The sequence below is a fragment of the Aethalodelphis obliquidens genome, unplaced genomic scaffold (assembly GCF_003676395.1).
Source record: "Aethalodelphis obliquidens isolate GAN/ISIS:26980383/991018 unplaced genomic scaffold, ASM367639v1 scaffold1, whole genome shotgun sequence".
In the NCBI taxonomy this organism is placed as follows: Eukaryota; Metazoa; Chordata; class Mammalia; order Artiodactyla; family Delphinidae; genus Aethalodelphis; species Aethalodelphis obliquidens.
In genome coordinates, this window is record NW_020837945.1 from 82,619,504 (window position 1) to 82,757,042 (window position 137,539).

The following is a 137,539-nucleotide window of genomic DNA, read 5'->3' on the forward strand; positions in this document are numbered from 1 at the left end:
TAAAAGTATGATAATAATAGGGACTTCCCTGGTGGTCCAGTGGTTAAAACTTCACCTTCCAATGCAGGGGTTGCGGGTTCGGTCCCAGCTTAGTTGGGGAGCTAAGATCCCACATGCCTCGTGGCCAAAAAAAAAAAAAAAAAAAAGACCAAAACATAAAAGAGAAGCAATACTGTAACAAACTCAGAAAAGACTTTTTAAAAAAATCTTAAAATAAAAGTATGGTAATAATAAACACAAAATTCAAGACGATGAACCCCACAGGGGTGGTGGAGTGAAGGGGGCAACAGAATAAAATATGGTGGGAACACAGAGGTAGATGTAGGTTACTGAAAATGTTTTAGTTCTTAAAACTAGTAGCAGGTTCATGGGCATATCAACAAGTAAATAAAATGAAAGACCAGTCATGGACCAACAATGGGTTTGTCATGATCCAAGGTCATAATTAATCCAGCCTGCACACCCAAGATCCGTTTAAAGCTGTGGATGGGAGTAGGAACAGAGTTGAGTCTCTTGCGGGAGGTGGGGGGGAAGGCTGTGTGCATTTGTGCCTGAGGCTGGAGAGTTGAATGTAAGAGAAAGAGAGAAAGAAAGAGTCCATCATAGTGGCTCTCCTCCACATTTGTATATTGTGAGGATTTCAGATGCCTTCATTTTTCGGTTCTTTTTGTTTCTGTTTTCTATGTTAATTATAGGAGGATGGAGAACTTGTTTAAAAACAAAAGTGACTCTATTCGCTTCTGCCCTGAGGGGAAAGGGGGCAGGGCTGGCATAACTGGCAGCAGATTCTGGAGAGGGGAAGGGGGACCAAGGCATTTAGTGGAGGCCTGAGCTTAGAGAGAAAGGGATCTGTGAGGAGTTCCAGCAGTAAGGCCGCTAAAGAAAAGTGGAAGATGGTGGGAACACAGAGGGAGAGGTAGGTTACTGAGACTGTTTCAGTTCTTAAAACTGGTGGTGGGCAGGGAAGAAGAACAAGAAGAAGGGGGCTTCCCTGGTAGTGCAGTGGTTAAGAATCCGCCTACCAATGCAGGGGACACGGGTTCGAGCCCTGATCTGGGAAGATCCCACATGCCGCGGAGCAACTACGGCCAAAAGGCCGTGCGCCACAACTACTGAGCCTGCACTCCTGGAGCCCATGCTTCGCAACAAGGGAAGCCACTGCAATGAGAAGCCCACGCACCCCAACGAAGAATAGCCCCTGCTCGCCACAACTAGAGAAAGCGTGCGCACAGCAACGAAGACCCAAGGCAGCCAAAAATAAGTAAACAGATTTAAAAAGAAGAAGAAACCATGTTCCTGAGCATAGAAAACAGGTTCTGGGAGCTGCGTGGCAAATGGTTAAGTTAGAGAGAGAAGGGGAGCAAGGGAAGGAACGGGGAGAAGAAAGGGGCTGGCAGACCCATCCTGGAGGGGCAGCCTCCAGATGTTGGAGGACAAAAGATGCCTCATTCTTCCCCAGAAGCTTCAAGAGCTGGAACCAGACGAGCCCCATCTTATCTTCCCAGGGGAGCAGGGACCCCACTGAGGAGAGGGCAAGTGCCTAATTCAGGAGATCTAATTCAGGTGGACTAGATCTAATTTCAGGAACCCTGTTGGCAAATGTGTCTCTGCACCTACTGACCAAAGATCCAAAGGTGAGCAGATGGGGAAAGAGGGAAAGACACACAGAGCACAGGCTTCCAGCTAGCCTTGTGGGGAGCAAATTCGCACAGTTAGCCCTGTGTACCTTTGGTGGCCCTGCAGACAAGGAGCAGCTCTCTCTACACATCTGTGCTCTCATCCAGCTCAGCAGGGATCTGGCCAGGCAGACATATGACTCACACCAGCGGATTTCTCATGTGTTTTTGAGGCTTAAAAGAATGCCAGCTTCATTATAAAAGAAGCTCACTCCCAAATATCATAATTGAGATGTCACTCCATTGTGCTATTTCCATGGAGGAAAAAATAATATTGATTCATTTTTCTTCTGCTCACAAAAGTAATAAAAGTTCATTGGAAAACAGCTGAAATCTCAGAAATGTATGAAGAAGAAAATTAAAATCGCTCACAGGCTGACCATTTGTTCAGTCAACAAACACGTACTGGGCTCAGACCTTTTTAATGCCAGGTCTGCTCTGGGCTGCGGAGATGAACAGAACTGACAGAGTCCTTGTTCTTGTGTCGCTTCCATGCTAGCGGGGAAGGCAGAAAAGAGACAATTCAATAGGCATAAGATATATCAGGTCGTAATAAACAGCATGAAGAAGAATAAACAGGGCAAGGGGAACAGGGAGACTGGGGGCAGGGGCGGGTGCAGACTTCATATTTGGAGAGTCAGGTGACATTCTACCCACAATGAAGCAAAGTGAACTTGGAGGGGTTTTTTCCTTCCCATCTTTTAAATATATGTTAACATTTTTATTATTGTTTGCAAGTTTTCAGATGAACATTTTCTAAAATCAACATTTTTTTCCTTAAAAAAGTAATATTTGTTCACCGTAGAAAACCTGGAACGTATGGAAAAGTAGAGAGAAGGCAAATCTCCCACAATAGTACTACCCAGGATAATCCTTCTGGGCGTGTCGGTGCATTTCTCTCCTTCTGTGTCATTGCTAAACTCACAATAGTATCCACATTATTGAATCCTGCTTTTCTTCTCTTAATTCTCTCTCTCGTAAACATTACCCCATGGTGGTCAGGGTTTTGAGAGAGAAAGCACCTCTGTGCAGGAAAAGACCTTGATAGAAACCCAGGTTCCCGGCTCCCCTAGCTGGCTGCCAGGTGCCGCCCTGTCTCGGTCACCCTGGGCCCTCCATCCAACATGTCACTGAGAGAGCTGGACCCAAGTAATACGTCCCAGACGCCCAGAAGTCAAGTCTCAGGAAGATGGGCCACCTTGTGTCAGACTCAAAGGGAGCTGAGTTGCCAGCAGGGCTGAGGAAGTATTTGTTTCAGAGCTAGAGGTGAGGGAGGGTACAAATCCCCAGGGAGGTCAGGCAGGAGCCAGAGAGAGACAGCAATGTCTGTCCCCAGAGCCAGAGTTGATAGTCCCTCTACACCAGAGACTGGGCAGCCCCAAACTTCTCTCTAAGGCTCCTACGGGAGAGACGCCTTTGTCTTAGGAAGAAATGGGGATGTTATGGGCTGTTGTGGTTCCCTCTCTCTCCGGCCGTCTCCACCCCTACCGCTTCCCTCTGGGTCTGAGCTTCCTCCTTCCTGCTTCTTTGTCTTAGGAGACCATCATTCTGGACTTATGACCCCTCACACTCACCCCTCACCCTACCCAGTCGGGTCATTAGAGGGTTTTATAAGCAACGTTGCTCTTCAAAAACCTTCGAGCATGTCTACTAAACCCTAAGAAGGGTTTGCTTACCTGTGAAGGGTGGAAGTGGCTGGTCAAAGGTGCTGGGACGGGCTTCCCTGGTGGCACAGTGGTTGGGAGTCCGCCTGCCGATGTGGGGGACACGGGTTCGTGCCTCGGTCCGGGAGGATCCCACATGCCGTGGAGCGGCTGGGCCCATGGGCCATGGCCGCTGGGCCTGCGCGTCCGGAGCCTGTTCTCCGCAGCGGGAGAGGCCACAGCAATGAGAGGCACGCGTACTGCAAAAAAAAAACCAAAAAAACAAAGGTGCTGGGACCTTCTCAGGATCTATGCTCATGTCCTGCCTATTTCACCACAGTCCAAATGGTCCAGTACTTTGAGCAGTCTTTGCTCATTCTCCTACAAAGCTACTTTCTAGCTGTGTGTCAATAAAAACATCACTTGCCCTTTCTGAGCCACTGGGGACTGGTAGGAATTGGTCCTAGCATTCCACAATTTCACAGTTGCTTAAGGTCAGAGCCCAGGGTCATCAACAAAGAGCTTGGGAGCCCCAAAGAGGTGACACGGAAATCCTGCTTTGTGGAGAAGAGGCTGGGTGCAGGCGACAGGGATGGTTCCGTGTAGAAGGTGTTATGGGAGCTGGGCCTCAGAGTCCCTCTAGCATAGTTTTTAAGAGCATGAAGTTGAATCTTGGCCCTGCCACTTACTGTCTGGGTGCAACCTAATCACTTCTCGGCTTCAGTTTCATCTTACAGCTTCAGTAATGATGCCTGTCTCACAGGCTTGTCGTGAGCATTTACAGGTTAAGGACAGAGAGGTCAGCATCACATCTAGATTCAAGGTAAGGGCTCAAAAAAGTGGTTCTAAGGGACTTCCCTGGTGGTCCAGTGGTAAAGAATCCGCCTTCCAATGCAGGGGATGCGGGTTCGATCCCTGGTCGGGGAACTCAGGTCCCACATGCCGCCGGGCAACTAAGCCCGCGTGCCACAACTACTGAGCTCGCGAGCCTAGAGCCCGCCTGCTGCAAACTACAGAGCCCACGCACTCTGGAGCCTGTGTGACACAACTAGAGAGAGAAAAGCCTCACACTGCAACTAGAGAGAAGACTGTGCGCCACAATGACCCGATGCAGCTCCCCCCCCAAAAAAAGTGGTTCTAATTATTTTTATATTATGAACCATGATTATTATTGACCAGGTGAAGAAGGGCGAGCAGTGAGGGCATGTCAGGCAGAAAGAACACCATTAGCAAAGGCTTGACAAGACAAGGTGTGTTTAGAGACAGAAGACCCGTCTGCAGGGCTGGGAAGGTGCGTTGGGTGGGATCGGGGACCTGGGAGTAGGACGGAGGATGAAGCTCCAGCACGCTGCCCCACTCTGCTCCCTAGCTCCCATTTCTGACCCCATCGCCTGACCAGGAATTCTGTACAGAAACGCCAGCCACACCCCTGTCCCCCACCAGCCTTCACCTGCCAGAGTGGGAAACGTCTCTCTAGCTCCCCCACTGCTGACAGAGCCTATGCCCTTGTCACCATCTGTGTGGACAGCACAAGTCTCCTAAATGGTCCCCCCGGGCCGCCACAGTGTTCCCTCCCGCACACGTCCCACACAGGCCCCGGAGCCAGCTCTGCAGAATGTCGGTGTGGTCAGCTTACAGCCATTCCACCTGCCCGCTGCCTGAGCAGAGAGTGTCTGTACAAAGCACTTCACGGGCTGCCTTTCCCCTCCATGTCACCCCCTCCTTCTCCAGAGTCTAGATGACAAAACCACCTGCCTTTACCCAAACATACCACAAACTTGTTTCTGGGCCTTCGCACGTGCTAGTCCCCCTGTCCAGGATGCCCTCCCCCAATTCTTCTCCTGAAGACATTTTTTGGATCATTTTGTACCCAGTCCACTCTCCCTTCTCAGGGCCGTGTGGCTCCAGAACAACCCTTGATGCTGGAACTATTGTACCATGTGCTTCAAGGATGCCCCAGTGCCCCACTGCCAGGCTGCGAGCTACCTGCTCATCTTTACACCTTCAACACAGTGCCTAGCTCTTAACAGAGGCTCCAAAGAAATGTGTGATTTCTTTGGAGGAGTGATTGAGATTGGAAAAATAGGGCCAGAGCATGGACAGAGGGTTAGGTTATGGGGAAACACCAAAGATTTGGAGGCCAAGAAATGGCATCCTGATGTGTTTTAGGGAGATGATCATGGGCAAGGAGAGGGCAGACTGCATGTGCCCAGGGCACTGGGACTTCCCCACCTCCAGAGAGAAGCAGGAGGAGAGCAGTGGACATCAGCTAGGAGAGTCAAACGGCCATGACTAGAGAGCAGGGTTGGTCCTCCACCCCCCCTTTAGCAACGACCCACTTAGAGGGTTCGCTCCTGTACTGCAAAATGAGAGCCACACTTGCAGAGTCATCCTGTCAAACCGGAAAAGAAGCCGGAGTATCTCCATGCGCTGGGACATGGCTGCCTGGGAGGAGCAGCCGTGAGCCCTCTCCAGCGGCTCTCATTCCTCGGAAGGTCCTGCGGCTGCCTGTTCCAACAGAGAGCCTGCATCCTCAGGACGGAGGGGCTTCACTGCGGGGTGAGGGGGTAGGACAGGGCTCTCTGGGGGAGGGGCAGGAGGGTGGCGTCCAACCTTCTCCTGACCTCCAGGCCCCACACCCACAGTGGCCTTCACTCCCGCAGGCACTGCTGGGACCTGAGGCCCTTCCCCATCAATGCCCTCCTTGCCTTCCAAAAATCTCCCCAGCCCTTCCCGTGGCTCTGTCAGAGGAAGGAAGCCCACTCTGCTCTGTGACACCCCTCGTACCCTTTAGGGTGATTTCAGCTGCTGGTTACAAAGCTCAAATCACACTGCTTCAAACGACAGGATTTGCTGGCTCCCGTAACAAAAAGTGTAGGGCAGGGAGCACTTCCAAAGGGCTTTGATCCGCAGGCCTCTACTCTGTTTTCTAGCATCTCCAGACAGCATGTGGCAGCCCCTGCCACTCATATTTTGAATAGAACAACTGAAAGGGAAAAAATCCCTCTCTGGATTCCTGCATTGCACACCTCTGTCCCGTAGCATTCGCCAGAGTTGGACCTGTGCATCCCTCTTTTGTATGTACACCTATCCTTCCCCACTCCTGATATCTTTGTCTGATTCTCAGAAGAATCCATGACCCAAAAGAGATTACAAACCATTACCTAGCAGAAAAAAAATTAGTCCATGATAATTAATTCTAAATGTTGAGCAAACGTTCAAGTTCTGTTTGTAATTTTAAGCACCTGTTTGTGGCATAGGGTTCATTCTGACTCCCAAGGAGGCTGGAGAAATTCTCAGAGCATGGAAGAGGCAAGACAGAGGGCACTATAGCAGGAAAAAGACAGAAAAGCTAGAGCTGAACACATGACCAGGTAGATTTATTTCTCTTTGGCCTCATATAGCTTCAAATGTGACTAAAAGAGGAAAGATTGAAAGTAAATATCAAAGTTCATTTATTATTTGTGCTATATAATATACATAAGTCCATATATAAAACAGTATACCTAGTTATCTTTACCTGCTTGTTCTCAGGGCAGCTGTATGGACAGAACCAGTCTCAATTCATCTTTCTTGTTATTTTTACGAAACCCTAAATTAGAAGAATTCCACCCTGGACTTCCCTGGTGGTGCAGTGGTTGAGAATCCACCTGCCAATGCAGGAGACACAGGTTCCATCCCTGGTCTGGGAAGATCCCACATGCTGCAGAGCAACTAAGCCCGTGCACCACAACTACTGAGTCTGTGCTCTAGAGTCCGCAAGCTACAACTACTGAGCCCACGTGCCACAACTACTGAAGCCCACGCTCCTAAAGCCCGTGCTCCACAACAAGAAAAGCCACCTCAATAAGAAGCCCATGCACCACAACGAAGAGTAGCCCCAGCTCGATGCAATTAAAAAAAGCCTACGTGCAGCAACGAAGACCCAACGCAGCCAAAAATAAATTAATTAAATTAAATTAAAAAAAGAACTCCACCTGAGAAAAAGGAACCCTCCTACACCCTTGGTGGGAATGTAAATTGGTGCAGCCACTATGGAGAATGGTATGGAGGTTCCTCAAAAAACTAAAAATAGAGTTGTGATATGATCCAGCAATCCCACTCCTGGGCATATATTCAGACAAAACTATAATTTGAAAAGATACATACACCCCTATGTTCATAGCAGCACTATTTACAATAGTTAAGACATGGAAACACCTAAACGTCCACCAACAGATGAATGGTTAAAGATGTGGTACACATATACAATAGAATACTACTCAGCCATAGAAAAGAATGAAATAATGCCATTTGCAGCTATCTGGATGGACCTAGAGATTATCATGCTAAGCAAAGTAAGTCAGAAAGAGACACGAATACCATATGATATCGTTTATATGTGGAATCTACAATATGACACAAATGAACTTATCTACAAAACAGAAACAGATTCACAGACATAGAGAACAGACTTCTGATTGCCAAGGGGGAAGGTTGGATTGGGAGTTTGGGACTAGCAGATGCAAACTATTACATAGAGAATGGATAAACAACAAGGTCCTATTGTATAGCATAGGAACTATATTCAATATGCTATAATAAACCATAACAGAAAAGAAAATGAAAAAGAATAAAAATAAATAAGTAAAGAAAACAACTCCACCTAAAATTAAAATCAGGAGGACCTAGGCATAAAATAAATAAGATACAAAGATATGTTGTACAGAGAGAGAATATAGCCAATATTTTAAAATAATTATAAATAATTATAAATTGTAAATAATTATTATAAATGGAGTATAATCTAAAACTTGTGAATCACTATGTTATATACCTGAAAATTATATAATATTGTAAATCAACTATACCTCAGTAAAAAAAAAAGCACAAGGAGACACCCCTATACACCTATTAGAATATCTAAAAGTAAAGAGATCGACTATACCAAGTGTTATTGAGGATGTGGAGCAACTGGAATGCTCTACAATGCTGGTGGGGAAGCAAAATGAAACAACCACTTTGGAAAACAGCTTAGTAGTTCTTCTAAGAGTTAAACATATACCTACTATATGATCCAGCCATTCCATTCTGAGGTAGCTAACCAACAGAAATGAAAGCACATGCCATACGAAGACTTATACACAAATATTCATAGCAGCTGTGATAGCTAAAAGCTGGAAATAAGTCAAATGCCTATCAACAGATGAAAGGATAAACAAATTGTGGTATGTCAATACGATAGAATACTATTCTACAATGAAAAGAAAAGAACTATTGGTATGCCTACAACACCATGAATGAATCTCAAACCAATAATGTTGAGTGAAATGTCAATATATATGTATGATTTCATGTATATAAAATTTTAGAAAATTCAAGCTTCTCTATAGTGACAGAAAGCACATCCATTATTGTCTAGACAGGGGAGAGAAGGCAGAATTACAAGGAGACACAAGGACACTTTGGGGGGTAATGGATACATTCATTATCTTGATAGTAGTAACAGTATCGCAAGTGTATACATATGTCAAAGTTTATTGAATATCAACTACACATCAATAAAGCCACTTAGAAAAAAGAACCCCAAATGTTCACTACACCTTTCTCCTTTTCTTCCTGGAACCTTGTGCTTAGGGCCTTATTTTAAATTCCCCCCTTTCTTCCCCATCTCTCCTTCAATTTCATAATCTGCCTAAATTACGCAGGATTCTCCACTCTGGGCTGGGGAGTAATGTCATTCTTTCATGACAGTGAGATCGATACTGGGAAAGCTTTATCCAAAGTCCAGGCTCTTATTCAACTCATCCAAAAGAATTTGGGCACGGAACACAAAACACAAAGGAATTAAAAAAAAAAAACACACACACACAAAGGAAGAAACACACACACACACACACACACACACACACACACAGAGGCTGAGGAACAAAGAACAAAGAAGCAGTTTATTGAGGCAAAAGCAAAGGACACAGTCAGAGAAGAGTGCGGTGTCCTCGAGAGTGAGGGGTGCACCACAGGGTTTTTTCCTCCCCCATCTTATTTTCAGCCCTTTGAATGGGGGGTGGTCTTTTTGATTAGGGATGGAATGCTCTTTGAGTGTGGCCTGGATGGCACCAGGTTGCATCAGCTTCTTGTCCTGTGTATTTGTCTCCTGAAGCCACTGTTCGTGGGCTCTAAGAGCTATTTTCCCTTAAATTTTCCCTTTCTAGTGGAGCACCACACGTGGGAGGTCATACTGGGTCATCAGCAACCTGTGCATTTTTATTTGCGCATGCTCCACTGTTTTCATGGTGAGAGTTTCTTGCTCAGATGCTACAAAGTTTCTGTTTTAGATGCCATTCCTCCATGTGTCATGGCCTCATTAAGTGCAAAACAAGGAGGTTGTTTGCCTTCTGCCTAATGCCTATACATGAGGAGGCTGTCCTTGGACCTGGCCCTGTCTTTCCTGCCTCAAGATGAAAGTGTCAGGGCTCAACTAATCAGAGTCCATTCACAGCATTGACCTACCCCATATTTCCTCTCACGGTGCCAATCAATTCCCAGAAGTTAACCCCACTGATCTGGCCCTATGCCAGAGGTCCGAGTTCTTTGCTAGTCTAGGCAGCTGTGGATCTCAGAGCTGGGATGGCTCTCCTGGAAGCAGAGTAAACAGAGAGGAGTCTTTTCTGAATGGCATGGCCAAGCTCAGAGCAATAGCCCCTTACCTGTTCCAAGGGCAGAAACTGTTACTACACCTTTTATTACTTTCCCCAGGGTAAAAAGTGTGACACCTAATGCTACGTATCTTGCATCAATGACAAAATGGAAAAATGTTCATGAAAAGAAAGCTGGAAAGCAAACAAAGATGGCTTCTAAACAGAGATGGATTTATAACAGGATATTACAAGTCTTTCTAAAATACCTCTTGCTGTGTACATTACACACAGAAATAATAATCAAAGCTGTTAATTCCATCTGCTTTCTATACCAAGGAAAACTTCCTTATGTGTGGGAGTCAGGAGGCCTCAGATCAATGGAGGGGGTTTCCCGAGGGTCTCTCAGAACCCCCTCCTGGCTGGCTTTTTGCCTTCAAGGTCCCCTCCACTTTCCCACTGCTGTCACAGAAGGACACCCTCTGCCTCAGCTTTCTTCTCATCACCTGGCCCTTAACTCATTGCTGTTTGGCTTTGGCCCCAGCCCTCCAGTGAGGCAGCTCTCGAAGGCCCCCAGCATCCTCAGTGTTGCTCTCACGACCTTTTCTCGGGGCTGATGCTGTCATCTCTCTGTAGTGCATACCCCTCCTCTCTCTCCTGCCCTTCCACAAGTCTCCTGCTACCTCTCCCACCACTCCTGCCCACTGTTCCTCGTTTTATCCCAACCTCTTAAGCATGGGTAATTTCCTAAATTCTATCCTAGGTTGGCTTTTTTCCTCTCTCTCTGCACAGGCTCTCTCTGAGTATCTTTTACCCTTCCATGCTTCAAGTTTTATTTTATTCAAATAACTCCCAAACCTACATGGTTAGCCCTAAGCTCTCTCTCCAAGCTTGAGATTAACAGATGGTGGTCTATAAATAAGCCATATTCCTAACAAATGAAAGAAAAGATATTTTTTAAATCTGCAACTCAAAATTATGAAAGGGTCCCTTGGTGGATTAGAAACTGTGGAGATTTTCTAAAGATAAAATGCTGATGAAATGATGATGGGATTGGATTGAAGAAAGAAAAAACAGTCCAAAATGTGGATGGGAGAGCACCATGCCCAGAGGAAGGAGTGCCTGGGAGCTGACAGGACCAGGGCAGCTCAAACAGAGAACCACCAAGAGGAACAGCGTTTGGTCTCTATAAACCAAGCCCTGCCCACATTCACGCAAACACCAGACAGAGGTGACTGGGACATCTCCCTCCTGGCAGCACAGTGGATGTGGGCTGGAGTCAGAGAGAGAAGGCAGGGTCCCATGCACACCAGAGACTGGAGCACCCATGCCACAAAACCAACCTAGGCCATCCCCTGTTCCCAGCTGCCCAACCCTCCCCTTCCCCACTCACTCACATCCCACTCCTTCCCCAAGGAAGTAGCACTAACAGATACTAGAGAGCCCAACTCGGCTCCAACGAAGACAAGCCCAGTCAACAGTCAGCAAACTCTTGGGTAAGGCCAACACCATGAAAGAAGTGGAGCAGGCAACAAAAAGGAACTTACAGAGGCAAACTGTACTCACAGCAAGACCTAAACATAATCCAAATCCTCGGAGGAATAAGCGAGGGTCTGGCATCCAAGAAACAAGAACAGGCAGGCTGCGCTGAAAGAGAACCCATGCGAACGCTTGAAAATAAAAAATACCATAAAAGAAATTAAAAAATAAACAGATGAGCTGATAACAAAATAATGACAGTTTATAAGAATTACTGAGCTGGAAAACTGACCTGAGGGCTTCTTCTGGAATGCAGCCCAAGAGGAGGAAAATATGAATTGATTTATTTAAGAGATGTGGAAAATAAATTCTGAAGTTCCAGTATCCCTCTAATAGGTGTTCCAGAAAAAGAAAGTAGAATAGAGAGGGATTTTTTTAAAGAAATATTAAAACTAAAAAATAGAATAGAAAATAATATAATGTTGTGTTCCCACCAATCAGAACTGACAATTTATAATGTTTTACCGGGTGCGCATCGAGTAATATTTTTAGAGAACAAAACTACAGATAAAGCTGATGGTCCTTCTGACCCCCAATCCCCCTTCCCCACCTTTTTCCTTCAGGCAGCAACCACCACCATGAATTGGTGGATATCTTTCCAGTCCATTATTTTTATATATATACATGCGTATATATATATATATATATATATATATATATATACACACACACACATATATATATATGATGTGTATTATATAATATATATAATGTTGCATGAGGCTTTCAAGTTTACTTAAATAATAATATACTGTACATAGGGTGCTACAACCCAGGATTTTCACTCAGTAGTGTAAGTGTTAGCTTTCTCCACATTTATGAAGAGAAGACCAGTTAATTTCTCTGGACTGCTGTAGAATGTTTCACTGTATTCCTGACTATACCACATTTTTTTATATAGTACTTTATTTAATAGATGGATTTATGCAATAGTTCCAAATTTTTACCACCATGAAACAATGTAATAATATGTGCCTTATGCACTTGGATGAAGGTTTTTCCAAGTGTATATCTAGAAGGAGAATTGCAGGGTGATAGGGTAGATAGATTCTGGCAAACTGCTCTTCAGTTTGTACTCCAACAAGTAGTGTATGGCTGTCCCCATTTTTCCTCAACCTCACCAATACTTAATATTTTTACTTTTTAATTTTACCAGTCTGATGGATGAGAAGTGATACCTCATTATAACTTTTATTTGCATGACCTTGATTTCTAGTCAGCTTGACCATCCTTTCATAGTCTACTGGCCATTTGGGATTCCTTTTCTATGAATTGTCTTTGCCTTTTTTTTTAATTGAGATATAGTTGACATATAACATTATACTAGCTTCAGGTATATAATATAATGATTCAATATACTGAAAATGATCACCACAATAAGTCTAGTTAATATTCATCACCACACATAGTTATATATATTTTTCTTTTGTTGGGTACTTTCAAGATCTACTCTCTCAGCAACCTTCAAATATACAATACAGTATTACTAACCATAGTTACCATGCTGTACATTACATCCCCAGGAATTATTTATCTTACAACTGGAAGTTTATACTTTTTCACCCTTCACCCATTTCACCCACCCACCCCCTCCCTAAGTCCTTTTTCAGTTGCATTTATAGTGTTTTTTCATACAAAAGTTTTAAATTTTTACATAGTCAAATGTATTCATCTGATGGGAGATACTTCTTTTTAAAGAACGGGTGTTTCTTGAACCTAAGAAAACCGAGTCCTCAGAATTGAGAGAACACACAGAGTACTAAGCAGACTAAATCTAATAAATGCCCATTTGGATCCATAGTACTGAAAGTTCAGCTGTTTGGGGTCGGGGGGAATTGTTGTCTGTGCTACTGTTTGCAACGGGAGAAGAGAGAGGGGGAGCTCTGGGTACTGGGAGAAACCGGCAAAGAACTGAGGTCTCGCACATTCACCGGTTTCAGGCTGTCCTTCGTAGCCACTTCACAAGTCTCCAGTTCCTTGAGACATTAAACAGAATTCTGGAGACTCATTAGGGAGCATGGATGGAAGGATTTTGTTGTTACTGTTATTTTGTTTTGTTTTGTTTTGTTTAAACACAAAAACTAACAATTCAGAGTTCACAAAGCATTGTTTACACATTAGGCTGAAGCATCTGAAATTGCCATTTCTGTAGAGTGAAAGAGCATTGAATGCTGGCAGTGTCCTAGAGTTCAACCTAACACATGATTTCATTTCATACTGAACGCTGTGAGATTTGCACTATTATTATCAACATTTTTTTTTAGAGATGAGCAGCCGGTGGGACAGGGAGCTTAAGTCGGCCGACGGGGGCTTTATGGCAGAGGTGAGCTCTTTGGGCAGGGCTTCCTCTGTCTGAGAGATGGGAAACACACTTCATGTTCCTCTCTCCCGCAGGAAGATTGTGCCTGTCACGGATGTCACCTGTCTTCTGGGGAGATTAAGCTCAAGATAATCAGTGGCAAGAAATGGCCTTTGCCCGCAGCACTTGACCTCGACCTTCAGACAGACAACATGCTTCAGGCACGACATATGAGCTGGAGGAAAGTGTGTCAGGGCGAGAGTGGACTGCAAACCAGAGACCATCCGGTGAGCAGGGGAGAAAGAATGATTGTTGTGCACGTCCCAGCTGCTAAATGCTACGTTCAGAACCCTAAGTGACTGGTGGGCAGTTTCCTTGCACCAACAGTATTCCAGGAGAAAAGCCTCCAGGACCTGGGTGACATCTTCAGCAGGCCCGAGATTTTCTGCTCATTTTTAGAACAGGGTCTGCAGTCACTTTGGGTCGCAAACACAGTCTCAATTCAGTAATTGGAATGCTAATGCAAGGTATTCATCAAAACTCTCAACTTATTTTTACCTTAAATCCTCTCTCTTCCCCCAGCCTGGGCCTGCCCAGCTGGACCCCGCAGTGGGGACGGTAGAGAGGAGTTGGCTTCTTCCATCGTTTTCCACTGGGCCTCCCCAGCCAGTTGCCATGGCTACAACTCTGCTGCTCCATGGGCGCAGGCGGGGAAGGGGCAGAAACAGCTGGCGGTTGACTTCAGGCTTCCTCGCCAGGCAGATGTTAAATTCTGCCTCTCTCTCACGGAGTGCTTTAATGCCCTCTCCACGAGGCTACCCACTCAGCCTCTTTCTCCCGAAGTTCCCTCCAACCTGTGAATGTATCTCAAGTCCAATCTCATTTCTGGTGGTCACCTGGGGCCCCTTCCTCGGCACCAACCTTTAGCTAGTGGGGTCCCTCCACACAGGACCCAAGACATGGAGCCCTCACAGGCTCGCTGCTGTGAGGCCCACCTCTGTCTAGCAGCAATTCCCATTCTTCCTGTACCCCCAAAAAAACTCTGGGAGTGCAGGGGGTCCTAGGGTGGTGGAAGCAGCCCAACCCATGCAGCTAGTGAGCCCTCCTCTCACTTTCCAGATTCCCCAGGTGGGACCAGAGCCCAGGCCACCACGCCCCAGCTCTAGGGGTCACATGTTAAGCTCTTGGAATAGCGTCCCCACAGGCAATCATCCTCAGTAGGTTTGAGGTGAGGAAGCAGGCACTCACCCTGCCCCCAAGATGGGACTCACAGCCCAGCTTTCTTCAAGGAAATCCTCCTCACAAAATCCTTCTGCCTCCTCTGTTTCTACTTTTTCAGAGTCTCAGTGGAGCCAAGGGGTTTCAAAAGTCTTGGAACAGATGTTGGCATTTCCTGAGAAAATCTCATAAGGTGACTTGGCATCACGCTTTGGATTTTCACATCTATGATACGTATTAGTACCTCGTGGAAAATTTAGTCTTAAGGCCCTGTTGCATTTATATGCATTGACTCTTTACGTTCATAGGTACAAATAACATTTTTTTTCATTTTAAAGATGAGGAAAACTTGCAACTTGCCTGGCGGTCCAATGGTTGAGACTCCATGCTTCCACGGCAGGGGGCGCAGGTTCTATCCTTAGTAAGGGAAATAAGATCCCACATGCTGCGTGGCACAACTGGAAAAAAAAACAAAAGGTAGGAAAAAAAGGTGAGGAAAACTCATCTCCGCGGACTTAAAGAGGTAAGGCCAAGGTCACCCAACCAGTCAGTGATGGAGCTGGGATTCCAATCAGGTCTGTCTGGGGTCATCTGGGAGGTACATGCCCACTGGCCTTGAGCCCAAGGAAAGAATCTGAAGACCCAGAGGGAAGTGCTTCCTTCATTTAACACCCAGGCTCCAAGAGGCTCTGGGCTACTATATAGCTGATATAGGTCAGCTCCTGCGGCTTAGTCCAGCCTACACCCTCACAGGACACATTCTGGGACCTAGTTGCAGAGAGAGGGGTGGGAGGACCGGGGTGTGGGAAGGACCGATAATTCTACTGACCTGGCAACAACCCCATCTAAATGTGACTCTCGACTCAGAGGAGGGTGACAGGAGGGCGCCAGGAGGGCTGACTCACCTAGTCCATCATCCAAGCCAAACACTGTGAGGAAAGGGCTCAGCTCAGCCAAGACTGTAACTGCAGGAGGATGGGGATTCTGTGCTGGGATCCCAGCCATGCCTTTGCCTCAGCGTTTTCTTGGTGTGTTTGGGCCTCCTTTTCTCCATGACTTCCGTGAGCTTGGGAACAAGGCATGCTGGGACTTCAACAGGTGGTCCAGAACCATCACAGGAAGGTGCTGAGAGGTGAGAGATGGAGGAACTGACTAAGCTGGTCCTTATAGGAGGGGGAAGATACGGCACTGGCCAGATCCCAAGATGGGCTTAGTTTGGTCTCCAGTGAGGTCCAGTCTGGTGGGCGTTTCCAACACAGCAGCTAAGAAACCATGTTCTATCCACGATGGAATGACTATTGAACACCATGGCACAGAACGCTTAATTGTACGGAGAGATATTTACAATATGTTATTAAGTGAAGACTATGTAGAGCAGGATCCTATCTTTATAAAAGCAGTGTTGTTGCTTGAACAAGTGTTTCTAGAGGACAAGCCTAAAAGGTGCAGTCCGAGTTCTTGGCTCTGTTGATCACTGTGGGTCCCGAGATTACACCCCTTCAAATAAGTTTCTTATTTATCCTCAGGCTGACCCGAAGGTTTGAGGTCAGTACAGGGTCCAGCCCCTTCTACTTCCTACGGTCAGAGCCACTCACCTCCCTCTCTCCTACAGCCCCTTTCAAGGATCTGCTGGCCAGTCTTCTGTACCCTCCAAATACGAAGGGAGCTGTCATACCCCCATGTCATTTCCGCAGACAACTGGGCCACTCATTGGGCACCCATCTGTTGAATGATCCCTTCAGGGATTCCAGGAAGCCCCTCCCAATCCTACCCCCAATTTCTGATGGGGGCTGCTTCCCTGAGGCCAGAATGTGTTTTGGGCACTTTCTCAATGAAGAATACATATGTGCGCGTGCGCGCGCGCGCACACACACACACACACACACACACACACACACACGTTTAATCTAGGACAATCTACCTTGAAACAAAAACACAAACACACATATAAATGTTTTGTTTTCTATATGCAACAGGCTCATAATAGGTATATTGTCCTGCCTCTAGGATTGAGCTAAATTCATACATAGGTCTGAAACATTTCTCCAAGGAAACAGTCTGCAGAGATGCAAATCTGCTGCCCCACTACAAAGATGATCTTTCAATACGTTGTGCAAGACAGCCTGGCTTCTCCAGGTCACAGTGTCTCAAACCTCTGCATGACAGAAGAGGGTCTTTGAATGACTTGCACAACTAAAGACCCATAGGGAGATTGCTCAGGACAAGGGGGTGAGGTCACACAGCTATCTCCTTACACTGAGAACTGTTTTTCTTGCAGCTCCAAAATTGCAAGGTGTAGATTCTGTTGGGTTGGTTTGTTCTTATTCTTTCAATCAGAAGGAAGAACTGGCTTCCTCTGTTATGTATTTATGCCTATATATGTATGCTTAGAGAAAACTCTAGAAGGAAATACAACAAAATATTAAAAGTGGTTATGGCAAGGGCTTGGAATTGTTCTCATTTTCTTTTATTGTTACCTGTGTTTTCCATAATAAATGTTCCTTCTCTACTTTGCCAAAGAAGTCAAAGCCATTTTCTTGAACTGCCTCAAAGTTCTGTTGCCTTCTCTCTACCCCTCCCTTATGTCTATACCCATCTCTGTGTTCACATTCGTCCTTCTCTCCTTCCCTCGAAAACCAGAGACCAAGGCAGACTTTCCTTCTGTGTCTTACTGCCTCTCATTATGTTCTTACTATGCCTAATATGTAAGACTGATCTATTAATACATTACAGACGTGTTGTCAGTAGTCATACCCCTAATAAATAAGAGCTCAATAAAAAATAATGATGATCATTGTTTTGACTCTTGGTATCTCAGTTTACCTCATCTGTAAAATGGGGTACAGTACCTACCTCATAGGTTTGTTGTAAGGATTAAATGAATTAAATATATGTTAAGCACTTAGAAGAGCACCTGTACATAGTAGGTGCTCTGTAAGTGTTTGCTAGTCTTAGTGTTACTAGTACTAATTAGCATTGTTAGTATTAGTGCATTCATCCATTTCTGCCAAAACCTTGACTCATTAGTTATCTCCCTCTCTCTCCCATATTTAAGCCTCTTTCTGTCTTAAAATTCCTTCCCTTAGTTTATTCAGAGTCAACTATGTCCCACCCCCCAAATTCATCCCGTGATATTACTGACCTATCTCTGTCCGCCCTTCAAGTCCAGGCATCTGGGAAAAGAGGGTTTGGAGATTCGCTCTTCCACTTGTGCTCACATTCAGCTCACCATCGCTCACGGCACAATGCAATCTGCTTCCCCCTCACCTCTCCAGTGAAACTCCTCCAGCGAAGACCACAAGTACCCTTCCTTTGCCAAACTCAAAGGACACTATTCAGTTTTTACCTTTCTGGACCTTTCTTCCTTGTCTGACCTCACCGAACTACACTCTTTCCTGAAACTGTTTTTCTTGGCGCCCCTGGTCTCCTCCTTCTCTGGACTCGGCCTCCTTGCCTGGGTTCTTTCTCTTCCCTCAGTCCTTAAATGCTCATGCTCGCCAGGGTCCATCTGCAGCCACCCGCCTCCCCAGGGAAGCTTATCACTGCCTCACTACTCATCTCCTTCTCCTGGAATAACCAACTCTGCACTTCTAGCTCTGGTGTTTCCCCTAAGCTGTAGACCCATATATCCTAGTACACGCTGGATACTTACACCTGGAGGTCTCACATCACTGTCTGAAATTATACTCATCATCTCCTTAAACCTATGTGCCCTTCAGGGTTCCTATCTAAACAGATAAAATGTCAGGTGGTGACTCCACCACCACTATCCCCCAGTGAGAGGCTCAGGAAACCTTCTAGGCTTCCCTCTAATCATGATCCACCAGCACAGCTCATTTCTCTAGCTTTTCTCAAGCCTGTCTACATCTCTCCACAGTCCACGTCAGAGAGCGGCAGTGAAAGCCTCAGTCTCTCTCCATCCTCCTCCTAACCTTCCTCTTTCCGCATTCCCCTCTTTCTCTATTTACTCATTCAGTCAGTCGTCAGTCAGTCAGTCAGTCAACAAGCACGGGTTGAACGTCTACACTATGCCAGGCTCTAAGAATATGGAAAGGAAAAAGACCACACCCCTGAGGGAGCTCAGGATTTAGTGGGAGAGGCCACCATCAACCCCAGTGTCATGAAATATGGACACACAGGGAGCTTAGGAGTCCTTCTGTCTGAACTGACAGTTATACAGATCTGGATTATGATGATTTTTACTACAATCTTTCAAAGGAGTAAAGACACTTACATCTAAGTATCCAACACCCAGCTCTATGGGATTCTGATATTTATCTTTCCTCTGTGTGTTTATACTGCATACTATATATATGTAACTATATATAATATCCATGTTTTCAAATTTCATGCAAAATGTATCACACTCTATATGTCATTTCACAGTGATTTTTTTCTCAACATTATGGTTTTGAGATTTATCCATATTTATAGATGTATATTTTCACTGCTTTGTAGTATTCCACTTATTTATTCATTCTCTCGGTGGATACGTAGATGATTTCCAGTATTTCCCCATTATGAGCAATGTTATAGTGGATTCTTATACACGTACTGTTTCCTAGTGCATATGTGAGGATTTCTCTAGAAGTCAACTGCAGAGTTGAAGGACATGCACATCTGAAGTTTGTCAGACGTTGCCAAATCGCTCTTCAAAGTGGTTGTACCAATTTATTTTCCCACTAGCTGCCTATGAGAGTTTCTGTTTATCTACTCTACATCTTTGTAAATACTTGGTAGTATCCCTTTTTAATTACTTTACCAGTCTGATGGGTGTGAAATGTTATCTCATGTAGTTTAAATTTTTATTTCCTTGATTATTAATGAAGTAGCCCATTCAGATTTCTTTTTCTCTTAATTGCCCTTTCATACTTTATGCATATTTTTCTATTCTATTTTTTATCTCTTTCCTATTTCATTTGTAGAATTTTTTTACAAATTGTAGATACTAATCTTTTGTCAGTTCGCTGAGTAGCAAATACCCTCCCCTAGTCTGAGTCTTATCCTCAAGTTTCTTTAAGAAGTCTTTTTTGAACAGAAGTAGTTCATTTAAAACAGATAAGGCATCATTCATTCCTTTTGTGATCTATTTTTGTGTCCTGTTTAAGAAATCATTACCTGCCCAAAAGTCATCTCTCCATATTTATTCTAAAAGCTTTAAAGATTAGTTTTTTAGTTCTTTATTTTGGAGTATGGAACTAGGAGCCTAATTTGATATTCTTCCATGTGGATAACCAATTTTCCAAGCATCATTTATTTTAAAAGTAATTTCTTTCCCCTACTGATTTGAAATATCAGCTGTTGTGTATCTTTTCCATATGTGTGTGGGTCTCTTCCTGGGCTCTCTGTTCTGCCTCACCACCCCACTCTCTAATTACTATTCCTTTACAATACCACTAAGTCTTCTTATCTTGTAGGTTAAGTCTTGCTTCCATCCCACCTCCTTGTGTTCTTTTCCAAAATTATCTAGCTCTTGCTCTTCCATGTGAATTTTAAGATCACTTAGACAAATTCCATCAAAAAAACACTTCATTGAAATTTTGATTGAAATTTAATTAAATTTATAGATTGTTTGAGAGAAATTGGCATGAACATTGAGTCTTCTGATCCATGAACATATGTCTCTTCATTTATTTTCAGATCATTTTTGGCTTCTTCCCACAATATTTTGTCATTCTTTTCCATAAAAACTTTCCTATCTTCTGTTAGATTAATCACTGAGCACTTCACAACTTCATCTTGTCATTATGAATGAGATCTTTTTTTTTTCTATTACATTTTCTAACTGGTCATGATTGATGAGTAGGAAGACTAGTAATTTGGGGGGAATTCCCTGGCAGTCCAGTGGTTAGGACTTGGCGCTTTCAATTCCTGGTCGGGGAACTAAGATTCCACAAGCCATGCGGCATGGCTGAGGGGGGGGAAAAGAAAGTCAAGACTAGTAATTTTTCTATGTTGACCTTGTGTCAAGCAATATAGCTGAATTAATTTAATACTTTAATAGTTTATCTGTAAATTCTTTTGAATTATCTATGTAGACAATTGTATTCTGCAAAAGAGAATACTTGCATTTCTTCCTTTCCAATTCTTCTACGTCTTCTTTTTTCCCTTGGGTTGTTGCATGGGCAAGGTTCTCCAATGTGAAAAAGAAGTGACGATAGTAGGCATCCTTGTCTTACTCCCGAGTTTAAAAGAAATGCTTCTGAAATTGTGCTATGTGAGTATGCTTGCTGTTGATTATTGATGGATAACTTTGCCATGTTCAAAAAGCTTCCTTCTAAGCCCAGTCTGGTAAGTTTTATCCTAAATGGATTTAAAATTTCATCAAACGCTTTCTCTGCATCTGTTAAGATGAACATATATTCTCTCCTTTAATTTTTTGATATAGTGAATCACATTAATAAATTTTCCTAAGTTAAACATTCTTGAATTCTGGGATAAACTCTAATTATACACCACTTAATTCATTTTGCTAGTATTTAATTTCTAACTTTTGCATCTAGGTGCTCAAGTGAGTGTATCAGTTCTCCATTGCAATAATAATAATTGTCCCAAACTCACTGATTAAAAAACAATAAACATTTATTACATCTCGGTTCCGTGTGTCAGGAATACGGGAGCAATGTAGCTGGGTGGTTCTGTCTGGTGGTCTCTCATGAGTTGCGGTTAAGACATTGGCCAATGCTACAGCCATCTGTAGCCTTGACTATGGCTGAAAGAAACACTTCTAAGATGACCCACTCACATGACTGGCAAACTGGTGTTGGCTACTAGCAGAAGGCTCAGTTCCTCATCACGTGGCTCTCCTCAGGGATGCTTGAGTGTGTCTATGATATGGCAGCTGGCTTCCTCTAGAACAACCCATCCAAAGAGTAAGGCAGAGAAGCTCTGGTGACTTTTATGGATTAGCCTCCAAAGTCACATGCTGTCACTCCTGCAGCACTCTAGTGGACACACAGACAAGCCACTGTTCAATGTGGAAATCTACACAAGGATTCAGTGTGGGAATCTACACAAGGATGTGAATATCAGGAGATGAGGGTCCTTGGGGGCCATCTTAGAGGATGGCTACCAGTGAGATTGGTTTATAATTTTCTTTTCTTGAACTGACCTTGTTTAGTTTGTATCAAGAATATACCACCCTCAAAAATTAATTTCCCTGGTTCAATTCTCTGAAGCAGTTCTTTGAAGGTTCAATAAAACTCATGTCTTTTGAAGAGAGAGATGTTTGATAAGTTGTACGATTAGTATTGGTTAATTCAAACTTTCTATATATTCTTGGGTCAAGTCTGATTTTTCATATTCTTTAGAAAAGTAGCCATTTTCTCTGTTTTCAATTTCATTGACTTGAGTTGTTCTATCATCCTCTTACTATTTTTTAAAATTTCTGGGACTTCCCTGGTGACACAGTGGTTAAGAATCCGCCTGCCAATGCAGGGGACACAGGTTCGAGCCCTGGTCCAGGAAGATCCCACATGCCGTAGAGCAACTAAGCCTGTGAACCACAACTACAGAGCCTGCATGCCACAACTACTGAAGCCCATGCACCTAGAGCCCGTGCTCCGCAACAAAAGAAGCCACCACAATGAAGCGTAGTCCTGCTTGCCGCAACTAAAGAAAGCTCGTGTGCAACAGTGAAGACACAACTCAGCCTAAATAAATAAATAAATAATTAAAAATAAATAATAAATAAAATGTCTACTTCATTTCTAGCTATGCCTATTTTTTGTTTCTAATATTGTTCATTTATGACTTTTTCCTTTTTTTTCCTTGATGAGTCTTGCTAAAAGTTTGTGTTTTGTTTTTTCATGGAACTGCTTTTGTGTTTTGTTTCTTTGTGTTCTACTTTGTTAACTTCCATTATTTTTACTATTCTCCTCCCCTACTTTCCTTGGGCACTCTGTTATACTTTTTCTAGCTCCTTGTACTGAGTGCTTAATTTTAAATCTGTCTTGTTTGTAATAAATGCCTGAAAAATTAGAATTGTTTTGGCTTCATCCTACAAGTTTTAATCTGTAGTATTTTTGTTATCATTCAGTTCTAAATACTTGGTAATTTCCATTGTGATTTCTTCTTTAACTTGCTTTAGAAGTGACTCCTTACAGTTCTAAACAAGTGGGAGATTTAATGTTATTTTTATTGTTAATTTACAATTTACTTGTTTTGTAGTTGGAGAACACAATTTTCATGATGTTGACTGACATCCTTTTTCACCTGGTATGCAGTTAATATTTCACAATTTTTCCATGTGTTTACATTCTTTTGTCCATTCTAAGTCTCAGAAATCCAATTCGTGGGCCCATGAGAAAATGGTCCAGCCAGACAGTCCTACAGTGAAACCCACCTTGGACAGACCCCACCCGTGTACACAGAGCTCACAGTCAGCTTTTTATGCTCTATCCTAAATATTAACAAGCAAATATCATCAAACATTTGAACTTCCTGTGTGAAGAAACAAAAATAAACAAGTAAATAAAAAGGAATTTTGAGGAAATAAAGACAATTTGAGAACAGGAACAAAGCTGCTTTAAAAATCTATAATTAATATCCTCAGAGAGATAAGCAGAAACATGTGGATAATAAAAATATGAGAAAAGAAATGAAAATTTTAGAAGGAGGTTTAGAAATAAAGCTAAGGAATCTGAAGGTGAGAAAGTGAGAGAGCAAGAGAGATTAAAAATAGAAGAGAAAAAGTAAAGCCTTTAAATGATCAATCCAGAAGGTCCAACACCCAAATAATAAAAAATCTACAAAGAGAAAATAGAGAAGAGATCAAAAAAATAATTTAAGAGGATCATTTGTAGAGATGTGGATGGACCTGAAGACTGTCACTCAGAGTGAAGTAAGTCAGAAAGAGAAAAGCAAATATTGTATATTAACGCATATATGTGGAATCTAGAAAAATGGTATAGATGATCTTATTTGCAAAGCAGAAATAGAGACACAGACGTAGAGAACAAAGGTATGGATACCAAGGGGGAAAGGGGGGTGGGAACTCGGAGATTGGGATTGACATAAATACACTATTGATACTATGTATAAAATAGACAACTAATGAGAACCTACTGTATAGCACAGGGAACTCCACTCAGTGCTCTGTGGTGACCTAAATGGGAAGGAAATCCAAAAAAGCTATATGTACACATATAGCTGATTCACTTTGCTGTACAGCAGAAACTAACACAACATTGTAAAGCAACTATACTCCAATGAAAATTAATTTTTAAAAAATAATAATTTAAGAAAAACTTCTAAGAAGAAAGGACATGAGTTTCTAGAGTAAGAGAGTCTCCACATTCTCAGGACAATTAATTTTGAAAAGATCCCACCAAACATATAATCATTAAATAGCAGAACAATAAGGATAAAAGAAAGGGCCCAAAATTTTTCCAGGAGAAGAAAGAGTCCTTATATAAGATCTGGAATCAAAATATCAATGGACTTCTAAACAGTAACACCAGAAGCTAAAAGGTAATAGAGCAGTGTCTTCAAATTCTGAGAGAAAATTATTTCTGACCCAGAATTACAAGTTCAGCCTAACCATCACTCAAATGTGATGGTGGAAGAGACATTTTCAGAGATGAAAGTGCTCAAAAAAATGTGCCTAGGTCTTACACACTCTTGTGTAGGAAGCCACTGAAGAATATACTCCATAAAAATGAGGGAATACATCAAGAAAGAGGAAGACACAAGGCGTAGGCAAAGGGAATCCCCATGGTGACAGAGAAGGGATGTCCCAGGAAGACAGCTGGACAACAGGCCTAGGCACAGCCACCTGCAACAGAAACAGGAGGACAGACGGTTCTATGAGGAAATGTCCCCAAGGAAAACATGAAATTAATAGACTACATAAAATGTTAAAAAAAATAAAATAGATTACCTAACATGTTCAGACATATTGAGAGATGAGTCACTCATAGGAATAGAAATCTAATCAAACAAAACAGATCATTATTATCACCAGGGAAAAGAAAAGTGATAAAAGAAAGGAAATGTAATCATATCACAATACAAAGTTTAGCTGTGAATAGTACTGATATAGTAATACTAATATGAGCATTGAATAACTAGAAAATATGATGTAATTACTTTGAAAGGGAAGGGGTGGAGAATTGGGGAAGGAGAAAAATAATATCTTTCATAATAGAAAATCAATATATAATACCTAATGAAAACTAAGAAAAATATAAACAAGGTATATAGAAACATAGATGCAAAAAACAACAAAATACTAGCTAAAGGGAGTTGAAAGTGTTTGCCTTTAGGGGTTGGGAGCTGGGGTGGGGTAAGAGGGACAAGGGACTGCAATTTTTTGTTAGAAGTTATCCACATGTACCTTGGAGATATTGTGGGTTTGACTCCAGGCTACCATAGTAATCCGAATGTTGCAATAAAGCAATAAATATTGCTTTAAATTTTGCAATAAAATATTGTAATAAATTTTGCAATAAATAAGTAAACATTGCAATATTGCAATGAACTTTTTGGTTTCCCAGTACATATAAAAGTTATGCACGGGGGCTTCCCTGGTGGCGCAGTGGTTGAGAGTCTGCCTGCTGATGCAGGCGACGCGGGTTCGTGCCCCGGCCTGGGAAGATCCCACATGCCGCGGAGCGGCTAGGCCCATGAGCCGTGGCCACTGAGCCTGCGCGTCCGGAGCCTGTGATCCGCAACGGGAGAGGCCACAACAGTGAAAGGCCCGTGTACCGCAAAAAAAAAAAAAAAAAAGTTCTGCTTACAGGGACTCGCCTGGCAGTCCAGTGGTAGAGACTTCGCCTTCCAATGCAGGACGTGCGGGTTCGATCCATGGTCAGGGAGCTAAGATCCCACATGCCTCGTGGCCAAAAAACCAGAACATAAAACAAGCAATATTGTAACAAATTCAGTAACGACTTTAAAAATGGTCCACATCAAAAAATCTTTTAAAAAAATTCTTCTTACACTATACTGTAGTCTATTAAATACATAGTAGCATTATGTCTAAAAAACAATGTACATAACATAATTAAAAAATACTTTATTGCTAAAAAATGCTAATTATCATCTGAGCCTTCAATGAGTTGTAAATTTTTGAAACAGTAACATCAAAGATCACTGATCACAGATCACCATAATAAACATAATAATAATGAAAAAACTTAAAATACTGCTAGAATAAACAAAATGTGACACAGAGACATGAAATGAGCAAATACTGTTGGGAAAATGGTGCTGATAGACTTGCTCAATGCAGGATTGCCATAAATCTGCGATTTGTAAAAAACACAACATCTGTGAAGCACAATAAGGCAAAATGCAATAAAATGAGGTACGCCTGTATTAATTATCTATTGTTGTATAACAAATCACCCAAAACTAATCAGCTTAAAATAACAATAAACATTTGTTATCTCATTTAGTATCTGTGGGTCAGAAATTCAGGAGTGTAGCTAGGTGGTTCTGGCTGAGAACCTCTCATAAGATCACGGTCAAGGTTCCAGCCAGGGCCATAATCATCTGAAAGCTTGACTGAGGCTGGATGACCCCTTTCCAAAGTGGTCCACTGACATTCCTGGCATTTAGTGCTGGTTGTCAGCATGAGGCCCCAGTTCCTTGCCACACAGACCTTTCCTTGGGGCTGCTTGAGTGTCCTTCCCACATGGCAGTTTCCTTCCCCCAGAGCAAGTGAGCTTAGAGAAAACCAGGTGGAAGCTGCAAGGTCTTTCATCACTTAAACTGAGATATCACACACCATTATGTTCCACAATATCCTTCTGGTTACACAAGTCAGCTCTATTCAGTGTGGGAGGGTAGAACACAAGGGCATGGCTAGGAGGCATGGATCATTGGGGACCATCCTTAGAATCTTGGAGAATTTTTAAATTTTTAAATATGTATATTTAAAAATAAGTATATGTATATCTTTAACAAAAATAAGAATTTTTAAAATTTTGTTTATAGTCAATGCTCATTTAGATTTATCAACATATCTTTATCACTTTCTGTGGTTAACATTGTTTCTTGTACCCTTCCCTTTCTTTCTAGGGAGCCATGGCCGCTGAGCCTGCGCGGTTCATCTTTTCTTCTTGAAGTACATCCTATAATAATTCTTTCAATGTGGGTATGTATGGAAATGTCCCTTTTTCCTTTCATTTTAACTATAAGTTAGCTGGGCATAAAAGTCCAGGTGGCACTTTGAAGCTACTACTCCAACATCTCTGGCCTTGGTATTTGCTGAGGCCAGAAGTTCCTTTATAAGTAATCTTTTTTTCAGGTCTACTGTAAGGTCTTTTTCTCTTTACATTTGTTTGTCTGCAATTTCCCCCCAAACATTCTCTGCTACTACTTCCTCATGTGTTACTTCACTGTGGTTCCATTCACTTTCTTCTTCCAAAACTCCTATTGGACATACACTGTCCTTCATACAATCTATCCATCATGTCTCATAACTGCTCTTACATTTTTTAATCTTTGTCTGCGTGTACTGTATTGGTGTTAATTCCTAAGTAATGTCTTCTAACTCACTAACTCTCTCTTCATATCTAGTCTACATTTATTCTGTCTACTATGTTTTTTAATGATCAATGTTTTCATTTCCAATATCTCTAATTCATTCTTTTTGTATCTCCTTGTTCTCATTTCATTTCTATCTGCCTCCATTCATTTCTTGTTAATGTTAAGCTTTCATTTGCCTTTTTAGGCATCCTAAACACTAGTTTTAATTCTTTATAAGATTTTCACAAAATTAAATTAATCTGGAATGAATTCAAATTCCAAATGTTGATTCTGTTGACTGTTTTTCTTACCATTAAGTTTTTTTCCTTGTATTTTGGTTTGAATCTCAGTGAGTTGGAGAATTTTTGAATTTTGTTTTTACATCTATTTTTCACTCTGTCTCTGTCCTGAGCTGGGACTCCAGGCCCAGCTGAAAACCAGGTCCTAGAATAGCACTTTAGGGCTCCCACTCTGCTGTGGTATGAGGACATCACACACCCAGGCATGTAGCCAGAGGGTGGCTTGGCTCAGCTCCTAGTCAAGAGTCTGTCTTCATCTTCCCACATTTCAAGCCCGAGGCTGTACATGGACAGCTGGCTTTTTTTTTTCCTTTGCCTCTTTTCACAAGCAGAGAGAGCCTCACCTCACCCCTGGCTTCAAGGAGCCTGGCCGTTGTCCCCTGTCTCACACAGAACTTGTAACCAGGAGCTAAACCTCTGGCAGCTACTGCTTCTTCTAGACCCCGAGGCTACCAGGCCCTCAGCCCCACTCATCACACTGCATTTCTGATCTGCTTCTCGTACACAAAGATATCTATCTTGGTTTAGGGCCCAACTATGTCCTTTTGTTTATCATTTTTTCTATCTTATTTATTATTGCTCTCTATTTGGAACAGAGGGCGTAGGCCACAGAATGAACTCACTAACCATCTTGGCTGGAAGTTGGGAACAGAACTGTGTGGTTGCCATACCTATAGAGAAGTCCTGTGTTTCCTTTTATTAAATGTAAAAGAGGAAAGATCATTGTTTAAAAATTCAGTAGGCTTTTATACATGGGCTTTGCTATGAGTGTTATCTGTGGTTCTGACAGAACATATTCCTCCCTCAGGATAAAGGAGGTAGAGTTCGCGTGTCCCCAAGTTACTCACAAGCCCACTTACTCCACACACACTCTGCGAGTTGTTCTTTGACAGTGGAGGCCACAGGACACAGACGAGGCCTCGGCAGCATCCATTTCTCTCTCCTCAGAGCAGAACAGGGCCTGCCTGAGCATAACAGCAGGGAGTGGCCCTGGGACCCCAGTGGCCACAAGAAGAAGCTGCGGCGGCCACAGCCAAGGAAATGCCCACCGGCTTAAGATTTTCCGTGCACGTCCAATCCCAGCTGACCTGGGGCCTGTGGAGATGGCACAGGCAGCCTGAAGGTCTCACTTACACAGGCCCCAAGGTGGAATTCTCTCTACTGTCTCTCCTGCTCTACCAGAACCTAGCCCACCCAACTTGGGCCAGTTCTGTGAAGGCAGCTACTTCCTGCCTGGCGCTTCTGAGCATCAGAACCTTGATTCTAGGGACCACTTGGTCCAGAGAGCTATTTGAATGGGTTCCTTAACACACAAATGTCCAGAGGATCCCCACCCCCATCGAGGCCACCCAGAGGATTGTGGAAAGGCAGTCTGTGCACGGGTCCAACATGGGTTTGGGGATGAGATAGACCTGAGTCTGAATCCCACCTCTGTCACTCACTAGCTGTGTGTGTCTGGGCAAGTTACTTAACCTCTCTGTGCCTCTGCTTCTTCATCTACGAATAAGGGTAATACTTTCTTATTTTAATGGGTGGCTGTGAGGATAGAACCAGATAATCAGATAACTCCATCTCCCATATACGTGACCCCTATTTCGGATGTGCCTAGGCTCTTATAGCCCCTTCCTATCCTATTCCTGGGACCTATAAGCTTCAATCAGCCTCTTCTTGGCCTTGGGTAGCTGTGATGGAGGGAATTTTTTGAGGAGGAACCAGGCCCAGATGGAGTCCATACAGCAGAGGCCCTACATGAGGGCCAAAGTCCTCCAGATTAAGCTGTCCCTGAGAATCGCAAATTCACAAACATACCCTCTGACTGCTGGTGCCTGGGCGGCTCCTGGTTAACTATTTCCCACCCAGAGGCCTGCAGACCATACTCTCAGGGCACACGCCTGCCAGAGGTATGATTCCAGTGCAGTCAAGCTGGGCTTTCAGCTGGTCGGTCAGTGAATTATTAGGCGCCTGCTCTGTGCTCACACCGGGGTTCTAAGGGAAAGGCGATCTCTGCCCTCAAGGCATTCACAGCAGGGTGGGAAGGCTGACTGCAGACCCTCTCTGCAGGACTCTTTCATGACGGCTGTAAAGAGAGGTGCAGTGCACAGGAGAAGCACAGATCAGGGTCAGCCTGGAATTATCAAGGACGCTTCCCAGAGGAGAGGTTGATGCTGGGCACTTGAATGTGGAGTTAGAATGTGCTGAGGACAAACTTCATCAATTCGTTGAACACTTTTTTTTTCAACATCTGCCGCCCTCTCCTCCAGCATCTATCCTGTGCACTGGGGATTCCATAATGCTAAAGAGAACAGCAGTCGCGGCTGTCCAGGTCTTGGCCTGGCACTCACAGCTAGGCTGTGGTGCTCTCCTGTGGAACATAAGCAATTCCACAGAACATCAACCTCAGACAAGGCCACTCTGTGACCGTGATGGATCTAGATAGAAACAAGCCCAAACCCCGTAAGTCCTTTCTGACACCCCACCCTGAGACCTCGCAGCTCCCCATGGTATGCGTTCTCCTCCACTGCAACTAGCAATAAACCCAACTGGCTCCACTGCAGGTGAGTTCCTGGTGGTCTCTGGGTGGGGAGTGTTACAGTGATGACCAAGAGGTAGGACTTGAGTGGAGACAATTAAATGATGGGCAAGCCACGTTGGAGACATGGGGGAGGAACGTTCCAGGCAGATAGAATAGCTAGTGCAAAGGCTCTGGGGCGAGATGCCAGGCATGTTTGAAAACTAGCAAGTAGGCCAACCTAGCTGGAATAGAAAAGTCAGAGTAGGTATTCCAGGCAGAGGGAATAAACTGTACAAAACTTCACGTAAAAGAAAGTAGGCCCTTGCCTGGCAAGCGTGGGTAGTTCTCTGTGGTTGAACAGGAAAATCAATGTGTCTTTGGTGAGCTGCACCCTCAGGCCTACAAGCCCAGTGCTTACCCAGCTTCGAGACTGAAGAAAGAGCCCAGAATCAGAGACAGAGACATCAATGGTCTAATGGATGGGGGAGCTTACACGTCTGAAGCCAGGTCCTGGAGAGACACCCCACCGTGTGCAGCAGACAGCAGGCAGGACATTTTCAGGTATTTTTTTTCAGTTTCAAATAGCCAATTCAGTTTAAACAAATAACAGGAATAGACAATAATACATATCCTTCACTCACATGCACATGCCTCACTTTCAGAGGAACATGAATCAGCATTCAAGTTAACCTTCGCCTCCACTGTTAGCTCAGCCCCTGTGGCCTTTCTTAGTATAAAAAACAACGGCCAGGGACTTCCCTGGTGGCGCAGTGGTTGAGAATCCACCTGCCAATGCAGGGGACACGGGTTTGATCCCTGGTCCAAGAAGATCCCACATGCTGCGGAGCAACTAAGTCCATGCGCCACAACTGCTGAGTCTGCACTCTAGAGCCCGTGAACCACAACTACTTAGCCTGCATGGCTAGAGTCTGTGCTCCACAGCAAGAGAAGCCATCTCAATGAGAAGCCCGCACACTGCAACAAAGACCCATGCAGCCAAAAAATAAATTAAAAAAAAAAAAAAAACAGAAAAAACAATGGCCAGGCACAGCTGGGGTCGCCACCTTATTGTCTACCTTCTTTTTCCCATGGTAATGACAGCCAATATCTCTGCAACAGCCTTAGGGATGTCTATGAGTTCTGCATACTCTCTAGGCGGCCTCCATTCATCAAGGAGAGCCACCACAGGGATTACCACATACCAGTGGACAGCCACCCAAGGATTACCCCTGCAACTTTCAGGATCACCCCAGGGACTTTTGAAACCGAGACCCCCTAAACCCAAGTTCCTCTGATGAGTTTATGATTAACCTCTGTATCCAAAACGATATTCTCTGTCTTGTCCAACACCAGTTCTCGTTAGGATTAAGGAGTATCAAAGTAAAGGGGGGATTGAAACCAAGCAGGACCCTGTGGGGCCCTCCTGGGCACGAAAGCCTTTCCAAGTCCCCTGTTTCTTATTTGCAGGGAGTGGGGAATGGGAGACTTCAGCCTCCTAGACCTTCCTGAATACCAAAGAGCAGATTCAAACAGCTGCTAATCAGGGAAGTAAGGAATGCAGAAACAAAGGTGGAGCAATCAAGAAACTCTAGGGCAGGACTTCCCTGGTGGCGCAGTGGTTAAGAATCCACCTGCCAATGCAGGGGACATAGGTTCGAGCCCTGGTCCGGGAAGATCCCACATGCCGCGGAGAAACTAAGCCCGTGCACCACAACTACTGAGCCTGCGCTCTAGAGCCTGTGAGCCACTACTACTGAGCCCATGTGCCACAACTACTGAAGCCCACGTGCCTAGAGCCCATGCTCCGCAACAAGAGAAGCCACCATAATGAGAAGCCCACGCACCGCAATGAGGAGTAGCCCCCACTCATGACAACTAGAGAAAGCCCGCACGCAGCAACAAAGACCCAGCACAGCCAAAAAAAATAAAATAAGTTAAAAAAAAAAAAAGAAACTCTAGGGCAGTGATTAATTCAGGGTCCTTGTTACTCCTCAAGGAATATACAGAACAATATCTTTGAATGCTTCTGCTGAAACTAAGGCCCCCACTCAGGTGGAGGATGGTAACTTCAGGCTGAACACAAGATTCCTGGAACATGGCCCTGTTACCTCACCACCAGCCAATCAGAAGAAAGTCACACACTCTGCAGCCCTCACCCGAAATTTTGCCTATAAAAACTTCTCCCTGAGAACCATCGGAGAGTTTGGGTTTTTTGAGCATGAGCCACCCATTCTCCTTGCTTGGCCCTACAGTAAACCTTTCTCTGCTGCAAACTCCAACGTTTCAATTTGTTTGGCCTCACTGTGCATGGGGCACATGAACTTGTGTCTCTAACACTTTGGGGCTCCACACGTTAGTGGATGGCCCCCTGAGGATTACCCCTGAAACATCCGGGCCCCACATTAGTGGCCAGGCCTCCCCACAACTTTCCATTCCCCGTCCCTATTTCCCAACATCTCGGCACTCACAGAAGTGTTCTACATCTCCTGGTCGCTCTGCCAATTGTTGGGCTGCACTCAGCAGGCCTAATAAACCACGTGCTTGCCCAGCTTCAACACCAAAGAAAGAGCCTGGAGTCAGTGACAGAGACACCAATGATTTAATGGATGCGGGAGCTTACACATCTGAAGCAGTGTCTTAGAGCAACAGACACCCCACTGGGTGCGGCAGAGGGAAGGCAGGACATGGCGGCAGGCTACGCTCCCCGGGGCAGGGGGAGATTACCAGTCATGGGGGAATTGATGTCAGGTTGGCTCATCGGTTACCAGGAAAACTAGCAGAAAGGCACGCCCCTCACTGTCCCTTTGATAAGCTATCAGGTGGAGATGTTCTGATCTAAAGTTAGAACAACCATTAGCTGAGGTGAGGGTAAGAATGTAGGAAGGTCAGTCGTGGACAGCGTGTGGATGAAACAGGCACTGGTCGAGCAGGGATGTATAGAGAGCAAGAGAGCGACCATCTCGCGTGGCCGGATCATACAGTCTTGTTTTGAGGAAGAGAGACAAGAGCCTTTATTGCCTTCTTAAAGAGAATTTTAGCGAAGTCACCACGGGTCCTAGCGCTCTGTCGGAGCCTCTCATGATGGCATACTTCTTTGATATGGTAACAGAGTAAATAAATCAGTACTTTCTATCTTTGAGCACCATCTACCGAAGGGAGACCCCCACCTTTTGGATGGTCCTGCCAGCTCACCCTGTGGATGTATGTCTCTCTAGCCATCTGGGGAAAAGCCTGTCCCTTTGGTGTAGGTCTAATGGGATAACATAGGCCAAGCATTTGTGTGGTCCAATGTGATATAAGAGTGAGGTGGATTGAACAAATTTTATCACCAGCTGCAATTTATGCCCTGGAAAAAACACAAAAAGAGAGTCTGCCTTCTCGTTGCTGGCAACATAAACCGGAAATTCCCTGCACCAACTCAGGGCTGCAGGCCGCAGGTGTGAGCACACACACACACACACACACACACACACACACTATACCATCACTGAGCCCCAAGTGCAGCCAGCTCAGGACTCAGTACCACTCAGCGATTAAATTTTCCCAGAGAAAAAGTTATGCAGGTGACAGCCAAGTACTCTTTTAGCATTGGCATTTAACAGAGAACAAAAGTGAACTTTAACTCTTCCTTTCTCTAGGTGTCCTAAAATTTCTGTTTCATTAAAATTAATGGAATCAAGTAAGTCTGGTCCATGAAAGGAGTAAACTCTGACTTGAGGCAGAGCCTTAAAAACACCATGTACTAGGGACTTCCCTGGCGGTCCAGTGGTTAAGAGTTCACCTTTCAATGCAGGGGGTGCGGGTTCAATCCCTGGTCGCGGGGCTGGGATCCCACATGCCTCACGGCCAAAAAACCAGAACATAAAACAGAAGCAACATTGTAACAAATTCAATGAAGAGTTTGAAAATGGTCCACATCAAAAAAAAAAGTCTTTAAAAAAACAAAAAACACCATGCACCAGATTTCTATTTCTTATCCTGCTGTCAGTCAGGAGCCATGGAAGTGTTTTTGAACAGAAGGGAGATATCGTCACATTTAAACTTTTGAAAGATCACTCTGGTAGCTTAATGATGGTGCACTGGGCCAATGCCTTCATCTCCACTGCTTTCTGAAATCCTTTTTTTTTTTTTAATGTTTTTAATATTAAAATCCATAAGGAAAGAGAGAAGAGGAGAGATGTCAAAAGCAACATTTTGGAAGCTGGAAAGCAACTAGACAGACGGTAACCAATGTACCAGAACCAAGAAAGTTCAATCCTGAGCTGTGGGGCAGTAAAGAAAAAGGTCCTATTTATACCCAGAAATGCCAAATGGTTCAGGAATCGGTGGCACCAGGTACCTCTGAAAGTGGAGAGGGAGGACAAATGCTAGTGAAGCTGGAGCCAAAAACAGGAGAACTGAGGACCGATCCCTGCCCCCACCCCACCCCATCGTTTCCCCCATTCCAACAGACACTGGAGGTGGTTTTTTCTGAAAGGGTAAAAGTGAGGGTCTCTGGACTGGCACATCAGGCAGAGTGAGGGCAGGGGCCCACACTGAAAGCGGGATCATATGCGGGGTTACGTGCTGAATACCGAGGTGCGCCCCACCCATAGCCTCCTTACCCATCTGTTCCCCAACACTGGCAGCCACGTTCCTAACCCCCAGCCGCGACACTGGATGAGCCATCTGCAGGACTCTGAGCAGCCCAAGAAGAAAACCCCCAAGATCCTGATGGTCACACTCCCTGGGAAGCAGCCCCACCAGCCCAGCCCATCCTGCAGCACAGCTTGCAGCAAACTGGCTGGACCTGATGACCCCCACTAGGGGGTGAGGGATGGAGGAGTCCACATGATGCCTGGCTTCTGTTCACCTGGTTCCAAAAGGGACTGACCCACGTGCCTTCCCTCATCAATCTCCTCCTCCTGGCCTGTGACCTTTTCCTCCACCACTCCAGGTCTCTTATGCCATCACACATCTCTTGTCCCCTGTGTCCACCCAGTACATCGGGCCAGGAAGGCACTCAGGCCCAGGATGCAGGCCTTTGGTCCCAAGGGACCATTCCCTGAAGACCAGGATAGATACAGCCGCCCACAGGGGTGAGGGGTGAGGGGTCGGGGCCTGCAGTCTCTCAAGTACTGCCCACGGCAGGCCCTCCCCTAGGGAATGCAGGTCCCGGGCAAAAATTTTTTGTGGCGCTGTCAACATAAACAATTTGATTTGATAATGTGTTACCGAAATTCATGGGCTCACATGAGCCTCGCTGATGGATTGAAGAGGTACTTAATTATTTGTTTATTGTCCAGTCAGAGCACTAAAGACTCTCTGTAATATACGGGCCCCATCTCTTCCTGTCTAGTGCAGGAACCATCTCTTCATGTTGTTTATGGCCAAGGTTGTCGTTCTCAGCGAACTTCATAAATCTCACCTCAAGGAAAAGGTAGCAAGGCTGTTACTACTCACAATGCTGTGGCTCTTCGGAACCTGTTTATATTGAAACAACATAGACCTCCCTGCCTCTGTGGTTCTCTAATACTATTTATTTAATGTCCATCCCAACACTGCATCATCCTTTTCTTTTTTAGTTAATTAATTAATTTTGGCTGCGTTGGGTCTTCGTTGCTGCGCGCGGGCTTTCTCTAGTTGCAGCGAGCGGAGGCTACTCTTCGTTGCGATGCATGGGCCTCTCACTGTGCTGGCTTCTCTTGTTGCAGAGCACAGGCTCTAGGCGTGCGGGCTTCAGTAGTTGTGGCTCGTGGGCTCTAGAGCACAGGCTCAGTAGCTGTGTCGCACGGGCTTAGTTGCTCCGCAGCATGTGGGATCTTCCCGGACCAGGGCTCGAACCCATGTCCCCTGCATTGGCAGGTGGATTCTTAACCCCTGGGCCACCAGGGAAGTCCCACGGCATCATCCTTGGGGCGGCTTCGGTGATTCTCTCAAAGGTTGTAACGGTGCTTCCTTGATAATGATCACAAATGCAAGTCTTACCCAAAGTATGAAAAAAAAGAAAAAGCACTTATTTATTTTCAGATTATGTTCAATTTACCATTGGGGATTTTACAGTGTGAACATAGAAGAGCACATCTTCCAACCGTGACCCCTCAGGAACGCTTTAGGTCACAGTCATGGAATTTTTAGAATGTGACCTCTTTCCCTGTTGACCACACCCCCACCCTCCACACACCATGGAAGGAGAGGCGAGGGACACCATGGCCAGAGTGAAAGGAACAGTGTCGTTCACGCTCCCCATCACCTCACAGCAAGTGCAGACACCCATGGGAAAGGCCCCTTGCTGCCGAGCTGGTCTGAAAGTCCTTGGAAGAGATGGGAGTCCCCAGAGCACAGCCGGACAGCTGGTGTGGAGGCCCCCGGCAGGGTGGGGAGGGCACACAGGGACCGCTCGCTGCCACCCCTGCCCTTCTAGGGTGCTGTGGCCCCAGGGCAGCGCTGTGGTTAGAGCACCGCCGGGCCAGAGCTGAAACGTGGACACACACATGCAGGCTCCAGAGCTGACAGCAGCCCAGAGCCTTGAATTTGTCCTGAGTCCCGCATGACTCAAACTCATGTGATCCCACACAAAAATACTGTGCCGGCCAGCAGGAGCAATCCACTCACCAGGCTGCCCTCCGGGAAGCGGGACCCATGCACGAGCCCCAGGACGACACCACTGGTATGAGTTCCAGAACTCCTCAGGGCATGCGGCTCACCCCAGCAGAGAGTTGGAGACACCACAGAGGAGACTGACAGGACCCGGGGCCCACGTGGGTCCTGATCCTGGCTTGGGGGCTCTGCCAGGAGGGGAGCTCTGGCTGCTCTAGGTCATCCGAGTGGGACTTGGAAAATTTTGAGGAACAGGCTTCTGGAGACCATCACCCTCACAGGCCCAGTTCAGGCTCTGGGCACCCGGCCCAGCTGGTGCTGCCAGCCCAGCCCAGCCCAGATATCCAAGTGGGTTTGGAATATCCTAAGGAGGTCACTCAAAAGCACTGGGCCTTCTGAGGCCCGGCCCAGGGCAGAGACCTGCTTGCCCACATCTGAGGACTATACTGGCCCAGGGAGCCAGTTTACCTCCAAGCTATCGTCTCAGCCCTGAGCTTTGGGGGCCCTTGGTTCTTCTGGCAAAGATAGGACATCCAAGGCCCTCCCCAGGCTGTCTCAGCCTGTCTGTCCAACCTCATGCTCCCACCTCATATTCCTTCTCTCCCCCCACCGAACCCACACTCTCCGCTTGAAATCTCCCACCCCAGGGCCCAGGGTCTTCCCTCCACTGGCAATGCCTACAGCTTAGGGATCCTCCATGGCTCGGCTCAAACGCCACCTCCTCTGTGAGGTCTGCTCTGTTGCCCCAGCTGGGAATGTGTCTGTCCCCAGATCTCTGCTGGCCTCAGGCGTCATCCTCATCACTCCCCGCTCAGTGTCACAGGACTTTATGCATGTCAGGTCTCTCATACCAGATGGTAAGAACCCGGAAAGCAAGGTCTCTACTGAGAGATTGATTAGTTGATTAATTAAAGCAGAGAGTGGGGAGGAGGACCCAGGAAAGGAACACAAGGGTCCAGAGGAGGAGACGGGAGGGAGGGGCCCATAGTGAAAGGCAGGTCCTGGCATCTGCCGAGCAAGAGAAACCAAGTTATTGGTCGCACCAGTACCACTGCAGCCCACACAAAAATGTACCCATCACGGGCTCCCCTGGTGGCGCAGTGGTTGAGAGTCCGCCTGCCGATGCAGGGGACACGGGTTCGTGCCCTGGTTCAGGAAGATCCCACATGCCGCGGAGCGGCTGGGCCCATGAGCCATGGCTGCTGAGCCTGCAGGTCCGGAGCCTGTGCTCCACAACGGGAGAGGCCCGCGTACCGCAAAAAAATAAATAAAGAAAGAAGAAGAAAAAACAATGTACCCATCGCATAAGGATACTTTGGCCCCTAGGAAATGCCTCAGGGTACCTGCCTAGCTCACAATGGTTCTCTGTATCTGTGAATTCTTCTGCCCTCCTACTTACCCACATCTCCACACAGGTGGGACCAGGCGGCCACTGTTCTGTGTGACTCCATTCTCTGGCCAAATTCCCTCTCCAGGGATTTGGGGATTGATCACAGCCAGGGAATCTCTGAACACAGCTGGGACTGAGTATCTATAACCCACCCCTCACCCCGCCACTGTGGGTAGATCACCCTATACTTGGAAAGGCAGCAAAGACCTGTGTCCAAAAGAGGGAACTACAGCAGATGAGCCACGATCAGGGGTATTGGCCAGGTCTCGTTCAGAAACAAGGGACAGAAGCCCAGATCAAACCAATTTGAGCTGAAGGGACAGCTGTGATCAGCAGTGGCCAAGCACAAGAGTGCCGTGTCCATGTGGCAGAGCTTTGTCCTTCTCTCCACTTCTTGACTCTACTTGGATCGAGTTCTTTCCCATCGTAGGTCTAAAAGCCTTTAGAAATGCCAGGAAAGAAATTAACACAACATGGTAAATCAACTCTACTTCGATCAAATAAATTTTAAAAAAAAAGGCAATGCCAGGGAAATGAGAATTTCTCCCCTCATGTTCACAGCTCTGCCCACTGGAGGCTCTAACTGACCTTGGACCACATGCTAGCTCTGAGGGAAGAGGAGGGCCAAAGAAGGTGATGGACGCCCTCCCCTGCATGTCTGCGCGAACCAGGGGTGGAGGGGTGGGAGAGGAGACCCCAAAGGCACTAGAAGATGGACAAGCACGGTGAGACGTCCAGAAGTCCATTGACCTCCGTGCCGCTCAGAGCAGAGAGAAGCGCCCGGCTCCAGCCTCAGAAGGCCGAGCTCCCGTGTTTGGGTGGAATCCCCTCCATCTTCCAAACACATTTTTCCCTTTTTGGTTAATCTTACTGAGGATGATTTCTGTTATTTGTGACCAGAAGAGCAAACAGCCCCAATCACGTGTATCTATAATAGCACAGGAAGAAGTCTAGGTGGTGTTCCAGAACCTTCACAGTAGTTATGTCCAGGTATTGAGGTGGTAGGTTATTTTAGTTTTCTTCTTTACATGCTTTTAAATTTTTTTCGCAGATTACATTAATTTTACTTTTATTTTACAAGTACTAAATACCTGATGTAGCAAAAATTGTAAAGAAAAGTAACAGTCTTTTTTTTCAGCAAGAATCCTGACACTCAAGGATTGAGATTATTGACATTTTGGCTTCTTACCTTAGACACACACACACACACACGGTGGCCTATGGAGTTGAGTGACGTCACTCTGTAGGTACCCGTGTGCCAATGAAGTTGTCACAAAACGTTTGGCAACATTAAAGTAGTGTTTGGTACCCCATGGAAAAATAACTTGAACTCTAATCACATTTGGCCTTCAGAGATGTATAGGCAGAGGTAATGCACAGTTGGGTGGATGGTGAAGAGATCAAATGGAAGCCCATAACACGAGCAGCACCTGGAACCCCAGGAAAGTAATCAGCGTGAGGGGGGAAGTGGGCCAGACTCACCACCACCGTATGAAGGTCAGGGGCAGTAGCGAGATCAAGGTGTCCGGGAGACAGCACCTGAATATTCCAAACTCACCTCCTCCTGGAATGCAAAGATCTGAGGTTAAAGGGGTAGGGAGAGGTATATCATGAGGAACTCACCCAGCTACGTTACTTTGGAAAATTACTTCTATGTACCCTGTTTTCCTTATCTGCACAATGGAGATGGGATGATAATACCAAGGCCCTCTGTTGGTTGTTTGGAGGCCCACATGTATGTTTAGCTCTTATCATAGTGCCCCTAGCTCCACGGTGAATATTCAGTAAATGGTGATGATGGTGATGATGAAGGAGGCATGCCTCATCCCAGAGGGCTACAGAGTCAAACCAGTGCCAGGGCGGTGTGGGGAGGAACCACCATTAGGAACTCAAGCATGGGACACAGACACACATGCCCCCCCCCACTAAAACGCTAAATTGAGGGCTTCCCTGGTGGCGCAGTGGTTGAGAGTCCGTCTGCCGATGCAGGGGACACGGGTTCGTGCCCCGGTCCGGGAGGATCCCACATGCCATGGAGCTGCTAGGCTCGTGCGCCATGGCCGCTGGGCCTGCGCGTCCGGAGTCTGTGCTCCGCAACGGGAGAGGCCACAGCAGTGAGAGGCCCTCGTACCACAAAAAAAAAAAAAAAGCTAAACTGAAATAGGAGGACTGTGAGCTCCGGAGATCTGGGGACAGGTGGCAAGGCACACCTAGGTGTAGGAGGAAGAGTGAGCAGTGCCCCATGACTCAAGGACAGAGGATGAGGGTGGCCATCATCTCCGCATGGGCAGCCGGCACCAAGGGGCAGGTGCACAAGGAGGCAGAGATCAGTGGTCCCAGCCAACAGCAGGGACAGAGGCCCATGGCAGGGAGATGGGAGGCAAGGGACAATGGAGCAGAGAGATGGTGAGAACAGCAGCTGAGAAGAGGGAGCCCAAGCTTCAGGAAGCTGCCCTCATTTAAGTGAGACTCCCCAGCCCCCATCTCTGTCTCCATTCCCATCCTTGGTCCCAGGATACCTAGAGAAACACGGTACCAGGAAAGGCATTGGCCCGACATTTTGGCAGGTGACAGCAACTGACCCAGCACACTGAGGGGGAAACCAATGACTTTACCCAGAACCCACAAGTGTGGGGGGCTTAGGAGCCTCCGATGGGAGATCTCTGAGCCCTCTGGCACCAGCTTAGAACAGTCTTCTCAGGGGCACATATAACATTACGACCACGGCTCTTGGCCACGGACGCATCCCGAAGTTGCTGCACCCTTGCATGGCTGGCTGCTCTGCGGGAGAGCTCTGTGCCGAGGAAGGGCCAGTCACACCTCCTGCCCGTGCTTCTGAGGCCTGTCTTTGTCCTCATTCCTCTCCTGCATCAAAATCTTCTGGGGCTTTAAAAATCTGTTGCCACCAGGACCCCAACCCCCGAAACTCTGGTTTAGGGGCTGGGCGTGGGTGTTTGTAAAAGCCCCCAGGTCAGAAATGCTGCTCTACAGAATCTGTACCTTGCAGACCTCTTTTTTTTTTTTCACTTTTTTTTTTGAATTTTATTTTATTTATTCTTTTATACAGAAGGTGCTTATTAGTTATCCATTTTATACATATTAGTGTATATATGTCAGTCCCAATCTCCCAATTCATCCCACCACCACCACCCCGGCCACTGTCCCCCCTTGGTGTCCATACGTTTGTTCTCTACATCTGTGTCTCTATTTCTGCCCTTGCAGACCTCTTAAAGACCTATGGTGAAACAGACACGACTTGCTAGAGAATGCTGTAAACCGGATGAGGCCCTGTGAAGCCTTCCTCAAGGGCACCTGGATTCTGGGCACCGAGTCTGTGGACACTTGGACAGCTTGTCCCCTCACTTAAACCTGAAATGACCCATTGAATCCATGGTCCATGAGTCAAACCTGCATTTGAATCCTTGCTCAGCCACTTATACGGAGTGTGTCTTTGTATGCCTTGCCCAGTCTCTCTAAGCCTCAGTTTACTCTTCTATAAAGTGGGGATAATTGTACCTACCCCAGGACATTGTGGATGAAATTAAGAGTGCATGGCACATGGCAGGCACCTAATAAATGACAGCCGTTATTACTCACCGTATCATTACCCCAGACCAGGAAGGACAGAATGAGCACGTTAACACACCTGCCATAACAGACCCCCAAGCACACCACCAACTCCACAAAGCACAGCGGCGGAGGGGCCGGGTAACACTGCCTGCAATGGAGCAGCGTCAGGACCAAATTAGACACCCTCCCTTTGTACCGGTGACCGGCCTCCCTAATGCAGGCTTGTCCTGGATTCATTCCTCAGCTTTGAACACCTGCCTCTACTTACCTTTCTTTTCTCATTCCTGCTTCCCATCTTTACTTCTATTTTCTCCAGTCTCCTCATTTCCACCTGTTCTTACCCTATTTGTATCATCGAGTTTCGTGAGTGGCAAACAACAGAAACTAACGCTTGCCATTGTAAGCAAAATAGGAATGGGCAGGTTAAGGAGGAGGAAGCAGGGAAGTTCTCCAGAGCAGTAAGAAGAATGCCAAGGTCTCAGCACAGGACCACCTGTCCACGCACCACTGATATTGACACAACAGAATTCACCCACCACCATCCTCAAACCTTTGGTCATGAATTCTCAAGATTCACAATCCCAGGAGAGGGTATCTGATTGGTTGAGCTCAACTCACCCGCCCACTCACTGCTGTCCCAGAGAGAGAGAGACAAGTTGTCCCTTTGGTTTACACAATGGGCCATGAGCCAGCCTCTTTTCAAGACCCCTCAGAGTGGAGGATTCAGACATAGTGGGTGGTCTCTGTACTGGATGGTCACCAGCTAAGTTAGGAGCTAACAGGACTGGAAGGTTTGATTGGCAGCCACAAAATGGCAAGTGATCACGACACTGCCGTCTTTCCCCCAATTTGTATTAAGGTACAATTTACATACAATGAAATTCACCCTTTTTAGTATTTAGTTCGGAGAGTTTTTGCCAAATGCATATAGTCATGTAAACACCACAACAACCAAAATATAGAATTGTTCCATCGCCCACAAAAACTTCCCTGTGCTCCTGTGTAGTCAACCTCTCCCCCAGCCCCAGTCTCTGAGAACCACTGATCTCTTTCCTGTCCATGCAGTTTTGCTTTTTCTAGAATATCATATGACTGGAATCATACAGTAGGTAGCCTTTGGGGACTGGCTTCTTTTGCTGAGCATAATGAATTTGAGATTCATCCATGTTGTGGCACGTATTCGTAGTTCATTACTTTTTATTGCCGTGTAGTGTTGTTTCAGCGATGATGTAGCTCAGTTTGTTCATCTTGTTCACCTGTTGAAAACATTTGGGTTGTTCTCAGTTGCTGACAAGTTTTAATAAAGTTTCCATAAACATTCACCTACAAAGGTTTTGTGTGAACATAGTTTTCATCTCACTAGGTAAATACCTAAGGGTGGAACTGCTCGATTGTATGATAAACATGTGTTTAACTTTACAAGAAACTACCAGACTGTTTTCCAAAGTGGCGGTACTGTTTTGCATTCCCACCAGCAACGTATGAGAGTTCTAGTTGCTCCACATCCTTACCAGCATTTGTCTGAAATATCTTTTTCCTTCTTTCCTCACTTCATCCATAGACCATCATCACTATAGACAAATATTCCCTGGGCATCAGCTGACTACAAAGCCCAAAGATAGGCACGGGGCCCTCTCTTCTCAGCCCTTACTTTCCCCTTCTGTCCAAGGTGCAGATATCCCCCCTCCAGCCCCACCAGCTAAGCTACAAAAGCTTCATTTCAGAGTCCTGGGCCAGGCCAGGTCCTGAAGGACGCTTGGGTGGGAGAGAGGACACTCTTTCCAGGGAAGCTGAAGAAGGAGCACTGCAGCTGCTGACGGTTACATCCTAACCCCACTCCTTTCCCATGAAATGCAGCTCCGAGAACTCTAATCCTCATAAGCCATGTCCCTGGGTTGTTCCTTCTCAGAGTAGATTTATATTGAAGAAGTAGAATTTGTGCCTCCTGATATGATCCAGTGGGAAACGTAAAGAACCCCTATGAAATGCTCCTGTGGAAAATGAACCAGAACCAGAATCTAATCAAGACTCTATATTTAACTTTCAGTTCGCAGGAAACATAGGGGATGGAGGAGCAAATCAAATGGCACCGCGAGGAGACGATACATAAATCTAGAAGGTGGGTCATTCTCTAGAGACAAATAAGCCAGTTTCTCCAACAAATCAGTGTTACGAAAGAAAGAGGGGGAGGGATATAACCGAAAGAGAGGATTTGAGAAACACAGTAAGAACAAAAGATGCACAGGCAAAGGCACTTATAGAGGTAATCCACAGTTAAACATTAGATTCATCATATAACTACGAAATCCAGCAATTCCACTTCTAGACAGCTGCCCAAAGAATTGAAAGCAGGGACTCAACCAGATGCTTGGACACCAATGTTGATAGCAGCATTATCCACGATAGCCAGAAAGTGGAAACAACCCAAATACCCATCATCAGGGAAATGAATAAACAAAATGTAGAATATGCATACAATGGAATATTATTCAGTCTTAAAAAGGAATGAAGTTCTGATTCATGCTACTACATGGATGAACCTTGCAAACATTATGTTAAGTGAAATAAGACTGAAACAGAAGGCAAATGTTGTATGACTCCACTTCTATAAGGTACCTAGAAGAGAAAAATTCATAGAGACAGAAAGCAAAGTGAAGGTTTACCAGGGGCTGGGGGGAATGGGGAGTTATTGTTCAATGGGTACAAAGTTTTTGCTTGGGGTGATGAAAAGTTTTGGAAATAGAGAGTGGTGATGGTTGCACAACATTGTGAATGTACTTAATGCTGAATTGTACACCTAAAAATGGTAAAATTTATGTTATATATATTTTACCACAGAAAAAGGAATTCCATCTCTATTCATATCTTGAAAAACATTAAGGGAAACTCATAATGTTTCCCAGAGCCCACAGCAACATGTTAGAATCTCTTCGCTCTGGTGCCCTCTTCCCTCTCACCCCACGTACAGGGCTGCTCTCTCCTCCACATTCACCTTACCACCTGCCCCCGACTCTCTCACCACTTGATTAGGTAGATTGGCTTAGCCTCACTCCCAGCAAGAAAGAATGCTTCCTTTGGGCTGGGAAAGGAGAGGGAGAATGAGGCTGGCTATGAACGACTCTTTGACAGTGGAAGGGCTGTGGTCACATCCACAGTAGTCATTTTCTTTCCTCCCATCACACAGTGGAGACCTGAGCACTCAGTTTCCTCTACCCCGGAATAACCTCACCCTTTCATGGTCACGCCCAGCACTTTCCACCCCCCTAATGATTCTCACACCCGTCAGATCCAAGTGCAGTGAAGTCACTGAGTACCAGCTATATGTCATGCACATTACAGACCTTTTCTATAGTCCTTATAACAATCATGCAGCTAAGCAGTATTATCACCATTTTTCAGGAGACTGAGGCTCAGATATGTCAAATGACTTGCCCAAGGTCACATAATCAAAAAGCGTAAGGCCTTGGATTCAAACCACTATACTAAGTTGCTGCTAGTTCAAGACTGGCCATATTTCTGGGAAGTTTTCCAAAGCAAGGAAACTGAGGTGATGGAAGTCAAGTGACCAGAAGTGGTACTAGCAAAGCAGGCTTTTCTGGTTCCCCAGGTCCCTCCTCCTCCACTCAAACCCATCAACTGCCTCCCTCCTCCTCACAAAATGTCATCTACTGAGCCCCAAACACTCAGCTGAGTCTTCTTGGCAACTAAAATGAATACACACGTTGCAAACTATTAAGGTGACCACAGCTACGCGGGGAGAGCTCAGTCCAGCTTTGGAGTCGCTTTTGACTGACCCTGGGGAAGCGGCCCCTCCCCACCAGTGGCGCATCCCTGCCTCCCTCTGACTGCCACTTCCCAGCGCCTGCATGGCTCCCGCTGGCCCCGACTGTGCGCCACCATAGGTGTCCAAACTCACTTCTTCATCCGAGGCGCCAAGTAGCTGCCCTGCAGTTATCTCTCTGGACCCGGACCGAGGGCCGAGTTTATCGCACGGACGCGGCTCTCAGGCTGCGAGATTTTCAGCTCGTCCCTTGGCCTCCGTGTCTGGCTGCACCCAGACGTGGCAAAAACAGGCACTGTCTCTCTTCAAACTCCGACAATCCATGGCCGAAGTTCATGAGATGTGTGACAATAGGGCCAAGTGAAGAAAAGAGGGACCTAAAACTATAAACACAGGGTAAACTCAACAAAACCCACAGAGGGAAGAAAACACTTCAAAAAACTTTGGATTCTCTGCAAAGAATTTTTCCTGGGTTTTTTCTTTAACCAAATTTTCTACTTCAAGCAAACATTATTTTTATAATTAAAAAAGATGGTTCACTAGAAATACCATTAGAAATGTTCAGGGAAGTCATGGTCTATTCATGTGCAGAAGAAAAGATAAGGGAAAAAATCAGAGATAAACGAGGATTACTTCTGAGTTGGCATTTTAATTTTATTAAGTAATTAACATTGAATTTCCTTCATTTTATACTGTTCTGTTTGCCAAAACAGAACATTACATTTATAAAGAATGTGGACTCATCCTTGAAGAGTCATTACATTTATGATCAGACAAAAATAAAACCCTACTTCTTTTATTCCTGTCAGGAAGTCCTCTCATTCATCTCTCTCTGGAGGAGGGGAGGGAGAATTTAAAAGCGACTTCTGAAGGTCTTCCCTGGTGCCATTTCCAGTGGTACCTCGGTTGGAACCTATGAGAAAAAGTTCCTTCATAATGACGTCAACCTTGCTTTTTAAAAAAAGCCTCTAAAACTTATGAAAAACACAGTTGATGTGAATCATATGTCTGAGTGGCCGAGTTCCCGCTAAGCTGGGAGAGCACACAGATGTGCAGGACAGAAATTCCGCACAGCAACTATTCCTCCCCGAAGCTGTTGAAGGTAAATAGCCCGGCCCTTGTCAATGTCTCTGCCTGAAGTGTGGGCGGCAAAATCCCCGTCTCCCTCCAACCTCCCGCTTCAGTCTACCTTTTTTCTAACCCACCCCCTTGTCAAAAAGGAACAGGATATGACGCTAATTATTTACATTTGTTGACTGGTAGTTCTACTTTAGCATGTGACCTAATATCTTAACCACTTGTTTGCATTTTAAAACTCCCATCTTCCAGTTGTGTTAGGAATTTCAGGCATCAGCCAGCAGGTGCAGTAATATTTGTGTTGGGGGATAGGGGGATGAGTCCTGGAAGTAAATGTGGTTTAGACCTCCTGGGACCTGGTGGGTTGGTCGGAAGGAGAGGTGCTGGGCCTCTCACCCGGTAGGCTCCCCACACCTCTGGAAGACAAGCTGAAGCTGGTGTGGTTCCAGCTTCTTGGGGAGAATGAGGCATCTTTTGTCCAACATCTGGAGCCCACCCTTCCAGGATGAGTCCACCAGGTACCACTCCCACCACCTTCCCTCTGCTCCCTTTCTCCCACATTAACCCCTTTCCTCAGAGTTTCCCAGCATGGTGCTTTTTTAGGTGGCATTCAGTAAGATGTCAAACTACAGCCTGACTTGTCTGCCAACCTGAAAACCTCTTCATGTTTCATGTGGCATTTTGGCCTCTAACGTTTCCAACCACAAGATATGTACTTAAATTGCAGCCTCTTCCTTGGTAGAGATTTTGCCATAAGGTTCCTTCCCCGTTGTGAATAGAACCTCTTCCCTTATTCCTTTTCCAGACTCAAAAGTGCCTGAATGGGTTGTATCTTGTAAGCAAACACTTGCAGGCAGAACTGGCACGTTAAGGTATGTAACCTAATTGTACCAGCTGGTAGATAGTTCTTTTACACTTACTCTAGTCATACTTCATCTTTATATAGTATATAATTCAAGTGTTAGAAGAAGAGATTTCATACGATTGAATCAAGACCTCATCCTCTGTTCTTGTGGAGGTCCACTTCTCTCCCTAATATTCCAAGGGTCTCCTTTTCTCAGAATCTGCTCTCGGAATTTAGATATCTATTGACATATTGATTTCACATGTATCTCACAATTATGGCAGGTCTCTTCCCTTCTCTCCTGATAAGGAACTTAGGCCCACTCACAACTTTTTTAAAAAATCATTGCATATCCCTATGGTTCATCCTCTCCCCTCATTCCTAGTCTTTAATCAAACGTCTCCTCACCAGAGCATTCTGTGGTCATCCTTGTTAAAACTACACTCAGATCCTCCTCCCCCAGAACTCCCAGTTCCCCTGTTCCTGCTTTATTTTTTCCATAGCTCCATCTGTTTCTGGCACACTATATACTTATTATATGTATTGTCTGTCTTCCCTCACTAGATTATAAACTCGACACGGGCAGGACTTTTAGCCAGCTTGACTGACTACTGAGTCCCCATCACCAAGAACAGGGCCTGGCACCAGAAAAATGCTCAATAAATACTAGTTGAGTGACTAAACTTACAGTAGCATGGCACATTGGCTGAAAATGTGGAGTGATTACTACTCACAATGTGTTTCTGGACCAACAGTATATCACCTGGGAACTTGTAAGCAATGCAGAATCTCAGGCCCACCCTAGAACTTCTGAATCAGAGTCTGCATTGAAACAAGACTCCCAGGTAACGCATATGCACATCAAAGTCTGAAAAGCACTGATCTGTATCACAACAATGCAAACAACTTAAACTTGGATCTTGGACAACCCTGTTCTTAAGAGACATTCTTATACACAAGAAATAAGTAACAGGGAGTCTCTGGGGAGGGGACCTGGTTGGCCAATGGGATAGGGATGGAAGGAAGAAACTATTCCCTAGGAATCATTTTGTGCCTTTTGCATGCAATTAGTAGCTATTGATAAGTGATTAAATTGATTACTTGTGAGATAAATAGTACATGACAAAAGGCCCTCTGCTGTTTCTCCACGGGATGTTTCTCCCCGGCCTTCCTTCTCTGTAGCCTCCTGTCTTGCTGCTTACTATCATCTGCCACCCCAACTCTCCCTCCAGACCAGTATAAAGAATATGTCTCGGGCTTCCCTGGTGGCGCAGTGGTTGAGAGTCCGCCTGCCGATGCAGGGGACGCGGGTTTGTGCCCCGGTCCGGGAAGATCCCACATGCCGCGGAGCGGCTGGGCCCGTGAGCCATGGCTGCTGAGCCTGCGCGTCCGGAGCCTGTGCTCCGCAACGGGAGAGGCCACAACAGTGAGAGGCCCAAGTACTGCAAAAAAAAAAAAAAAGAATATGTCTCTGCTGCTACCCACTTAGAAGGCAGAAAGGACTACAGAAGGTTGAGTTTTAAAGAACAAGTTCATTGCTTTTTTTTTAGATTCACATAAGGGAGAATAAAACAGAAATGAAGGAAGCTGAAAACTTCACATCCTAACAAACATGGATAAAAATAACAGATGCGGTGTGGATGCTCTGCTCTCTCTCACATAACACACTTCAGACGTGTGTGCGCGCACGCACGTATACAAACACCAATGCTCCCAAAGAGCACCCAAAAAAGACACAAACTTGCCTCTGCTTTCCTGTCATCTTCCCTCATCTCCCCTCAGAGTGGGGGCTGGTCACGACCCCAGGACTCCATGGTAAGCACCAGGGCCACCAGGGCCACCAGGAAAGTGGCAGCAACAACAGGCAGGTTCATGAGGTCCACCAGCTACTTGGCAGTTGTCGCCCCAGTACCCGGACAGCAGCCTCACCGCCCCCTGCATGGAGAAGGACTCAGTGGGATCCCTGTTGCAACTCTCCTCCCACTGGCACCTGCTACCTCCGCCTGTCCCCCCTCTTGTCTCACTGCACAAATGGAGAGTGAGGAGCCTCTGTCCCCACAGTAGGGCCAGGGACTCAGCCAGGCATGGGGGACTCCAAAAGGGGAGGAAAAGGCATGGCGTCTCACAAGAAGGCTGTGTCTCAGCCCAGGATCCAGCCCAGCCAAAGTGGACAAGAAGAGACGTGAATGACTCCTCCCAAGGGACAGCTGGGGCCCTGGCCCACCAGGAGACAGCCCCACCAGATGACGTCTACTGCCCCCAGAGGATGGGACAACTCGCAGCCCTGCCCAACTCCCATCAGCTGAGGAGCTCAGCCCCCACTGGTGGGCTCCGGTCAATTCACTGAAAATCAAATCACTGAATATCAACTTGCCAAGTTCCTTGATTTGGTGAGGATTTTTTCAGAGTTTCTGGGGGTTTGCCTCCCCTGCCACTTTATTTTATTTATTTATTTATTTTTTTTGCTGTACGTGGGCCTCTCTCACTGTTGTGGCCTCTCCTGTTGCAGAGCACAGGTTCCGGACGCGCAGGCTCAGCGGCCATTGCTCACGGGCCCAGCCACTCTGCGGCACGTGGGATCTTCCCAGACCGGGGCATGAACCCATGTCCCCTGCATCAGCAGGCGGACTCTCAACCACTGCGCCACCAGGGAAGCCCTCCCCTGCCACTTTAAATGCAAAGGATCAGATTTCCCTTAAATGCAATCTCCTGCTTTCCTTATTTGTGCAGATTTACATGTGTTCCTGCTCCTGAGTTGATCATACAAATTCCCTCAACTGGGTCAAGGAAGGCATCACAGCCCCTTCACAAGCGGGAACAGAGGTGCTGCAGGGGCAGGACCCAGAGTGGGCTCCAGCTGGGCAAAGGAAAACTCAGAAAAATACTCAATGATTTCTTAATAGTGGCTATCTAGGGGTTAGAATTCCTTCTTTCTAACAGGTGAGTTTTTCTTTCTTTCTCACACATTTGTGTATTACCATAATTATTCACAGTGATTTACTTTTATGATGAGCAGAAATAATTCTGGCAGCTCCCTTTGTTCATGAGATCATATATCAAGGCCAAAACAATGTTATAAGGGCGACTCCATTCTCAGACCACCATGATCATTTCACGATCCCTAAGAATTTTTCCACTTTTATCATCTGCAACCATGTCTCTCCAGTATTCCAGAATTTGCTCTATGTTTTTTCCTTCACTCATCCTCTTTGACTACCTAAAATCTGATGAGCTAAAATGTGCCCCTTCCAGCATGCCTGGTGAACACCCTCCTTGTCCCAATTGTGTTACTTTATGAAATTACCCCCTCCTGTCCCTTTTGTTGTGTCAGGGGTGTCACACTTTTGTTTCTCTATCTCCCATTATTTTCATAAAAGACTAAGGGTGAAATGCAATGAAACAGTTGTTCGGAAACTTTTTGGAAAGCCACAAACTCTTGTTTAGAATGCAAACTCTTATTTAGGCTTTCCCACAAGTTGAGAAGCTGACGTGCATTTTAGGGTGGCGGACACTGGACTCCCCACTCCCAGTAAGCACCTGGGCTGCCTCTCTCCAGCCCTCATTTCTCCCTCAGCCCTGAGGAGGCATCTTCTGCAGTCTGTAGTCATAAATTACTCAAATACCCGCATGGACACGGACTTGGCCCAAAGTGAACTGGCAGCTGCCAGCAGCGCCACCATGCGATGGCTCCGATGGCTGTTCATCGTGTGACATACCCAAAATCCAATGTGGCACATAAGAGACGGCCAAGGGAAGTCACTGGAGAATGCTGAAAGGTGACTCTCAAGTAAAAAGTGGCAAAGTGGAGGGCTGTACGTGAGGGAGTTTTCTCTTCAAAACCCAGGTGTATCAGAACCACCCCCACTTCTCCTCTGACCAGAGCCCCTGTTTTACCTTCCACCTCTTTCTGCCAGAGAAGCTCGGAAGCCCAGTCAAACTCTCTGCAGAGCCTGACTGACCCCAGGGTAACAGATCAAATTTTACATCCTACCAGCAACAGTTCTGAGACACTATAATACTCAGCAGAAATGCCAGCCCGGGCAGGTCACTGGAAACGAGTGTCCAAATCCTGCTTCAGGTTGCCTGAGTTCTTGAAGCTCTATTCCATCTCAAAGACGGCCCAAGCCCCTCTGCGGAATCCGGGCATGCCAGCCCACTGCTGTGCCATCCTGTCCCCTTCCCCGGGTCTCTTCCCGCTCCCTGAGGGTCAGAGGGAAGCCCCAGGAGCCGGTGGCCCTCTCTCTCCCTGCCTACCCTCAGACCCTTCTCCACTGGGGCTCACTCAGGCCCCTGGTCACAAAGAAACAACCACTAGCCCAAAGACTGGAAAAAAACGTTTTAATAAATACAAAAATCTCCAATAATGACTCTGCTCAGCTCAGGGGCAGCAGGAGTGAAGTGGGGGGGACCCTTGGTGCTGAGTGAGGATAAATTAAAAATCCCAACAAGCCAGTGACATTATGTACAGAAGGAAAGGGGGTGGGCTTCCAAGGCAGAGGCGAGAGAGCGACAAGGCCGAAGTTGGAGTGGACATGGCATTGGTCGGCCCTGGCTACCCCTCCCCCTTGTGGAGTTGTGGTTCCCAGAGGTAGTGGGGGAGGGAGAAGAGGCAGAAAAGAGGGGCCGAAGGCACTGGGTTTCCCGCAGGAGAATGCGGGGTCCCCGGCGCCCCTCCTCCCCCAGCCCAGGCCCCATCCTCTTGGTCACGGGGCCTTCTGGCTGCTCCCTAGGAGCCTTCAGCTTCTTTCTCCAGCTCTGGAACTGTCCTGGTGTCTGCAACTGCTGGAGACAGAGGGAGTGATCTTTAGAAGAGGAGTGAGGGAGTGGGGTGGCAGGGAGGGCACAGCAGAGCTCCTCTGTTCTGGTCCCAGAAAGATCAGAATTTTTTCAGCACGTCAGCACACACCAGTTGCATGACTTTAGCCTAGCTGCCTGATTCCTCTGGGCGTCAGAAATCTCATTCCTAAAGAAAAGGTAATCACGAACAAGTCCACAAGTTTGCTGTGACGGGGGACGGGGTGGCGCTTGTGCAGCAGGGGGCGCTATTCCCGCCACACGGCAGGGGCTCCCTTCCCTCCCCAGGCGTCCCACAGGCAGCCTGGAGCTGCTGCCCCAGGCCCCTCACTTACACCGCCGCCGGGCTGTGCAGTGGGAACAGCAGCGGCTCTCCTTCCCTGGGCCGCAGGACAGTGGCAGTGAACAGTCATCCCGCTCACAGTGGGGCACCCCTGCCTGGTGCAGGACAGACCAGATCCTGAGGGTCCCTGAGGTGCTGGGGCACAGCGGCCTTCAGCCTCCTGGGGGAAGCCCACCCCAGGAGCCTGCCCTCCCTGGGAAGTTCCCCTCCCCCAGGCCAGGCCCCCAATGCCCGCCTCACACAAGCCCTCACTTACCCCACATCTGCAGGTGATACAGCTCATCTCCCCAAAGGGGGGCACCGAAGGGTGCCAGCTCTGGCTCTCCGGGAACCACTGCCCTGCAAAACGGCAGCCCCGGGGCCCATCAGCCTGCATGGGGTCCCCCAGTTGGGGGTGGGCCCCTGACCCCACTGTTGGCAGGGAGAGAAGGAGGGAAGGAGGGAGAGGTCAGTAGATGCGAGCTCTGTGAGGGCCATCCAGGTTTTATTTGTCACCAGCAGTTTCTGGCACTTAGTAAGTGATAAATTTGGATGGATGGATGGATGGATGGATGGATGGATGGATGGATGGACGGACGGATGGACGGATGGACGGACGGACGGACGGACAGACGGACGGAAGGACGGATGGGTGGATGGGTGGATGGGTGGATGGATGGATGGATGGATGGATGGATGGAAGGGTGGATGGGTGGATGGATGGATGGATGGATGGAAGGGTGGATGGGTGGATGGGTGGATGGATGGGACAGGAACTGGATCCCATCACAGCCCACTAACACATGCACATTCTTTCCAGTGCGTGTAGATCCCTGGCTCCAGGCTAGGCACAGAGCAATGCTGGGTAAATACTGATTTAGCTGAGACATCCCTTCCATCCACCCTCACTAGGCATCCCCTCACCATGCATCCCCCCGCCCCAACCCAGGACAAGGACAAAAAGCCTTATCTGCCCCAAGAAGCCTCAGTGCCCACCCCCCTCACCTGGACACTGTTTGCAGCAGTCAGTGGGGTTGGCACGGACAGGCTGGGCACAGGCCAGCCGGGGACACTGCACCTTCTCACAGTGCACCTCTCCAGTGCCCCCCTGTAGGGATCCATTGAGTGAGGGGTATCAGGAAAAAGGAGGAGCACATAAGCCTCCTGCTTCCTCCCTCTCCTTTCCCATACCTCCAAAGTAATACATCCATGGCCTTTTACTCAGAGGCCCTGGGCTGGGGCTTTTTATGTACCTGAACTCAAATCCTCATTGTGGCCCTGCAAGGTAGGTGCTACCACATCTGCTTATGGGAGAGGAAAGTGAGACTCAGGGACGCACAGAAAGTGCCCAGGGTTACATGGAGCTAGTCAGCTGGCAGAGCCAGAGTTCACACCCCAATCAGTCCGTGCCCTTTTCCTTTATAGGAAGCCAGCTCTCAGAGCCCAGGGAACTCTTCTCAAGTTATTTTGATCCTTGAGCCCTCCTCACCAAGACAGGGCTTTCCTCTCCTACCAGCCCCCTCCCCGCTCTGCAGACCCGCTGGGTTCCAGCAGCACAGAAGACTGGGTGGCCATACCTTGCAGGTGCAGACAGCACACTTAATTAAGCCAAATGGGGGCACGACAGGGTGCCACCGGGTGCCCGCTGCCCGCCAGCTCCGGTCGCCATCAAAATAGCAGCCTGGTGGGGGACAGTGCCCAGCTGCCATTAGCACTGAGTTCATTGGCCGGGCCCACAACCCAGGACTGAGCCTCAGGCCAACCCCACAGTAGTCTAACCGCAGGGCCCACTTGTGGGCCAGTGAATCTGATGAAGTCTATCAGGTGTCACTTGTAACCTGTGCCCCTCAGCCTCCCTCCCCCCCCATAAACACTCCCCCCCCCCCCCCCCCCCCCCCCATCCCACCCAACAGCTCCTCTGGATTCCCTACCCCTCCACGCCCACTTCTGCTCACCCTCTCCAGGGTCCCTGTTCTTCGGCAGCCCCGGCAGGTCTCCGACATCTTGCTTCTCTGTGGATCCAAAGTAGTGAAAGCAGACGGTGGCCCCCTCCTTCCCTCCGCAGAGGCCTCACGCCCACACGGTGGACCCTCCATTACCCTCTCCGCTCCTGCAGGGCACTCACCCGGGCACACAGGGCAGCACTGATCCGGCGCCTGCACCGGGCTTGGGCAGCTGGGTGGCGGGCACACCATGGGGTCACAGATCACCGTGCGTCTCTACAGGGAGAGGTTGGGGGTTGACTGCGATCCTGACCCAGAACCCAGGCCCCAGTGTGCCCTTCCAGGGCCTCCTACCTGGCAGGTGCAGAGCGAGCAGAGCGGGTCATAGTTAGGAGCCCAGCGAGCCCCATGGGGGCGCTGCTGCCCCTCGAAGAAGCAGGTGTTGGGGTCTCGGAGCCGCCCGGGGCCACCAGGTTTGGCTGGCGCTGGGGCATCTGGGCCTAGCACAGCGGGCAGCGCAGCCACCTCAGCCACCACTGCATCCAGAGCCCCGGGCACCCGTACTTCTTCGGCCCCTGCTGCCGCCAGGCGCAGGCCGCCCGCCTCGCACTGGTTGGCGATGTGCACCTGAGAGGAGAGGCAGGTTGAGGCAGCGCCCGGGCTCCCCCTTGCGTCTCCACCAGCTGCGGCCAGTCAGCCCAAGACACCCTGAGCGCCCCTGCGCCCCAGGAGGATGCTATTATCCACGGCGATCATCCCAGCTGCCAAGGACAGATGGTCAGCTACTAGCCTCATTAAGCACCTCATCTGGCTTCAGCCTCCCGACCAGCGAGGAGGGAGTGTGTGTGGTTCTACCAGCCCCGGGGTTCAGAGACAGCAAGGGACTGACTAAGGCACACAGTGATAGCCCAACACTGGACCATCCCCACCAGCCCGCACTGCCTGCCTACCTGCCCTCGCAGCTCCCCTTGGGGGCTACCCTTGGTGGTGATCAGCAAGGAGGCAGAGCCCTGTGCCAGGTGCCGCAGCAGCTCAGGCTCCAGATCCTTGACCACGCCCTGGGCCTGTGAGTAGACAGAATCAGGGACGGGAACAAGGCCCTCTAGGGCTGAGCCTACCACTCCCAATTCGCGGGGAAGGACACTGAGGCCCGGGGAGATTAAGTAAGGCCTCCAGGATAGCAAAGCCCAGCGGCGATGGTGTAGAGCTCAGAAGCCAGGCCTCTCTAGCCCCGATTCCATGGCAACCCACCCCACGTCGGGGGCTTGGTCCATCCCACACACCCCTCTGGAGGTTCAGGATATTACATACTAGCCAAGAGATCCCACCAGAGTAGGATGCAGGAGAGAGGATGGATAACAAAAGGCTGAGTCAGATTCATACCCGGGTCTGTCTGACTCCTGAGGCTGCCTGCTCTCTGCTTCTCCTGCCAAAGGCCCACACAGCCTTTCATGCGAGAAAGTAGATCTTTTCCAAACTGCCTCCCACCAACACGTCCTCACCTCTGGGCCATAGAATCCCTTCAGCAGCCGCCGGGGCCCTGGCATCCCAGGAGGCCCGAGGAGGTGGGCAGTGATGGTGCCCTGTTCTGAGCCACCAAGCCCAGCCAGCAGCACTTCATAGTGCAGGTGACAGTGGGTATCCAGGGAGAGCCAGGCATGCCCTGCTGCCTGGCTCTGCACGGGGGGCAACACCAGGGCTCCTGCCAGGGGCACAGGTAGTGCTGGATCCAGACAGAGGAGAGGTGACAGATGAGAAGGTGGCCTAGAGCAGCGACTCAATCCCGGCATTCCCCGTCTCCCCCAGCACGGACTCCACAAGCTGCCAGGCACTGTCCACAGGCCCAGGGCTGGGGCAGCAGCAAGTGAGAGCCCTGCACCGTGTGTGGTAACAGGGAGGGTCTCCTGGCAGGGCCACCCTACACATCCCCACCTTCTCCAGATGCCAACTGGAGCTCAGGCACAGAGAAAGACACCATGCCAGGCTCTGGCCCTCTGGCACCATCCCTCACATGCCTGAGTCACAGGTTAGAGGACACCAAAGGGCAGGCAGACCCCTGGAGCACTCACTATCATGGCGGGCGCTGTGCCCGCTGTAGGGCAGAGCAGCCACGTGCCCCCGCAGCTCTCCATCTGGGAAGTCCTTGGTGCCCACGTTCAGGAACAGCTCATTCTGCAGCAGCATATGAGCCCCCCGGGCACCCAGCCCAGGGCAGACACCCACAGCCTGGAGGGCAGGGAAGGGTGAGCCCCAGCTGTAGCCTGCCAGGTCCCAGATGAACCCCTCCTCAGCTTTCACACCAGCCCAAGATTCTGAACCCTTTCCATGTTTTGTGCCCCCACTAAACCCATACATACTTCCTCACACCAGTAACACTGGATAAGAACCTGACGGGCCCAGGTTCAAGTCCCTTCCCTGCCACTTCCTACCTATGCAACCATCTTGAGGAGTTATTTAATCTCTCTGATCCTTCACTTCGCCATCTATAAATGAGTACTGTGAGGGCCAAAAATAACAGACGCAAGACAACCAGTACAGTTTGTGACACATAGAAAGGCTCAATAAACGGCAGCCACTGCGATCACGTTTGCTATCACGTGATCTGCTGCACTGGTCTCCCTGTATAACTCCTTCCACTTGACATGAGCTTCCTGAAGACAGGGGCCACATCGGATTTTCTTTGTACTGCAGTCTTTAGCCTGAGACTCACTAAAAAATGTGTCCAGTGAATCAATGCATCAGTGAGAGAGCCTGTGAGTGAGTGAATGACGCGGAACATCCCTGCTCATCCAACATGGCTTCCCACAGCCCCCTGCACTGTCAGCTCTGGTGCTGGGACCTACGGCTCTGCTCTGCCTGAAGCACTCACCATGTATCCTCCCGGCTGGAGTCCAGCCATGTGGCACAGGACAGTGTGCTGGTTCCTCCGCTGAGGCTTGGTCTCCAGCGTCATGGCCACCACCTCGCTGCCTGTACCTACCACCTGTACCTGGAGGGCAGGGTCAGGGAGGGCAAACTGGAGTAGCAGAGAAGGCCTGGGCCCTGAACCATTGCAGGCCAAAGCCCCGCCCTGCTCTGCTGCCCTCCCACCTCCTCCATCCCCCAGCTCTTACTTGGTAGATCAGGGAGCCATTTCCTAGCAGTGTAAGGCTGGCCGAGCCAGCTGCACCTGTCTGAACAGGGATCAGGGCATCGGCCCCACAAAGGACACTTTGCAGAACTGCAGAGGGGCGAGACAGGTGGAGGCAGGCTTGCTGCATGGCCATTCACACCCCCAGCCCCCAGGATCCCTCCTCTACCCCCCAGCCCCTCCTCTGGCGCTTCTCTGTGCCTCTCAGTTGTGTGTGCCCGGGGCACCAGGCTTCGCCCTGCCTCACCATCACAGCTCTGCCTGGCAGCAATGTGTCCACTGATGCGCAGCCCTGACCCACTTGCCCTCTCCAGGGCCATCTGCAGCTCCCCCAGCACCAGCCAGTCCATCTCCTGGGCTGTCAGGTTGGGCAGCACTTCAGCAAAGCCCGGCTCCTGGGGGCAGAGCAGGGTATGGTGGGCACAGCAAGAGGCCAGAACCAGTGGCAGTAAGAGCCAGACCCTTGCTCACCTGGGCCGAGGCATTGGCCTGGAGCTCTCGCAGTAGCTTCCCCTGGTGTAGAATCTGGAGCCGCAAGGGAACCTGGGCTGGTCCTGCAATAGCCGCACATGTGGATACCTCTGAAACATAGGTGATCTCCCTACCCTCCTCATATGTGCTGCCCCCATTCCACTTACCCCCACTCCTGGCTTCCAGCAGCCCACGGAAGAGCAGCAAAAAATGCAAGGAGTCCTCTGTGTCACTGAGCGTGAGGAGGGCAATGCCCCCTATGCCCTGCTGTGGGGGGCCTTCCAGGGTCAGGATGGCACTGAAGGTCTCTGGGGGAGAAAGGACCATGAGAGCCCACCAGAAAGTCCCCTCCTCAGCCCACTCCATTCCTGGGGGTAGAGAAGACTCCAAATTTCACGTCCAGGGGCTGTTTGCTCCCCTCACCTGCGGCCAGGGCCCGATGCCGGATGAGAGGCCCCCAGACCTCCCCTGAAGGGTGACTGGGTGTCACGAGTGCCACGTGCAGCTGTTCTGCCCTAAGGAGCCGCAGAGACAACCGAGGCACTGCTCGCCACACCCCACAGACCTGGAACAGAGAGATAAGAAGACTCTACTCAGAATGCAGGACAGGCCTGCTGAGAGGCCCATGTCTGAGGAAGGAATATGGGAAGCTGCCCCCAGGCCCTCCTAGGAAGTTTGAGAAGGGGCCCTGGAGCCAGATGCCAGGGTCCAAATCCTGGCTCCACCACTTACTAGCTGTGTGACCTTGAGCAAGTCACATTCTGCTACTGAGCCTCAGTTCCCTCATCTGTAAAATGGGCATCATAATGTCAGTGCCTTTCTCCCACTGGGCTGTTGTGAGGACCCAAGCAGGTAATGCAGAACATGCTCTCAGCACAGCGCCCAGACTGGATAAGCACTCATAAACGGCATCATCTCACCAGGCCATCTTGGGTAGGGGCTGCAGGGTGTTCAAACAGGATGCTGCCAGTGGAGTCTGAGAAGCGGATTCGGGTAGGGCGGTCCAGCCTGGTAATGAGAGTCCCCTGAGCACGGACTCCGAGCCTGAGCCAGAAGCAGCCCCTCCAGCCTCCCCAATTCTCCCTCCCTGGCCCCCAGCTGACCCCTCCTCCCTCCTTCCCCTTTCTCACCGCCGGTAGGAGATGGAGAACCGCAGACTAGAGCGCAGCAGTGACACTCGGGCCCGTGCCACCGCTTGCGACCTTGGCCCCGTCAGCAGCGCCACGAAGTCTGTAAGGGAAGGAAGATATCCCTAGTACCGTCACCCGCTGCTGCAGCCCGACCCCAACCATGACCCCGGTCCTCACTTGCACAGCCCCTGCCTACCCGTGTGGCCGTCTCCACGCCCCCGATCCTCAGCTCCAGGCTCCCCGCGGTCGCTGTAGCTTCTGTGCTCTGGGTCCCGCGGATACTCGAAGGCCAGGCCCGTTGGCTGCTTTTCCGGACCGCTGCGCTCTGCACCGGGGGTGGGGGATGCGGGTTTCAGCTGGGCACGAGGAGGGCCAGTTGGCCGCTCCATTCGCTCCATTCGTGTGGCCCAGGACCAAGCATCGTGGCCCTGCTGCCCTCCTCTCACCGCGGAGCGGGCCTTACCCTGGGGGCAGGTCTGGCAGCAGTGTCCGGGCAGCTGGCGCGGCTGCCCGCAGGCCAGGGTTGGGCACTCGGGTTTGATGTTCTTGCAGCTGACCCTGCCCGCACCCCTTGCGCGGCGACCCCACTGAGGCTGCTCGCAGAGAAGACGGGAAAACCGAATGAGGGCAATACGCTGTTGGTGAGACTCAAAGGCGAGCCGAGAGGAGGCACGGGACCAGGGCAAGGTCCTCCCACGGGGTGAGACTGCTCTGCTACATACAAGCTGCATAACTCTAGACAAGTTACTTAACCTCGATGGGCCGTAGGGTCCTTATCTGAAAAATGGGAGTAATGATAGTATCTATCTAGCATGGTTGTACTAGGAGTTAAGCGAGAGACAGACGAAACGGAGTTGGCAAAGAGCCTGACACACAGTGGGTGATCAATAATAGGCAACACCTGAGACTTGAAGGGGGCTCTTCCTCCCCGCTTCCTCCTTCAGAAAAATATCCCAGTATCTGCAGACTGACTTCTCTTTCTTCAGCAACTCCGAGTCCCTCCGACGTCCCAAGACCCCAGCGGTCCCCGACCCGCGAGGGCCCCGGCCACGGCCATTGGGTCCACTCACCGCCTCGCAGGCACACAACACGCAGCGCATCACCCCGAAGGGCTCCCCCAGGTCCGGGTGCCACGTCTCGTCCAGGGCATAGACCTTCCCGCCGAAGGAGCAGCCTACGGGGACGGACTTGGCTGGCGGCAGCTGTCCCGCTCCTACCGTGTACCCGCCCCGGGCGCTGCCGGCCGGGCCCCGGGTCCCCGGGCGCGACGCGCCTCGCGGCCCCCGCCCACCCCTCCGGGCCGCCCGCCGCACTGAGCCACCTGCACCCGGCGCCCCCTCCGGGCGGGCGCAGACTTGCCCCGAGCAGGACTCCCCGCCCGCGCCTCCCCCGGGGCGTCCACCTACCTGCTGCTCCCCGAATGGGCAGCGGCTCCTTCTCGGGCCGGATGGGCAGCGCTGGGTGCTCGGGGCCGGCGCCGCGGGCCGGCCGGGAGCAGAGCAGCAGCAGCCCGAGGAGCAGCAGCGGGGCCGGCGGGGCCGGGAGGCTCGGCATGACGCGAACGGGACAGCTGGGGAGGCGGGAGGGAGGAGGGAGCTGGAGAGGGAGGAGGGAGGTGGGAGGAGGGCCGGGCCGGGGGCGGTACGGCGGGAGGGGGCCGGGGCCAGGGCCCGAGCTGTGCGGCTAGGGGCTCGTCGGGCGGCCGCGGAGTCGGCGCCGGGCCGGGCGGGGCGGGAGGAGCGGCCGGGAGGAGCGCGGGCGGGCTGGCGGCCGCTGACCCGGGCCGTACGCGGCTCTAGTGCCCCGGGCGACGGCTCTGGCCCGTTTTATGCCCCGCGCCCGGCGCCCCGGCCGGGGGCCTCCTCCTCAGCAAACGGGGCGGCGGCGGCGGCTCGGCGAGGGGCCGGGCTGAGCCCGGGGGGTCCGGCCCAGCAGCAGCGGCCCGGATCGCGAATGGGGGAGGGGAGGGAGGGGCTGGAACCGGGCAGGGGAGGAGGGAGGGGCTGTAGGAGAAGGGGGAGGGGAGGGGGAGGGGAGGGAGGGGAGGGAGGGGAGGGGAGGGACCAGGGGGCGCAAAGAGGGGAGGAGAGGCGGGTCTGGAGCCCCCCCTCCAAGCTGGACCAGGAGGTGCGTGTCCGGCCCAGGATGGGAGCCCCAGACCAGGGAGGGGCAGAGACTGCCCGAGGCCTGGGCCAGCCACTGGGCTAGGACTGGGTTCCTGCAGGAAGGATGAAGAATTGTCTTTAAGGATGATGACTCCGTGCAGAAAAGGCCCGTCAACTCATCTTCGCCTGACGCTGGGCCCACAGCACCTCTCAAACCCCACACCACTCTCACTGCCTAGCCTGTGTCCTACCTCTTCTCTGAGCTCTCTCCTCATTCTACTGTTCCCCAGGATAGGAACTTGGCCAGAAACAGACAGTATCCCCTTTCTGTCTGGTGACAGTGTTTCTCTCCCTACTGTTACCTGCGCTCAGGCCCATCCAACCATCATCATCCCCAGCCTGACGCACTTTCCCACCCTCTTCCTTCACCCTGGGGACCCTGTGCCTCTCCATCCTACCCACAACCTCTTTTGTCTTGGTTTCCTGGTCATGACGGCCTCCCTGCCCCCTCCCACCCCCACTCTCCCACCATCCTCCCAACCATCCCGGCACCCTCCTTCCTAATCTTGGGAGGCATCTCGTCTGGCTGAACTGGAGAATTCTGGGATCTAGGCCATACTCTTTAGCAGACAGCCCCATCCTGGGGAGGAGGAGCAGGACACAGCCTGAGGAAGAACTGGCGGGGAGGGGGTGATGGGAACAAGGTCAGGCCAGGAGGCCCCTGAGGACGGACTGTGGGGAGAGTGGGACTGAGGGGAAAGCAAAGGAACTAGAGCCAGGGCCAAAGGAAGAGGGGGGCCAGCGGGAGGTATTTGCGGGGGAGGTTCAGCAGCTGTCTTTCCTAAGACAGGGACACATGGGCCTGGTTATTCCTCTTGTCACATGTGGAGTGGTAGGAGATGGAAGAGGGAGAAAGACCGGGCAGGCAAAGAGGGCACTGGCACAGAGATAAGTGGGCTTAGCCATCGGAGCCACTGGGCCCCAACAGAGTGGTACCTGAGCACAGCTTAATCCAGCACAGGCACCCCCTCAGCTTGAAGGCCTCTCAAACTGTCCAAACTGCTTCCTGGTAACACTGACCCCTGACAGGCGACACCCACATTCCCACTTGCAAAGGGGGCATAAGACATGACCCCCAGAGGGTTATTGGCGAGAAAAGCAGGAAAGCAAGAGTCCTAGTAGATTTTAGCAGCAGGTGTGGTGTCCAGGGAAAAGAAATTTGGACAGCCAGGAATTGAGAGACCCACCATTCTAGAGCCAGACCTCCGTGCCTCTTCCTCAGGGACAAAAGTGTCCTGCCAGAATCCTCCTGGAAAAAACCTGTTTCCCTCCCATCTTCTCCCCCAACCAGGTCCCAGATTTCCCATCTCCTAGGGAAAGACAGATCCCCCGTTCAAATCCTCTGTGTGGTGTGCGTGGGTGGAGGATCCGGGGCTCCGCTAGTGAACCATGGTCCAGGCAGGGGCTCCAGGTCCTGCGCGGGTGGGAGGAGAAGGCGTCACTTCCGGGGGCCATTGCCAGTGTCTAGTGGCTCCCTGCTCTCTGATTGGGCAGAAGTGGCCCCGGGCAGGCTTGTGACCCCACTGCCCTGGAGGGGCTATGCCCCAGCGCCACCTGTTTTCCTACCCATCTGCTCCCCAGAGTGCCGCCTGCTCCGCACCTGGGTCCTGGAGCCCTTCTCCACCCGGTGAGTGGCAAGCAAGATTTGGAGTTACGTGAGGGTAGGAAGGACAGGAAAGAGGAATTGGGCTCTCTGCTGGGGGAGGGGCAGGCAAACTGGAACCTGCAGGCACTGACCTTTGTCGAGAAGAGTGTAGCCTTCCCAGAATGGGAGGAGCAGGACAGAGCAGGGGTAGGGGGTGGGGTGCTGGGTTCTGAGGGACTGATCACAGACTTGGTGGAATACAGCACGGTCGCGGCTGGCCCTAAGGAAAGGGGACATGGTCCCAGGGAGAAAATAAGAAAGGAGGTGTTTTTTTGGACCTAGGGAACATAGCACCAAGCTGGACACAGCCCCAATCCCCATTCTTACCCAGTCATTCCTAGTTAGCTCACAAGGTTCTGAATCCTGGGGCTGGGGAAGCTGGGCCAGGCAAGCCAAGGCACAAGGAGAGGGTAATGGGAGGAGGGCTCATGCATGTTGACAGACCTACAGGAAATCCCAATATTGAATCAGGTGCAGGCCTCTTTGCACAACTTGTGAAAGAAGGAGGAAGCCATGTGTGGGGTCCTGCAAAGGAACCGGAAGGGGTCTGCAGAGGGGGCAGGGAGGAAGGTGCAGGCTAGGAGACAGATATGGTTGGTGTCTAAGGCAAGGTAAGCCGTGCAAGGTGGGCATCATCTCACCCAGCCTGTGCTCGTTCCTGGGCAACTTGCTTCAGGAAGGAAGTTCCAGGACTGTTAGCCCATCTCCTCACCTTGGATAACCCAGTATTTCAGAACTTAGAATGCAAAGAAAAACTCCAAGAGGCTTTGTATGTTGGGGTAAATAGAAAAAGAATGAGAGGTTAATTTCTCCTACACCACCTTCTCAATCTTTTAATCACTGACCTCTAGTAGTTAAGTTTCATTTTTGCCCAATTTCCCTCCTCAACCCCACTCCCCAAGCTATCCCTGAGCACATTGTACATGTTTGCTAGCTCCTGGCCCTGTACCCCATTTCCAATCTCTTCTCCAGGCTTGTGCCACAATACTTCCCTTCTCTATCCCCATCCCAGATTTTCTCCAACCAAACAGGGTTGCTCAGACTTTGAGGCCAATTAGATGTGTGTGTATATATCCTGTCCTGCAGCTCTCGGCAGGGGGCAGGGGCACCAGAGCCACCTCAGACATCCTGAGGAACCCTGACAAAGAGGAGATGCCGTACGCTACCTTCACAAGATGATGTGGGAGCAGTCTGAGCTTTAGCAGTTCTAGGCTGGTCAGCATCTCACACCCTCCCAGCATCTGTTCCACCAGCCAGGCAGAGTGTTTTCCTTGAAATTCAATAATGTTCATTATTCCTGTCACTTGCAGGATAGATTCTAGACCCTCCTCCTTGGCCCACCTGTGCCCCACCTGTGCCCCACCCCACTCTGCCCAGAAGTGCAAGAGCCCAAGCCGCCTCCATGGCCCCAGGACGGATTCAGGGGAGAGGCCCCATACAGGGAGCCACTCCAACCACACAGCCTGGCCAGAATGGAGCTGACTGGTAAGAAAACCCTCGAGAGACCTAGGGCCAAATCAGAACTCGGTAGAGGGGAAAGAGAAAGGAGATGTGCTGGGGTGCGGGGGCAGGGGGGACCTCAATCTCCCAGGAATAAGGCCTCTGAGAGGCAGATTCCGTGGATTTCAGGTCTGGGTCCTAAGTGGGAATTCCTGGACCACCACCCAACAATGATTTCTTCCTTATCCGCCCCTTTCAACCTCACCTCTCCTCATCTAAGAATTGCTCCTCGTGGTCATGCCTCTCCTAACTGCAAGACTAACACTGTCCAGCCCGGCTCCTCCTGCCTGTGACCCCCGACTCCTAAATAAACTGCTTCGTGACTCCCATGTCCTTCACAGCAGACTGGTGAGAATCCCCAAGCACTCTCCCCGCTATCCACCTAACTGGTGAGATACCCTGACTCCTATCACTTCCTCTCATGCCCTCCGATCACTACTCTTCTAATATTGTCTTCAGTAAGACCACCCCCCGCCTAATTACCACCCCTTCACAAGGATTATGGTTTACAATCAAACCCTCTCTTAAAAGCTCTAGTCTGGTTCTATTTCATGGAAGCCTGTCCTGGTAATTGGGCCACCATAACCCCCTCTATTTCAGCGCCCTCTCCACCATCCCCCCACCAATCTTTTTCAACAGAGCCAGTGCCCAGACGTTAACCCTTTGTCCACACCCGTCCTGCTGCCTGCTGTGGACTTCAGCTTGGGAGAATGGAAAACCCAGACAGTAAGAAAGCCATCCTTTCCCTTGGTTTCCCGAATCCTGTCTTCATGTGTTTCCTACTGATTCCCATGGATTTTTCAAAATTCCTGAGCTCCCTAAAAAGATCTCACCTTCAGCTTGGCCACCCTAACCCAACATACATTCTACTGTGGGGATATCCTCTGGACAAGATGATGGCTTGTGGTCCACTACATAAAATAGAGTCAAAGTTGATCACCATGAAAAGCTGGATAGAAGTCTCTCATGGCCATGCTCTTGACCTATTTCTGTTCGGCCTTCTTAAGTTGGTGTGAAGAAGCAAGACTGATCTGTCATCCTCAGATGACACAAAACTGGGATGCACAGCTAAAATAACAAAAAACAGAATTAAGGTTCAAACTGCTAAAAGGCTAGGTCAAAAACAAGGTGAAATTTAACAGAGATGTATATAAAATTCTAGATGTGAAAAGTAATTGAATAAAATCCTATTCCAGCTTTCAGGCCACAGTGTCCCTACGTACCTCATATAAACTTCTAGCCCTAGTACTTACTATGAAAAGGACCTGGGAGGGTTGGATTGACCCCAAACTTAGCATTGTAACAACATTATTGAAGTAGCTACTTAAAAAGGTAGGGATCATAGGTGGCTTTAGATGTTTAACATCCACATTGTAGAAATATTCCTAAAAAACTCTATTATGAGTGGACTGCACTTAAACTACTGCACTGAGTACTAGCCATCCTCTTTTAGAAACATGCTAATTTACTCAGAGGGACCATAGTAAACTAGCATGTTTCCAAAAGGAGGAAAGCAACCTGAACAGTGAGAGGTCAGAAAATATGTTATGCAAGGAATGGTTTAAAAAAATAATAAAGCTTGTGTGATTAGCTTGGAGAAGAGTGTCAGTCTTGTGGTAGAGCATGAAGTGCTTCAGTCTGAGACACACTCAGGAAACCTACCAGGAGGGAGTGCTGCTTAGAAGGTCAGCTCCTCTACCCTCAAGATCCCTAGAATTCCCTTGCTTCCCTCAGGTCTTCTGGGGGATTGGGACAGGGAGGAAGTGTAATTGCTAGTGATCCCTTGTAGCTCTAGCTCTGCCATTTATCAGCAAGCCCCTTCCCTTCATCTTTATAATCTTTATGATGGTCTTATATCTACATTAATTTTTTTTAATCATATGATCCTGATTTTGTAGCAGAAAGAGTAGATTTGCAGCACTAGAACCAAGAAGTAAAAGCTATAATAGGGCAGATTTCAGCATAATGTAAGAAAAAAAAAAAAAAAGAGCTTTTCTCACTGAAATTACATGCGAGACCAGGCTGCGTTACTGGACACTGGCGTTATTCAAGCAGAGGCTGATGACCAATTGTCGGGAGACTGAAGGAATTCCTGTACTGGGTGGGACCTAGGTCCTGTCCAATTCTCAGCTCCTATGATTCATTCTGCTGGCTACTCTTACAGGCTCCCCACCCGCTATTAGCATACCCTTTGAAGCTGTCCGTTTCTCTCTTCCATCTCTTTCCCAGGAACAGACCAAGGCACAGGACGTTCTGGGAGCCTCGACCCTTCTGCTGGAGGCAGTGATGGCAGCGCGGGGACAACTGGGACCCACTTGCCTCTCATCCCTACTGGTGCAGCTTTCTGGACAGGTCCGCCTCCTCCTTGGGGCCCTGCAGGGCCTCCTAGGAACCCAGGTAAGTCCCCAGTCAAGGGAACTATAGAAGCTGTCTTTCTTTTCTGACTCGGTCCCCTCAGAAGACCTGAGGGAAGAAAGGGGAATTTTAGAAATCTTGAGGGTGGAAGAGCTGACCTGCCAAGGAGTGCTCCCTCCAGCCACAAAGCCTGGGTTCTGGTACCTTATCTTTCCCACATAGACAGGGAGGCATGATATCTGGCCCAGGTCTCTGGCCTCAGGCCCATCCTCTGCCCTCAGCTTTCTGCGCAGGGCAGGACCACAGCTCACAAGGATCCCAGTGCCATCTTCCTGAGCTTCCAACGACTGCTCCGAGGAAAGGTGCGTTTCCTGCTGCTTGTAGTGGGACCCACCCTCTGTGCCAAGCGGGCCCCACCTACCACAGCTATCCCGGGGAACACCTCTCCATTTCTCATACTGAACAAGCTCCCAAACAGGACTTCTGGATTGTTGGAGACAAACTCCAGTGTCTCAGCCAGAACTACTGGCTCTGGACTTCTGAACAGGCTGCAGGGATTCAGAGCCAAGATTCCTGGTCTGCTGAACCAAACCTCCAGGTCCCTAGACCAAATCCCTGGACACCTGAACAGGACACATGGACCCCTGAGTGGAATTCACGGACTCTTTCCTGGACCCACACCCAGGGCCCTAAGAGCCCCGGATATTCCTCCGGAAACTTCAGACATGGACTCCCTGTCACCCTACCTCCAGCCTGGAGAGTCTCCTTCCCCAGCCCATCCTCCTCCTGGACAGTACACACTCTTCTCTCCTTCACCCACCTTGCCCATCCCCACGGTCCAGCTCCAACCCATGCTTCCTGACCCCTCTGCTATCACACCCAACTCTACCAGTCATCTTCTAGTTGCAGCCCACTCTCACTTCCGGAATCTGTCTCAGGAAGAGTAAGGTACTCCGGCACTGCCGACATCAGCATCGCCTCCCAAGTACAATCCCCTTACTCGGAGGAGAGGCCCTGGGAGACAACTGCAGCTATACAGGCATACCTCATTTTATTGTGCTTCATTTTATTATGCTTTACAGATACTGCATTTTTTACAAATTGAAGGTTTGTGGCAACCCTGTGTTGTCAGATGATGGTTAGCATTTTTTAGCAATAAAGTATTTTTGAATGAAGGTATGTACATTGCTTTTTTTTTTTTAGACATAATACTATTACAGTTAATAGACTACAGTATCATGTAAACGTAACTGGGAAACAAAAAAAAAAACCAAAAATTTGTGTGACTCGCTTTATTGTGATATTCACTTTATTGTGGTGGTCTGGAACTGAACCTGCAATATCTCCGAGGTATGCCTTTACCAGATTTCCTGCTTTCACCTGAAACCCAAAGCCCTGGTGAAGGGAGACATGCAGGACAGAAAAAGTATAATTTTTTTACTACATGCCATAAAACTACAAAAGCTATTTTTTTTAACTATTAATAATGTTCACCAGAGCAGTTAGTTATCTCTGGTCTATCTTCTGCACAAATTTATAACTTACTATTTCTCTGTATACTCTTTTTCATATGAGAATTCTGCAAACGCCTGGCCTGGCCTAGCTTCTGAACAGAGGTAGGGCTTATGACAAAAAAAAGCTTTGGTTTTCTGCTCAGAACTAAGGTTAGTCTCTTTACCCCCTTTATTATCATTCTTAATGGGGCTCTGATCTGCTTTTCTTAGGAGATCCTTACTCTTGAGAAATGAATGAGAAGTCTCTCAGAAAAGCAGTTCCTAAGCAATAGACAAAACTGAGACTGTATAAAGACAGAATAAAGGAGAGGACCCAAAAGCTACCTGCAAAGCGAGGGGAAGATGTTCTTCTCATGGGCAACAGATCCCCCCTCCCTGAGAAAAAGCTAACAGGAAGCTTTGGAGAGCCTTACAGGTAAGGCTGTGCAGACGGGTCAGTCAGACAAGATGAGACCTGGATGTGACAGCTGAGCAAACAGCCAGCACTTCAGCAGCTCAGCAGGAAGCTTCACCAGGCGTGGGTTCCTGCCTCCCTCCTGTGGAGGTCAGGGGGAAATGCAGGAAGTGGCTTGAGTCAGTCTCCTAGAGCTCACACAGCAGGAGGGACAAGCACAAGTCAAGTGCAAGTTGAAGGCTCATTTCCCAATTCCCAGAAGCGTATAGTATCTAAAAAGCAACCCTGTGTGACACCATAAACTCTGCCAGGGGATCTCTAGAAAAGAAGCCCAGGCTTATGGGGCTTTCTGAATAAATGCCACCATGGTGCTTGGGAAGGTTTATATTGCCCCAAGCACTCCACTGCAAGGTCAACACTACCTCCAGAGGTGTCTGTAGGAAAACTAATGGAAGCTTTTTCCTCTCCCACCTCAACTCCCCAAAGGACAGGAAAAGTTAGCATGTAGGTAGAGGAGCCAGAAACCTAGGGTTCCAAACACTACCACAAAACCCCAGGGTCATTAAAGGCATTCCAAAACAGTAGAATGAAAGCCAGTATGTCAAGAAACTTAGGCATATTATCCTTTTTAACACTCACACATCTCTATAAGGTAGGTATTATCATCTCTGCTTTACGGATGAGGAAACAGGCTCAGAGAAGCCCGGCAAGTTCCCAATGGTTTCACAGCCTGTGAACAGGAAAAGAAACACCCTAGGATGACTTAGTCTGGAGCCCATACATTCCCCAGTGTGGTGCACTGTCCAGTATATCAGTCAGTGACTCTATTTATTGGAAAAAATTTCCAAGTCCTTAGGGAGTACACATCGACAGTTAAAGAGTTCTGAGTAGAAAACCAAAGCTCTTGGTGGGGTGACCAATTTAGGCATCTCCAGGTGTCTCCCCCCACCACCCCATGGACAGAACAGTTGCCATGGAGAAAAAGTCAACAAATGCACCAAGCTCAGAAGTGCCGTCCAAATCTCGGATGGTGTCAGTTTCTCCGTGGGAGAAAATCAGTTCATCCACACTACAAATTCCAGCATGGAGTCAAGAGAATAGTAAGTGGAAATTTTAACTTACTGAAATATTAAAGTAGGTTAAATTTAATGATCAAATGAAACATTTTATGGCACATGAAAGCCAGCACCCAGTACAAGAGATGCCAAAGGGACCAGAGACAAAGAATTAAGGGTTTTCAGACAGTCAGCTGAGAGACAAAGATGGCAAAACTGCAAGAAGTATGTAGCCAGAAAGTTCCAGGCATCCAGTACTGGCATTTGACTTACCCTAGGGCAAACGTAAATAACCCATGGGCTTCTCCAGTGGGAACTAACTTGCCTCTCCTGAGCATCTAACCCATTCCCAAATCATTCTATCGGGCTGATTCAGTCCCTTCTTCCCTTTACAGAAAAGACAAAAACCTGTTACAACGAGGACGCTCTTATCTCTATTCAACTGTACCCCAGTTCTCTTTCTTCTGCCACCCCACGGCAGCTAGGACAGTCTGCTACACTACCCCGCAAACTATTAGCTACCCTGCAAACTGTTATCGGTAATTAGGTTCTCCCTTCTCCAACCTAAATCCATCCTTCTCCAACCCCTACAAAAAAATTTGACTGCACGGAAGAGGTTCTACGATTCTATAAAAATTCATCCCAACTCCCACTTCATCTCCTACTTCCCTCTCCCCTCACCCCCACCCCACAGTAAAGCAAAAGAAATACCTTTTCCTCCCCCCTACAGAGGCCATTCATTTTCAACCCATTTCCCTAAATACTATTTCTAACACCTCCTGTGAAGACCTGAAAATGATGGGGAAGGAAATACCCCAGGCATCCCAGCAGGAGGACCAACTCTCATGGCAAAAAAGGGATATCAAAAGAGACAACTACTGGGCTTCCCTGGTGGCGCAGTGGTTGAGAGTCCCCCTGCCGATGCAGGGGACACGGGTTCGTGTCCCGGTCTGGGAAGATCCCACATGCCGCGGAGCGGCTAGGCCCGTGAGCCATGGCCGCTGAGCCTGTGCGTCCGGAGCCTGTGCTCCACAACAGGAGAGGCCACAACAGTGAGAGGCCCGTGTACCGCAAAAACAAAAAGAGACAACTACTTAATACACACTTATGATCTTCCTGGATTGTTACCCTGAACTTCCCAGGGGAAATCAGAGTCCCATGTACTGTCTGAGACCTCAAATGCCAGGCTGAAGACGCAGCTCCGATGCTGGAGTCCTTGTAAGCATCGCCATTTCCTCAACTTTGTTCTTCCCCCACTGATAAATTAGTGACTGCAGTCAGACTGCTGTATTGTCCCAGGCACTGGCACTGAACTGCCAAACCTCATTGGTATTGCTGCCCTGTCTACTTCACTGGTCTGTGAGGCAGCTCCCTGTTCAGTGTCACTGGTAAAAACCACCACCACTTACCCTCCCTCCAGGTCACCACTAGAATGTAAAGCAGAGAGCTAACTCCTCCACCCGCTTCCACAACCACCAAATCGTTCTTCCTCTCCTCTTCAGAGTTGTGTCCTATGCATGTGTCGAAAAGCCTCATCTCAAAGCTTCCATAAAAATGACGAACATTTCCAGGCTATGCAAGCAACTCATTCAAGTCAACGTGATCTGACTTCCTGAGAAACTGAAAGTGAAGAACACGAGCAGAGCTCCTTGCCTATTCAGGATTCTATGCCAAATGGGTGGTGCCCTCAGGAGCCAAAAGCACAACACTCTCTCTCCCAGACAGAAAATCACATTGGAGGATAGATATTGGGGGTAGTCAGCCAGGAGACGGAGATAACCCTGAACCCCGATACCAAAAGGTTGGGACAGATCCTACATTGACATGTGACCATCTGGCTGTGGGCCAGAAACATAATATACCATAGGCAAACTGGAAAAAATGATTTTAAAATAAATGGAAAAAACTTTGCTAAAAAAGAGGGAAAAAGAGTCTGAAAAAGTAAACTTTAATTAAAAAAATCATATACATAAAACAACTTCTGATTCATTTTAAGCTCTCCCACTGGGTCTTTTGCAGGCAAGTCAGTTTCCCATTGAGTCCAGACCTCCTAAAGATGCACCCACAGTGGACAGAGAGCCAGCCCCTCCTGAACAGGTGAACAACAGCAACTGCTACTCGGGCTTGAACGAACGTCCATGACGTGCGTGAGTAAGCAGCAAGGCTGGCTCCCTGGGTGGTTCAGAAGGCCAGTTTCTTCATCAGCAGATAAACTCTGGAATCCACTTCAAATCCATGCAGATTGTTGGCATCACCCTGCAGCCTCATGAGCAGGCCCCCATAGGACACATAGGCAGAGCTGAAACAGAAGACCCAGTCCCATGAGTCTGAGCTCCATAGCAACTGTTACTCAGCAGCTCTCCAACCCAACCTAAGAACAAAAAGGCATCCTTCTAGAGTATTGTCATCAGGAACCAAACTGTTCTTTATATCGGCAAAAGTGGAAAATACCCCATGCCCAGAATAAAGGAAATGGTCAAATCAATTAAGATATATCCATTTACTGGAATGTTATATAGCTATTAAAATGTTTAGGAATAGCTTAAAATGGACATGGGGAAACATGTTTTACATAACATTAAGCAAAAAGAACAGAACAAAACATTGTAATAAACAACATGAGCTCAAAGAAAAAAGTACAGAGGAAAAAAAAACCCTAGAACATTCAAGAATGTTTATGTAAAAGATTCCCTCTGGTTATAGAATTATAGGTGACTTTTTTCCTTCTTCACATTACTTCTCTGCTTTTCAAATTTCTTACAAAGGGCACATGTTGTTTTAATAAGATTTTAAAGAAAAGAAAAAAATAGTTGGGCAGAGAAACCAAAGAACTAGGGATTGGATTGCAGAGTAGCAAAACATACACATACACACACACAGACACACACACACACATACACACACACACACACACACACACACACAAACAAAAAGGCCTAGCAGTTTAATCACTTATGCTGCATTTAGTTCTTGGAGAAGTAACCTTCCTTGGCATTTCACACAGCTAGATTACCAGTTTCTCATTTGGACCACCAGGCCCTGAGGTCCTGACAGAGGGCAAAGTGAGCAATCTACATTTCAGACTGAAAATTGTTCCCAAAACAGTTTCTTTCCGGGTCCCACCTAGGTCTGAGGTGCTTGGGGAAAGAAACCCAGGAAGCCTGAGCATGGTCCAAATTTTCAGAGCATAGTCCAAATTCTCACAAAAGGGAGGGGGCGAGGGCTCTCACAAGGCCGTGGAACTTACAGGCGTGTTGCTGCTTCAGTAGAAGTTTCATCTCCCTCAATCCTGTACACTTTCCCATACATTACATACTCAAATTGGTCAGCCCTGTGGAACAACAGTGGCAGTTATTCTTAAATGTAGTTAACAACAATAAGAGGTCCTTTAAAAATGGTAACTGGTAACTAAGTGCCAGCATCATAACAACAGGCACTTTCCAAACATAATGTCATTTAGTCCTCAGAGTAACCCTGTGAGCTGGGTATGACCATCGATATTTTACTGATGAGAAAACTAAGGTTGAAAGAGGTTAAGGTTGGACTTCCCTGGTGGCGCAGTGGTTAAGGATCCCCCGCCAATGCAAGGGACACGGGTTCTATCCCTGGTCCAGGAAGATCCCACATGCTGCGGAGCAACAAAGCCCCATGCGTCACAACTACTGAGCCTGCGCTCTAGGGCCCACATGCTGCAACTACTGAGCCCCCACTCCCTGCAACTAGAGAAAGCCCAGGTGCAGCAACAAAGACCCAACGCAGCCAATAAGAAAAAAGAAAAAAAGAAAGAGGTTAAGGTTATTCAACAAATAAGTGGTAGAGCTGAGATGTGAACTGAGTGGGGCTCGAAAGCCTCTGCCTCACACCAAACTCCCTCCCAAGACACAAGGCCCACAAAGCCTAGGTCATTCAGTGGTCATTTCCTCTGCCATCAAAAAGCTACAACTCACACTGTAATCACTGCTTTGGATAAACACCTGAATGTCTGAATTCTTAAGTGCAGCAATTTCCTTAAGGTTATATAGATTCTGCTGATAATCATTTATTTTATGAATTAAGTAAGGTCTTTCTATACCACTTATCGACTTAGTCCTCAGGCATATTTCAAGTACTCCCTGCTCCACTCCCTCACCTGGAAGGCCTATCATCTGTAGGGTTGTATTCACCATCATCCAGAGTACCATCTTCATACAAAGTACTGGCTATGACCAACCGGAACTTGTCACCTGAAAAATAACAGCAGCATCAGAGAGTGAAGAACAGCGGAAATGGCAAAAAGCCTCCTGCTGTTGTTTATGTTCAATACTTACCCAAGTCTACAGGGTAAATCTGAATGTTTACATCTAATATGAGGTCCATCTTGAAAGATTCACTCTCACAATGCAGTCGAGACACTGGAAGGAAACAGGGAAAGAGTGGCAGAGGTCATTGCCTGGCCCAAGGCAGACCCTACAGCGCAGGGCAGACTCCTACTTTGTGGGGGCTGGATGCAATAGAATACTCAATCTAACCCAACCTGTATCCACTGGCCTCTCGTAGACGTGCAGGCTCAGTCAGACTCACATATGCAGGGACTTCCCTGGTGGCGCAGTGGTTAAGAATCCGCCTGCCAATGCAGGGGACACGGGTTCGAGCCCTGGTCCGGGAAGATCCCACATGCCACAGAGCAACTAAGCCCGTGCACCACAACTACCGAGCCTGTGCTCTAGAGCCCATGAGCTACAACTACTGAGCCGACATGCCACAACTACTGAGCCCTCGCGCCTAGAGCCCGTGCTCCGCAACAAGAGAAGCCACCACAATGAGAAGCCTGCGTGCAGCAACGAAGACCCAACGCAGCCAAAAATAAATCAAAAAAAGAACCACATATGCAAGAAGGAAAGGGGACACAACCTATGGCAAGCGGATAGAATCCCCAGAAAAAAATCAAAGATCCTCTGGCAACAAATAATATCCAGGTTCTAGGCCTACCTAGGTGGTTAAGAAACCACCTGATTTGGGGCAAGTTATTCATTCATCCAAAGGTTTTATCTTTCTGTGCCAGGTCCTCTGCTAAGGGGATTATCAACTTGTGTAAGAACTGGGTTTTGTCCCAAAAAACATCCCAGTCTCTAGGCAAAAGAAGAGACACCAAAGACAATTATTGATCAATGACATAATAAAGAGTTGTACACTAACCAGTCAACTCTATCTCCGAGAGGATTTCACAAAGAGCTAAAGACTCTGAGGGCGAAGGGCTCTGGAGGTCGGATTATTCGCTGTACAGCCTTGCGTGGGTTGCTTTGTCTCTCAAAGCAAAATGGGTAAGACACCACCTACCTCATGCAGGCTCTTGAAAGGAATACGTAAGATAAAGTGTGTGTAAGGTGCACAGTACAGCGCCTAGCACAGAGTGGGTAGCGATTAGAAAGATGCCCGGAGAAAAGGCCATCCAGGCACTGGGCACAGCTTGTGTGAAGCCAGGGAGAGCCCGGAGTCTCCGTTTCCTCATCTGTAAAAATGTTTCCTGAGAAAGGTCCCTACGCCAAGACCTGCCGGTAGGGGTAGGCTACGTGAAATGGGTGGACGAGAGGCCCAGGGGCGTGTCCCCGAGGAGATTAGCCCCTTCCCCCAAACAGCCCCTCCAAATCTTACTTACCTCGGTCAAACTTTTTGCCCTCCGGGTCAATGTCTTTTACATCAAAAATATCCTCAAACAGGATGCCCGCCATGGTGAGGGGGCCACGAAAATAGTGGAGGGGCTGAGCGCCCGACCACGACGACTAGGGGTACGCGCACCCCGTCGCGTGGAGGTAAAGAGGAGAAAGGAAAAGGCAGCGCTTCAAGAGCGGCGGCTAAGAAATAGAATAACGCATGCGCACGGACAAAAGGGAACGCGGCCACTTCCGCCACCTAGCTCTCGGGGCTTCTTAACTTCCGCCCCGAAAGATTCTTTCCGAGAGGCTGCAGTATTAAGGGCGGGTCTCAGGTCCAAATAACTCCGCCCCGGGCGGCAACACGATAGGTCCCACCTCCGGCCGAGGCGGCGTCTTGTCCGGCTCTCTCCAGTGGCTCTCCTGCGCCCTCTTCAGAAGCCAAGTCAGAAAGACTGGAATGCTTGGGGGCCTACCCAAGCCAGGGACCTTGATCCTTGGCCCAGAGAAGCCCGGCCAGTACCCTACCGTGCCCGTCCGCCTGACCGCCGAGGGCACAGTCCGTGCGAAAGGCGAGCGGAGAAGAACCCCGCCCCCAGGGCGCTGGCCCGGCAGGTCTCAGGACCCAGCCCCTCCAGCTGGCAACCAGGCCGGCCCGGGCCGGCCCGGGCCGTCTCGGCCCATATGGCTGTCACCTGAGCCGGGTCCGTCCAGTTTGGGAATTTGCCATGATGTCACCATGGGAAAGAGGAAAGCCTGCATCGTCCCCACCCTTACTCTCTTCCCTTACACCGCCCCTTCAGCAGGCATTAACACCCACCCACTGCCCTCCTTGAGCACTGCCCCTTAAGCTCGGTTCTGCCCTTTCCCCCCTCGCCACGACCCTCTCCTGGACAAGCTCTCCTATGTGCTCCTTCATCCTGACACAATCCTCTCCTACGGATACCACCTCTTCCTTTACATTGCCCCTTCCTCTAGGGTGCCGGCTCTCACACTTCCCCCTTCCTGGACACTGCTCCCTCCTCCTGGGAACCCCCGCTGCTCCCACGTGCCCCTTCACCCTGGTGCTGCCTCCTCCGGCACACTGCCTGTTTCCTGGACACTGGCCCTTCCCCCTCACACTATCTCTGACACTGCCCATCCACCTGTGCTCACCCCACCCACTGCTCTATCCTTCTTCGGACCCTTACAGAGAACGCAGAGCGCAGAGCGCCAGCAGGCCGTTCCCCCTTGGCGGCTAGACGTGAGCAGCTACTCGGATTTCTCCTTGGGCCCTGCCAGGGAGAAGCGACCTCTGTCCCCCCACGCCCGACTCCCAGGCACCTAGACCTCCCTTCCCTCTGGTCTCACCCCTTCCCGTTCCCTCTCCACCTCCACCCCCGCACAAGCCGAAGGCCAAGTTGCTCCAAGTGCACCTACCCTCGGGGAGCCGCGAAGAAGGCAAAGAGAAAGGAAGGGGATGAGAGAGACCGAGGGTCCCAGTTCCAAGCACTCCCCTTCTGGGCCTAGCGTCCCCCTCCGAGTCCCCCCAGCTTTGTTTCTCACCCCCGACGGAGTGGAGGGGCCCTGCCAGGCCGGTCTGAGCCCTTGGCCCCAGCGAAGAAGCAAGAGAGGACGCCGCTCCTGAGGGATTGGGCCTGAAAGTCTGACTTAGACGGCTCGGCAGCCCCCGGCCCCAGGCCCTACAGAGCCCCGGCGAGTCCCGCCCCTCCCGGCAGGGCGCGGAGAGCCACAGACCCCGCCCGGCCCCTCCACGTGCCAGTGGACCCGCCCCCGCCCTGGCCCGGGCGCCGCCCTCAACCACCCGCCTCGGCAGAGACTGGGTCCGGGCTCACGCGTTCCAGGCGCCCCCTGCCGCCCCTCCCGAGCCAGGGAGGCGGCCCCAACGCGGACCCCGGCCGCGTTGGGCCGGCTCCCTTAGATGGGCCGGCGGGCGGAGCAGCACGGTGGGCACCGCCCTCGGCCCGCCCGCCGAGGCGGGGACGAGAGCGGGAGGTTGCGCCAGCGGCGCCCGCCTGGGGCCCGCCGCACTCTGCACTCGGCCGCCCAGGCTACGGGGACAGGACGGGTGTGGGCGCGGGCTCTGCGGGCCGGGAGGCGAGTCCGGGCCAGAGCCCGAGCCGCGGCGGGAGGCCAGAGGGCTGTGAGCGGAGATGGCGGCGGCGGCGGGGGCGGCGGCGGCGGAGGAAGGGATGGAGCCACGGGCGCTGCAGTACGAGCAGACCCTGGTAAGTGAAGCCAGCAGAGCCCTGAGGAGTGTGCTCCCGGACCGCTGCTCCTGGTTACCCGTGGAAGCGCGAGGACGGGGACGGGGGCGGGGGGGGGCTACCCTAAGCCCGCCCCAGCCCTCTGAGCTGGGGAAACTGAGGCTCGAGGGCCTGAGAGCCTGGAGTACTAAAGGGTGGAACGCTGCATGCAGGTTTCTGGCTGAGGCTGGGGGCCTGCAGACGACAAGGACTTCAGGTGCCTGTTCCAGGTGTCCTTCCCTTTACTCCCCCCACCAACGTTTTCTTTGCTCCTCCCCACTGCCACTTGGTTCCAAGTCTCAGCACCCTACTACCCCTTCCCAGCACCACTCACATGCTTGAACTTTCTCTTTCTGCACTGAGTCTCCACCATCTGAGACATTCCTTCTGTCTCCACTATGGGCATGGCACTGCTAGGAAGATGATCAGACCCAAACCCAGCTCTGGCCCTTACCCCTGGGAGCTGGCAATCCAGCACTAGCAGGAACCCCTCAGTGGATTCTCTGGAAAAATGTGGCCTGCCACCCTGGGGCACAGGAGCCTTACGGGAGGATGGGTCAAGCAGGAGTTGGGACCTTTGCTCATCTGACCCTGGGTGTCCAGCCACCCCCACCCCAGGGCTGTCCCTCAGTGTCATTAGAAGCAGGGGTCCTGGGGATCTGCGCCGACTTACAGCCACCACTGCAACTTAGTGTTTGAGAAACCTTTTGCTTCTGCTTGTGTCACTGGGGTGGGGGACCCAAACTCTAGGGAAGGGAGTGGGCCTTGTAACTCTTTTTTATCAGCGTGGGCCGGAATTTGCCCAGTAAGGAGTAAGGGAAGGAACTTCTCCAGGAGAAGGGGGCCCAGGCTGTATCTGAGGCTAGGAGGTGCCCAGTTACAAGAAAGAGTGACTGGATGAAACACGATGACAGGGAGAGGTGGCAAAGGTGAGGGTGGAGCGAGGGTAGGGGGTAAGCCTCTGCACAGGGTGGGATGTGTCTGTCAATCTGCGTGGGACGCTGGTCTAGCAAGCCAGGCACCAGCTACCTCTCCATCTCCTTCACCCAGTCTCTATCTCTGGAATGAGTTCTCAGGGTCAAGCTCTCTCCCTGGCACTCTCTGCTCCAGCCTCTCCCTCTTGTCCTTCCGATCCCTTTGTCTTTCTGTCACTCACTCACCTCCCCCTCCTGCGCTGTCTGCCTCTTTATTACTCTACTCTCTCTCTTTTCCTCCTCCCTTCTTCCCCTCTGGTTTCCTTCTCTCTCTTCTCTGCCCTTTCCCCTGGACTCTCTTTTCCCCCTCTTTCTCCTCCCACTGGTTCCCTCTCGTCCCTTTCCTGCGCTCGAGCTCTCTCTCTCCCTCCCCCCCCCTCACTCTCTCTCCTCCCCCCCCTCCCCCCCCCCCCCCCAGCCCCAACAGGAGCCCTTTGTGTCCCGAAGCTCTGCGGGTGGCAGCCGGAATCTACTCCTCCCTGCCCCCCAACACACACCCAGCTTGGCAGGTCTAGCCACTGCTCAGCCACTCTCGGATCCCATCACCCCAGCATTCACGGTCACACTCCAGCCATCAGCTTCTGCTATCCCCCAACCCACCACTGGTCTCAGGGCAGCTCCAGAATGGGGCTGAGGCCACCAAGCACTCTCTCCCCATCCAGAGAGGCTTTCCACTCCCAGCTGGGCTGGCAGGCTGGTGGGGGGTGGGTGTAGAGAATGGGGACAAGGGGATTAGGGTGGGTGGGAGGGTGCAGCTGAGGCGGTTCCAAGCCAGAGGCCCAGCAGGAACGTGATAAGGATTGGGGCCCCGCCTGTTCCTAGGCCCAACACAGCTGCCCCCGGTTCCATGAGGCCCTTATTGTTACCCATATGCCCTTGACCATCCCCTATTCTCTGACCTTCCCTCCTCCCACTTGCAGACTGCCGTAGGTTTTTCCATCTTTTCCTCCTCTGGGGCCTTCCCTCCCACTCCTCCTCAGTGCTCCGTGCCTCCCCAGGCTTGTGAGAAGGGGACCGATTATTCTGCCACCCCCAGAGCTGTGTCCCTGTACCGTGGCTGTGCCCATCACTCCAGCCAGGACAGCCCCCACGATCTGCAGTGTGCATTGTTCCCACACCCCAAGCCCAAGTGGGAAGTGTGGGTTCAAGAAGGGGTATATAATGTGGGGACTGGGAGAAGGGGAGTTGAGGCCCCAGGAGCCCTCCCCCCATCCCCACTCGGCCCATGTCTGCTGACCCCCATCTTCCCTGTTTCTCAGATGTATGGCCGGTATACTCAGGACCTTGGGGCCTTTGCCAAAGAGGAAGCTGCTCGGATCCGTCTGGGAGGGCCCGAGCCCTGGAGGGGTCCACCTTCCCCTCGGGCTGCCCCAGAGCTTCTGGAATACGGACAGAGCCATTGCACCCGATGCCGTAGTGAGACCTGGGTTGGGACAGGGGACTTGGCTGTGCTGTGCTGAGGGGGTCCGAGACCATTAGAGCTGCCTGTGGGGGGTGGGGGGACAGGGGTAGGAGCACTTTGGTGCCAGCCTCCCCTTCTTCCCTTCCCTGCTCCCAGTCTGTACTGTACACTGCCATAAGTTCCTAGTGTCCAGGGTTGGTGAAGACTGGATCTTCCTGGTCCTGTTGGGGCTCCTCATGGCACTGGTCAGCTGGGCCATGGACTATGCCATCGCTGCCTGCCTGCAGGGTGAGGACAAGGGCTGGTGGGGAAGGGCTAGGGAGAACCAACCTGCCTCCTTTATGCCACACTTGTCCATTGACCACTTCCCCCGGCCAGCCTGAGTGCCCCATCTTCAGGCATAATCACTGCCACTCCCATAGGCCACAACTTGTTGCCACGCCTATCCAACTGACCCTCTTACCTATAGTGATCTTTGTCTCCGTGCATGCCCTCTAGCCCCCTCCCTACCCCTTGTGCCTGTGCTCTGTGTGATATTCCCTGGGACACCTTGTCACACCAGTATGTCCAGTGGCCAGGAGGGGACTGGGTGTGCGCTTCGGAGCTCCAATGGCACATCCTCTCCCCACAGCTCAGCAGTGGATGTCCCGGGGCTTGAACACTAACCTCTTACTCCAGTATCTGGCCTGGGTCACCTACCCCGTCGTCCTCATCACTTTCTCTGCTGGATTCACACAGATCCTGGCTCCTCAGGCTGTCGGTACAATAGAAGAGAAAGAGAGGGCGGAGAAGGGACCTCCTGAAACCGGCACATCAAATGACTGTCCTGGGATTGTGCCTTTCCAGGGTCCGGCATCCCCGAGATGAAGACCATCTTGCGGGGAGTGGTGCTCAAGGAATACCTCACCCTCAAGACCTTCGTAGCTAAGGTTATTGGGCTGACCTGTGCCCTCGGCAGTGGGATGCCCCTCGGCAAAGAGGTAAGTGCAGGTTGGGGAATAAAGGAGTCCATCAAGTGGAGGAAGAAGCCAGGCCAAGGTCAGGGTGTGCCCCTTCCCCACTCACCACCTGCCCCCACCTCCCAGGGCCCTTTTGTGCATATCGCAAGCATGTGTGCTGCTCTCCTCAGCAAGTTCCTCTCCCTGTTTGGGGGCATCTATGAGGTAAGGGGGACCTTGGGAGAAGGCAGAGGGGAGGGATGGGCTGCTGAGCCCGCACTAACGCCGACTCCCCTTTCCACCGCTCTCGCCAGAATGAATCCCGGAACACAGAGATGCTGGCCGCTGCCTGTGCCGTGGGAGTGGGCTGCTGCTTTGCGGCACCCATTGGAGGTGGGCAGTCAGGTCAGCCCCAGCCCTGCCCTTGGGTCTGAGACGATAGGCCAGGCCCAGGCCTCAAGGGGCGCTCTCCTTGCCCACACCCCGCCCCCGCAGGTGTGCTCTTCAGCATCGAGGTCACCTCTACCTTCTTCGCTGTGCGGAACTATTGGCGGGGCTTCTTTGCCGCCACCTTCAGTGCCTTCATCTTCCGGGTCTTGGCAGTCTGGAACCGTGATGAAGGTGGGGGGACCTGGGGCATGAGAGGAGCCCTGAAATGGCTCAGGTGGGGACCTCCGAGGCTACAGCCACCTCCCTCTGCTACTCTGCTTCCCTTCAGAGACCATTACGGCTCTCTTCAAAACCCGGTTCCGGCTTGACTTCCCCTTCGACCTCCAGGAGCTGCCGGCCTTTGCTGTCATTGGGTGAGGAGCCGAGGGAGCTGAGGCGGGTCAGAGAGGAGGAGGTAAGAGAGGGGAGACCTCCTTTCACCCAGGTGCTTGTTCCCTCTCCAGTATTGCAAGTGGCTTCGGGGGAGCGCTCTTTGTCTACCTGAACCGGAAGATTGTCCAGGTGATGAGGAAGCAGAAGACCATCAACCGTTTCCTCATGAAGAAGTGAGTTGATTCTGGGGCACTTTGTGTTGTGTGAGGGTCGTGGCCTGGGGGAAGGGGGGTGACAGGTGAGATGGTAGGTAGTGGCCCAGTCAAAAACAGGCACTCAGTGGTGTTTTCCAGACTGAACGTTTTGACTTTTATTTGAATTACCTGAAAATTGGCACTTTGGGATTTTTAGTCAGTGGCAGAGGGCATTTTGGATCAAAGGCTAAGGCTTCCTGTAGGCTCTTGGCCTGGCCCAGATAGCAATGCTCCCTGGAGAATGTTTGGGTCTTAGTTCTTCCCTCATGGAGCACAGCTCTCTCAGTTGTGACCCTGAGGATTGGGAGTGGGGAGGCCTGAGACATGACTTCTGTTGGGACTGACGTCCTTCAGGGAAGGGGCAACCAACTGAACCTGCTGCCTTTGGCACCTTCGGTCAACTTCATGAGTGACCCCGGCTTCCCCCAACACCGACCTTCACTCTTTTTTTTTTTTAACCTCTTTATTGGAGTATATGTTGTGTGACCTTCCCTGTTAAGTCACCTCGGAGAATCAGACAGAGGCAGAAGAAACTTGAGTGTGAGGGGAGGCGTCACGGCTTAGAGGTGTCCAAAGAGGGCTGGGGGGATGAATTTTCTGCTGGTGCTACCCACTTAGGAAGTCAGGAGCCAACAGAAAGGCATTTGGGTTCATTATAACCCTGGATGGCCATCACCCTCAGAGACGTCGTATCATGGATGGCAAAGGGGGCCTTCTTTCAGAACTGTGTGCTTTTATTTAAGAGCCAAGGCCCTGCTGTGACCTCAGCCCTGAGGTACGTGAGGGCACCCAAGCCTATCACCAGTCTGTAGTAAGTATTTGATGCTATGAAATCTACATCTCTAGACGCCTGCTCTTCCCGGCTCTGGTGACCCTGCTCATCTCTACTCTGACCTTCCCCCCTGGCTTTGGACAGTTCATGGCCGGACAGGTAACCCCAGGCAGAACAGGAACTTGTACTTTCTCTTGGGATGCATCCCTTCTAAAGCCAACAGTCCCTGCTCTCCTGTGGGCCCCTTTCCTTCATCCTGTCTGTCCCCCAGCCTGAGGCACCCTGTTCACCTACAGCTCTCACAGAAAGAGACACTGGTCACCCTGTTTGACAACCGGACGTGGGTCCGCCAGGGCCTGATGGAGGAGCTTGAGCCACCCGGAACCTCACAGGCCTGGAACCCACCACGCGCCAACGTTTTCCTCACCCTGGTCATCTTCATTCTCATGAAGGTGGGGCTCCTTACATATGTATAGCCAACATAAGCTTACTAGGTGCGGGGCACTGTTCTAAGCGCTTTCCGTATGTTAACTCCTTTAAGCCTCACCACAGTGCTGTGAGAAAGGTACTATCAGTACCCCTGTTTAAAGATGGGAAGTCGAGGCACAAAGAGGCTAAGTAACTGGCCCAAAGTCACACAGCTAGATGGCAGGGTGAGGATTTGAACCCAAGCCACCTGGTGCCTGAGTCCTCCTTTCCTTCACCTCTGGGGGATTCCAAGATAGCTGGGAAGTTTGTGCCTGACTGATAAGCAAGGTAGGCTTCTGGGGTGGAGCTGGGAGCTGCCTGGGGCCTGGAGGTGCCTCTACCTGTTTGAACGACCTCCTGCCTGCAGTTCTGGATGTCTGCACTGGCCACCACCATCCCAGTGCCCTGCGGGGCCTTCATGCCTGTCTTTGTTATTGGTGAGTCCTCAGCTGCGGTTCTCCCAGCCTGCACCCTCTGGCTGCACCCTGGCTGTCCCCTGTCTGCCTGAGAGCGGGTTTTGGTCCAGTACCTGCCCCTGCCCCCGCCCCCCGCAGGGCAGTCCCCTGCACTGAATGACCCACTGGCCCCCTCCCCTACCCTCTGACCCTCTCTCTTCCTAGTGTCCCTGCCCACCCCCTCCACTACCTGTTTCAATTCCCACCCCCCTCCCTGAAGGAGCAGCATTTGGGCGTCTGGTGGGCGAAAGCATGGCTGCCTGGTTCCCAGACGGGATTCACACAGATGGCAGCACTTACCGGATCGTGCCTGGAGGCTATGCAGTGGTGGGTGAGTGCTGCAGGTCCCCCGTTGTCTTGGAAAACCCCTGGCTGGGCCACAGGGCCAGAGGCTCTGGCGCCCCCTGCTGGCAGAAACCAGGCTTCTCTCGGCAGCAGAAGCCCACTTCCCAGGATTGTACTGGGCAGCCCAGAGGGTCCCTACAGGATTGGCGGGTGGCGTCATCTGGGGCCTGGGCACCCTGAGGAGACTGAGGGTGGCTGTCCCCAGGGGCGGCTGCGCTGGCAGGAGCAGTGACACACACAGTGTCCACGGCCGTGATCGTGTTCGAGCTCACAGGCCAGATCGCCCACATCCTGCCTGTTATGATCGCCGTCATCCTGGCCAACGCCGTTGCCCAGAGCCTACAGCCCTCGCTCTATGACAGCATCATCCGAATCAAGAAACTGCCCTATCTGCCCGAGCTGGGCTGGGGCCGCCACCAGTATGGAGGACTGGGTGACAAGGGGGGAGCGGTTGAGGGGCAGAAGCCACCCTAGGACTCCCTCCCACCCACCTCCAGCAAGGTCTTCAGCCAGTGAGGCTGGGAGACCAGCCACCCTGCTCCCTCCTGGCCAGAGCTGCCCTTGTCCACTCCCTGGGGGAGCTGTGGCTGACCCACCCCATCAGAACGAAGGCAGTAGGTACACCTCGGCCCTTAGCCCTTGTCCCCATAGCCTCTGGGGCCTTCCTCACGGCCCTGGGATAGTAGTGCTCCGGGCTACCCTCCCCATGCTGATGGCAAACCACGTGCCTCTCTCTGCTCTCAGGCAGTACCGGGTGCGAGTGGAGGACATCATGGTGCGGGATGTTCCCCACGTGGCCCTCAGCTGCACCTTCCGGGACCTGCGGTTGGCACTGCACAGGACCAAGGGCCGCGTGCTGGCCCTAGTAGAGTCCCCTGGTGAGACCAGGAGAGGGCCCAGGTGCTAGGGTCATCTGCCTGGGTCGCTGCTCAGGAAGGGGGAGGGGCAGGAGCTCAGGACCAGTCTCCTTGGTTCCAAAGGCAGTAAGCTAGCAAACCCAGCCAGGGTTTCCCTCGGAAGTGTGGTTTGTGTCCAAGGCCCCACACTGGGTGTGAGAGAAGGTCAGGGGGGTAGGAGGGCCCCACCCCAGCTCCTGAGTCCTCCCACCTGCTCTCTCCAGAGTCCATGATCCTCCTGGGCTCCATCGAGTGCTCACAGGTGGTGGCATTGCTGGGGGCTCAGCTGAGCCCAGCCCGCCGGCGGCAGTACATGCAGGAGCATCGAGCTGCCCGGACCTCTTCCCCCTCCGATCAGGAGAGCCCCCCCAGCCCTGAGACCTCCCTCCTCTTCCAGGTGAGGGGAGAAGCCCCATGGCAGGGGCACCCAGACTTCCTAAATGTCATTGTGTTTGGGAGGGTGACTTAGAGGTGGTCCAAGGCCATGGGCTCCCCAACCCCTTCCTGCCTGTGCAGGTGAACACAGAAGACTCGGGCTTCCCTGCAGCACGGGGGGAGACTCACAAGCCCCTGAAGCCTGCTCTCAAGAGGGGGCCCAGCAACACCATGAACCTCAAGGAGAGTCCCACAGGTGAGCCCATCTGCTAGCATGACGGAGCCAGAGACCAGCCCCGGAGATGCATTAGGGTCCCTGCCCAACCTTTTTACTGGAGCACATCCCAGCTAAGAGGCTGCCCAGATGGGCCAGGAGCAGAACCAGGACGCCTCTCCCCTTGCCCTCCTCACCTCTCCTGATCCTCTCCAGCAAGGATGACATTGCCCTCAGGGCCTTGTGTTTGGGAACACAGGGAACATGGAGCAGGCAGGCATCGCCCTCAGAAGCCTCTTCTGTGGCAGTCCGCCCCCCGAGCCTGCTTCAGAGGTGAGTGGTTAGAGCCTCTCCATCTGGCTCTTTCTCTCCAGCTCTCTCTCTGACGCTGAGACCACCTGTCCGTTAACCCTGCAGTGCCTGCCTCCACTCTCCCTGCCCTTCTTCCCTCCTGGATATCAGCTGTCCCTGCACTGTGCCCTTCCTCCCAGCCCCACCACTTTCCCTCACCTCCCTCCTCCCTATAACATCAACTCCTCTTCTCTCTGGTTTGGCGCTAACAAAGTTGGAGAAGTCGGAAAAATGTGACAAACGCAAGCCGAAGCGGGTCCGAATTTCCTTGGCGGTAAGTGCTCCCTCTCTTCCTGCAGCTCAGGAGCACTAGACAGGGAGGGCCGGGCTCTAGGCAGGGTAAGCTTCCCCTGAGCTGGTGAGATACACCACCTCCCCCAAGCCCCTAGCTGCCAACCTTCCTTCCTCTCTCCTAGAGTGACTCGGACCTGGAAGGCGAGATGACCCCTGAGGAGGTAAGGTGTGACTGGACTCTGGACTCTTCTTCCTGAGTGTGTTCAGTCATCATGTTGGCTGCTGTCCCCATGGGAGGGACCATGGGGTAGGAAAAAGGGCAGGCCAACTTTCAAGGAGGTGAGAGCAGCTTTTGGTACTTTCTCCCTAACCCTCCTAGTCTTGTCCCCTCAGATTCTAGAGTGGGAGGAGCAGCAACTAGACGAACCTGTCAACTTCAGCGACTGCAAAATTGACCCTGCCCCCTTCCAGCTGGTGGAGCGGACCTCTTTGCACAAGGTAGGGCCAGAGGCCCGGGGCCGCCTGGGCTCTCAGGAGCACAGGGTGGGGAGCTAAGTCCTCCCACAAGTTTGGACTCAAGCCAGTGGGGGAAAAAGAGACAGGAGAGAGTGGGCTCTGTGCTAAGATGTTTTTCAAACACATTGCTTCAAACGATGGGAGGCCAGGAGCGGGGCCCCTTAGCCTCTTCCTGCCTATGGTGAAGCCAAGCATCATTTTTCTTCTGCTCAGCCTTGCCCCCAGGGAACTCTGGACCAAAGCGGCAACAAAGACAGGGCTGGAGCTGGGTGGAAGCCAGAAGGCCTCTGACCTTCTAGAGTCAGAGCTAGGCAGGAGGCTGCCAGCGCCTGACAAGGCTGATACACCCACGCTGAAAAAAATGGGTGAGAAATAGGCAGGATAAGAAAATCTAATAAACAAGCGAACAAACATCCAAGTAGGATTGGGGACACTGCAGAGACGAGATAAACAAAGATGAGAAGTGCCTAGTGGGGGGCTTGGAATGTCAGACCCCAGAAAGTCTGACTCAGTGTAGGCCAAAGGAAAACTGGTAGAGACACAGGAAGATAGCTCAGCAGAAGGGCACAGTGGCCTGCATAAATGCAGAGAGAACTGGAGTGCAGACAGGTTGGCGGTGGGTGAGGCTGACGCTAACAGAGGGCAGGGGCTGTCTTTGCAGGACTGCCTCGGGTCCCCCAAGAATGGCGCAGCCGGCATCATTGGGCACCTTCAAGCCTCTGAGCGAAGGCAGGGAGTACAGGCACACCCAGCAGGCTGCTTGGGCAAAAACCAGGGGGGTATAGCTAAACTGTTGACAGATTTAACGTGCAAGCCTCTGAGCACATTAGACAGGGGAAGAGGAGGAATTTTCCCAAGGTCTGCAGCTTGGGCAGCTAGCTTAGACACAAACTGTGCCCAAGAGCCAGCCTAGTGCAGACAAGCAGGGCAGGAAGAACAGGGGACAAAAACAAAAAAGCAAAAGGTAATAAAGGAACGTATAAGCCTTTGGGTAAAGACCTCGGATCAAGATGAGTGGGTGAGTGGGGAACTGCAGTGCAATTGCAAGGAAAAAAGAAGATAGGCCTGTGAATAATACATTTGGCTTTTATTTAAAGCCTTTCTTCCTAAGACCTCTAAAGCGTTTCTATCACCTTACTTAATCTCCAGACATCACACGATGACGATGATAACGCTGACGTGTTTTTTTTTAGTGCCTGCTACATGCCAGGCAGTGGGCTAAGCTCTTCACATGTTTAATTTAATCCTCACAACCACCCTGTAAGATGGGTATTGTGATATTCTAGTTTTTCTATCCTAGTTTTTTTGGTTTTTTTTTTTGTTTTGTTTTTTTTTTTATTTTTTTGGCGGTACGCGGGCCTCTCACTGTTGTGGCCTCTCCCGTTGCGGAGCACAGGCTCCGGACACGCAGGCTCATCGGCCATGGCTCACGGGCCCAGCCGCCCTGCGGTACGTGGGATCTTCCCAGACTGGGGCACGAACCCACGTCCCCTGCATCGGCAGGCGGACTTCCAACCACTGCGCCACCAGGGAAGCCCCTCTATTCTAGTTTTTATGAGGACATTGAGATTCAGAGAGGTTAAGCAGGTTGGCCAAGGTTACACAGCTAGTAAGTAGCAGAACTAGGGCTGGAATCCAAGATGGTCTGACCCAAAAGCCTATGGATTTAACCATGTTAATACACAGGGAAGCTGAGGCAGTGAGGAGGTTACTTGCCCGAGTCAATATAGCAGAGTCAGGCCCAGAGGCCAGATTTCCTGGCCCCAATCCCAGGATTCTTTCGGAAGGCAAAACTGACCCTCTCCCTGTCAATTCACTGTTTCCAAGCCCAAGAAGTATGGGCCCTCCGGTGGGCTCCCTGGTGTCTAATTAAATGAAAATGAAAAAGAACAAAGTAGGTGTTTGTTGCAAACTTAAAAATCAGAGGAAGAAATGAAGCCTTTGAGGAACCAACTAACAAAAGTATAAAGAACTGAAAGTGATAAGAACATACAAGATGAGAATTCAAAATGTCCTTGTAGGCCTGAGGAGTCAGTAAGTAGTAGCCCCGTGAAGTCCAGGAAAGGAACATGCAGAGGGAAGAGGAATACACTGGAGACTATTTAGGAACCTGTGCCACTGTACGTCCCCGTACCATCAGAGTGCCTCATTCATTCAGGGCCGCCTGCAGAGCAGCAGTGGGTGGAGGGGGGAAGCTAGAGTGCCAGCGGGCTGAACCCGAAACCTTGTCACATTTCTTAGCCTCTGTGCCTCACTTTCCTTCTCTGTAAAATGGGATCGTTGTGCCAACATAGGTTTTTCTGAGGATTAAAGTTGACAACATGTGAAGCACTTAGAACAGTGCCCAGCACATAGTCAGTATTCGATACATGTTAGGAATTACTGCTACTACTTATACTGAGAAGTGAACAACAGGAGACTTTAAAAGATGGTGTCGTGAGGGAAGGGCTGAAGCGTGGAAGAAATGGATGTTCTCAGAAGAGGATGAGTGATTATCTGAGGCTGGAAGCTGGGGTGGCTGGCGGCATCTGAGGCTGGAAAGACAGGCTGAGGCAAGTTTGGGAAGGGTCTTAATGGGCCATTCTGGGGAGTCTGGGGTCTAACTCAAGTCTGAGAAAGCTCTTAGTATGACAGAGCCAAGTTGGAGGGAAGGGAGGCAGAAAGCAGAACCCATTAGGATGTTGCAGCCCTGTCTGGCGAGGATGGTGAGGAGGTTGGGGGGAATGGCCAGGATGTTCAGAAAGTCAATCAGTAAGGCTTAGTGGGACAAGTGGTTTGGAAATCTAAAAAGCATATAGTCTGCCAGAAGCTCACTCTGATTAGGATTGTGGAGAACAGAAAATCAATGGGAACTATTTAATAGGATCCTTGGGAGAAGCTGAGAGGGATTATTAAATGATAAGGCAAGGCTAAGGGATTATTGAAACAGGAAATATAACGATATGTTTCCCTCTGAAGTCTTATGAAGAAATTAAAGATAACTTGTAGCACATAGGATTCAAGTTAGATATGAGGAGGAACTTGCTAACCACATGACAGTTATGACGTAGGCATGGAAGGAGCACAGAAAAGTGTATTCTAAAACTGAACTTCTATCTCCTTTTATAATTACTGTTATGTCTTAGATGGAGAATTTAGCACTGTATAATAAAACATTTTTAAAGTGTTAAGATGATAACAGTGAGTTCTGAGTAAGTGGTATTCAGGAAGCTGGGTTATTAATGCCCATTTTGATTCAAATATTAAGCCAAAACGCTTACAAGTAAACTCAAAACAGTGCGATAAATGATGGGCCAAAAATTCCAGGAACTGCTGAGTCAGTAGAGTGGTTTTCAAGACATCTGGCCCAAGAAAATCCACTTAGAGCACAAGGGGAACTGCCTGACAATTTCTGAACCCTGGTGATTACATTCGAAAACCTGGGGGGAGGGCCCGAAGCAAGAAAAACATGGGGGGATGGGCGTGACTGTTGTCCTCCTGGACTGCAAGCTACATCTCAAAAGGACCCGGGATGCTACTTGGGCCCCAGAAAAGGCAAACTGTTTGAGAGGTGTAGAGTGCTGCAGGCCAAGATTGGAGGGGTACCAAAACTGGCCAGCCGAGAGCCGATGGGAAGCATGTATCAGCCGCAGAGGTGAGTTAGGGGCAGAGGATTCAGGGCCAATACCCTTAAGGGGGAGTGGGGTGCGTGTGGAACTTTGGTCCATGACTAATTGGACAGCTGCATGGGATGACGTGCTGTGCTTCCTCCTTCTATAATGTGATGAAAAGTGAGCTGGGGCTGCAAGGCCACTTCTTCCTGGTGACCTTGAGCGAGTCACTTCAGCTCTGACCTTCATGTTGCCTCTCCTGTAGAATGGGTATCATACTTACTTCTCAGGACACTACTGAAATTAAATGTTAATGTAGGAAAGACCTAGCCCAGTGCCTGGCCAATCATCTGATGTCGTATTTCAACAGTTGTTCTCTCTTCTGTCCTCCTTTCTAACGTGGGACAAAGAAGCCTTCCTCTGTCCCTTGCTCCATCAATGTAAGCAACATAAAGATTCCCACTATCAAGTTTCTGAGGCCTGGTTACAGAAATTCTATTGTTCTTTTTCCTCCAGTGGTTCTGTCCCCTTCCTCACCATCCATCCTCACCCCTTCTACTGCCCCCCACCACCTTGTTCTGGGTCCCTCTGGCCTATAATCTAGAGCTGTCCCCTCACACATCAAGTCCAATGTGTTTTCTCCCCACCCCGCAGACTCACACCATCTTCTCACTGCTGGGAGTGGACCATGCTTACGTCACCAGTATTGGCAGACTCATTGGAATTGTCACCCTAAAGGAGGTGAGATGATAGTGACCACTTCCACTTCCAAAAAGGCTCAGAGGCTTATGTCCAGCCACCTGGGGAAGTGCTGGGGAGGAGTCTGAGCAGGGAGCTCCGAGTCCACACATCTGATCCTCTCACCTTTCCAGCTCCGGAAGGCTATCGAGGGCTCTGTCACAGCACAGGGTGTGAAAGTCCGGCCGCCCCTCGCCAGCTTCCGAGACAGTGCCACCAGCAGCAGTGACACAGAGACCACTGAGGTGCATGCACTCTGGGGGCCCCGCTCCCGCCACGGCCTCCCCCGGGAGGGCAGTCCTTCTGACAGCGACGACAAGTGCCAGTGATCCCCTCAAGGGGTGGCCTGGGATGGCAGTGGCCATGGCTGTCGACCCAGATCCTGCAGCTCTCCTGTTCCTTCTGCCTTGGGAAAACAGGAGTTCCAGCCCCGCTTCCAGACCTGGGGTGCTAGCATCTCCTGGCTCATCCTACCTGAAATCTGACCCAGTGCCCACCTGCAGCAAATGTTCCAAGGGCAGGAAGGTCAGCACTGCCCTGACAGGGTGGGGGTGGGTTCACTGGACCCCTGCTCCCCCTTTGAGGGAAGGGGTAGAACTAATATGGGTTTATACTGGAACCTCCCGTCACCAGATGTACATAGAGATTTACAAAGATTTTTATATTAATTTAATAAAACAAATTCTTAAATAGAACAAAATAAACACCTAATGAGCCACTTCTATGTAGAATGCTTGTGCCCACCGGCTCCTGTTCTTACCTTGGGCCCTCTCACCTGCCAAAGCCTACAAGGCTCCACATTCAGCAGCCACCCACCCCCCCGACAGCCATAAAACTCCAGAGCCTGCTGTCCGTGGAACGCAGGGTCTGCAGAGGCCACCACCACCGCTTGCCATCAACACCCTGGTTGGGGCGCAGTCCCCCAGTAAGGTAGCTTTGGCCTTTTGTTCAGCCAAGAAAGGCACTACCCTCTTTCCTCCCCAAGGAGAGACGCTCCCTCATGACTGTCACTCGTTGGCACCATTCCTGCTGGCAGCTGCCCGGCCACCTGTGTGGCCCCCTCGTGGCCCTCTCTGGAAGAACATCCAAATCACGGCTCCGTGGCAACCAGAGCCATCCCGTCTTCCAGCTCCACCCTAAAGAGAACTGTTGAGTGAATGGGGCAGCCCCCAGGCTGAGAGCCACCAGGACCCTGCCCACATGTCCTACAAGTAGCTGGGAAAGGGCCCAGACCCCGCCAGGGGGGCCAGGGAAAGGGCCGAGAGTACAGGCCTTCATCATTCCAGTGCCTCCCAGAGAAGATCCGACTGAAAGAACAGACCAAGACCCCTCTTTAGGAAAAAGAAGATTTAGAGATGATGGACAGGTGAAGCACAGCACGAGCCCAGCTGGGCGAGGGGCCCTTGGGGGGACAGCTCAATCCAGAGGCTCCAGGAGGGTCAGAGCCACCCCCCACCCCGGGCGGGGGCAATTCTGTCAAGCACTACACATGGACTCGGAGGTGAGGAGAGAAGCAGAGGAGAGGCAGGGGGAGGGGGTGGGGAGGCAGGGCTCCCTCCCGCTCCACCCCACACAGCCCAGTCACAGCTGCCCCCATAGGGGTTCACATCACCCAAGGGGGAAATGTGCACGTGGTGGTTTTGATTTAAGAACATGAACATCACTGTCTGCCACAGCTGTAGCCATGCCCCAGGGGCCCCGGGCAACCCCCGGCAAACCCCAGGAGTGGGGGCAGGACATGCGCCCCCAGCCTGGCCCCTGCCTCCTCTGAACACTTTCATGCAAACACACAATGGAGGAGTGAGTGCTCCCAGGAGCCCTCCAGGCTTTGGAGCTCTGCTGGAAGCCTCGCCCGTGCTTGGGCACAGAGGCTCTGCCCCCAGCAGCGGCCAGGGGACACATGCCACCACCGGGCATGATTTGGGTCACTGTTCCTCTGGCTCCACCTCATCCTCGTCTAAGGACACCACCCCAGAAGAAGCTACGTCAGAGGCTTGCCGCTGCTGTTCCCAGCTGCTCGCTGGCGGCAGGCAGAGCGGCTGGCAGTCCTTGCAGGGGGCTGGCTCCTCCTCAGCAGGAGAAAGGCAGGACTCTGTGAGGGGCGAGTTGTAGAGCGAGTCCTGGGCCTCCAATGGGCCCAGGCTGCGGAAGGCACTTTCCCGGCTGTGGGGCAGTTTGGCGAGGAGCAGCTCGTCGCCCAGCAGCTGGGAAGCCAGGCGGGCCGGGGAGCCCAACAACCCGTCCTCCAGGCTGCACAGACTAGAGCACAGGGTCTCTGGGGACACGGTCTGCGAGCAGTCGCTCTCGGGTTCCACGGAGCCCTGGCGCATAGGCCGGGAGAATCGGTGGCCGGTGAAGAGGTCCTGGAGGTGGGGCCCCAGGGGCAGCTGCCCAGTCATGTCTGCAGGGGGAGAGAAAGAAGACAGCCCTGCTAGCCCCACTTCAATTGGCCAACCTGGAATGGAAGCCGCATCCTCTCAGCTCCACCCTCACAGGAGCTGAGTAACTTGGAGCAAGTCACTTAACCTCTCAGTGCCTCGATTCCCTTAATGGTGAATTGGGGGTTATAAATTTACAGGGTTCTTGAGAGAACAACAGACTCTGGTACACCATATGAAACAAAATATACAGGGATACCATACATGGTGCAGGTTGTTCACTGCACGAGGGGAGCCTGTCCAAGGCAGTGAGTGAGGGCTGAAATGCAGCACTCACTCTACCCACCAAGCAACATGCTCTAGCATGGGTCTGTGCCCACCAGATAAAGACATGCCTTTTTCTAATTTGCACAAAGATTCCACATAGGCTAGTAGTGGCCTTGGATAAATGTTAGTTATTATCATTATACCAGGAGTCAAAGCAAGCCTGGAACTCAATTAAACAAAAACGCTTGTGGTTCAGGCATCCAAATCAGTCCCCTCTAGACCACAGCAGCAGTCTCCAGTCTGCTCTAATGTATTGCCCACCTTGGAGAACTTGTTAATTAGCTGGAGGGGTCAGGGTGGGCGGAGGCAATGATCTTCAAAGGCAAAGGGGGGGGGGGAAGGTGGCCTGTGAGGTTTGAGCCCAGAAGCTACAGAGAAAGTCAGCCATGTGGTTCAGAGAATGGAAGATGAAAGGAGGGCCTCTGCACAGCTGCACGGCCCCCCGCAGGGTCCCCTCTGCATGCCCTGGCCCAGAGAAAGGTCCACAGGCAGGCCTTGGCTGGAAGGCAAGGATGCTGAGCTGGAGCCAGCGGCCCTGTGGGCAGTCCAGGCCCAGCAAGCCTTCCTGTTTGCCTGGGGCCCCAGCCCTGTGAGGAGCTGTGCTGCTGCACTGCGGCTCCTCTGCGCTGCCACAGCCAGCCAGAAGCGGACCCTCTCAGAGAGCAGCTGCTGAGAACGTATCAGTGAGGTCTCTGGGCCTATTTTTTTTTTTTTTTTTTTTTCGGTACGCGGGCCTCTCACTGTTGTGGCCTCTCCCATTGTGGAGCGCAGGCTCCGGATGCGCAGGCTCAGCGGCCATGGCTCACGGGCCTAGCCGCTCCGCGGCATGTGGGATCTTCCCAGACCGGGGCACGAACCCGTGTCCCCTGCATCGGCAGGCAGACTCTCAACCACTGCGCCACCAGGGAAGCCCTGGGCCTTTTTTTTTTTCAGGACTGCAAAGCCCAACTGCACAGACAGGCAGAGAAGGCTCAGCACCTGTGAAAGAGGAACCACTCCATTTCCAACTGCTGACTGCCCACCCACAAGCGTAGATAGCCCACCTGCCCCTTGAATGTCAAGGACTGCCTGGACAGAGTCTGTCCCTCTCCTCTCCCCTTCCACAGCTTGAGGACATTCTGGATCTCCCCTTCCAAAACAAAGGCCAAGCTCTGAATCACAAGGCCTATCAGGCAGTTCCAGCCCAGCTGGCAGCACTAGCAATGGGATGTCCCCTCACCTGAGTCAGTTCCCCCAGCGAAGTCCTCATCATAGGATTCATCGGTGGAGTCCTCCCCATCCACTGATGACCATGCCCGGAGCTTGGCTTCTGCAATGGCGAATTGCTCGGCCACTCCTGAGAGGAAGGACACAGAATTCGTTTAGCAGAGAGGATGAACTAAGACTAGGGCTCAGCTTGGACACAGGAGAGGGTAGACACAGGGGTGTAGAAAGACTCCAACCCCCACATCAGGCCCAAGGAGAGGCACACGAGCATCCCTGATAAACCCACCTGCTGCAAAGCGAGCCTCTTGTTCACCCTCACTGAGGTCTGAATAGGAGGAAAAGGCTGATTCTAGGGCAGCGGGCGAGTCACTTGGCTTGCTCCAGCCCTTCCACTCAATGAGGTGAGCCACTCGGCCCTGGGCCATGGCAGTGGGCTTGGTCACGTGGTCCTTCACTACCTGGGAAATACCTGAAGGTGGGCCAGAGTGAGGAAAGCTGGTAAGGGGAAAGACCAGGGAGCATCTGGGAGGGAAGTGGTAGGGTCCACATGTGCCCTTGGGTGGGAGGAGGAGGCTGGGATTCATCTGAGAAAGAGAGGAAAAGGGAGATCCCAGCAAGAGCTCACAGGATCCAGTCCCCAAGGGCATGTGCAAAAGGGCAAAGAAAGGACCAAATGGCCAGAGGCACGGGAGAGGGTGCATACCATGCAGGGAGGATCTGGCCAGCGCAGCAATCTCCTGGATAGTTAGGGCTCTTCGGGACTTGGGCAGCATCGCGACTGTGTCTCCAACATTCACCTTGGGTGACAGCATCAGAGGGTGAGTGCCCCTCTGACAGCAGTGTCCCCCAGATGCCCGTACTCCACCCAAGGCATCAAGCGGATGTGGGAGCCGAGAAGAGATGCGAGAGCATCTCAGATGTCCCAGTGGCTGCTGGGATATGTAAGAGGGTAAGAAGCCAGGATCAGCAAACTGTGTCCTCCCAGGGAGCAACAGAGACTCCGTCAGGCCCAAAGAAGCAGAACTGCAGCTAACCCTCCACCGTCCCAGCTTGCAGAGGGGAGGGAAGCAGGTTGGCAAGTAAACGGAGTGGGGCCTTTGAGAAGAGCAAAGAGGAGGGGACAAGGGTATGGGAAGAGGGACTTCCCTTCAGGTCCTCTCTCCCTTGCCCCTCTCCTCCTCTCAGTCTTCTAACCCCCATTCTAGCTGTTTCTAGAGCCTACAGCATGACCAAAACCAAGCCCAACACCTTCTCCCCATATCTGGCCCTGCTTCCAGACTTCCTGACTTTGCATCACCCCACCATTCGCCCATTCAGCCTGGCTCCAAACCTCAGCTCTCCCCTATCTTGCTTACCCGTATCTGGTGTTAAGACCTAATGATTCCATCGCCAAACTGTCTCTTATAGTACCCTCAACCATTCCACTCCCACTGCCACTGCCCTTCCTCAAGGGCAAGCCCTCAGTGCCCCTTGCCCAGATTAGCACAAGTGGTGGTCCCCCAAGTTCCAACTCACGCTGAGACTTGGAACACACTGTTTTCTCAGCCCAGAATGTTGTGTATGTAAGTGTTCCCCTCCCCCCTTCCCATGACTGTCTGGCTCTTTCTCATCTTTGGGGTCTTGGCTGAAATATTACTCTCTCAGAGGGCCTTCCTGGCCACCCTACCAGTAGTCCATCCTCCCTCTGTAGTCTGTAACAAGCCACCATCCTCAATCGACGTACCCCGTGTGTGTCATTATGGTCTATTTCCTGTGTTTCCTTATTTCTTGTTGATCTTTAGCTCTTTGAGGAATTTGGTCTCTCTTGGTCACTGCTGCACCCTTGTGTTTAACATAGCGCCTGGTACACAGTAATCGCTCAAAATACATAGGCTGAATGAATGAGGCAAAGTATAAATGTAAACAAATAATTTTCCTGGAGTGCAACTGCTCACAATATGTCCCTATTTAAAATCTTTCCTGGACTCCTCCAAGGCCCAGTGAAGCGCAAGCTTCACAGTCAGGCACTGAAGGAACCCACTCCGTGAGGCCCCGGCCTCCTTCCAGGCCTGCTTGGAATCCACCACTGATCTCCTCTGCCCAGTAAAAGTCCACTTCCCCACCTTCCCTCCAGGCAAAGGAACGCAGCTTTCCCCTGGGCGAAGAATGCCATCCTTGCCTGACAAAATGCTCCCTACCATTTAAGGCCTGACCCTCAAGTGCCACCTCCCATTACGTTTTCAGTCCAGTTTCTCTCTCTGTCCTCTTGCATGCCTGCAGCCCCACCTCAGCGATGCCCTTGCATCTCTCCTGAGGGATCTTGGGATGGCAAAGCCTGAGTCTGATTCACCTGGGTTCCTACCTCCACCCTACCCCTGGCTCAGCGCCCCTTGGCAGCCCGGGGAAACGTTTCCCTCAATGAATGAATGAAGTCAGAGGCACACACCCCCTCCTCGGCATTGCCTAGCTCTCCTCCGTTACGTTCCCACCCCTCAGAAGAGGGACTCCACCTGCCCCTTGACCTCAGGCCCACCCTGTCCCTCCCCTTCAGTACCTGGCTGACAGCGCCCCCAGGGTGGTGCCGGCAGCTTCTGGCCAGGCCTGGGGGGAGGAGCACCTGGTGGGTGTTTCCTGACTCGCCCCCCTCCCACCCATCACTCCCCCCAGCCACCGCCATCCTTGCCTGCGCTCACGCAGCTGCGGCCCAGGCCCAGAGAAAAGGTGTATGTCTCCCTGGCAACCCATCACCATGCAACAGGGTCTCCAGGGATACGGCCCGGGATGCGCTGACGTCAGGGCCCAAGGCGCAAGAAAGCCCGCCCGCTGGCACAGCGCCAAGCAGAGCAGACCGGCATGGGGGCGGCCTTGGGGCCCCGCCGGCCGGATAGCGCCTCCGCTCGCTCGCAGGAAAAGGGAGCCAGGAGTAGGCTGGCGAAGCGGGGTGCGGCACACCCTCCCCACTACCAAAACCAGGGGCCCAGCACCTCTGGCAAGTCCTGGCTGTCCACTGAGGAAGGACGGGAGGACCGGCTCCAGCCTCGGAGGGTCCGAGCAGATCCCAAGGAAGATAGAGAGAGGCCCCGAGGAAGTTCGATCCACTCCACAGCCCACGCCGGATCCGAGGCCACTGAGGGGTGGGGGGAAGGCTTTTCAGCGGGGCTCGCACTTCTGCCGAGATCCCCATTTTCATCCGGGGTTGCCGTTCCATTTCTCCATACCACCTCCCCCACCTCCCAGAATATAAGCATCCACCTGGAGCGCTCCGCAAGTCTGAAAGCCCCCATCCCACAGCCCTGAACTTCAGGCCTCCGGGGGCCCTTTGGTGGCAGCCACTCCTCACCATCCTCCTCAAGATATATCGTGTCATCAAAGCCCTAGGTATGAAACCTAATCTTTGATAAATTCGGAATTTTCTCAGGTTTCTCAGCCTACCCATTCCTCTTGGAAAGCACACCACAGTCTTCCACCACCATCACCACCAACAACTTGGACCCTTTACAGGCTTGCTCTGGTTCCTTCCTCTCGCCAGCCACAGCTTGTGCGCAGCCCTTTACTATTCTTTTCTGACAAACCCGTGATTTTTTCTGACTTTCGCCCCAGTCCCCTAAGGCTTTTTCTTAATGCCCTGTTTGGCCCCAACTTGGTTGCTCCTATTTCAGCCTGGTTCCCAAAATCTAAGCCAGAGTAATTTTCCTCTTGCCACATAAGCATCCTATTCCTCAGCTTCCCATCACCTCCCAAATCACATCTGCGTCCCTGATCTCACCTCTGCGACTTGTCTGACAAGTCCATCGTCCTCCAGGCCCTTCACGCTGCCACAGAAACATTTTGCCCAGCACAGAAATCATAGGCATGCTGGCTGTGTTGATGCAGAGAACCAAAAGCCCAGAACTGCTCCAGGCTCAGCTCCCAGTTCTGTTCCTATTTTGGCTCCGGATGCTGAGCCAGTCCCCTCCCCACTTGGAACCTGTGCCTAGTCACATAAGGAGAACACTTCTGCCTCATGGCTTTGAGGAGGTGGGAGTGCCAGGGCCCAGCTGAGCTCTCTGGAGCTCAGGGAGATGAGGCTCATCCCCTAGACAGTGCCAACAGGCAATGTACATAACAACTGACCTTTAGCTGGAGCAGCCGTCTCTGTCCCTGAGCCTCAGCCAGCTGGTGGTCCCCAGAAATGCTACCAACCAGAAGGAAGACACAAGGTTACAGGCCATCCCTGGCTGCCAGCTGGTACCTAATCAGGGCTCTTGAGGCTAGTCATGAGGTCAGCCAAACTCTCCTGACTAAAGGAGGGATGGCTTCCTGAACTCTAAGCCTTAGCAGGGCCAGAGGAATCAGAGCAGCCTGCTGCTTCTCAGCTTCAAAAGTCATGAGATTAATTTAGGACTACAAATCCCAGAATTCCTCATGTGAACCCAAGTAAAGTACAAATCTCAGCTAGAGTCTTAGCTCCAAAGAACCTCAAGTACCACACATACTAAGGCCTGTGTGACTGACCACCTGCCCTGAAAGCCCAGGACCCATTCCAAACCCAGCCCTCAATGTCACAAGCTCCTGCCTGGCCTAAGACATGGAGAAATCCATGACACTGGAGTTAAGCAGGCTGGCCCACCTCAGACACTAGAACTACGGCCAGGCCCCAGCGTGCACCACCATCTGTGGGAACCAAGGCCCAAGCAGGGATCAGCAGTTGTGGGAAGGATGCCTTGATAGCCTCCCTTGGGCTCCTGTTTCCCTCCACAGGGTAGGGTGATTTTTGTTTCCGTTGGGAGTGGGGTAAGGGAACTAAAACAGTTTTAAGAGGTGAGAGGTGATCAGGTGCTCACAGGTGCCCCCAAATGGGGCCGCGGTCCACTTCATCAACCTGCAGACTCTAAAGCAGGTAACAAGTTTAGTCAAAAACTCCGTGGTAGGGAGCATGGCCAGCGTTTCCAGACTACCTCCTGAAGGGGGTTGGGACACAGCTCGGAGAGGCAGGTTCCCAGCACAGGGCCACTCCCAGGACAGTGAGAGGAGAGATGTAGGCAGAGGGGGGTAATCGTGAGTGGGCGTGCAAGGCCAGTCGCCACGGGCTGGAGAGGGTTGACCAGTCCCTCTCTAGGCTGTGCGCCTCCTGCCACCCTCAGCGGTGGGGAGTCAGGCGGAAAGCCCACGAGTCCACCCCGCAAAGCCCAGAGGCAGGCAGCAGGCCTTTAGGAGCGAGCCCGAGTCGGCTAAGCCCCCTCCCGGCTCGGCCCGCTCCCTCCTCTTGCCGGGCCCGCCTCCCCAGTGCAGGCTCCTCCCTCTCCCAACACCAGCCCCCTCCTCAAGGCCCCCCCCGCCCCGCGGCCCGCGCACCGGGCAGCCGCAGCCAGACTCCCCAGCACCGGCCCGGCCTCCGCCTCTTACCCTGACCCGCCGGGCTCCGAGAGCCGATACAGCCCATGGCCGGGCACCCAGGCACGCTAGCCCGCGCTCGGGGCCCGGGCCATCGCCTTGCAGAGGGTCGGGCCGCGGCCGCCACCGGGGAGGGGAGAGCCCGTGAGAGGGGAGGGGGTGGGAGCCGCGCGTCCGCCAACGCTCCCGGGAGAGGGAACCGGGCTGGTGACGTAAGCGCGGGGGCGTGTCCACCCCCGCGTCACCACCCAAAGCGGGCGGGGCGAAGCGGACGTCACAGCCACACAGATGGGGTCTGGGGCCGAGTCCGGCGAGAAAAGCTCGTCCTCTGCTCCCAGACCCGACTGCGGAGTGACCTGAAGGCAGGAGGGGTGGGAACCGAAGGGACGGGGCACGGACAAAGACTCACTGGGCCCGTGCTACCGGGCATACTGCATGGGGACAGAAAACCTCATTGTGTCCAGGGTTCTCCTCTTTTCAAGATGAGACCTTCAAACCATAGGTTTCAGCTATAGACGGCCTGAAACCCAGGGCCTTCACACACAGGAGTCTGCATCACATTCTGGTAGGAGCCGAGACAGGCAAGTGTGTTCTATGAAGTACCCACAGCTGTGTCCCCCTTCTCCCCTCCTAATCAACAGTGAGCCTTACCATGTCCACTTTGAAGGCCAACCCTCCAGGAAAGACTCCCTAGCCCTCCCGATCATGGACAGGGGAAGAGGCAAGAGGGGTGCCAAGTTACAGAGAACAGTGCTACAGTGCCAGCTCTGGAAAGGAGGCTGCCCACCTACCCAGACCCCTTCTCCAGAGGGAGCAGGCCATAAAGCAGAGAGGCAGTGAGCTTAATTGAATTCATGTTTAATAATTACAGGCACCGTGCCCCCCCTTCCCCCTGCCCAGGCAGCAGCAGGGGTGGTGCAGGGGCTGGGGCGTATGCCCCCAGCAGCGAGGACGGCAGTCCCAAGAGTGATTTTTCAGAAAATAAAAAAGGACCAGGGGCAGGCAGTGGTGCCCCCCCCCCCAAGACACACCAAATTTCAAGACTTTATATATATCTCTGTGCCCCAGGGGGAGGAGAGGGACACCTGGCAGCATCCTGGAGGGGAGCCCCAAGCAGCCCCAAGCCATCCTGCCTCTTCAGCCACTTTATTAACTCAGACATCGCACTACAGGCACCCACTGCCACTGCCGCTGCCGCTGCTGCCACCCCCCTTGCAGTCCGGGCGGCTGGCTTGGCCATCCGAGTGTCCATGGGGCTCCAAGTCCCCGGCCCCACCCACCCTCAGTTGTGGTCAGACTCCTCCTCCTCGGCCTCACGAAGCCACTTGAAGAAAGCTGTGACAGATTTAAGGGCCACACCCTTGCCCTGCTGTTCAGCGGGGTCCTTGCTACTCTCCCAACTATAGAAGGCGTCCTCCTTCACCACGTCCTCATCGTACAGCGCATCAAAGAACATCCGAAGCAGGTCTGCAAGCAGGCAGGACAGCAGTTACAGGCATGCTGCCCACAACCACTCCATCCCCCCTCCCAGGGATCCCTCCCCTAAGCTCCACTGCTGAGACAAGGCCCTGACCCACCGTGCTGACATTTGTGTGTCTGGCCATTCCAGAGTAACTATGTCTCTGACAGGATGCTTATCTCATGATCTAAGAGACTGATGTGCAAGAGTGAGTCACTTGGCCAAAACTCAGAAACCTACATGCACACCCTCAGATCCACAACCGCTGCCTACGGACAGCCTCCCACCCCCATCCCACAGCAATGGCAGCAACAGATTATTTATCCCAAGCTTGTTCTCCAAATCCCATGCACACCCATCCCGGGGACCCTATACAATCAATTATCCACTCTGCCCTGTATTTTCAAGCCCAAGTTTCTCCCATCTAAACACAAAAGGGCTCCTTTACAACTGCTATCTCTTTACAGCCAAAAAGATCTGTCTTTTGACAAGAGATTAGTTGAATTCAAAGATTTTTGTCTACACTTGCTGTTTTCTTTTCCTCCTGATTCAGGTATTACTCTGTCCTTTCCAATCCAGATCCTGCCCCCTGCTGTACCAAATACTGTTTCTGCCAGGGTGGCCTCTTATGTTTTCACACTCCAGAGGCCCTAATTTTCAGATCTGCTCCTATGGAATCCGGGTGCATCTAGCATTACTGACCACTTCCCTCTCCTAAAATCACTCTGTCCTTTGTTCATAGGGTCCTATCCTCCTTTGGTCCCTACCTGTGGAACCTCTACCTCCTCAAGGCTGTATCCCTTGGGCAATCCTATACCCTCTTGTGACTTGCACATGTGTTGCCCTGTGCCAGCAGTTCAAGAGATGGGCCTCCAGCCCTCACCTCTTCCTCTCCAAATGAAATCAGATACCCAGCTGTCTACCTGACTGACATCTCTGATCACCCCGACCAGGACCATAAACTCAACATGACCAAATTCAACTTGACCCAGTGTTCCCTACCGCCCAGTGAATGGCACCCCCCACTAACACCTCACCTGCTGAAACTATCCTGGGAGTCAAATATGTCTTCCAATCTCTCACCACCCGCCCCCCAGGCCAGTGTGTGTCTTGAATCTGCCCACTCCTCTCCCATCTCCATTGCCACCAGTGAGGCTGAGTCACTACCAACACACCCCTGATCTGCTGATCCAGCCACATTCACATTCACCCCACTCCAAAACACTCTTCCCACTAATGGCCAGGATGATCTAAAAACTAAAAAGAATGTTTAAAATCCTTGCTTAAAATCCCATAAAGGCCCTTTCCTATCCTTAGGTTAAAGCCCAAAACTCATCCCATGGCTTACACAGCCCTGCATGACCTGGCCACATCCACCTCTCCACCCAACTTGCCTCACATACAACTGGTTGCTGTGCTCTCCCACCCACACTGGTATTCCTTCAACAGTTTTTACCTTGCATCATGTTTTCTACCTCAGAGCTTCCCTTAACACACAGTTCCTTCTTGTCAAGTCTCCCCCTCCCACTTGTCATTTAGCTCCCATGTGTCAATTCCCACTCATTCTCTGACTAGGTAAATTCTCCCAGAGTACCCTTGCAGGATCCATTTTCCAACATTCATCTTGACTCCATGCCAACATGGGAACTATGCTTGACTTAATCACTGCTAATATCCCAATGTCCTGGCACATACCTGTTTGCTAAATGCATTAACCTCAAGCATGTTAACCTAAGCCTCAGTCTCCCAATATGGAAAAGGGGGGAACACCATCTACCCTAAACAATAGTTGTGAGGATTAACTGAGGCAAAGAAAAGCAGCTCAGCCCTGTACCAGGCAGAGGGAGCACAGGATACTTGGGAAACGTTACCATTTATCACCTCTGCACTCCTGGCATCTAACAGTTGGCTAGGCACAAAACAGGTAGTCAATTAACCTTCAAGGCGGAGTCTTGCACTTGTAGGTAAGGAAACAAACGAATGTTTGTTGCAGGGGAAAGGACTCAACCATCAGGATATTTTGCTCTCCAGTGACCACCCACTTCTCCTGGATTGAGACTCTTTCCACAACTGCCCCTACTATCTGGTAGTTCCTCCAGCCCACCCCATCCCTGTGGCCTGGCTCTTACTGGGGGGCTGTTCTAAGGTCACTACAAGGGCCTGGAGGGCGTAGAGCGCCTGCAGCTCCTTCTGCTCGTCACATAGGTACTTCTGTAGCAGTTTCGCTCGCGCTTTCAGCACCGCAACATCCACTCGGAGAGGAGTCTCAGCTACAGGGAGGAAGACAGGGATAAGTGGAATAATGCACCCTCAGCCTGGTTCAGAACTGGAGACAAAGACCAAAACCTCCCTCCCTCCATATCTGTTGGGCCCACCCTTGCCCCACCAACTCCCTGGCTCCTCTTACAGATAATTGCAGAATAGCAGACCGTTGTCATGAGAGCTCGAACTAATGTGTTGGATGCTACCTGCTGCTCATTCACGTTGGCCTGTGCAGAAGAAAGACAAATGGCCCATAAGTTCTGAATTATGCCTGGAAGGCTCCATTCTTGCTGCCCTCACTTGCACTACCTTCTCCTTTATCTCTCTTCCCCAATATCCAGGAGAAATATACCTCTATCCAGTCAAACACCCGCTGGTTAGTGCTGCCCTCCTTTAGCAGCTTCTCCAGCTGCTTGCTCAGCTCCTCAGAGGACAGCAACCTCTGGCCAGGGGCTTCTGACTCCTCTCCCAAGGTATACTCCACCTTCTGCAAGGAAAAAGGCCCACAGTTGGGAGGTAAGTGTGTCATGTGAGATGAGGGAAGAGGAAAGGACTGGCTGACCCCAACTGCTAGAGCTAACTTAAGTCCAGCTTCAAACCTGCGCAGTGACAAAGGCACCGACATCCTGGCCTTCAGGTAAAAATTCCTTCCAGCTGAGTCCAGCCTCTCGCCACAGCGTCCCCACCTTCTTGGGACCCTGGAAAACATAAGACCAACTTAGCAACTCTCTTTCTCTCCAAGAAGCTAACAGCTCCACAAATGTCATCAAACAAATGCCTACTGAAAGCCTACTAGGTGCCTGCTAGCAGCTCAGGATGATACAGAGGTACTGAATGGGAACAGTACGCCTACGGTCTAGTAACGGGCACAAACGTCAGTCAAATAACCACCCCAAGTCACAAGAACTCACCCACCACCATGCTATGAAACCTGGGGGATGGCCTGAGACCTCTAGGAAAATGTCAATTAGCTGTCACAGGATTCTCAAAGAATTACTGGACCACAAAATGTAAACAACCAAATCCAAATATCTCATCCTAGCCTTCCACACTCATCTACATTTTTTTCTAAAATAGCTTAGTTTTTCATTATTGCAAGTAACAAATGCTTATGGAAGCGAAAAACATCTAACAAGTATGTTTATTTGGTTCCCAAGTCCAGAAAATTTTAGAAGCAGATGTTAAGTCCCCACCCCCAACCCAACACAAATCAGAAATCTTCATGTAAACGGCAGTTTGAGTTCATTTTCTGTAAAGGGCAAGAAATTCTGAAGCCATCACTGTTTTACAATAACAGATATTCAGGATGACACCATCAACCCTTGACAAAATTACTGTACTTCATGGATTTTAAAAACGCCCATTTTAACACCACTAAAACAGAGTTGTCTCACAGCTGGCATATTACCACATTTTAAAAATATGACCATGTCTTTTCTTTCTCAGCAGTGCATAGATAAGATATTGTAGAATCTATGGCACCTTAGAGTCAATGAAATACATAAATAGTCCCATATGCTTTTTCTTTTAAATTATTATTTTAAATTTCTCAGAAACTATCCTGGTACATATTTCTACCTAAAACAAGTAATATGCTACTGAAAGAACAATTCCTCTCGATTCAAAGACTTACTCCTCTAAGTTCCAGACAGCTGAACTCTTTTAAAAAACTGCACTTCCCAACATCTCACCACTACTAAGTACCACACCCAACTTGCCTTTCCCATCATTTCACCCTTCTCCTTGCTAATCAAAATTAATTTTAACAAAGCGGTTTCTGTCGTGAACGTTACCAAATAGACACCCTTTTGCAACTTCACAGTACCTAAGGCACTCCATTTCAGCTATTTTATTTCACACTTTACTTCACACTGTTGTTTTCATTAAGCTGTCGTTTGTTTCTTTTCCAACTTGTTTCCTAACTGTGTTTTTATTCACTGCTGTGTTCCCAGTACCTAGTATACGGTAAATGTTCTAAAAGATGCTAGTTGAATGAATGAGTGGATCAATCAAGGGCCTAGGGCCTTAGATTCTCATTCTCCTCCAGCCTTGGCCAGAACCTACAACAGGCACTGGTCTGAGGGAGAGTGCCAGCCTCGACATTTCCTCTCCCAGGTACCCACACAGCACTACCATCCCACCAAAGGACCATGAGGCTTCAGGGTCACTGCCAGCACCCAAAACCACATGGTGGGAAGAGAAGTTCTCAACACACTACCTCTGAAAGGCTCTCTCACTCACCATGCTTTTGCATAGGAGCCCCAGGATCTCCAGCAACAGGGAAGCAGCTTTGCCCAGGGGTCTCAGAGGTTTTGTAATCTCCCTACAAGAGAAAAATCCAGTGTTGATAGCCTTCCACACCCTCTCAACACACTATCCCATCCCTCCCTAAAGCCGGGGGTCTAAGTTGCCACACCTCCCCTCCCTCTCCCCTCTTCTTCCTGTTTTTACCTCCCCTGAATTCCACCAAAGGGGACTAACCTGAACAGCTCCCCCATGGGCACCCCACCTTCATGCAGAATGGGCGTTACCAGTTCTGCTAGGTAGAGCCACACATGAGGGATGTCAATTTCCATGTCTTCAGCCAATTCCAGGATTTCATAGAGCCTGCAAAGAGAATTCAAAGTCAGCTAGGAGAGACAAGCTGCACTACCCTCCTGCTGGGGCAACAAAGGCGCGCCTAAAGGATCAACGTGGAGCACTTCAGCAACTTCCTAAACATGGGGCAATTATCTCAAACTAAGGCCGTCGTCTTCTCCTTAGATGGCTCACCCCCAACCCTGCCAAAAGTTATGTTGACCAAGATGGCTAAGGAACCTACATTCATATCTAAGGTTCCACGGGTCCTACAAAGGAGGGAAATTTGTGGGTATGTAAAAGTGGGAGGCCCACCAAGTCATACCCTTGGTAGTACTGAGCAGTGGAGAGGTGCCCGGCACAGAGCAGCTGGTGCAGCAGTCGCCCCATGTGCTCACGGGCAATGGCGCTGCGCTCCAGTGTGGACTCGATGCCGTGCCGCACAAAGATGAAGAGCAGCGAGGGCGAGGCCAGCTCCTGCACACACTGAACCGCCTCCTGCAGGGGCGCAGCGCACAGAAGAGAGACCAGTCACTGTCTGGCCCAGACCCTACACCCATGCCTGTCGGCACAGGCCCCTTCCCGCCCACCCTGCTGTCACTCAGACCACTCCCACTGCTTACCTTCATGTCATTGAGATGGAGGTATTCCTCAATGATGGCCCTGGATTTCTTCTCCAGCTCCTCTTCAGAGAGCGCAGCCTTCGGAGGACTCACAGGGGGCAGGGCGGCTTCTCGCTTCACTGAGCATAGAAAAACAGATCAGAGATTCTTCAATTCCAGTCTTCCTAGCAAGCAGGGTCTGGAGCCCTGAAGACACTGTCTGGGTACTAGCTAGTCCCAAACCAGCCTACACCCTTCCCTTCCCCACCCCCCAGCCCCTTACCAGCATCCCGCCCGCGGTCCCGATCCTCCGTGAGGCTAGCTGCCTTGCGCAGTCCCTCAGGCTGAGAGGGCCGCTCTCTACTCCGCTCCTCCACTTCCTTGCTGAAGCTCCGCTTGGTGGCAGGTGTCCGTGCGCGATCAAGCCGGTCACCACGGTCACCTCCCCGTTCACTCCGCTCTAGGCGGTCTCCCCGGTCCCCAGCTTTCTCACCTCGTTCCCGGCTCAAGCTACTCCTGGAAGAAAGACAGGCACATCGTCTCTCACCTGTACTGCCCACATGCACTCCTGTTTAACTATCCAACATGCTGAGCAACTGTCAGGCCTTGTTCTTGTCATCAGGTATATGCCCCAATCTCAGCCGGGAGCTCTGAGCATTACAGGTGTTAAGGATTCCTATGGCAGCAGTCAAAACCCAATCAGTACTCCCAGTGTGAAAACAAAGACACCAAGAAAACCCCACCTCTGTACCACACGTCTGTTATCTGTGCTTTCTGTAGGTACTGCTTGTTGAAGGGCTGAGAAGCGATTCAAAGTACTAGTAGCTGGACGAGCAGCTTCTGATGCTGGGGAGGGAGAAAACCCAGATTAAAACATATTTCTGTACATCCTATCTCCTACTCGCCAATTTAGGACGCTTGGTCCTAGTCCTGACACTAGAGTAGTTCAGTCCCTAGTGCCAAGTACACACTGCCTGTATTACCTAACTAACCACTCTGTAATGAAAGCCCCCGGTACAGAGAAGACGCTGCCCTCAGGAGAGCTGATTCCTAACCACCCAGCTCTTTACAGTGGCCTCCATACCTGCATCGGAGGGCTTGGCTCCTGAGCCTCCACTGCTACCCTTGCCCCAGCTCAATCGCCCTCCAGGTGCAAACAGCTGGTTGTTAGAATCAATGGAGCCAGGCTGAGGAAAGAAAGGGAGTGAGAGTCACGGGTCTGATCCAGCCAAAGCCCCCGCCAGCTCTCACCACACACAGCCGTAAGGGGCCCCTGGTTACAGGAAAACTTTCCCTGTAAAGGGCCAGACAGTAAATATTCACTACAGACCAGGCAGTTTGAACTACTCAACTCTGCCGCTATAGCACAAGAGCAGTCACAGACAATACTTAAAAGTGATGAGTGTGGTTATGTTCCAATAAAACTATGCACACTGAGGGCTTCCCTGGTGGCGCAGTGGTTGAGAGTCTGCCTGCCGATGCAGGGGACACGGGTTCGTGCCTTGGTCTGGGAAGATCCCACATGCCACGGAGCGGCTGGGCCCGTGAGTCATGGCCCCTGAGCCTGCGCGTCCGGAGCCTGTGCTCCGCAAAGGGAGAGGCCACAACAGTGAGAGGCCCGCGTACCGCAAAAAAAAAAAAAAAAAAACTATGCACACTGAAATTTAAACTTTATGTAATTCCTTAACACAAAGTATCGTTCACTTTTTGATTCTTTTCAACCACTAGACAATGTAGAAAACTCTCATTCTTAGCTTGTGGGCTGCAGAGAAGGAGGGAATGGCTGGCTTTGGTGTGCGTGTCAGGGTGCTGACCAGTGGTCCAGACCAATGTGAATGCATCCCCTAGAGCTGGAAGTCCCTCTCTAGCAATCTAACCAGCTAGTCTAAGGGGGAAAACTGAGCTGTCACCTTCCCAACCTCAGACAAGTGAGGGGATTAAGATCCAAACCTGTGCTTAAGGCCCATCTGACCCCTCTTTATCCTCCCATCACTGACATCAGCCCTTCCAACACACACACCCCTACCTTCGTGATCTTAGTGAGTCGTGAGGTGTCAATAGGGCGGCTGCCCTTGCTGATGGGCACTGTGTTCCAGCCACCATCATCCACAAGTGGAAGGCCACGGCCTGGGACAAAAAGGAAAGCATACTGGAATGATGGGTAAGTCCCAAGAACCCCGCTCCCGAGGGCTGCCCCCAGCCTCCCTTCCTCAGATCCTCAGTTCCATCATGGGGTCTCAGTGGCCCAGACACGTGGCACTAACAAGAAGTCATCAGTGGAAAGCACAACCCCTCACACTGTCCCTCCTCAGTCCCAGCCTCAAACTTACTGATGGGTGGGCCTGGAGGACCACCCCGACGCTTGTCGCCGCCCTTGGCCATTAACTGCTGCACTTTTATGTGCTCCCGATGCTCCTCCATCTCAGCTTCCTTGTGGATTTGGTCAATCGTCTTGGGACCCTGGTCCCCTCGACGCGGCACCCAATTGCTCTGTGGCGACAGGCCAGTCACAAGGTAATTACATCAGACAGGGCCAGACAAAAGTGTCAGGAACTGGGACTGTGGGGTCAGAGGCAGCAAACAGTGGGAAAGGGGACACACACCCGTCGCAGATCCAGCACGTCTTGCAGCATAAAGCGGATTCGGGATGAAGTCTTCTTTTCCTTAATGATTTTTTCCATCTGGTTGAAATACTGATCCATCCGGGGCTAACAAGAAGCAAAAGGATCAAGTTCAGGAACTTCTAAAACTTCACCTCCAACTACAGGCCATGCCCCTCCTCAGGCCTTCAGCTCCGCCACTGTAGCTCAGTGGCACACAGTGCCACTCAGACACAACAGCTGGAAAGGGTGTCTGCCAGTGGACCGCAGACCCCACGCGCTTCAGCCTGTCCTCTCCCATACCCCAGGAGCCCCTACCTTGGCCTTTTCAAAGTCCAGGTCTTTGCCAATGGTGGTGAGCAGACGGCAAAGGCATTCGAGGGACTCTTCATCATGGTTCTTAAGTAGTTTAACCACACAGTCGTGCATGATCGCCTCTGTTAACATCTTCAGCTTGAACAACTCCCCGATAAACTTGATATTCCCTAAAGAGCGCCGCCGGGCTATGTCTCGAGCCTCTTCCAGCTCTTCCTTCAGGCGTCCCCGTTCCTCTGCCTGCCGGTCATGGGACAGGGACCACATCAAAAAGACAGCCAGCCACTCAGCTAAAACTGTTCTCTCTTCCACTATCTAGATTCCTAAACCTAGCAGCAAGCACTCACGTCCTAAGGCAGAGAAACCCCCAAAACACCAATATCCCCACCCCCACTTCTGCAGCTGAGTAGCATCTGGGTGAGCAGTGGAAATGGGAATGGAGTTTCTCTCACCGTGGCAGCTTCATCCATCTCTTTTTGCTTCTTCTCAAAAACCTCATCATCATCTTTGTCTTTTTCAAACTCTTTCTGACATCGATTTAACAACAGTTTTCTGAAGTTCACAGTCACTGTTGGCTTTTCTGTAGTGGGCACTTTCAGCTGTATGTCAAAGAGAACACCACATTCAGACTAGTCCAGGGCAGGGAAAACCCTCCAAAAGTCTTCAACTACCTGACCCAGGAAGACCTCTGGCCCTGGCTCTGCCACCAACAGCACAGGATAGAGAACCAAGAAGCTGGACTCAGAGTCTTAGGAAGAGAAGTGGGAAGCTAAACCACAAGGTTTATAAAACAGTGGAAACTAACCGCCATGAGGCAGCGGCACATGTTGGCATAGGCCACGGAGAAGTTGGGTTCTGAAATGGCCTTCTCGAAGATGAGGTCAATGACCCCTTTGAGGCGTTCCTCGGTGTCGATGGCTAGCTGCGTCACCTGCTTCATAAGCTGCTGGAACATCTGGGGTGTCAGCTTATTCAGGATGGAGCGCACCCTGCGGAACAGGTCCTGGAGAGGAGAGGAGACAGAGAAAGCATAGAGTCCAGTGAGGTTTTCAGAAGAACAGGGGCTGCTGGGAGGGATGGACAAAGTAGTTACCAGTGATGAGAATGGACAGAGGCAAAGAGGGCAAGGCTGGCTCAGAGGGCAGACCTTGCAAAGAAGGAATGGAGACCAAACCACGACTTCCAGGTACCTGGGTTTTGCTGCCATCAGTGTCCTCCTCCCCTCGGTCCTTATCAGTCACTGTCCGCTTGCTACTGGGTTTCCAGGCCTTCTCTGCTTTGTTCAGCTTTATATCTTCAGTCATTGACACCGTGGCAATGATCTTGCGTGGTTCCTTTCGGGGGCCCTGCTGAGATCGCCGGGGTCCCAGACCAGCCTGCTAAGCAAGGAGCGGGGACAAGAGAAGCCACAGAACTAGTCAGCACGACCTACTACCACTACCACACATCTCCAGGGCAGACTTCTCCCCACCCCCTCAAATGAGATACAGGAAGCCAACACCCCCAACTCCCCTTGCCAGTCCCACTCACCGGCCCTCGGGGCAGCTCCCCACCTGGCCCACCCCTCGGGGGCCCACGGCTGCTAAGGGCTGGTCGGCCAAGGTTGGCAAAGGACGGAGTGAAGTCTGGGCCACAATTTATGCCTGGAAGTCTGGCGGGATCCAGTGGCCGCAATGGTGTTTTATTGGCCTGCGAAAAGGACAGGGAAGGTATGAGAAACAGGCTAGGGCTAGCTACTGACCACTCTTTCAAGACCTCTGGCTCCTCCCCAGCCAGCCAACCTGCCCAAACTTACCCTCTCCCTTAAGCCCACCAACCTTATCCAACACCACATCACTGATATGGGGCAATCCCTCTGGCTTCTGCATACTGGCAAAGATGAACTGAAAGCCAAGCAGGAACTCACGGTCATAACGCTTTTTCTCCTCAAGGTTTAGAGGCTTCCACTGATCTGCGAGGAAAACAGGATGAACCAATCACACTGCTTTCTCCTGGGGCCCTGGTAAGCATACTCAACCCTTCTCAACCCTTCCTTCTGCATACCTGACTTATATTCATACTTCTGTTCCCCCGGCTGGATGTTCTCAGCATTTTGAATCTTGTCTTCCTTTGAGTCCCAGGTCTCGTCTGCTTCCTCAGGTCGCGGGGGCACACTGCTGCCCTCAGGCTCTGGGCTGGGATTGTTGCCTACAGGAGGCTGATTTTCTACCTCTGGTACTCCTGGGTTCACCTGTAACCATTGGACATTCCGTTTTGGTTGCAATGTGACCGCTGTTCCATACCCAAACTTTGCCCTTCTCCCTCTGCTTTCTGATCCCTTACCTCCTTGAAGGCATCTAGAAGGTCTCCTACAGCCTCCTTCTTATTGAGCTCCTTAATTTTCCGTCTCCTCTTTGGCACAGATACTGCCACTATTTGGGGGGGAGGAGTGAGAATAACTTAAGGAGTTCCCCCAACCCCTCAGAAAAATAAAAAGCAGCCACTGTACAATATTCCCTTTTCTCATCACACCCTCTCTTGACTTAGAATTCCTTAATCCAACCCTTAGGTTAGATGGAATCTAACCCTTCCATTACAGGGCTTCTATGACCCAGACACAATGGCACAAGAAGTCATCAATGAAGAAAAAGAACCACACCCAGCGTGCCCCACCTCTACCATCCAGCCACACCTTACCTTGGGTGGCTGATGCCACCTCCAAATTCTGGGACAGGTGGGCTGGGACAGGGGTGCTCTCTAGGGGGAGCGGTTCCTCTCCTCCCTTCTCACCCTCAGCTTCTCCTTCCTCTTCCTCTTCTTCCTCTTCCTCCATGTCCTCCTCCTGAGCAGGGGAAGCAGCTGGAGGAGCCACAGCTGGAGTGGCAGAAAGGATGGTGGGGGGAGCCACCGATGCTGTAGCCTCCTTGGCCTGCTCCTCTGGTTCACTGACGGGGCTTAAGTCCACAGCTGGTGGCGAGGGGGCTCCGTTGAGCAGCTCCTCAGGTTGGGCAGTTGGAGCAATGGGCATGGGGGATTCAAAGGGACAAGCCGGGGGAGGGAGAGGGGCAAGCTCCGGGCTCGACTCCAACTCTGGTTCCAAATTCTCAGATAGGACTGTGCCATTAGGCTCAGGAAGAATTTCCACCTTGTGAGATGCCAGGGGGGTGGGAACCTGGAGAGGACTGGAAGAGAACTCAGATTCTGGAACTGGTTTGCTAAGTGTCACTTCTACTTCCAGTATGGGTTCAGCGAGGGGAGTGGGTTCTGGAGAGAGGCAATATGGCTCCCCAGTTTCAGGGGGCATGGGGGTTGATTCTTCTACAGATGTTTGTATCATCCCCGTTGTCATAGTGTCCCCAGGAATAGGGAGGACTGTGAGATTAGGCTCAGACCCCGGTTCCAAGACTGGGGGTGGTGATGGGGTCGGAGAAGGTGATGAAGGCTGGGATTCTGAAGGGCTGTGCTCTGGGCCAGGCAGCCCTGGCCGCTCCCCAATGATTGCTCCCTGCGACCGGTCATCTGCACCATAGTAAGAACGAGTAATTAGAGGCAAGTCCTTCACTGCTACTGCTCTTCCTCCTCCCAGCCAAGCATTCCCAACCTAACAGCCCCCCCCACACACACCAGTCTTCTCCCACCTAGGTCTTTTCCATTCTCACTCAAAATCCAATCTACCCTAAAATCTGACTACCTGACACCTAGTTCTTCTCTGAAAGGAAAACAGGATGAACCAATCACACTGCTTTCTCTGGCACCCAATTCAAGTCACTCCACTTCCTTGGTTTTTTAAATGTTCACACTCCTTTTCCCCATAAAGGCTCTGCCCCACCTGCTCACTTACCTGGCCGGACAACAACAGCAACCTGGGGTGTCTCCCCATTAGCCTGAGGCTCCAGACCACCTCCCGTCTGCAGGACACAAAGGGTTACCAAGTTTGCCCTGAAGAGTCCCACAACCCTTCTTTACTAGAGCCATTTCTACTTTAGCCGCCTAGAAATCCAGGAAAGCAGGGAAATAAATCCCTTAGTTGAAGAAAAAGATCCAGGGACCTAGGAGTCCAGGGCAGAACAGCCATCCCAGCCAAGGCATCACTCAAAGAACAGTACCTGGGGAGGGGTGGGTGTGGAGGCAGTGCGGGCCCCAGACATGATCTCCTCCGTGATATCCTTCCCTCCTTGGTTTGGATCTCGAATTCGGATCTGAGGGAAAAAAAAGCTACAGGATGAGTGGGAAGCAGGAGGAACCCACCTCTCCACCCTGCCCCACTCCTAGGACTCCCCACCCCTCACTGAGAAGCAGGCAGGTGGGTGCCAGAAACTCCATGAGTTCTACTGTCAACCCATCCAGCTGCTCTTATAGTCTCCTCTTGGCCGCTACCCCTAAGACACCCTTGACCTCACAGCAGCCACGTACATCACAATGCCCCTCCCTCCCTCATCCCTGCCCAGCCAGAAGTCCCCAAGAAGTGGCTGCATGCCCTGGGGCCCAGGACCCCCATCTAGCACCCATCCGGCTCACTTGTGGCTAGTCTGCTTGATCTCTGGGGGCAGAGACCAGATCCAGTGGGTGGAGCGAGGGTGACTCAGCGGCTTCCCCAGCCCTGGCACCCTATTCTGGGCACCACGCCCAGGGCTTGAGGACCGAGCAGAGGCGGAGGCCTCAAGAGCTTCCAGGACTGGGGGGTGGGGCCACAGAAAGCAAACCATTTCCAAGGCAAGCCACCAGAAACCCAAAACCAAACTTAGATGTTACGGACCCAGGACCCAGGTCTCTAAGGAATTTCCCCACCAGACACTCCAATCTTCCAGTAAGCTTCTTCTACACGGAAATCTTAGCACCTTACAAAGAACCTAAGCACTTCACAGGTCCCCATTCTCTGCCTACTCTCAGCTGAAGATCTCCCTCAATTTCCTGCTCCCTGACCCACAATGTGCCTGACCTTGATTCTCCCTTTCCCAGATATCCTAGAGCCCCCCGCTGCTACTCACCGTCTTCCGCTCCCTCTTGGGAGCAATCTGGGGTGGCTGGTTCATCAAAACCGGCGGGGGAGCCACACCAGTGGGAAATTGCTGCACACCCTGGGCTGGGTAGTAGGCGCCAGCTTGGGGGGCGGGAGGGACACGGAAAGGAAGAACAGTGGCAGGGTCAGAGCCCAACCACATACAAATGCCTGCTTGAACACCTCCCACCCCCTAGAGAACCTCTCATCACCCACAGCTGGCCCCTCGCCCTGCCCCACCCTCCTCCCCAAGGGAATGAGGTGTCTATCAAAGCTGGGGAACCAGTCTGAACTGCGTTTACAAGAATTCCTAACACTGACACACACACCCCTTGTAGGCAGGCACTTCTTCCCCACCACACACCAGCTACCAGGACTATGTCTGCTCCTCTTCTACCCCGTAAGGTAACACGTATGCACCCCACCCCCAGCAAAACACACACATATACTCTGAGAGAGCAGCAACTACTTAACCTGAAACAGAATCAGGTCTTTGGCTGGGAATGATAAAAACAGATTTGCCAACCCTGTTCCATTCAACCTGAGTCCAATTCCAGTCTCCAGCCCTTTGCTAAGGGGCAAGGAAACAAAAAGTAACATTATGAACCAGGCCCAGGATGAGAAAAATTCCTTAAAGCAATGGTCTCCAAAATGGGATACATTCTTTAATATCATCCATAACCTCCACTTGTTTGTTTCTGACAAGCAACATTAAGTGCTATTTGTCTAAATTATGCATACGTATAACAAACAAAAACATACATTAAAAGTACATACTCAAAATTTTTCCTGATGGTCAAAAAATTTTGGAAACCACTGCCATAAAGAACAGACTAATCCTTTCCTAGAATATAAATGAAAAACAGCTACAGAAACCTCTCAGATCCATGTTACATGGGCTCCCCCCAACCATGGAACGAGTGTCACAGGGAATATTTACTAATAGGCCTTCAAACTAGTGCTTGAACTGTATTCCTTGACATGGGGAGGACTCCAACTCTCAGCAACAGTATAAAATCCTCTCCGCACCACCCCCCAACACCAGTTACATATTAAGCAACAATCCCTGCTACCCCTGTCATTTTTAGACCAAGAAACAAGCCTGGGAAGGGTCTTAGCAATTAATAGGTGAGTTTAGATGCTCCCTGGGACTCACTCACACCTGACTCCCTCCCCTGCTTACCGTAGGTCCCAAACTCTGTAGGGCTTGCACCCGGATAGAAGCTTGGGGCTCCCGGCTGCACAGGATACTGCTGTGTCGGGACAACATATGTGGAACGCCCCTAGTGGAGGGGAAGGGGGAGAAGGAGGGGAGAGGAGTTGACGGAGCTACGAATACCGTATCAGACTACAAAGAGAATATAAGGCAACACAGGACAAGCCAACTCTAGGCAATGACCAGAAGAAAGTCCCACCTCTGGAGAAGAGATGGGACTGGGGGGTCAGGGTAAGGAAAGTGGGAGTTGGGGTACAAGGTTGTGTGGCCTCCAGCCCCCAAGCCTCCAGCCTCACCTGTCCAGGGATGTAGTAGGCCCCCTGGGAGGCTGGGTAGGAGATCTGGGAAGGGATCATCATTACTTGGGATCCAGCAGGGTAGACATGGGCAGCTGGGCCAGGGCGGGCGGGGGCTGCACTCTGCACTCGGGAGGCTGCACTGCTCGGGGGCTGGGCCCGGCTAGGGTAGAAGTGCTGTCAGGAGGGAGGAAGGCAGTTGGCACTGGGAAGGGGAGGAAGTGGACAGCAAAATGGCCATTCTGCTATGCCTCTAGTCTGGACAGAAGTGCCAGGGGCTTTGGAGCATGGGGACCAACACTTCCAAGATTCACCTGACCAACTGATGTTTAAGTGGCCTCTTGTACTCACAATGTGCCCTCCAAACTCAGATACACACTTTGCACTCTGCATATTTACTCCCTCCTTGCCATGCATACTCATGTCACCTCCTCCAGTCTATCCTTCAGCAGAAGCTTCCTAACACCCAGATGCATCATGCCTAAGTAAAGCCTTTTTCAGCAACATACTCCCCAGCATGCACTGCTCCACCCTAAGGTACTGAGGAGCTAACCGCTAACATGCAAGTCTCCCAGTTCCCAGATACGCGCTATGCAAGATTTAGCCCCTAACATGCATTGGTCAGCCTCAGAATGAGGACCTGGACAGCAAACAAGTCCCCACCCTGAGGAACCCCAGTCCCTGTCTCTAGCCCCTGACTAGGGTGGAGGGTAATGGTGAGACCAGGAGAGAGTCCAGGATTAGCAAAGGGGTATTACCTGCAGAGACCTGAATCCTCCCTGAGAGCACATGGGGACAGGAAAGAAGAGAATTATCCCCAAGGTGAGGGGAAAAGATGAAGGAAAATATGAAGGACGCAGGACAAGAATCCTCTCCCACTTAATGAGGAAGAATTTAGGGAATAGAGAAAGGCAAGAACCAGCTGGAGTGTTTATTTTCCCACAGTCCAAAGAGAAAGAAGGGATGGGGAATGGAGCAATGGCAACCTCCCAGTAAAAGGAGGAAATAGGAAAGCAGGGCCCAAAGAGTTGGCAGCAGGGCCCAACACTGCCCCCAATTCTTAAGGCACCAGGACCCCTAGTAATGCCATCCCCACCGACTACATACTAACCGAGGGGCCAGCCACCGTAAGTAATCAACAGTGCAAAGTGCAGAGCCCCATGAAAGAACACATAGCAACTGTCAGGAAACTGGGGCAGGTACAGGGCCTCCATAGTTTCCATCCTAGGCCCAAACTGGCCTAAGCTTTACGTGGCTCCCACCCATGCCCCCTACTCCCCTCCCCACAGCCCCTCACCTGGCGGGGCTGAGAAGGCGTGTTCATTTGTGTCGCTTGAGGCGTACTGAACACCACCGGTGCTGTCTGCCCCGGGGGAAACGCTGGCTGAAGGGGGGAGACCAGATTTCAGCAAGAGGGGAAACCCAGGTGGGGCAGAAACTCAAGCTGGTGAAGGGGGCAGATCTGTGGCAAGAGCCTCAACAGTCCACATATACCCTCCCCATGACAGCCCCTGGGAACAGCCCAGGGGCCGTGTCTCAATTTGGCAGCAGGAAGCTGCACTTTGCCCTGACACAGAAAGGGGTGGGAAAATCCAGAGGCTGGAACCTGTTCCTGACCCGGCTGCCTGGTCTCCCCAACCTGCACCCCAGTCACTGCTAATTCCTCCCTAATTACCTGTGGGAGTCCAGGGGATGGGGCAGGTGGGGGGCCTGTGGGCTGTGGAGCTTTGTTCATTTCATTTGGTGCCACATCAGGGTCCCCCCAGCACCTGTTGGGAAAGAGAGGAGCTCAGAAAGGGGAAGGGACCCAAGCTGAAGGCAAATGGAGTGGGGGAAGGGCTGAAGCAAGGGCTGGGGCCCGCAGCGAGCCCCGGAGGCGCCAACCGGGTGAAGGAGCATTAAAGACCCAGCTTACGTCCCCACCAACACCCTGTCAAACCCACACCGCCTCCAACCACCCCCCTGGCCTGCTGAAACAGCCCCTCACTCACCCCCTCGGTTAAGAATAAATCCACGGTGCGGCCTACAGGTTCTGGGCATCCGAGGGCCTGGGGTTGGGAGGTGAGGGGTATCAACCTGGCTCCGCGGGGCCCAAGACCAACCAGACCGGAAATTCCAGGTCTCGCTGGCACCAGGCTCCCGGATCACAAACGGAGCTAGCAGCTTCGGCCGTGGTGTCCCCACCCCCCACCCGGGGACACCGGGTTCGGGGCCTGGCCCGGGGGCACACGAGGCACGCCTGCCGCGGGTGACCGCGGGGGCACCCGCGCGGGGCCAGAGACGAGGCCTGCCGCTGCCCAGGAGTGGAGGCCAGGAAGGGCGGCAGTCGGGCCGTAAAAGGCCAGGCGGGCGGCGGCCGAAGAGGAGCCGGTTTGAAGCAAGTGAGGGTCGGCCCGGAGGGCGGGCGGGGCCGGGGGCTCCTCCCTGCCCGCCGCCGCCGCCTCCTTCCCCTGCGCCCTCCCTGCGCAGCGCCGGCCAGTGCCAAAGAACAACGTGTCACTTCCCGGCGGCCGGGCCGCAAAGGGGGGAGGGGGCGGCGGGCCGGGAGCCGCGGTGCCTGCGCCCGCGGGGCCTCCTCGGGTCGGACCGAGGTGGCACTTAGCGGCCGGGGAACCCGGCGCCCTCCCAGCCCACGGGGACCGCATATTCCGGCCCCGCGATCCCCCACCCCCACCCAGCAGCCAGGCCGGGCCAGGCCGGGCACACGTGGGCCGGGGATCAGGCCCTGGCGGGCCGGGGCCCGGGCTTGGGCCACGGGGCCAGGGCGCCGGGGCGGCGGCGCAGGGTAGCCGGTCCGGGCCCGGATGGCGGCGGATGCGGGGGGAGGGGGTGGGGGGGCCGGGTCGGGCCCGGACATGGCGGCTTTACCTTCAGTCTCCTTCAGTCCGCGCGGCCGAGCCCCACGCAGCCGCACAGACGTAGTCCACAACCATTTCCGGCTCCCCGCACGGATCCCGCTCGGCGGCCACCGCTTCTCCGCAGGCGCAGCCGGCGCCCCCACGTGACCGGCGCAGAGGGCGGGGCTTCGCCCGGCGCCGTGGAGCACATGGGATTTGCCCCGCCTCGTCATGTGACAGGCACTGCCCGCCCCGTGTCCCCTCCCGAACTTTGGAACTCCCCAGACCGAATACCCTCTGCGTCTCTGTTCCGCGGTTCTTTAGTTCATTCATACTTTGAGCAAGTATTTATTGACTGTATACTGTGTGCTAGGCGAAGTGCTGGCTGAGGGCTGAGAACACTGAAATTAAAGACTCAGTCCTGCGGAAGTAAATCTTGGACAAATACGGAAAGAAATACGAATTAGGCAGCTTTGAAATAATGTAAATTTGATCATTGAAAGACCTATTAAACTGAATGTTACACTAAAAGGATTGAAACATTCTAAGTAGGGAATTAGTAGATTTGTCTTTTATAGAGATCGGCCACTCCCAGGGAGGGACTAAAACCAATCACGGAAAGTTCAAATAGTGATGGAAGAAGTAATCCAAGACCTCTCCCTGCCCAATAGCCAAGATTTTGAACCGCCTGAAGGGACACACTAGAGCCACATCTAGTTACTCAGAGTCAGCCTGGATTTTAATCCAAACTCTGCCACTTACTCCCCTGGCGATGCACCTACTATCTACCTACTTAATACCTGTTGTAAAATGGGGATATTTGAAACGAGGCAGTCTGGCTCAGTTCTGGGCTTTTACCCATCGTGCTTTCACGCTATTGGATTGTGAGGATTAAAGGAATTAATTTTTGTGAAAGTGCTTAAAACTGTGCCTAGGTATCTAGCTCTGTTTTCTCTCTCCTCCTCCCCACCCCCCTCTCTGTATACAAACACATATAATCTCAAAAGAAAACATTTTCTTTGCACCAATGATGAACTGGTCACTCAATATATGACCTTTGTGATCTCACTTAATCCTCACAATTTCCTACAAAATGGGTTGTATTATTATTCCCATTGTATCTGAGTAACTGAAACTCCAAAGAAAGGAGAGCAAAATAGACACACAGAGGAGGAACCATAAGGAGAATGAAAATGCAGATCTAGAGTGTTCTCTGTTACACTCTTCACTTGACTTCTGTGACTTTATCATGTATGGCTGGCTCCGTTTTCTACTCTTCTCATTTCTCTTTCTCCCTAAGCAAACTAATAAATAAAAATCAGTTACTGCCTGCATGCCAATTCGTTCCTAGCTCAGAAATCACTCTCGAATTCCAGTCAGAACAAGGTACTACCTAAAAGACATCTTCACCTAGTCACCTCACAGGCATCTTAAATTGTGTATGCCCAGGTAGAAATGCATCATCTCTCCCCACTGGATAGAGTCCTCCTGTTGCTCCCAAACATGTTTTGCTCATGTATTCTTTTTTATGAATAAGTGCCTAAACAGAAAATTTGGGATTCATCCTACATTCCTTCCCATACACGTCTCATCAGACATCAGGTCCTATTGGTGTTTGAATCAAAATCAAGTCCTGTTGATTTTGTCTTTAAAAGCACTTCTGCCCTTCCCCCCTCCCCATTTCTACTGCCATAATTCAGTTCATTTCCATTGCCTGGTCTCCAAGCCTCCATGGTGAGCTTTCTCACCCAGATAGCTAGCTGACCATGTCACTTTCCTGCTCTCATTCATTGGTCCCCATAGAGAGACACTGTCAATTTCTTAGCACAACAAAGCTCTTCTAAACCTCATCAGCCTGTGTCTCTTATCTCCTACCACAGTTTCCCATAGCTCTATACACAGCCAAACCAAACTATCCATGGTTTCTGAAAACAAATAGCTTGTCTGCCTCTTGCTTTTCCTACTCCTTTAGCCATATCCTGCCTTCTTTTCCTCTGGATAAACTCATCTTTCTCCAAGAATCAGTTTCCTCAAAAATCTCCCCTCACTTACCCGGGCACTTAGGCCCTATTTCAGTGATCCTAGAATAACTTGTTCACACTCCAGTACAACATAATTATTTTCTTTTTCATCATATAAGCTTTGTGAGGATTTGCTTTTCTATATTTGCATATCCACAAACTAAAATAATGTCCAATGCAGAATAAGTAAGTCTCCATTGATATTTATTGCTGAATGACATTAAATGTGAAAGGTTAAGAGCCACTGTGAAAATTTCTTACTCTAAAGTACAATCACTGACTTGGATAGAGAATTATCCTTTTATTTATGTTTTCCAGCTTACAATCACTTTCTAATTTTGTTTCATGTTTTAAAACTTTATTTAGGTATGTTATAAACTGCACATGTTTAAAATGTACAGGGAATTCCCTGGCAGTCCAGTGGTTAGGACTCTGTGCTCTCACTGCTGAGGGCCTGGGTTCAATCCCTGGGTGGGGAACTAAGATCCCACAAGCCACGCAGCCAAAAAAAAAAGAAAAAGTACAAGTTGATGAGTTTTGACAGATATGTTGAATATCATCACCACCACTACCACAATCAAGATACTGACCAGGACTTCCCTGGTGGCACAGTGGTTAAGAATCCGCCTGCCAATGCAGGGGACACGGGTTCAAGCCCTGGTCCGGGAAGATCCCACATGCTGTGGAGCAGCTAAGCCCAGGCGCCACAGCTATGGAGCCTGTGCTCTGCAGCCCACAAGCTCACAGCTACTGAGCCCACATGCCACAACTAAAGCCCGCGTGCGCCTAGAGCCTGTGCTCTGCAACAAGAGGAGCCCCCACTCTCTGCAACTAGAGAAAGCCTGCACGCAGCAACGAAGACCCAACGCAGCCAAAGTTAAAAATAAATAAATAAATAAAGTTATTTAAAAAAAAAAAAAAAAAAAGATACTGACCAATTCCATCACTCTCAAAAGTTTTCTTCCTTTGGAATCATCTTTGTCTTCACTCTAATCCACAGATAACCACTGATCTGCTGTCACTAGAATTGTATATAAATGAACTGATAGAGTATGTACTCTTCTTTTTTTATTCTTGTACTTTTTTAAAATCTGGATTCTTTCATGCAAAATAATAAATTTGACATTCATTCATGTTATTTGTCACTTTTTTTTTTTGCTGCCCTGTGCGGCTTGTGGGATTTTAGTTCCCCTGACCAGGGATTGAACCTGGGCCTTCGGCAGTGAGAGTGCAGAGTCCTAACCACTGGACCGCCAGGGAATTTCCCTTGTGTCACTTTTTATTGTTGAGGAATGTTCCACTGGATGGAAATCACCTTCTAATTTCTTAACATCACCACCATTAGAAATCAGGTAAGACAATTACTATATCCCCAGTGTAGAGATAATAGAGGCTTATCACACTGATTTGCTTAAGACAGTTCCCATTAAAGGGGCTTTACAGGTCTGCTGACTCCCAAGTCCAGCATTTCCACCTTTTATACAGGTTTTACACAGGCTGCTAAGTGAGACTAGAGAGAAGACTATGGAGATACTCCATCCAAAGCTGCTGCTTCTCCAGCCTAGCCAAGAGCTTGGACTACTACAGGGTCCACAAGTCTCCAAGGCTACAGAGACTGATTAACAGTGAGAAGGGCATGGGCCTTGGAGTCAGATGGACTTAGATTCCAATCCTGGCTCTACTACTTACTATGTGATCCTGAACAAGTTACTGAACCTCTCTGAACTTTACATTCCTCACCAAAACACAGGGATAATACCTACCTCTCAAAGTTCTTGTGAGGTATGTAGAGCAATTATTCTTTCAACATTTATTGATGACCTATCAGGTGCTTGTCACTATTTGGAGCTTAAATCCACAGTGTTTTCCCAGTAAGTGTTGGATAAATGCTAGCAATTATCTGACAGGGCCACGTGTTCTCCTCCACTGCATCCACAGGGGTCTAGGCCCCCACCGGCAGTATAGCTATACTCATACCAGTCCTACCAGGAAGGAGCACTACAGATCAAGAGTGATTACATTCCAGGAAGGAGGCCATTTCTTTCCCATTGCTCTACTAAGAGGAAGGTCAGGATCAAGCTTTCTTGCACCGTTCCCGCAAGGACAGCCTAGAGGTAGATGTTAACATGATCATATCTCTCAAATAGCAGCCTCCCCAAAAGGACAAGCGGGTCATGCGAGGTAAAGATGTTCATTTCATTCAGTAGCACAGAAGTCAAGTTAGGAAGAGTGGAACTAACTCTGCTGCCTCTTAAGAGAAGGGATCCTTAGTCCAAAGTCAGGGAATGATGGGCTTGAGGTGGGTGTGCGTTGGCAGGTGGGAATAGGGGGGATGTTTGGGATCTACAAGCCCCTTGGAAAGTTATTTGTAAAAGTTTAAGTAAAAATTTGTGTACATACACCTCTTAGAAAGAAGATCCATTACATTTATCAGCTTCTCAACAGTTCATGCCTCTAAAGATGAACCACTGTTCTAAGATGATTAGGAAGGAGGGGAGAAGGAAAAGGGGCTTAGTTTTTTCCATTCTTGGCAGCCTCCCTGCTAGCCCAGGCTCAGAGTTGCTACAAACAATACCCTCTCACATCCACTCCCCACCCCAGTCTGGCCTCCAGCCACAATACCCCAGAAAACAGACACAGAGGGACCTTGGGGATAAAGGTCTTTATTCAACAAAGTTATCTCACTCAGTAACAAAAGAACAGGAGGTAACAATTCTCCCAAAGGTTTGGAGCAGTGTCCACCCCTGATGGAAGGAAGCATGACCCGCTGACACAGCTGCAGCTCAGCGCCTCTGGTGGCCACTTAGAGATCATAGTTTGGGTTCTTCCGAAGGATAACAAAACCTTCTAGAATAGGGGTGACGGGAAGGAACTCCTCAGTGGCCAATTCTGCCCGCTCCCCGTGAGCCAGCAATACTGGGGTTGTGTGTGTCTGGAACCCTGTGATGGTCTTGGGCTTGCCGGCCTGGCCCACCACATCCACTGCCTGTGGGATGAGAAGACTGAGATGAAGAGACTCTGGATAGGAGTACAGCAGCAACCCAGTGCCAATTCACGTTTCAGAGAAATGGTACCTCTGCATTCTACAACCTCTAGAATACAGACTGAGCCCTCCCCTCTGCTCAGCCCCTCACCTGGCCCACGCGGACAGACACTGGTAATGGCCGCAGCTCCTCATCGAATGTGACCAGCATTCGGGGCTGCATGGCAGCCACCAGCCCATATAATACATAGTGTGACTTGCCTAAGATGACTAAGAGCACAAGACAAATATAGTTAGAGGCATGCCTGAATCTTGGGACCCCACTCCAGCCCTGACTCTTTAATCCCTCAGTTATATAGCTGAACCCACAACCCTCCCCTCATACACCCTACTACAAGCTGGAGATGCCACCCCATACTCTGCCTACAGGTTGCGGACTTGATCATCACTTTCCCCCAGTCACTCAGAGGCAAAAACTGGGCTCAGTTCCTCATCTTCAAAAGAAAATCTTTTGGGGTCAGATCAAAAGTGTGGGGGATGAAAGTCTCAACGAGGTCCAATGAACCTCAGGAATCCAGAGCAGCAGAGTTAACTCAGAGTCTTGCTCCTAAATTACCAAGGAGGCCCTGGTAGGGGAGTGGAAAGGGCGCCATATGCCACCATGTAAGATTCCTGACAGGGACTCACTGTTGCGGACATCCAGGAAAGAGACAAGCACGGTGAGCAGCCCAGCCACGGCCACTTGACTCATAAGCTGCCGGTCACTGTGGTAGGGGCAGAGGGTGAGTGTGCCCTTCCCTAAATGGGTCAGGCCCTGGGGAAAAGAAAACAAAACAAAATGGAGTGAAGTGGACGTGGGGAGTCACAAGTCACATCTAAGGAGAAATCACCTAACCCGGCCACACAGAAACCTCACAGCTCATTCACACCCTCCTTTCCAGGCCAAACTCAAGGTCCCCTTCACGAAGCGTCACATCTCCCTTCCATCACACAGACACTTCCTTTGGCACATTCACTCTAAGGAGAAGAGTTCTATTCTCTACCTGTGCCAAGCGCACCATGAAGAGGTTGTTGGGGTCCTTGGCATGATACTGGGCTAACTGGCGCAGCATCGCAGCCAGACGGGCATTATTGGTACCTGGAAATGTTAAGCATTACAAAGACTTGAAAAAAGGGTCTCAACAACCCTTCCCCCAAGATGCTTATAATCTCTTTCTGACCAATACTCACCACTGCCCACCATGCCCATGGCAAAGATGGAGTTATAGGAAACTTCTGGGTCAGCATCATGAGAGAATTTGCTTAGGGTATCCAAGATGTTGAGTCGTGGATTTGAAACGGAGATTAAGGCCAGTGCTAAAGGCACAGCCCTTCGGAGTGTAGGCTCCCCGTATCTCAGCTGGTGATAAAAGAAAATAACAAGGGTATCACAGAAAGCAGAAAAGAATAAGCTCGGTTACACGAACAGATGGATAGACGGGGTCTTAATTTTTCTAGAAAGGGTACTGCAAAAAGACCATTTCTCCACCGACAAAACCCATCAGGGAAATTCCTGGGGAAACCCCAGGCATCAAAACTAATATACTTCAACCTTCTCCATGGGATACTCACCAGGTGGCCAAAGGTTCGTAGAGCCATCTCTGCACCAATCTCCTCCCCCATAGCAATAAGGGCAATCCCCAGCACCGCTACTCCCTGCAATTGAAGAGGCAGCAGAGCCCAATAAGCTCAGGGAACAAAAAACTCACCCCTGACTCAAGTCCCATGTAAGAAGAAAAAGCCATCCTGTGGGGCACACCCTGACCCCTCATGTATGGAACCCAGTCTCATGCTATTTCAATACACAGTGATACCCAGAGACTCTAAAACAAACAAACCCACAGTTATCTTTTCTCAGAGCTTCCCTCAGAGGATGCCCAGCTACCCACAGAACCTGATGTGCTCCCATGTCGGCAGGGGCTTCCTTCTTGTCCTTGTCCTTCTTTTCCTTTTTGTCTTTGTCTTCCTCCTTTTCCTTGGAGTCAAAGTGTTCGCTGCAAATGTGGAGCAGCTGCTGCACCTTCAGTACATTCCCAGAGCCTGGGGCAGGGTGGTAAGGGAGAGAAAAGGTAGAAATGAGAAGGCACCAAGGAAAAGCTTGCTCTAGGAACAGAAGCTAAAGAATCTAAGGCAATCCAGAATGACTTAAGAAAGGAGGTCCAAGAGAGAAGTGAAGAGTCACTGAGGAAGAACAAAGACACAGACCTGCATAGGCACACACATCCACCAGTGTGTTGGCAAAACTGCGGAATGGCTCTGACACAACCTCCAGCGCGGCCAGGATGGCCTCAATGGCCTCTCCCTTCCCTAAAGGAGAGATTCGAGGGGTCAGAGGACATGTACTCCCTTCCAGCACAGCCTGACTCATAAACTCTCCCTGTTGTATCCAGTTACTACCAGCCTTTTGCCCAAATAGAGAGACATCCCCTAACCTAGGTGGTTGAGGCCCAGTCCAAGAGGAAGCCAACGGGCGTAAGTGTCCTTGAGCTCAGTCTCTGACTTCTCCATGATGGTCTGAAGGATAGTGGAAGTGACATCGCCATTGCAGGATCCCACTGCTATCATTCCACAGGCTAGAGCTGTCACACCTGCCACCTAGCAATAGGAAAATCGACATCAAGTTATTAAAATAAGGTGTTAAAATAGTTGTTTACCTATCTTGATTCAAGATAGCCAATTCCTACAGTCCACTGAAACCACATGAGGTAATAACTCCTTTCTGATGGTAGGTCAAAATAACAGTAGCATCAACCATTCACTGAATACTACAGGTCAGCACTAAGTCAACTCGCTTGCATACTATTAACATTTAATCCTCACAACCCCATGAAACAGGTCCTGCTGTTATTCCTCTTTTATTGATGAGAAAAATGATGCCTAAGGAGACTGAGTTACGTGTCCAAGATCACACTGTTTGTAAGCAGAGGTGGCAGGATCTGAACTGAAGCCTATCTGACTAAAACCTATGCTTTTAGCCACCATACTATATTTATCCATCACTAAAATGATTCTGCACAAGTAAGAAAATTTAAAGTTGGCTCATGACTAAAACAGTGTACCCACCCCAAGCTGGGTTAAGTTACTCCCCACTCTAGTCTGGTACTTCCTCATGGATCCCAAGGGCTGGAACTCAATACTAAAATGTTAACTCTTTAGCCTCAATATCTCCTGAGACTTAGAAGCCCAATTCCAAGCAGTTTCACTGAAATGATACATCTCTGTCTCTGTCTCTGTCTCTGTCTCTCTCTCTCTGTCTCTCTCTGTCTCTCTCTCTCACACACACACACACACACACACACACACACACATTTTTTCACCATTTATCAGAGACCGGCAAGACTCAGAGCACCTTCCCTACTATCTCCCCTAAGTGATCAACAAACTCTACTCACCTCCATACTGGACTTGGAATCTCCCATCACAGGTAGCAGCAGTGTTAGAACATCTTCGCGATTGGAGCCAGCATAGGCCAAGCCAAGCCTGCAAAAGCCAGGGAGAGGCAGTCCCCGACACACACCCGACGATAGGACAAGGAAGAAACAAAAAGAGGATTGGTCATTTCAACAAATAGTCACCCAGAGCCAAATACTCAACAGGCACAGTGGTGCTCTTTGGCAATACAAAGGTGAAAGGGCCTGATTCTGTTTTCACAGAGCTTACAGGCTAAGCACTACCAAAAGGAGAAGCCTTACCCAAAGATGGAACCAAGTCTCATTGTGTTACTGTTGTGGAGGACATAGTCTGAGAGGAGTGCCAGAGCAGGGTCACACTCATTTCGGACACCAGAGTTCACGATGCCACAGGCCAGGAGGGCTCCTGACTGAAAAATGCAAATAGATCCTTCACTCGGGCTACTCTACCTTCCTCACCACAAAGGATGCAACATAGGCCTTATTATAGCACCCGCCTTAACTGGAGTTAAAAACAGGGTAGACCTTACCAGTGAAAGGGAGGTCCTGAGAGGGCCCTAGAACATGGGAGGGGATGTCTGCATTAGTGGGTTGTACCCAGACCAACCTTGATATAGTCCTCAGAAGAGTACAGGTACTTGTCAATCTGGGTAAGGCCACCATCCACATCCCACAGCAGAATCATGCCAAGGGATGCAGCTGCACTCAACATTCCTATACCAAGGAAAAATCTATCAGTCTTAAAATGGCCCTGCCCTGAGAAAACTGTTATAAAGAGCTCTCCAAAGAACTGCCTTGGGGATCTGCCATTATAACACATGAACCTAGGAGAACAACAAGATTGACCAAAATTATACAAAGATAGAGTAGGAACAGAATTGTACCATGATCCTTGTTCTTGTAAAGCCATTTGTTGCCATCATCAGTCAGCAGCTTGTCCTGGCCAAAGGCTGCATTCACAAAGCCGTTCACAAAAGAGGAGGCCAGGTTCATGCGGGCAGAGTCCACCTGAGAGCCACTGCCCCCAAACCCTGCAAAGGAGGGAAGGAGGAAATGAAGGTCTAGAGTAGGACAAGAAAAGAACACAGTATGGCAGCTGGTCTCTGATTCTGAGCTGGCCCCTTGGAATCCTCTATCTATAACCCCAACAGTGACCTAGGGAAAAAGTATGTGGGAATTCTGAGCTCTATAGGATTCCTAAGTATGTTGGGCCAAGCCATCACTCTCAATACAAGGGGCATAATTAACAATCCTCCAATCCCCAAACATGGAGATGTTTACTCACTGTTGTTCTCTAGGTGGGTTTTATAGATGTCATCAGGCACCTTGGGTTCCATGATGTCCAGCTGAAGAGAAGTCAGAGGATCACAACTGCTCCCCCAGTCCTCCCCTAGCTGTCCCTTCTGTTACCCCATTGAATGGCAATTCTAACCAAGGAGAGTCTAGTCAGAGGCATAATCAGGGAGGTGAAATGCCAGGTATCATCACAACCAAAAAACCTTGTTGGAAAAGGGCAAAGACTCTCACCTCCCGAGCTAAAGCCAAGAAGTTGCTGTTGAGCTGCACATTGGACATGATCTCTGTCAGGTCCTCATACTCCTCCACATCTTCACTCAGCTCCAAAAACACCCCATGTCGGCCTAGCATGAATGCCATTTGCTTCTGTACAACCCTGTGGGAGAGAGCCATCACATCTGCTCAGCCCCCATCCACTAAGGGCACAGAAAAGCCCTTCAAATCCTAACCAGAAACTACATGTCCCAGCACTTCATGCAAATGTCCCACCCATGAGCTTATCGCTTTGCCAACTTTTTCCTTTACATACACGTCCTTGCAGGAGGTGAAAATATCTTCTACCAGCTCCATGTCATTGAGCATCAATGCCAATCTCAGTGCTTCAGGGAAGCGACTGAACTTTCGGAACACACCCAGGGCACAGCGCAGTAGGGCGGAGTTCTCAGGCTCAGGCACGTAATTCACACAACTACAAAGGTAAAAATAATAAAGCTATCAGGCATTCATTTACCCCGTTTAATTCACTTACCCAACACCAAATGCCTACTACATACCAGGAAGTATACTAGTTATTGGGACTACTAAGGAGACATGCCGTCTCTGACCTCAAGAAGTTCACAGATGTTAACAAATTCACTACAGCTTGATTGCGACCTTTGAAGCAGATACTCTTGGAGAATAAAGGAGTCACAGTTGAGAAGAAGTGCTGGGGAGGGCAGGCCTGCCACCATTCCCCACACTGCTCACTCACCTGGTGAGATAGAGGCAGACCTTTGCATATGCATTCTCATCAATGTCTTTCTCCAGCATATCCACCTGCTCAATTTCCATAAGCAGGTCGCAGGCCTCATGCTCTGCATTGTGGGCCATGTTGTAGGGGACAATCTCCTTCACCAGGGTCAGCAGTGGCTCCCGCTGCGTCTTCTCTGCATCATCCAGCTCCTGCCACTCCTTAGCCACTTCTCCTGCCAGATGCCTACGGACAGGCCCAGACTATTAGAGGAGCAGTGCTTCATGGGAAGCACTTCCCTGTGGGTCAAGGAATTCACTATCTGGGAAACTCAATACACTGGTACTCCAAGACAGAACTCAGAACTATATCTCAGAACCCCTTCAGATTCCCAAGAAGAAAAGGTCTTACCTGACATACTCATGACCCCATGATGCCAATTCCTCCTGGGAGCCCACTAGACGATATTTGAGGCACTCACGCTCCCCGCTCATGGTCATGGCCAAAACAGAGATGATGTCAGCGGCAAAACGCTATAAAGAAACCAGTCCTTTGAAGTCAAATCCAGGGTAAGGGGAATGTTACATTATGGAATCAAGATCACTGTCACTACCCCCAAAATTAAATGCTAATTATATCACCAGCCTCCATACTAAAAACTTAAAACATGTTATATCAGCTAAGCCTCATAATAATCTTAAGGTTAGTGTTGCAATCTCCCTTCTGAACCAACATGACTGAAGGGTGATAACAAGTGGAGAGTGGAGAAAAATGGAGACTCTGAATTTTATTCCAATCGTAATAATAAACTATTAAAAGGTTTTAAGCAGAAAAGATTCACACTCTAGAAAAGATCACTATGGCTGCTGCATGAAAGACAAACTGTGTAGGAGGTCACAGACAAAAGGAAGAGGGTCAGTTAGGAGGCTGCTGCAGTAGTTCCGGTGAGAACTGAAAACTTGGATTAGGGTTGTGCCAATATGCAGGAAAGTTACTGAACTGGGAATATATTTTAGAGGTAAAACAAATGAAGGTGCATGTGATACAAAGAAAAGAAAAATATTAAGGTTAAAAGTAAGTTAATAATAAATCATGATAATAAAATCCCAAGGTCCAACATAAATGACAGAAACACTGTCGTTTCTGAAGACAATCTTCCTGTCAGCTCTTATGTGACCATTTCGATTACGACGAGCAATGTTTTGTTGTTTTAATTTTTAAATTTAATTTTATTTATTTATTCTTGGTTGCACTGGGTCTCTGTTGCTGCGCATGGGCTTTCTCTAGTTGTGGCGACTCTTTGTTGTGGTGCGTGGGTTTCTCATTGCGGTGGCTTCTCTTGTTGTGGAGCATAGGCTCTAGGCGTGCAGGCTTCAGTAGTTGTGGCACGTGGGCTCTAGGCGCGTGGGCTTCAGTAGTTGTAGCACACGGGCTTAGTTGCTCTGTGGCATGTGAGATCTTCCCGGACCAGGGCTCAAACCCCTGTCCCCTGCATTGGCAGGTGGATTCTTAACCACTGCGCCACCAGGGAAGTCCCGGGCACTGTTCAACTAGCTCAGATCTCAGGTCTATCAGGCTTCCTGAGATTCACCATGAGCCCCATGGTCTAGACGAAAAGGAATTCCTAAACTAGGCCTCCACCAGCTTCTGCAATAGTTTTACCTTATTCTCCCCAGGGGCCATGTTCTCATAGATCTCCTTCAGTTTGCCATAGTGTGGACGCAGAAATTTGAGAGGCTTGGGCACTGAAGTCATGGAAGTTGTAGAAGAACGAATCTGCCTCCTCAGCTCCTCCAGGGCTGGTCGGTACAGGGACGTGTCCTTCTCCTGATCAGGAGATGTTAGGGCTCAGACAAAAGGAGTCTCATACCTTAAGTCATAATACAGAAGTGTTCAACAACCTCCTAGGAAAGTAACTAACTGTGTCTTATCCATCTGTGATTGCCCAACGCCCTGCACACACACTGCCTGACACAAAAACAAATGTCCCAGGTTAAGAGTTCAAGAACTGCTTCTCCCACGAAACAAAGCTACAAAATCTTTCAATTATCTTTTTTTACTCCCCTCCCTCACAACATGGTTGTAATATGACTCCAAAATACAGTCTCTCTTTCCCTATCTCATATAGGAGTTGTTGCCCCAAGTGGAATAAAGCAAACAAGTGGGAAAGATCCATACATGCACCGGCTTTTGTTAACATCGTGACTCACCCCCAGGCGTTCCACGAGCATCTCCAGTTCATCCTGAAGTTGTTTGTCCTCCTCAGACTGGAGGATTGAGGGAAGAAGCTCATCAAGACAAGGAATCTCAAACACATCCTCCTCCCATTCACCCTGGGGCAGGTGGAGAGTGAGCCTGCCTCCTTAGGAAGGACCAGGTGAGACAAGGAAAGAGAGAGGGAATGGGAAGCCCTGGTGGGAAGGCAGCCTGGCTTCTGGGCCAGGCTTTACTTGAACGCTGTTCTGAAAAACGAGGGTGACAATGACCCGCCCGGGCCCACCTCACGAGTCGGTGGTGAGGACTGGTAGGGGCGGCGGCGGTGACAGCGCGGAATGGAGGATGAGGGGCAGAGAGGCGGGTGCCGGGAGCCCCGAGGGTCGCCCTATCCGCCCTCTCCCGGGCGCGGCGGGGCCGTTGGGAGTCGGGCCCGAGGCCTGCGGAGCCGCCGTGACTCAGCCCGCGGCCTTTTCCGCCGGCTCCCGGGGCCGCGCCTCACCAGCTCCTGCTCTTTGTCCTTGTCTCCGGCATCCCGCCGCTCCTTGCCGCTCGGCTTCTCATCCCCGCCACCGGGGGACGTCGCTGGGGGCTGCTGGGGCTGCAGCGGTGCCTTCTCTCTGCCACCCTCCTCCATCGCCGCCGCCACTGCCGGCCCGCTGCGCGCGCACCGCCCCGTTTCCCAGATGTCCTCGCGCGCGTGGCCCACGGCGCCCCTCCTTCTCCAGAGCCCGCCTGCGACCGGAAACGCCGCGGCAACCCACCCACCCCCGCGGCCTGGGAGTTCCAGCCCTCGGACCTCGCCCTCCGAAACCAAACGAAAACTCTAATTCCCAGCTTCCCGCGTGCCGTAGGCACCTCCCCGGTTCGAACCTGGAGTTTCCTGAACGCCGTCTGGGGTTTGGGGGCACCAGCTGCAGTAGGAGTTGAGCTGGCTGCGAGCCGAGACCGCCCCTCGATTCCGCCAAAGCTGTGTGAATAGTACACCCCAGTGATACCCCCGTTAGCCGCGTGGTGGGACAAACAGAAGAGATTCTTGAAATCCTGGACGCTTGATTGCCGTCTTTGTGAAGTCTGTGTAATCTATGTTTAGTCCCACACTACTGTGGCATATTCACCTCCCCAGCTGAAGAATAGTGCTCTACTATTACCATAAAGATGTGGATACCATCTTAAATCCACCTGCGGAGCCAGATGGAGTAGAAATGAATACATCAAGCCCTATACCCTAATGCGAAGTTCTGGAGCTAAAAACGGGACAAGATAAGGTCTTTGTCCTCAGTGTGTCTTTTGGTCTTCCTCTCCCTCTTATGACTTAGAGGGGATGTGACCGACACTTTATGTCAGGACTTATTTTAAATGATATATATTGTTCGCACAACTTTTTGAGTTTGGGAGGATTGTGTCCATTTTACAGCGGAAATCGTACAGTAAGTAGTAGAATCAGGATATGAATCTCCATCTTTGAGTCTCCCAAGTTCTTGAGTGTTTCAGGCAAACCTCAAAGTTCTTCTGATCGGGCTATGTGTATATATCTAGAAGGTGAGAAAAGAGGAAGTAATTCTTCTCCCTTTCATCTGGTGGGAACACTCACCATTTGGCCTGGAATCTTATTTTATGGGTCCTGAGGCATTAAAGAATGCAGGAAATGTTTGTTTAAAAAAACAAACCACCTGTCACAGCACAGTTAGCATTGAATGAATGTTGTTGGCTAAACATTTGTATAGGTATTGATGTAAGGGTCTGATGCCCATTTTAAAACTTGTTGCTCTTTTCCACTCAGTGTTTGGATACTGGGGATGACCTTCCACTTGCATCACCGGTGATGGCCCCAGCCCTAGTCTACTGACAGAAATTGGATGGTCCATAGCTGGTGTGCCTACTCTGTTTTCTGGCTTCGAGATGTCCATACTTTGTCATGCTTTCTTCAGTCATCAGTAGAGGTATTTCTCCTAAATCTTTCCTATTTCCACGACTTCTTTCTATCCGATCTCAGATTTTGTCTTTTATACCAGTCACATCCCCACCAGTACCTTAGAGGAGACGGGGTGATGTTGTGGCATAAAGCACAGGCTATTAACAGCTGGTGACTCCAGGTGAAGAGTAAACGAATGTCTGTGTACTATGTTTCAACTTTTTTGTAGGTTTAAAATACAAAGTTGGCAAAGTTTGTAAAATAAAAAGTTTGTAAAATAAAAAGTTGGGGGTGGGTGGGAGAACATAAGCTTTAGAGAGGACAGACCCGGTATTTAAAACTAAATTCTGCCCTTCACCAGCTGTGATATTTGGGCAAGCTTCCTAACCTCTCTCAGCTTGGTTTCTTCTTCTATGAAATGAGAGTAATAAAGTATCTCCCTCGGAAGTTTTTATGAGAATAAAGTAAGACAGTGTATATAAAGTGCTTAGCTAAGTGCCTGGCAACTGGAGAGGAGGCAGTTAGCATTTTCCAGCTTCCTCAAATTTGCAGGGCTGCCCCTTGCTCCCCACCTCCAAACCTCTCTGGCCAAATGCAGATGTCTGGCAATTATTCTCAAGGCCTTATGATAACATTGATTTCCTGCCTCAAGCTTCATTTCAGTCAAATTGCTCTCCCAGAAGCACTCCTTCCTACCATTTGGCCAGACTCCCAGCCTTGTGACCAAATTGCTCTCCAATCAGGGGACAGCCCATCACCTGTGCCTTCCTACCACCTTCTTTCACATTGCACCCACTGGCCAGCCATGCTTCCCCCAAACGTATGGCCTGAGCTATAGAGCTACACATTTTATGGATGGCTCTACTCATCTGAGAATCATTCGACCCAAAGCGTCACTTACGTAATACCAGAAATGCTTCAGGCCAGACACAGCATTGCACTGTTTCCACTGGGTTGCTACTTTCTTTGTGTGATATTTTTCAAAATCAGATTGCATTGTGGACCTTTTACTGTTAATTCCCAGGACTGAAAGCAGTTGTTACAATCCCCTTTTTTATAACTACTGTTACAACTTCCCTTCTTCAGGCTCTCACCTCTCATTATGCCCCTTGCATCTACCTCCTTCTGATCTCCCTGAACATTTCACCACTTCTGAACATGCCCTGCCCCTTCAAGCTGGATTAGTCTTTTCTTGTTGCTGTTATTTCTGTATGGAATGCCCTTCACTGTTTTTGGCTAGCAAATTCTCCCATCCTCTGTACTCCAGCTCAGTATCACCTGTGTAGGAAGCCTTTCCTGTTCTTTCAAGTTATTAATTTCTTCCCTGTACTCCTACAATGCTTGATACATACCTCTCCCTTCCTCCACTCTGAGCTCTTAGAGGACAGGAACTGTGTCTTATTCAACTTTGTGCCCCTAGCACCCAATCTAATACCTGGCTTGTGGTAGGCCTTGACAAATAGTTGTTGAATAAATGAATGAATGAATGCCTTTGCATTCAACTTCAGGTCATCTTTGTTTATAATAGCCCATTGGGAGCTCTCTTTGGAGCCCAGAGCTCAGCACTGGGAAACTGTCAGGAGTCTCCATTTGTGACTCGTGATAGGTCTACTGAAACTGTGCTTATTTTATGGAGATTCTCTTCCAACTTGACATTTCGAGAGCACTTCCGAGTGTGAAACCATACTGTTTGGCATACGTTACTGTATTGTGCATGGGAATTAGTCAAACTTCCAATGGGATAGTGTAGGGTACGGCCCAGCACCTTACTAATAACTATTCTCATGTGTCCACCCAGGAGCACCATCCATTATTCCCCCTTCTGCTTTAACACATCAGAGCATATTGCAGATGCATATTTATCAGTTTGGCAGGCTACTAAGGGTGGAGGTTACATCTGTCACTTGATGTTCACCTTGCCTTGCCCATGGAACCAAGCACCTGCAGAGTGCTCAACAAACAGTGCCACCTGGCTTAATTTCAGGTCAACATGTGCTTAGGTTTCCTGCAGCTGCATGGTTGTCACATGTACCTGGCCCGGATGAGATAGGGGCCATGAAAGTGCACCTGCTGGTAATGGCCTCACTTGGAAGCATGATAAAATTGCCCAGAAGGCAGATGTATATGCTTGAGTCTAAATTCTGCCATGACTTAGCAGACTAAGTGGTGGTGATTAAGAACATCTGAATCCCAAATCTGAGGCTCTGAGTTCCAAATTGGACTTCAATGTCTTAGCTGACACTGGAAGTTATGTCATCTTTCTCCTTAATTTCGCCACTTGTAAGATAGAGACAATGATAGGACCTCCTTATAAGTTGTTGTGGGAATTTAATGAGGTGATGTTTTTAAAGTGCTTAGCACAGGCTTAAGCAAAAAAAGAAAAAAAAAGGGACTTGGTAAATGAGGGCTGCTCATTATCATCATCATCATCATCATTATTTGACACTTCGACCTTTGCAAATATGGAGGTTTTTTTTTTTTTTTTAACCGGTACACAGGCCTCTCACTGTTGTGGCCTTTCCTGTTGAGGAGCACAGGCTCCGGACGCACAGGCTCAGCAGCCATGGCTCACGGGTGTAGCCGCTCCGCGGCATGTGGGATCTTCCCGGACCAGGGCATGAACCCATGTCCCCTGCATCGGCAGGCGGACTCTCAACCACTGCGCCACCAGGGAAGCCCGCAAATATGGTGTTTTAATGCCACAATGGCCAGCTGGTCAGTATCCCTAGCTGGCCTCTGAAATCAGGTGTCAAGGGAAGGGCAAGGCTTTGTGAAACCAACCCTTATCTCCTCTATCATTACACTGACATTATAAATCTCATACTCTGTGCAACACCCAAACTTCACAAGCCATTTCTTAATATTTCTTTGGGTTCTGGAACCTGCTAAGCCCATGAATTCACTTCTTAAAACATTAAAGCTGATCTAGTCCTCAGAGATCATCTCATCCAACCCACTTATTTTACAGACTGCTAAGGTTACTGAGATCTGAAGAGGGGATAAGCCATGCCTGGTGTCACAGCTGGGGAGTGGCAGAACTGGAGCCAGAACCAGATTTCCAGATGTGACGGCCTTCCTCTTTCCAATACACTTTGCCACCCCCCCTCCTAGAGTTTTGCTCTCAGAGCAGAGACTCAAGCCATGCTTTCCCTTGGTCTTAGAGTTCCCAAGGCCACTTTTCCTTTTTCTTAGTAGCCAGCAATTTCCTTCCCTT

At 50.4% G+C, this 137,539-nt stretch overlaps 8 protein-coding genes and 2 non-coding genes across 47 annotated transcripts; 2 read left to right on the top strand and 8 right to left on the bottom strand.

Annotated features, from left to right (window-relative positions):
* Positions 1-5,658: 5,658 nt before the first annotated feature.
* On the bottom strand, positions 5,659-16,675 carry LOC113628399 (uncharacterized). Its single transcript, XM_027122027.1, is given in 5 exon segments — positions 5,659-5,678; positions 15,895-16,062; positions 16,065-16,101; positions 16,103-16,266; positions 16,585-16,675. Coding segments are annotated over 5 exon segments (480 nt in total).
* A 35,155-nt stretch (positions 16,676-51,830) lies between these two features.
* CHRD (chordin) lies at positions 51,831-61,269 on the bottom strand. 8 transcript variants are annotated; one of them, XM_027109980.1, is made up of 23 exons: positions 60,712-61,269; positions 60,376-60,479; positions 59,769-59,898; positions 59,502-59,630; positions 59,306-59,405; positions 59,096-59,183; positions 58,599-58,740; positions 58,343-58,483; positions 58,176-58,258; positions 57,952-58,099; positions 57,688-57,794; positions 57,444-57,563; positions 56,644-56,800; positions 56,077-56,297; positions 55,525-55,638; positions 54,929-55,201; positions 54,757-54,850; positions 54,587-54,643; positions 54,209-54,312; positions 53,637-53,739; positions 52,909-53,063; positions 52,645-52,747; positions 51,831-52,294 (listed from the first exon to the last, which is right to left on the bottom strand). In XM_027109980.1, exons 1-23 carry the CDS (start codon positions 60,857-60,859, stop codon positions 52,242-52,244), a joined length of 2,874 nt encoding a protein of 957 aa, XP_026965781.1. In that variant the 5' UTR covers positions 60,860-61,269; the 3' UTR covers positions 51,831-52,241. The 8 variants fall into 8 exon arrangements, 6 of the variants coding, with proteins under 6 accessions (XP_026965781.1, XP_026965771.1, XP_026965761.1 ...); XM_027109970.1 differs by having other exon boundaries at positions 51,831-52,297; XR_003433415.1 differs by having other exon boundaries at positions 52,183-52,294; positions 52,645-52,787.
* Positions 61,270-61,529: 260 nt separating this feature from the next.
* THPO (thrombopoietin) lies at positions 61,530-72,105 on the top strand. Of its 8 annotated transcripts, none has more exons than XM_027110153.1 (7): positions 61,530-64,330; positions 64,426-64,600; positions 64,836-64,963; positions 65,255-65,341; positions 66,845-67,012; positions 67,252-67,332; positions 67,449-68,103. In XM_027110153.1, exons 2-7 carry the CDS (start codon positions 64,588-64,590, stop codon positions 67,830-67,832), a joined length of 861 nt encoding a protein of 286 aa, XP_026965954.1. In that variant the 5' UTR covers positions 61,530-64,330; positions 64,426-64,587; the 3' UTR covers positions 67,833-68,103. The 8 variants fall into 8 exon arrangements, with proteins under 8 accessions (XP_026965954.1, XP_026965964.1, XP_026965935.1 ...); XM_027110163.1 differs by having other exon boundaries at positions 67,264-67,332; XM_027110134.1 differs by having other exon boundaries at positions 67,252-68,143.
* Positions 71,861-77,236, bottom strand: POLR2H (RNA polymerase II, I and III subunit H). 3 transcript variants are annotated; one of them, XM_027110231.1, is made up of 5 exons: positions 77,109-77,236; positions 74,241-74,324; positions 74,063-74,156; positions 73,181-73,264; positions 71,861-72,232 (listed from the first exon to the last, which is right to left on the bottom strand). In XM_027110231.1, exons 2-5 carry the CDS (start codon positions 74,287-74,289, stop codon positions 72,115-72,117), a joined length of 345 nt encoding a protein of 114 aa, XP_026966032.1. In that variant the 5' UTR covers positions 74,290-74,324; positions 77,109-77,236; the 3' UTR covers positions 71,861-72,114. The 3 variants fall into 3 exon arrangements, with proteins under 3 accessions (XP_026966032.1, XP_026966013.1, XP_026966024.1); XM_027110212.1 differs by lacking the exon at positions 77,109-77,236 and adding an exon at positions 75,569-77,102; XM_027110223.1 differs by lacking the exons at positions 73,181-73,264; positions 77,109-77,236 and adding an exon at positions 75,569-76,340.
* Positions 77,237-77,438: 202 nt separating this feature from the next.
* On the top strand, positions 77,439-91,835 carry CLCN2 (chloride voltage-gated channel 2). Of its 6 annotated transcripts, XM_027110022.1 has the most exons (24): positions 77,454-77,791; positions 80,043-80,199; positions 80,342-80,473; positions 80,817-80,945; positions 81,032-81,165; positions 81,271-81,348; positions 81,438-81,516; positions 81,619-81,744; positions 81,842-81,926; positions 82,017-82,118; positions 82,986-83,070; positions 83,208-83,363; positions 83,747-83,816; positions 84,055-84,165; positions 84,385-84,598; positions 84,924-85,057; positions 85,300-85,472; positions 85,592-85,706; positions 85,924-85,997; positions 86,230-86,289; positions 86,432-86,470; positions 86,643-86,747; positions 91,010-91,096; positions 91,228-91,804. In XM_027110022.1, exons 1-24 carry the CDS (start codon positions 77,717-77,719, stop codon positions 91,420-91,422), a joined length of 2,715 nt encoding a protein of 904 aa, XP_026965823.1. In that variant the 5' UTR covers positions 77,454-77,716; the 3' UTR covers positions 91,423-91,804. The 6 variants fall into 6 exon arrangements, 5 of the variants coding, with proteins under 5 accessions (XP_026965838.1, XP_026965861.1, XP_026965851.1 ...); XM_027110029.1 differs by lacking the exon at positions 86,230-86,289 and having other exon boundaries at positions 77,452-77,791; positions 91,228-91,835; XR_003433426.1 differs by lacking the exons at positions 91,010-91,096; positions 91,228-91,804 and having other exon boundaries at positions 77,442-77,791; positions 85,881-85,997; positions 86,643-86,721.
* Positions 91,734-101,070, bottom strand: FAM131A (family with sequence similarity 131 member A). 7 transcript variants are annotated; one of them, XM_027110098.1, is made up of 7 exons: positions 100,369-101,070; positions 99,097-99,157; positions 97,968-98,110; positions 95,708-95,801; positions 95,291-95,473; positions 95,018-95,134; positions 91,734-93,494 (listed from the first exon to the last, which is right to left on the bottom strand). In XM_027110098.1, exons 4-7 carry the CDS (start codon positions 95,775-95,777, stop codon positions 93,019-93,021), a joined length of 846 nt encoding a protein of 281 aa, XP_026965899.1. In that variant the 5' UTR covers positions 95,778-95,801; positions 97,968-98,110; positions 99,097-99,157; positions 100,369-101,070; the 3' UTR covers positions 91,734-93,018. The 7 variants fall into 7 exon arrangements, with proteins under 7 accessions (XP_026965899.1, XP_026965881.1, XP_026965923.1 ...); XM_027110080.1 differs by lacking the exon at positions 99,097-99,157; XM_027110122.1 differs by lacking the exon at positions 97,968-98,110.
* Positions 101,071-101,197: 127 nt separating this feature from the next.
* Positions 101,198-119,691, bottom strand: EIF4G1 (eukaryotic translation initiation factor 4 gamma 1). 10 transcript variants are annotated; one of them, XR_003433406.1, is made up of 34 exons: positions 119,530-119,651; positions 118,653-118,709; positions 118,337-118,430; positions 117,959-118,045; positions 116,662-116,838; positions 116,333-116,432; positions 115,139-115,251; positions 114,257-114,349; positions 113,992-114,058; positions 112,848-113,669; positions 112,494-112,582; positions 112,215-112,401; positions 111,989-112,122; positions 111,702-111,860; positions 111,362-111,550; positions 110,977-111,174; positions 110,624-110,770; positions 110,175-110,411; positions 109,860-109,964; positions 109,587-109,746; positions 109,283-109,383; positions 108,341-108,443; positions 108,000-108,102; positions 107,540-107,772; positions 107,278-107,396; positions 106,980-107,152; positions 106,559-106,684; positions 106,319-106,400; positions 104,677-104,775; positions 104,430-104,564; positions 104,223-104,304; positions 103,945-104,085; positions 103,687-103,772; positions 101,710-101,823 (listed from the first exon to the last, which is right to left on the bottom strand). XR_003433406.1 is itself a non-coding variant. In XM_027109882.1 (33 exons), exons 3-33 carry the CDS (start codon positions 118,394-118,396, stop codon positions 101,639-101,641), a joined length of 4,803 nt encoding a protein of 1,600 aa, XP_026965683.1. In that variant the 5' UTR covers positions 118,397-118,430; positions 118,653-118,709; positions 119,530-119,691; the 3' UTR covers positions 101,198-101,638. The 10 variants fall into 10 exon arrangements, 9 of the variants coding, with proteins under 9 accessions (XP_026965683.1, XP_026965665.1, XP_026965693.1 ...); XM_027109882.1 differs by lacking the exon at positions 103,687-103,772 and having other exon boundaries at positions 101,198-101,823; positions 111,362-111,547; positions 119,530-119,691; XM_027109864.1 differs by lacking the exon at positions 103,687-103,772 and having other exon boundaries at positions 101,198-101,823; positions 119,530-119,650.
* On the bottom strand, positions 109,463-109,538 carry LOC113623979 (small nucleolar RNA SNORD66). Its single transcript, XR_003434152.1, has one exon. It is a non-coding gene; the product is annotated as a small nucleolar RNA SNORD66 (small nucleolar RNA).
* Positions 112,738-112,795, bottom strand: LOC113623991 (small nucleolar RNA SNORD66). The gene has a single exon (XR_003434155.1). It is a non-coding gene; the product is annotated as a small nucleolar RNA SNORD66 (small nucleolar RNA).
* A 4,471-nt stretch (positions 119,692-124,162) lies between the features above and the next one.
* On the bottom strand, positions 124,163-133,184 carry PSMD2 (proteasome 26S subunit ubiquitin receptor, non-ATPase 2). Of its 2 annotated transcripts, XM_027110245.1 has the most exons (21): positions 132,913-133,184; positions 132,407-132,463; positions 131,859-132,023; positions 130,608-130,729; positions 130,218-130,442; positions 129,777-129,935; positions 129,479-129,623; positions 129,237-129,297; positions 128,836-128,982; positions 128,559-128,665; positions 128,234-128,361; positions 127,934-128,021; positions 126,974-127,136; positions 126,747-126,848; positions 126,436-126,581; positions 126,114-126,197; positions 125,733-125,901; positions 125,546-125,640; positions 125,190-125,316; positions 124,654-124,772; positions 124,163-124,505 (listed from the first exon to the last, which is right to left on the bottom strand). In XM_027110245.1, the coding sequence occupies exons 1-21, from the start codon at positions 133,045-133,047 to the stop codon at positions 124,323-124,325; spliced, it is 2,727 nt and encodes a 908-aa protein (XP_026966046.1). In that variant the 5' UTR covers positions 133,048-133,184; the 3' UTR covers positions 124,163-124,322. The 2 variants fall into 2 exon arrangements, 1 of the variants encoding a protein (XP_026966046.1); XR_003433456.1 differs by lacking the exons at positions 124,163-124,505; positions 124,654-124,772 and having other exon boundaries at positions 125,301-125,316; positions 125,546-125,665; positions 132,913-133,099.
* Between the last annotated feature and the right edge of the window lie 4,355 nt (positions 133,185-137,539).

Coding starts and splice junctions, on each gene's coding strand:
- CHRD (XM_027109960.1), bottom strand. CDS start 60,859: ATGCCGAGCCTCCCGGCCCCGCCGGCCCCGCTGCTGCTCCTCGGGCTG. Junction 57,795..57,951: donor TGCCAGGCAGAGCTGTGATG/GTGAGGCAGGGC, acceptor GCCCCTCTGCAG/TTCTGCAAAGTGTCCTTTGT. Junction 55,202..55,524: donor AAGGGGAGCTGCGAGGGCAG/GTAGGCAGGCAG, acceptor CTCTCCTCTCAG/GTGCACATCGCCAACCAGTG.
- THPO (XM_027110134.1), top strand. Junction 65,342..66,844: donor GAGAATGGAAAACCCAGACA/GTAAGAAAGCCA, acceptor TCTCTTTCCCAG/GAACAGACCAAGGCACAGGA. Junction 67,013..67,251: donor AGGGCCTCCTAGGAACCCAG/GTAAGTCCCCAG, acceptor CTCTGCCCTCAG/CTTTCTGCGCAGGGCAGGAC.
- POLR2H (XM_027110212.1), bottom strand. CDS start 75,641: ATGGCGGGCATCCTGTTTGAGGATATTTTTGATGTAAAAGACATTGAC. Junction 73,265..74,062: donor ACAGATGATAGGCCTTCCAG/GTGAGGGAGTGG, acceptor GTTGTTCCACAG/GGCTGACCAATTTGAGTATG. Junction 72,233..73,180: donor ACTGAAGCAGCAACACGCCT/GTAAGTTCCACG, acceptor CTTCTGTTTCAG/CTCTGCCTATGTGTCCTATG.
- CLCN2 (XM_027110022.1), top strand. CDS start 77,717: ATGGCGGCGGCGGCGGGGGCGGCGGCGGCGGAGGAAGGGATGGAGCCA. Junction 86,290..86,431: donor GGGTCCGAATTTCCTTGGCG/GTAAGTGCTCCC, acceptor CCTCTCTCCTAG/AGTGACTCGGACCTGGAAGG. Junction 86,748..91,009: donor AGCGGACCTCTTTGCACAAG/GTAGGGCCAGAG, acceptor CCCACCCCGCAG/ACTCACACCATCTTCTCACT.
- FAM131A (XM_027110071.1), bottom strand. CDS start 98,267: ATGGGGGCTTTCAGACTTGCGGAGCGCTCCAGGTGGATGCTTATATTC. Junction 95,802..97,967: donor ACAGCCAGGACTTGCCAGAG/GTGCTGGGCCCC, acceptor CTGTCACCCAAG/GTGAATGTTGGAGACACAGT. Junction 95,474..95,707: donor GGCCAGATCCTCCCTGCATG/GTATGCACCCTC, acceptor GCCCACCTTCAG/GTATTTCCCAGGTAGTGAAG.
- EIF4G1 (XM_027109864.1), bottom strand. CDS start 118,396: ATGAACAAAGCTCCACAGCCCACAGGCCCCCCACCTGCCCCATCCCCT. Junction 112,583..112,847: donor GGTGGCATCAGCCACCCAAG/GTAAGGTGTGGC, acceptor CCCCCCAAATAG/TGGCAGTATCTGTGCCAAAG. Junction 112,123..112,214: donor GAAGTATGAATATAAGTCAG/GTATGCAGAAGG, acceptor TTTTCCTCGCAG/ATCAGTGGAAGCCTCTAAAC.
- PSMD2 (XM_027110245.1), bottom strand. CDS start 133,047: ATGGAGGAGGGTGGCAGAGAGAAGGCACCGCTGCAGCCCCAGCAGCCC. Junction 127,137..127,933: donor ATTCCAAGTCCAGTATGGAG/GTGAGTAGAGTT, acceptor TCCTATTGCTAG/GTGGCAGGTGTGACAGCTCT. Junction 126,198..126,435: donor CCGACATGGGAGCACATCAG/GTTCTGTGGGTA, acceptor CTTCAATTGCAG/GGAGTAGCGGTGCTGGGGAT.